Here is a 144,179-nt window from a genome sequence, read left to right on the forward strand (position 1 = left end):
GCATGATGTTTTCAAGGTTCATCCATGTTGTAGCATGTGTCAGAACTTCATTTGTTTTCATGCCTGAACAACGTTGTACGACTATACAACATTTGCTTATCCACTCATCTGTTGATAGACACTGTTTTTTCCATTTTTGGCTGTTGTAAATAATGTCACTATGAACACTGGTATACAAGCATCTGTTTGAACCCTTGTTTTCAATTCTTTGGGTTTTATATACCTAGGAGTGGAATTGTTGGGTTAGTTAGTAATTTTATGTTTAACTTTTGGAGGAACCGCCAAACTTTTCTACAGTGACCGTACCATTTTACATTCTCAGTAGTAATATATGAGGTCCAGTTTCTCCTCGTCCTTGCTTTTTAAATTTTCTCCCATTATATTCATTCTAATAGCTGTGAAGTGGTGTCTCATTGTGGTTTTGATTTGCATTTTCCTAATGACTGGGTGTTAAGGAGCTTTTCATGTGTTTACTGGCCATTTGTATATCTGCTTTAGAGAAATGTCTGTTCAAGTCCTTTGCCCTTTTTAAAATTTGGTTGGATGTCTTTTTGTTGTTGAGTTGTAGGAGTTCTTTATATATTCTAGATTAGACCCTTATGAGGTATATGAGTTGTAATTATTTTCTCCTGTGGGTTGTGTTCACTTTCTTGATGATGTCCTATTGATATACACAGATGTTTTTAATTTTAATGAAGTCCAGTTTATTTTTTCTTTTGTTGCCTCTGGTGTTGGTGGCATATTTAAGTTGGTATTGCCAAATCCAAGAACATGAATATTTTCCCCCATTTTAAGAGTTTTAGTTTTAGCACTTACATTTAGGGCCTTGATCCATTTTGAATTAATTTTTGTCTGTGGTGTAAAGTGAATGTCTAACCTTATTCTTTTGCATATGAGTATGTAGTTTTCCTAGCCCTACTTGTTGAAAGAACTGTCTCTTTCCCACTGGATGGTCTTGGCATCCATGTTGAAAATTAGTTGACCATAGGTATGAGGGTTTATTTCAGGGCTCTCAATTCTGTTCTCTCAGTCTACATCTCTGTCCTTCTGCCAGTACCGCAATGTTTTAATTAATTGTAGCTTTATAAGTTTTGAAATCAAGAAGTGTAAGTCCTCCACCTTTGTTTTCCTTTTTCAAGATTGTTTTGTATATTCAAGGTTCCTTGAAATTCCATGTAAATTTTAGGATGGGATTTTCTATTTCTGGGGAAAATAAGTTCCTTTGGGATTGTGACAGGAATTGCATTGAATTGGTAGATCACTCTCGGTAGTATTGTGATCTTAACAATATTAAGTGCTCTAATCCATGAACGTGGGATGGCTTTAATTTCTTGATATTATTTGTAGCTAAAAGAATAAATGGTAATTTCGTTTTTCCCATTCTCCTTACCTCCCTATCTCAGTACAGAATGACTTCTGTACAGATAGAAATTCGTATTTAAGAGATCACAGGACCACTTTTCAAATCCATTCCCTTCCACCCAACTCAACCTCAATAAGTATATTTGTTTCCTTAAATATCTGTGTTTAAATAAGATTTATATATACATAGTGTGTCTCGATGTGCAATATTTTGCTAGATAACAATTCATTTTCCAACTTACACCCTATAGAATGGTGGGATTTGGATCATCCCAAGTAAATGGAAGTAAACCAATCCACTTGCCTCTTCACACCTTTTATCACAAAGTATTTATTGAACAAAAATAACAGTAAAAATGATACATATATGAAAGTTGAATGAAGATTTGCAGTCATAGAAAAGATGTGTACAAAGAGACCAACGTTTAGGTTATAGTTCTATAAAAGTTTACCATACACAGCATTTTAACACTGATCAAGCAAACATATAAAAAGGGGGAAACAAAGTTATTTCTTATGTTTTTTGAAACCTATTTTCTGACTAAAATAATTGTTTAAAAAAACAAACAAACAAACCCAACACACAGAATGAGTCAGAGCTGTAAGTGTTATACTTCAATACCTCCATTTCTCTATTTGTGTTATAGTGAGTTTTTTGATCCATCAAAAATTATTGTATTTTTCCATTTCTAATAAGTGGAGCTAGAGTGTATGTTAATCATAGTATTTGGAGGAAGGGAGTACAAGAATCAGATTTACATTCAACATTTACATTTAAAATAATATTTTTGGTTGAGGTTTTTGCACATTGACTTAGTTTCTCTGTAAGAATCTTGAATTTGAGGTGTGCTCTTATCTGACAAAACAGGGTGTTTTTTTTTAATGCTCTTTTTTTTTTTTTTTCTACCTAACATACAGTTTTGGACCAGTAGTTACCTATAGCCAGGCATGGGGAACTAGAACTGGACTGAGCACCAATCATTGTTCTACCTTTAATGAACTACGTAGCCTTAGGCAACTCCCACTTCTGTGCAGCTGTCCTTACCTGGAAATGGTGGTTGGATGCATTCTCAAAGGCTTCTTCTAACATTTTATGTTTGGTGAATACCAGTCCCCTGGACCAGCTCTTTTATTTTAAATGTACAGAATTATCCTTAGCCTGTAAGGGAGTGACAGTAGTGTCTATTTGGAGATTTTTGGAGCCAGGCCCATTATTTTATATTCAAAGATGCATATTGGAGTGTTTGGATTTTTTCCCCCAGATAAGGGCATACATCCCCAAACACAGAGATGCTCAATTCCAATTGAAAATCTCACTTTGTAAGTGTCAAAACAAAATTTTAGATTTCCTAAAAATTCAAGAAATATTTGTTTTGGCAACCTTTATTTTTTTACCCTTTCTCATAATCCCTGCCATTTAATGCCTCATTTGGATCAATGAATTATTTAGCCACATTTCAAATTGGTTTCTGTTATAGTTAAGGATGGTAATTAACTTAATCTTGAATTGGAAGCACTGGGCACTTTCCAGTTCTTTTATCTTACATTAGAACTTTACTACTTCATATACAGAGTGGCACTGTAGACTAGTGCCTGGTGATTTTTTGAAGGAACAGAAAATATGTTTCTATTATCACTGCTCTAAACTACACTGCACAGAAGAATTTACTGCTGAATATTCCAAACTGTTAAATAATCAGTTCAGTTCCACAGTGATGAGGCTCCTGAAGAATTTTATATTTCTTTTATCAGTTTTCCTTCATTCTCACCATAAACAGTAATACATAAAGCAGTGTATCCGACACCTCTTAATTTCCACAAGCAAGGCTATACCTATACACATGAAGACATCTGGTGTTACAAAATTGCTTCTACAAAATTGTTTCTTTGTTATTTGTATTCATCACCAGTCTGTGAACCTCTTCCAAAGCATAGGATTTTTAAATGTTAATTACAGTTTCTGGGGTTTAGAGAAACCCTAACATAATGATACAGTAAATGCATCAGAGAGGTATGATTCTCTATGGAAAACTGGGAGAATCAGGTTAATTTTTTTAAACAAGAATGTGCTAAACTAGGAAATATTCCAGGGGCATGTATAGAGTGAACTTTATAGCTTTTCCATCTCAGGTTTTTGTTTGGAAGGAGTCTAAAAGATTGTAAACAGGAAGCTAGCCTTTCAACCTTCATTTCTCAAAAAATGCACTTTAGAATGTTTTCTTTTATGAAAGTTTATTGTCTAAATATGGCTTAGTTTTTTCTTATAAAAACATTACTTGGACGTTATATTCACTGAATTTCAGTTCAAAAGAGGTTCTAAGGCAATTCTCATACAGTTGAAAGCAAAAAAGAAGTAATATGAATCTGCTTTCATATTGCCTGCTTGTGAAAAATAATGAAATTCCACTAGAGAGCTGTTCAATACTAATTTTTGTCTTTCAAACAATTTCTCTTAATACTAAAAAATATATAAATCATTTACATTAAACTAAATGCAAAGGAAGGCACAGCTGGTTATAGTGTATATAAGCACAGTTCAGCATATGCAGAATTAAAGAGGAAAAAAGCTTCACATCCTTATTAGTTACATTGAAAACCATTAAGAAAAGTTCTTCACTGTCAACAGTGTTCAACACTTAAGAGCTAAGAAGATATAAAAAACAAAAACAGTAAAATCACTTAATGCAAAACAGATTTTCATATATACTTGAATATAAAAAAGTTTTTAAAATGGTAACATAAATCTAGACCATCCATGTTATGAAAAGTGCAAACCAAATTAACAGACGGGTTTCACAACGTCCTTCTCACGACACAGGTAAACTAGCCCATGGGGACAAATTGTTTCATCAGTTAATGAGTCTTTAATTGTGGCCAGATGTCATCAGGATTTCTGAGAGTTCGAAGAAAGCAGTACTGGAGAAGCAGCTCTGTCCAGACTGGGGATTGGCACTGGCATGTGGCCATTAAGCAGTGTAGGGAACTGTAGTGGACAAAAGATTTTTTAAAATAGTTATTGCAAATCCATCGGGACGACCTGAGTTCTTTACATTCCTAGACAGACCACAGTGGATCAGTTCTCTCATCACCCCTGTGATTGACAGAGGTCAGTTGCCAATTATTTTACAGAATGTGTGATTGGAAGATGACAATGAAATCAAGGTTACATACAGCAAACAGAGGCTAAGGCTTAGAAAATGTCCCTAATTATTTTATGTGCCTAGGCTACTAGAAAAAAATATATACTTTATATGTTGCTAAAGTATGTTCTAATACTATTTCTAAAAGATTCCAATCTATTCAGAATGATAATTTGCTTTAAATATTAAGAAAAATTAATTTTGAAAACCAGGAAACTGCCTCTTTGCATGTAAATCAGTAACTTCTCATACTGTATTTTGAAATTGGCTGTCAGTTTTCCAGAGTACTACAATGATGCTTCTCGGTAACTGTTAAAAATGAGGAAGGTTCTTATCTTTAAAGATTATTTTCTAAATCTTTTAAGTACTATTTCTAATTAAAATGATAAACAATATCAAACTGAGTAGAGAGATCACCCATAAGTGCCAGAACTTAAGGACTAAAGTTAATTTCTGTCTTGTTGGTAACTAGGATGATAAATAGGACAAAGGTATGATTTGATACCTTTCAGGTCTAAAATACAGCAGCTATACTCCCATTTAATTTTAATGAAATAATTAAAGACCTTTTAAAACTGTTGGAAACTAGGTTTTCATTGTCCAGGACGATATGTGTCACAATGCTCCTCTCCTGGGCTGTCTTCTAGTTTAATTCCTATTTAGTCTAGATAAGCTAAATGTTACACTTCACTTCATCAGTAAGTATCAAACTACAGAGCCAGGCATGTGTTTGTTAGAAGTACAATATTTGTAGAACAAGTAAATATATTTTTGCAGTTTTCAGGCTATTTCAGTAATTGTTGTGTGTCTAGTCCCTTACAGTTTATCAGTGGCTGTCATTTCATTTGATATCTAGAGCCTATAAAAGTTCGGTTATCCCCATTTTATGGATGAAAAAAACGGATTTTAGTTAAGTTCTGATTGGCTGAAGGTCATAGCTTAGAAGCAGTAAAGCCAAGTTTAAACTCTGACTGAAGGATACTGTGCTTTCTGTACCAAACTGCCCAACTTATTTTTGTCAGGGGTTGGGGGATGGTGCTCTTTAATTACTATTCCAGTTTCTTTAATGGTTATATTCAAGGTTTTTGTATCTTTCCTGACACTTGGAATTTTTTTTTTTTTTTTTTTTTTTTTTTTTTTTGCGGTACGCGGGCCTCTCACTGCTGTGGGCCTCTCCCGTTGCGGAGCACAGGCTCCGGACGCACAGGCTTAGCGGCCATGGCTCACAGGCCCAGCCACTACGCGGCATGCGGGATCCTCCCGGACCGGGGCACGAACCCGTGTCCCCTGCATCGGCAGGCGGACTCTCAACCACTGCGCCACCAGGGAAGCCCTGACACTTGGAATTTTAATGTTACATAGAATTTTCTCCGTTTCAGCTGGGTTATCAAGTCTATTTGCATTTAGCTTATACTCTTTTTATTTAAGGTGTGCTCCTAACCACTATTCCCATTGATTAAGAATGAACATTGGAAGAACAGATTTTGAATTTTCATTCTTTGAGTTTATTTACATCTTCTCTCAGTTTTTGTCCATCTTATTGGTATTTTCAAAAGAATCAGCTTTTGGTTTTGTTACTGATTTCTGTCCTGTGCTCTTTATTTCTATACACTCAGTTGTCATAGTTTCTCCTTGGTTAGCCTGGCTTTTCTGACATATTTCATAGTCCTCTTTATTGCCCCACCCCCCCAAATCATCCACACACAGTCCCTTTTCTTAAATTACAGCATTCCCCAGCTTTTGTCCTCAGCCTTCCTTCCTCCTATACTGGACTCAACAAACATTTCCTGATGTCAGTTAGATATCCCCACCAATGCCTCTTCCCCACTCACTCTTACGTCAAGAAGAGTAGTGGTAAGGAGCTCAACCCTAAACATGAATCAGGGCTCTGCCACTTATTAACATGTGATCTTGGGTAAGTTGAGCAACATCTCTGGGCCTTAGTTATCTTTTCTTTTTCTCGTGAAATTGGTTATATTTTCAAATAGAACTACTGGGACTATTAAATAAAAAGCCATGAAAAAGTGTGCTTAGAACAATGGTATACAGCAGCCCTCAAAAAAATGGTAACTATTGTTATCAATAGCATTCCCAGTCTTCTAATCACTGAGTAATCCTTGCCTCTTCCTAATTTTCACTACCTACTTCTTACACTCAACTAAGTCATCCTCTCAATTTTACCTCTGGAATGTCTTCTAAATATACTACTGTTTTCAACTGTTCTTATCTAAAATGATTCTTCCCTCAGAATTTGGAATAGTATAAATTTCCTCATGTTTTCCTGCCCCTTACGCTTTCTCTTCTGTCCTTTCTCCACACTGTGATATCAGCGCTATCTTTCTAAAATAGAGATGTTATGCTATTTCCAGCTTAAAAAGCCTTCCATGGTTATCACTTAACAACTCCTTGGTATACTATTCAAATCCCACAGCTGCTTTTCCAACCAGTCTCCTATCACCCAGTTCCTTCCAGAACAGACTATGTACTTTCATATCCAAATGATACAGATCTATTCATTTAGAATATACTTTGCCAAAATCCTGTCCCTTCTTCCTAGCTCAGGTGACACTTCTGCCTTGGAGCTTCTGTCCAGTCCCCAGCTGGAAAGAGCTACTCCTATTGGGTTCCTGTAGCACTTTGTTTACACATCTATTATTCACATATTGTATATCCCCACAGTCCCTGCCTCAGAGCATTGCAAATATTTGCTGGGTTAGATTTGTTGAATTAAAAATTACAGAAAACATTCTCAATTGAAAATTACCTTGTTTCAAGATATAGCTGTACCGACTAGGTGTATTCCAAATCTGATCAAAATCTGTTTCAGAAGTGGAACAGACATCCTAAAGACAAGCTTAAAATGCTAAACAGTCCAGTTGTAACCCATCTCTATTTATAAATCAAGGTTGTATATTTAGATTTAGCACAATGTCTTTGGCATCTCTCTCTTCACTAAAACGTGTCTAGATTCCAAAGCATACCTCTTCTAGAAAGGGTAATATATCTTCACTCTCCTTCCCTTAAAATTTTCAGTATCTGCTCTCAATTACTATAGTAATATCAGGGGACCTTCTGTGCCAAAACCCCTCAGCTCTGTTAACTGTTACCCTAAGGATTCTGATCTTTTCTAATCATCATAGCAGGAAATCTGCCAGCATCATTTAAAACTTACTATAGGCCAAGTCTAATTTGTTTCCTCCTCTAACACATTCACATAGCATATGTGATAGAGGCTTGCTATTTTTAAAGAAACTTATTTTCATTAGTTTAAAAAGGGGTATACTGTTGATAGTAATCTGAATTCTGAAACCCATCATTTGAAATGTCTAATTATTAAAAATTAAATTCTTCTTCTTCTTCTTACCATGTTGTTTACCATTTTCAAAACTGCTAATTTCAGCTTTCACCATATCATAGGAAGGGTAATAATACTTTAAAAGGTACAAAATTGTTTTTCCTTAGTCTCATGGATCCCAATCCCAAAAAGAGGGCCCAAGGCCATGCGACCTGTCAGCCATCCAAACCTGGTTGCACTTTGCTTTTCAGGAATTGTTTTGCATGGTTCCAGGAGAAGAGGACAGGTCCAGTTTGTGAAATCAAAATTCTGAGCAGGTAGCCTTTAAATGCAGCATTTCTTCTGCAGAATTCTAAATGTCAATTAAGAACCACTGGTCCTCAGTGGTTCTCAAAGTGTGGTTCCTGGAGCAGCAGCATCACTAGGAACTTGAAAGAATGTTTTTATCAGGCCCCATCCTAGGCCTTCTGAATCAGAAATGGGGGGTGGGGCTCAGCAAACTGCATTTTAACACACCCTCCAGCTGATTCTGTTGCATGTTAACTTTGAGAACCACTGGTCTACAGTAGTGACTGAAGAGGAGGGATATGCCTCTCTCTCAATTCCCAGAGCTCCTGATACCTTACTAATGTGTAGAATCACTATGGACACGAACCACTGTTCCTGTTGGGAGTAACGGGCTGGAAAAGGTTTAGTGTCTAAGGCAAGAGATCTCAAAGAACTCCCAACCAGTAGTTCTCCATGGCTTCCTTCGGAGGTCACCAAGCCCTGCACCAGTCAGGTGGCAGAATTCCCAGTAAGGAGGGAAGTAAGAGTCCGTTCATTATTCACAAGTACCTAGGGAAGCCTAGAGAGGCCCTGTGTTAGGTTCTAGGATTAGAGTAGTATTACAGTCCCTACCGCCATGGAGCTGGCTGTACGTATGCACCATACAACTACTTTCTGCTCTACTCGGGAGCTCTCTGCTGCTCCCATCTGGAGACTTCCAGGAAATAAGGTGTTAGTTCCCCCACCAAAAGGTTACTAATCTAAAACTTGCCTAATACTGCACTTGCTCACTGGTTTTTGCTCACTATTTCTAGTTTTTGTTTCCTTGCCTGAGTTAAAATGGCTAAGAATCACCACACTGGCTGTGCATGACCATTTCCTCAATTTCTTGTGATGAGAAGAAGGGCCAGGAAGAGAAACCTGATTACTCCAGGGATATAGTCACATCATGACACCCTACCTCAACCCTGTTAGGAAACCAGAGAAGCAAGATAGTAATCAAAACCTCTTTAGCTCCACCCTTCTCCCAATGAGACCCTAAATATCAGCATGTACAGCCCATGGCACAGAAGTAGATATTAAACTTGACAAGCAAAATGAACAACTCAGAAAAGCACTGGAGGCCTGATCTTTTTAACACTTGACTTTCTTAGACATCTCTTGATGAATTCTGAGGCATCCATTCCTTAGTCAGCCAGTGATACTTACTGTGTGCCAAGAAATGTGCTAGATGCCAGGCGCACACCACAGCAAACAAGATGGCCTCTTGAGGGCCCACAGTTTAGTGGGGAGATTGCGAGATGAATACAAAGTGGCAAGCGCTAGATGCAACGAGAGCAAAAGAACCACAACTAACTTGGGGTAAGCCATGTTGGGGGGTGGGGGCAGACGTGGGATGCAGGGTGAATGAGACAGACCAGGCTAGAATCAGGTCAAGAGGGGGCTTGTACTTTATCCATTTTCGCTTCATCCTGTCCCTAGGATCCCTCCTATACTACATTCACATATTCAAACAGTGACATCTTGGTCAGTGAGTAATCTTTGGGTCTCCAAGAGGAAATACTGATTTCCACACAATAGCAAGTGATGCTACTGCAGGATTCTAGTGTGGGAATGACTAACGAATGTGCTTACCTAGTACAGGGAGTTTTACAAGATAAAACAGCGGAGGCTTAATGCATTTTTAACCAAATAACCTGGAAGCTTTTTTTTTTTTTTTTTTTTTTTTTTTGGAACAAGAACTTGATTCTGATTCATAGAATTATGCAGGTAACTTTTCTATTACAGTTTGGAGAAGCTGTTCACTATTTTTCAATTTATTTTGTGATGTCACTATGTTGACTAATAGATTAGTATTTATTTGTATATTTTTATTTGTATTTATTAGTATTAGTCTTTTATGAGATTTTATAAAATACAATTAAAAATCTTTTTTCCTTAATAAATTTCCAGTTTTCATAGTCAGTGAAAATATCCAAAACACTTCAAGAACTAACTGTTCTATTTATGGGTATCTGACATGAGAACTCCACCTCAGTGAAAATACAGTGGAGTTCAGTGCCTCTGAAGACAGCCTTTTGCAGCCACGTGAACATGAATTCCTTTTGGAAACTTAAACAGTGAGCTCCGCCCTACATTTAGTGAAAATATTACCTTGCAGGATTTACTGGGGAAACACATCCCTTAGAAATTCCACATTTAAAAGTTTGTTTCCAAATGCTCACCTGGAACAGCGTGTTTGGCCCTTGCAGCCGGGCAGGACTCAGTGGAGCAACTGGACTAAGGCTGCTCCAGAAATGTATGCTGGACAGCAGTGGGCTCGGGGTCAGAAGCAATCCATTTGGTGTCTGGGAAAGAAGCACACACACAGTTTTTGATACAGGTATCACCTGACTCCAGCTGTGGTCAGTAGTGTGGCCAGGGGCATTAGCCACAAACCAAGAAACAAGCTTCACCATTTTAGGAAAATCTGACAACTTTGTTATTTCTGCCGGGCTCTGCAGCTTAATTCATTTCAATGCTAACTGTACGAGCAATTTCATAAAGGAAGGAAGTATGGGAACGTTACCTTCCTTAAGCATTCTAGTAGAAAACTCAAGTTCCTAGCAACTTTTGTCCAGGTGCTCTTCAATCTGCTCCTCCTCACGCATTAAACAAGATTTATTGTACAAGTAAATGGGATCCCATGAAAGGGCTTTATTTTTTCTTATCTATATTTTCTTATTTTTCTACAGTGCACATCCATTCCTTTGGCTACACACACACACACACACATTTTTTAAAGGGCCTCCCAAGCTTCACTTTCCCTATCAACAGCCCTTTAATACTTCAGGATCTGCTGCTAAAATATCCTGTAGCAGCTTCATCAAAAGCTCTGAACTGGGTTTTCCAGATTTCACTCCGGATATGGGGTTCATGAGAATTCATCTCCCTGGCAATGGTTTGGAGGTGGGGGGGGGGGAATCCTTTCTTGTCAGATTGGGTATAAAGCCAGAACTCTGGGTTTCCTGGGAGAGTGCCAAGGATTGCATTTGCTAGCATACACGCAGCAGGAGTCCTGGCCTGCAAGCCAGCCAGAGTGCGGAAGAAACAACACTTACCGCCCCAGCTGGCAAGTCTGCATAGCTTTTATTCTCAGCGGAGCCAAGCGCCCTGGCCAGGGTGGTTTTGTACCTTTGCTGACTAGGAGGGGCCCCTCGGTGGTTTTGTGATGTCAGTAAGGTGCTCTGTGTAGGAAGAACGACAGCAAGGGCGCCAGCATTTCAGATTGCATCATGCTAGATGCTGAAGTGTTCTTTTTTCCTAGAATTGGCCTTAACAGCTTCGTTTATTATCCAGAACATTTAGCTTAAACCTAAGTTGAAAGGTCTGCTCTGTTCAGTGGAAAGGAGACAAACATCCAAAGGTTCTCAAACAAGCTGCTGAAAAGACTCAAATTATTTGAGTCTTTGGTTCTACAGCATTTCCTACATATTGAATGACCTATGAGGTTACTAGGATAAACACTTGTTTTGGATAAGTTTCCCATTTGTTCTAATTCAAGGCAATTTCACAAACCTGCCAGGCCATCTGGCCTAACGGTTCAGGGCTTAGTGGCTCCGCATGGGCTCTGCCAGGGTTCCAATCTCAGAACCACTACTTACTAGCCAGGTAACCTTTCTATGCCTCAGTTTCCTAATCTGCAAGACAGGGAGAAAAATGCCTACTTTTTTTTACATTACAGGATTGTTAGGAAGAATAAATGATCTATGTAAAGCTCTTAATATGTGCCTGGAGCAAATGCTCAGTAAGTGTTCAGGACTGTTATCATTAGTAATTAATTAAAAGTGTACTTGATGAACTGCATGTCACCTATTCATGGGAGAAATCCTCAACTGTATATGGAAAAGTACTTAATGTTCTGAAACAGACAAACCAACCTAGTCAGCTGGTGCTTTAAGGTTCCTCTCAGTCATGTTAGGGTCAAGTCCACAGCTCAGGTGATCTGAGAACTAGTATTTGCATGTTACTCTGAAGCCAGGTCCCAACCACAGTAAGCCACATTAACATTTACTAACCAATGTGTTCAGGGCCTCCTAGTTTACCTACCAATGAAAGTCTCACAGCTCTAAAGAGACAGTGAATCTGCTAAACTACAAAACACAGCTAGCTCCCTTTCTCTCATCCATGGCCATAAATATATATCCATTTCTTTTTAATCCTCTGAGCAACATATGAGGTGTAGAATATATTTTCATAGTCTAAAATTCATACCCATGTCTGAATTTGAGATGTTTTGCATATTTGTTTCTAAGGGATACAGGATATACTCAGAATACAGTAGCCTTCTGTTTCTCATGTTAAATACATTCGAAATGTCTTCTATAATACATGCAAATAAATACTGTAAAATGACTTAATTCACTCCTCTCCCTCCCATCCCTGTTCTGCCTGAAGATCCTGTGGCCGTAGAGAAAAAAACTGGTTGGTTGCTCTTTTAGGGAAAATTCCTATAAAGCCTGGCCTGGGTTATCTCTGGTATCATGTGAGCTTTCACAGCCTCTCTCCACAAGCACCTTGAGTCATGGAGAGTAAGCTGAGCCCGAGGTAGAGGCTAAAGAAAGAAGCCACCAGCAAAACGCACGCTTCCTCTTCCTTCACTGAAGAATGTCTTAGCAAATGAGCTCTTCTGAATGGCAGATAGGGACTTATTGATCCTGGCACCTGCCAGGGAAGGGGATGCCCTAGGGCCTAAAGGCAATGGGTGTTCATTTTCAAGGGGAAAGACTCCTCTCAGGACCTCGTTTCATCCTCCCCACTCAGTTCTTCTTACACTTAATACTGAATCTTCTAGAAAGCCCTCATATTTGAGCTAAACCTGGTGAGCGAACATTGTCCAGACACACCCCTCTTGAGTGCCCTCCTCCTGGATCATGCCCTCTGATCATCAAAATGCCCTCCACCTCCTCCAAGGAGATTCCTGATTTCCCCTCAACCAGACGGCACAAACTCACCACCTCCTCTGCAAATCCAGTGTTTAGGACACATCCCTTTCTATCAAAGGAGCACCATGTACCCACTCGACAAATACTGACCGAGTACACGGTATGTATCAGGCGGCGCCAGAGGAACAATGGTAAAACAAGACACTATCCCTGTACTCACAGCCCCGTCTACGACCCTGCATCCAGTCACGGAGGCGCAAAAATGCCTTCCCCTCACCCCCTGCCACACCCTCTGGGCATGGCCTGTAGACACTTCCTGGAACTGACTCTCCGGTTTACCCCCTCATTTCCAGTCTTGCTGCATCCAAGCCCCTATCAACTTAGGTGGCACTCAGCAACTGCCACCTAAAGCAGCCCAGCTGCCTCTGATCTCTCCCTTCCAATCTGTTCTGAGCACTGCCACTGAATCAGTCCCCTTAAGACACTGTGTTTAGTTTCAGGGAAAAAAAAGAGTACAACCTCCTTGGCCATAATTCTCGGTTCCCCCATAGCCTAGTTTCATGTGAAAGCCCCCCCCCCGCCGCCCCCTGCGCATGCCCCCACCCCCAGCTTTGGTTGAAGTGTCCTGAGCACTACACAATTCCAACCTACTCATTCTTGAGCACTCATTCCAGAACTGTCCTGACCACTCAGCCCATGGTCCCCTGGGCTAGAGCCGTTCCACAAGTGATCGCACCTGCTTCTGCAGTTATTAACCATCCCTTGACCATCCCCAGACTCTCACCTTAGCCCTAACTGCAGCTGGGTGTTTCCTCCTGAATGTCCTTCAGGGTCCTCAAACTCAACACAGCCCAAACCGGACCCGTAACCTTTCCCCATGAGCTTCTTTCCTTCCGTGAAACTCATACTCAACTTCTGGCTCTCCCCTAGCACCTCCACACCCATCACCAAGTCCTGTTGGTGGCAGTCCCTGTGTCCCCCAGAACCATCGCTTTTCGCCTCATGCCACTGTCACAGCCTTAGGTCCTCATTGTCTTTCACCTGGAATTTTAGAGTCATACCCTAACTGCTTCCAGCCTCTCCCCTCCCTAATCCATGTCATCAGGATGGTTTCTAAAACACAATTCTCAACTATGTCACTCAGGCTCCATCTTCCACCACTTCCTATACCTTTGGAATGTATCCTCCCCTCTTACTGAACTACTGTTCTGCCCTAATGCACAAGGCTATTTGCACATCTTTATGCTTTGGCTCAAGGTGTTCCTCTGCCTCGTTCACCCCATGTGCCAGATAAACTGCTGCTGATCCTTCAACACCCTGCCCAAGTGTGATCACCCCTTCCCCGAACACCTTTTCAACACCCTTCCCCATCCCCAAGAAAGTTAATACCTTCTTCCTTAGTATTCCTTTTATACCTAAGAATTCCATTTGTACTGTGTCTGGGATACTATATTAACCAACTTAAGTTACGAGTTCCCTCCCAACTAACAGGGACTAATTCACGTTTGCACCCCCGACTCCAAGCAAAGCCTGTGACACGTGACAGGTGCTCGGTCTGGGTTTGTCGAATTGAACTACATGTTCTTTCCCCCTTCTGTTCCTAAGGTACTTCTCTGCACTGTGTATCTGGCTCTTGCCGCGTGCCATCTTGTGCGTGTGTATGCCTTGTCATGGCTAGGTCCTAAGGTCATAAAAATAGGCACTTGTACTTTTGGTGTCCTTCCTGTGATTTGCAAATAATGCTAAATAATTACTTGTTGATAGATTCTAACAGGAATTTTTGTTTCCCTTGACTTACACCTTCAGCAGCTATTAATTTCCCATCAAAACAAGTCTAAATTCCTCAGTGAATTCCCAGGGCCCTCTATAATTTCACACCACCCCACGTTATATATTGCCCTTATTCTTTACCTACTGGACAGCGAGCTTGTAAGCTCATGAGAACAGGAACTGTGTCTGTCTTGCTCACCTCTGTATCTCCAGGTGCCTAGCCGATGGTTGGGCAGGTTGTAGCAACAAACATCTCTAATCTTAATCTCCCATGGATGCCAACAGAATCCATGACAGTGCCATTTTGTGGTTAAAAAAAATCCTCAAAAGGTGACAGTGAACCTCTGGAAATTCCTAGAGTTGTCTGAATTCAAATAAAAACATGGTTTTAAGAACTTCCAAAAAGAAGTAGAGTCACACACAAGTTTGTGTAGCACTGAATGTGCTGATCTGAAGGAAAAGAGGACAAAGAGGAGAATTCCCTATTGGTCCAGGGGAGCTACGGTAAGAGTTAGGGGGAAAAATAGTATAAGGGTAGAACTGGGGAGAAGTCGGCAGATCCACAAAGGATCTACAGAAAAGACGGGCCCCAGGGTGGAAAGAGGGAGGGCGACGATCACACTTTGTTCATCTTAGGCAATCCAGAGCTGGGAGAAGCAAGAACCTTCAGCTGGAGTGTCAAGTCACCCAAAAGTCTACCAATGACATCCTCCAGTGAACAGAGCCCCTAAAAGGACATCCTTCTTCTGTAGGGCCAGTATGGAGAAAGCTGCAGGCTGAGCTAGGGCAGTGTTACGGAGTGGGATGAAGGGAAAAAAAAACAAACTTACTTCCTTTTGTGATCGTGGCAAAAGAGACAATGAGATGGAAACCACTCCGGAGCTGAGCCAGGAGGCAGTCTACCCACACGCTCCTCACCACACGCATCCATTTTACTCCCAATTCCCACCTTATGATCTGGGCTCAAGGTTGTCACATCCATCAGTAAATGCAGGAAGGTGGTTTTAGCATTTCAGTCCTCAGCAAGCTGTCTCGCTACTAATAAAACGGCCCGGGGCATGCATGCTCAGACTCTGATGTGAGTTCACGCCCTGGTGCCCGCACGTATCTGAGTTCAACATCTTAGACATCACGTGTGAGATGAACAGAGGCCTTGGCATAAATGGAGGGACGTGCAATGAGCCAACCTCCGATTCTGAACTAACTTTACATTGGTAAGACAGGAGGAGGGAGAGACCTAACAGAAGAGGCAAATGGAAGGAAGAGGGACAGGTGACACCCAGATGCAGAAGATACAGAGAATCAGAAGTTCCAGCTGGCACCATCTGGGCTTCCATGGTGCCTGGCTGGAAACCAGGAGGGTTTCACATCCTGGCTCCTCCCCCCACCCCCATCTCAATTTCTGTAGCTCATGCCATCAGAGATAACATTCTTGTTTTTCTAGCAACAGCCCAATATGACCTCGGTGGCTGAGCTCCAACTACCTCACTCCTTGGTGCCAGCTGGCTTTTGTATTCTCATTTTCTCAGTTTCTCACAGTCCACGCTGGGGCTGCCTCGTGGTGATCATCGTGTCTGTCTACATTTGTAATCGTTTCTCAAAGACTCATGAGGCTAATCTCAACTGCATTTTGTATGGGTGCCAGCAGATGTGCCACAAGTATTCTTGATGGGAGTGGTGGTTTTGATGTTGGGGGAGTGGCAGGACGCCGATGCTTTTTCATGCCTGTCATGCTGTAGCTTGAAATTTCAAATCTGAATTTGGGCCTACACGAGGTATGTGGTTTAATGAGGTCCCTCCTTGGAGGGCACTGTAACCACATGACCCTAAGCAGGCTGAGACATGCTTAATCCTACCCTTCTTCCTGCCATGCTTCTAGCTGAAACTAACTGGGAATTATTCTTGGAATAAATGAATCAATAAAATATAAATCATTCTTGGAATAAATACAAGTTCTTGGGAACTTCATTTTCAGGGTATCAAATTATTACAGCACACTTTTATCTCTTTTAAAGCTAGCCACGAAGGAAGTTGATAGGCGGTCCCCACAGGTAACCAAATGTTTCTGCGTACACGCTGTACACCTCTGTTTCTGCGACAGAAAGTGCTAAGGGAGGAGAGAAGCCAGTGAGCCGCGGAGTGAAGCGCCACTGCTGCCTGTGAGAGAAACGCCCCACGCTCCCTTGGGTAGAGGAACCCCCCCAGAGTTGACCTGGGGGCCAACAGGAGTCCTTCGCTCCCGCCCCTGGGGGCGATTTCAGGGAGATGGGCTCACCCCTCAGTTTGAGGCCCAGTGGACTTCAGGAGAACTGCTGAGGAAGCTGATGCTATTTCTGACTGTGCACTGGAGGGAGAACCAGGGGCTGGTGGGTTAGTTTCTGGGGCACCTGAAACAGCTCCTGTTCTCTGAGAATCCAAATCCTACACTGACTCGAGGCCTCCCCGAAATCCTAAAAGACTCAAGGCTTGTCAAGTCGAGATAAAACCACTTGACTCTCCTGTCTGCTCTCAGAGAACCCACCTGGGGGAACACCCCACCCCTGAGTCCTGCCCTTCCTCTGCTCTCTCTGGTTTCTCCCTCCTGGCCTCACCTCTCCCTCCCTGTCAGCCACAGGCGCTCCAGGTGCAGAGCTGAGCCCACTAGAAGGTGAGGGGATCTCAAGTCCTGAGATTCCGCCATCTTCCCAAGGGCAGCCGTTGACTCCTTTAGCTCTGAATGGCTTCAGACACTACCTAGCCCCCAACACCACCCCCTCACACCTGATCCAAGGCCCAGGCTGACACTTCCCCTCTCCTGTCCTAGTCCAGACCCTGCCCTGTGCCTCTCTCTCCCTTCGGGAAGCGCCCTCCCACATCTTGGACGTCATGGCGCTCGTTCACAGGTCGAGGCCCCGCCCTCACAGCCTGGGAGGACCAGCCAGTGCATCTCCCTAAGGCACAGGTCCTCTGTTAAACATCTGGCTTTCCCGTGCTTCCCCCTCCCTGCTGGCAGGCCATTCTAGTAGACGCCGTCTCCCAGTCCTGAGCTTTGCATCCATTCCTCCACATCCACCCTCTGTCCCTAACTCGTGTCACTGTCCCCCCTCCCCTCGGCCCAGCCACACATCCTCAGTCCTGCTGCCCGGAGCCTCCCTAAATTCACTATGTCCAGGCCCATAACCACAGGGCTAGCCCGAGCCGCTTTCCTCCCACGCCCGAGCCGCTTTCCTCCCACGACGCAACTACAGGACTGGCACGTGTTCAGAGACGGTGATACACAGAGAAAGCAGGGACCGAAATCAGAGTTGGCCTTGGCCTGGCTCTAGGCCTCTCTACACCTCACAGCTGGAAACACAGAGGAGGCCGGGGAGGAGATCCTCAGATTGCACCCCCTGACGCGCTTCTCTAGTTACTTCTCTGAGCGACATCGGAAGCCGCTGTGCCTGAGCCGTTTACTCAGCGGTCCTTAGTCACTGGACAGTTCTGCTTGGTCAGGAAATGCCCCACGTAAGCGCACACACGCGAGCCCTCAGCCCTCCCCTCCGTGGCAGCCTGCCGTCACCACCAGCTCACAAGCTGAGCCGACACGAAATCCCTGGGCCACAATCATCGGGGAGAAGCCATGGAGAGGAAAATGCCCAAGAGCTGCTTTCAGTTGTCTGCAGACTCCACGGACGTCTCATGATCAGGGACAAGTGGGCATTTTCCCAGTGCACGTGCCGAGAGCATTTTACTTAAAGCGCATGGCTTCTGGAGCGGACTAACCGGGTTCAAGTTCACCTCTGTGGCCTATTAGCTGTGTGACCTTGGATGAGTTACTTTACCTCCGTGCCTCATTTACCTCTGTTGGGAAAATGGGACAATAATAGTATCTCCGTCACGGGCCTGTGATGAAAAATAACTGAGACGGTGCATGGACGGTGTTTAGAACAGTACCTGGCACACATGAGGAGCTCAATTATGCTGCCACTAGTGATGGTGACAGCAAGGACACCTACAGCGGTGGGTACAGAGGCAGGGGACAGAGAGCTCCTACCCACCTCAAGCATGACCCCACCCTGGTGCCACAAAGTCACACGATACTAAAACCTGCCGGTTGTAGCCAGCTCTCTTCCCGCGGCCATTATCCCCTTTAATCCTCACGACAATCCATTGCACAGATGTGGAAACTGGCTCAGAGAGCAAGTACCCGCAGTCACATTTCAACCCAGCAGTGCAGCCAGGGACTGAATCCAGGTCTGTGACCCCAAAGCCAATGCACTTAACCTCTGCCACTGAAACGCATCCAGTTTTCCAGAGGAAGCAGAAGTAGGTTGACCAGTACCTGCTCTGCGTTTGCCCTGCAGCTGCCTGCTGGACAAGGGTGAGCATCTGAATACCGTATTTAGAGGAGAAGGCCGCCTTCACGTTGGAGTTAGTAGCACCGAAGACTTTTCCTGCTCCACGAGTTTGCTTTCCTCTCCCCTATGCTGTGGACCTGGGCTTTCTCAGACTAGCACTGTTTTTTACTGAAGCTTCTCTTTCTCACCGTTTGATGTGGCCCCTGCATTTCTTATTAGAGACTACAGGACAACCCAGCTCCCCACTGATGACTGCAATGGCCGTACTGGTTAGCATCTATTTTCTTATTAACAGAAAACAAACGGCTACTTATCAAGGGCCCCCCAGAGAAGATTCTCCCATAACATTTTCATAAAGCCCTTCTGAAACGTCACTGGCCTGCTCAGCTTTCCCTAGGAAATCACTGTTTGGATCTGCTTTGACGGCCAGTGTGCGTATTCCATCTTACGATCGCTTTAAGCCCCTAAAAGCTAGAAACCAATCAAGCATCCCACTGTAGCCAATACCCTAAGCCTTTCCTCTTGTGTATGCTCCCACCTGGGCATGGAAAAGTAATTTCCCTGCACAGTGACACGGTGACTTTGCCACAGGGACCCTCGGATTATCCTTTGAGGGGCAGAAGGAAGTTGCTTCGGTTGCTCTTTCCTCCCTTCCGCTAAGCCACTGAGTCTGGGGGCGGCCAGGATGACAGAGACGGCTCTTACCTGGGCGGTGAAGAAGGCTGGGGTGAGGGATCCCGAGGGAAGGGCCGGGCTGTTGAGGGCGATGGAGCCGATATCGGTGCCGGAGAGCACCAGCGGGGGCGCGGAGATTTCCAAGCCTTTGGGTTTTTTGGCCTTTGGGGGAAGAGATGGAGACCTGGTCTTGGAGCCCGATGACAGGTTCAAGGGCTCTAGGGAATCCGAGTCATGGCAGGCGGCCTCCAGGAAGAGGCTCCTGTGTTCGGAGGGGAGGGGCGAGTTCGGGGACAGGGACGGGGACCGAGAGGAGGAGGGTGAGGCAGACGAGATGCTGGCGGCGGCGTTTGGCAACATTAACGAGGAGATCTTGGCGGAGACGGACGAGGCCAGGAAGGCCTCCGACGTGGAGGGCAGGGACACCACGGGCCTGCTGATGTGCTTGTCGGTTTTGTTGGTCACAAACCTGATGACAGTCCTGACTTCTTCCACGGGAGGGCTGTCTTCCGGAGGCTCCTCCAGTTTCTCCGTCTTGATGGCCTTGAGGGACTCGGGTGGGTTCTGCAGGGAGTTGATGGTGAAGGACGAGTACAGGCCCGAGTGGATGTACTCGTTGCGGCTGGCGCTCTTGAGGGCGGACAGGCCGTGTCTGTGGGCCTCGCGGCTCTCGGGGGGCACCTTGCACTCGCTGTCCTGCAGCAAAAGGCTCTCCCGGCTGATCTCCACCGCGTGAGGGTCCATTTTCAGTATCTCCGGGAAAGAGACGAATTTATACACAAACTTCTGCCCGATCACCTTCTTGATGATGTTCTGTGAACACAAAAGCAGACGTGGAAAAGATGAGTGCATCAGAGAAACTGGTAAGAGGCTCATTCTTGTGGGGGACCTTGCTGGCAGAAGCACTGAAAGTCCTGATGGCACATCTCAGCTAAGGTGTAATGGAAAGAGGACTAAAGCTGAGGGCAGAAGAATCTGATTTGCATTCCAGTTCTGCTAATTACAAATGGTGTGATCTTCGGCAAATGGGTGGTCACTTTTAGTTTCCTCATCTGTGAAGTGAGGATTATTATACCTAAGAACGTAGTAACAGTTGCCAATTATTAAGCACTTACTCTGTCGCTGGTATTGTTTATGCATTAGCTCATATAATCTGTACAGCGGTCCTAAAAGAAAGGGATGATTCAACTCCCATTTTAGGCCTTAGGAAAATAAGCTTAGAGCGTTTAAATAACCCACAGAGCCACATGGTAGGTAAGTGGTAGAGGCAGCATTTCCTTTACCATAATATAGTATTGTCTTACCTACCTCTGGGACTTGTGAGAATTCAATGAAATAATAATGGGAAAGCATTCTGTAAGCTGGAAAGCATTATAGAAATGTAAGTTATTATCACCAAAACACCACAGTGTTTTCTTAAATCATGCAGCCATTTCTTTTCCTTTTTAATTCTCTGCCAAGAAAGCCGCTGGAGGAAAAAACAAAGCGTCTACTTGGATGTTCACGACATTCATACAGTATTTTCAGTTGCTGGTATCTACTTCTGGCTCTTCAGTTTATGGCTCCCATCCTCAAACATTAGGATGTAAATGAAAACCAATAATCACTGCAAAAGTTTCCACCCCCCATTGGGAGAACAGACTTCATTTTAAAGGCTGTACTGTTCTTGAGATTTATTAAATCCGAACATTAGCAAAGTCTATCAAATGTTTGCCGGGCCCGAGGTACTCAAGGCAGACAAAGATGGTCTCCCTCAAGCACAGAGAGGTAGTGGCACCATCCTGTGGGAAGAGGACTTCCTTACAAACTGTTCCTTTTAAAACCTGGATATGGGGGCTTCCCTGGTGGCGCAGTGGTTGAGAGTCTGCCTGCCGATGCAGGGGACACGGGTTCGTGCCCCGGTCCGGGAAGATCCCACATGCCGCGGAGTGGCTGGGCCCGTGAGCCATGGCCACTGAGCTTGCGCATCTGGAGCCTGTGCTCCGCAACGGGAGAGGCCACAACAGTGGGAGGCCCACGTACCGCAAAAAAAACCCAAAAAACCTGGGTATGAATGAGGGTTAAAAAAAAAAAAGTCATTTGGGGGAGAAGAGCTTGAAAAGTAGCTGCTGTTGAGCATCTACTCTGTCCTGGGTGTTATGCACACGTGATCCCATTTGATCTCACATGAACCCACTTGTAGGCTGGAAGGTATCATCCTTATGACATAAGCTCAGAGATGGGAAGTGATGTGCCCAAGGGCCACAAGATCTACTAATTCTAAAGCCTAAGGTTTTTCCCATTTCCACACAAAGTTGGAGGGAGAGAATCAAAGAGCCCCCTTAGTAGAGACGACATTTTAAAATTAGTTCATCTCAAATTTTTAAAAATTGAGTTACAATTGACATATAACATTAGTTTCAGGTGTACAGCATAATGGTTGACATTTGTGTATACTGCAAAATGACCACCACAGTAAGTCTGGTTCACATCCATCAACATACACACACACATTTTTTTTTCCCTTGTTATGAGAACTTTTAAGATCTACCCTCTTAGCAACTTTCAAATATATGAGAGGAAATTGAATTAAATTTTGATGTTCATCTTGTGATCATTTTGGTGTATAAATACATTATGCTTTTGCCTCCCCTCTTGTTACATTACAGCCTCTGCTAACTTGCCTTTGTCCTCCTTAAATGCATCCTCAAATCCCAGAAGTGAATTTATCCAGCAGTCAGGAGGGATAGGCATAATTACCAAGCCACTGAGATTTTCAAGGAAGAATTCTTCAGGGCAGGCATCTAAGGGAGGGACACACAAGGTCCCCAGGCAGCACCAGAAAACCCAGTAACGCAAATCCTGGCGAAACTTTGCTCAGCACCAGCACACAGGAGGTTCAAACCTGAGTACGTGAGATTCAAAGCTGAACAGTTCCAGTGCCTGGCACCCTGGCCTGCAATTTAACCCACCAAATCCCATTTACTCCATCTGACCTCATTTTCACACTCGACACTAGCAAAACTGAAAACCACTTAGAGAAACTTCAGAGAGATCTAGTAAACTTAAGAGTTCCACCTGGGCCTAACTGGCATCATCTCTGCACACCAGGCCTGGGTAGACAACGCGCCTGGGAGAAATCAGCTCCCAACAGGAAAGGGTTAAATAAGGGTGTTACTGGTGCCACCTGACCCATAAAAAGAAAGCATGCTTGCCTGGTGTGTTCCTCTGCTAAAATTCTAAGGTATTTTTGTTTCCCACTCATAATATTCTTCTCCCCGGAGGAAAACTTCATTTTATTCTCAGCCAGTTTGAACACTCATCTAAACCGAGTGAATCATTAAAGCCTAAATAATTACACAGAAGGAAAGAGAAACTGTATGGGCTGAATCCTTTCTTCTGCCAGGTCTCGGAAATTTTTTTTTTTTTTAACAGAACCAACCTTTAATTTTATTATGGGTATTCAGAACGTAATGTCTGAGCAGGGATTACGTTCACAAGCAAACCAAGAAGTCATTTGGGACTGTGATAAAAATGATAAAAGTGGTTGGAAATTGAAAGGCAATCTCAAATAGAGAGCTGGGCCTCAATGTGTTAAAAAGAACATAAGGAACAACCCACACGACTATCAACTGAGAAATAAACAAAATAGGGGACAGTCATACAATAGAATGTCATCCAGCCATAGAAGGGAATGAAGGCACTGGCACAGCTACAGCATGGACACACCTTGAACGTATTCTGCTAAGTGAGAGGAACCAGACACAAAAGGCCACATATTGTATGATGGACTCTATTTATATACAATATCCAGAAGAGACAAATCTATAGAGACAAAAAGTGGATGAGTCGTCTCCTAGGGGATGACTAGGTGGGATGGGGGAATTGAGGGGTGACAGCTGAAAGGCAAGACCTTTGGGGGGGTGGTAGTGAAAATGCTCTAAAATTGATTGTGACAACTCTATAAAGACACTCAAAGCACATTGACTTGTATGCCTTAAATGGGTGAATTAGCTGGTATGTGAATTATACTTCAGTAAAGCTTTTATTTAGACAGAGAACGTGAGGAATCCTTTTTCTCGGCTTTACTGAGATATAACTGACAGATAACATTGTGTAAGTTTGAGGTGTACAGTGTGATCTGATGCACGTATAGATCACAAAATAATGTAGTTACCACATCCTTCACCCACGTAATTACTATTTTGTTGTTGTTGTGAGAAGATTTAAGGTCTACTCTCTCTGCAACTTTCATGTATATATTACAGTATTATTAACTCTAGCCACCACGCTGTACATTAGAGCCCCCAGATTCACTCATCTCACTGCTACAAATTGGTAGCCTATGACCAACATCTCCCTGGTTCCCCACCTCAGCCCCTGGTAACCATCAATCTACTCTGTGAATTTCTGTGAGTTCAGCCTTTGTGGATTCCACATGAGTGAGATCATACAGTATTTGTCTTTCTCTGACTGACTTATTTCACTTAGCATAATGCCCTCAAGGTCCATCCAGAACATAAGGAATTTTAAGAATTTTGGCAGGCTTAAAGGGAAGATGGTGGGAACTTTTGATGGCTGGATGGCAACTGACATAACATGCTAACCCCCACTCTGAACAGAAAACAGAAGACACTGCACAGGGCCCTGAACTCCGCTGACGCAGTAAGGGCCCTTCAGCGGCTGCTGCCTTCCTGAGGAGAGCTGCTTGGACACCAAGATAGTTTTTTTAGGGAAAGGCTACACGGTGACAGGGATGGAGACAACTGAAGGAGAAACAAACAGCTTTTGGAAAGAACCAGGGAGGATCTTGCTTCTCTAGAAACCAACAGGAAAGATGGATTAGATGTGGCTACCTGGACAATTTGAAACCTCTGCGAAGATGGAAGGCTGGGAAGGACTGGGAGGAGCGGGGAGGGTGGGGTGCAGGAAGGAGGTCAGAGTGTGCAGGCCAGCGGTTTGGGAGCCCGACTCCACACCGGGAATATCTGCTCACATGAGGGGAGCCAGTGAGCAAAGCCCCCCACCAGGATGCCCAAGGCCAGAGATCTAGGTGGGTAGGTGGACCCAGAGGAGGTGTGTACCTGGCAGCTGAACTGACAGCCCCTTCGTACCCGACTTCCAGGGCAGACCCCAGGAGCGTATTGGGGGCATGTGTGTTTGAAGATCTCTCTGTAGCCTCCAAAGGGAGGTTTCCCTGCAAGAGTTTGGCCTATGAGGGGCTTGCTGAGAAAACGCACAATACAGGGGAATAACATCAGGTAGTATTTGCGGACTATTATCTATCAGGCTGTGTGCTAAGAACTTGACCACCTTCAAGTCATTTAATCCTCTGAAAGATTGGAACTGTTATTATCCCCATTTTAGAGATGGGCAAACTGAGGCTCAGAGAGTATAGATCACCCCCAATCACGAGTGTGTACTTGGGCAGTCTGACTCCAGAGCACTTGGCCACAACGGAAGGTGACACAAGACTCGGGCTGACACAGCCCAGGACACGAGAGCACTTGGGGATGGGCTCTTATTATGAAAAGTGACAAGGATATTTAGAAGAAGCCTGGTTTTTCCACCCCTTCCTCCCAGACTCACACATATTTGTTATTTACGGTTGCCTGGTAACCTGACAAACGCTGTCTGTGTCCAGTTGGGCCGAGTTGACTCTCAAGCACGGTTTCAGGGCAACAGTTGCACACATCTTCCCTCCACATGTGGAGGACCAGCCTCTGTTCGTAATTTCCCACCAAATGTGTATTCACAACCAGGGTGGACTTCTGACCCGGCATTCCGTGTGAGGTTACAGGCGGCAAGGACGGGACCAACTTCAGCGACGGGGGAAAGCAACATCCACCCAACGCACCCCAGGCGGCAGTTCCAGCAGAAGTGGAAGCTCGGGTCCCCAAACCACTCCCTCCATTACCACTGCCCAGTGGGTGTTTTAAGACGGCTGGAGCCTACAGGGCAAGCAGTCCACCTGGGGCCGGACTGTGGCCGCCTTGTGCAAAGGAACCCTTCCTGACGCACCAGCTACCCCTGGTCCCATGAGAGTCTCCCTAGGTTATTTCAACCTAACAAGACAGTGCCGAGAGAGTGGGTCCTGTTTCCACTTCCCTCAGTGTCGCCTGCTGCCCGGATGGATTCCAGGCTTACACATAGGTGTGTCCATGGGTGTGTTTAAATATGTATATATTACACCTAACTCTGCCTTCTCCTCCCACAGAAGAAGAAGGAGCTTGTGTAAATAATCCCATACAGTGGAGAACTCAGACATATGCCTATTAAGTATTATGGTTTAAAAAAAATTGCAGTGCAGGGTAATGAAGAGATGCTTGTGGAATTGAATTTACCGTCTTAATTTTGATGTTATGAAGGATACCATTAAGTTCGCTCCATGTTTATTGAATGAATGACTCTCATTGTGGAGAGAACTGACTGAGGCAGGAAGCCAGAGGCTTCACCCCATGACAGACAATTTTCCACGGCTAATTCCCAGGCTGGTTAAAGCTCCATGTGATGCATCCAATACGTATACTTTCGCATCTGCTTTCTTGCTGGCATTTTTAAGTGGAAAACTCCCAGACAGACACTGGGGGCTAATGCAAACCTCCACAGCCTCACACCTTCTGTGAGAGCTTAATAAACTGTAATTCCACGTATCCCGGCAAATATCTGTCGGCTCTGGCCTGGCACCCCAATTTTTTTTTTTTTTTGCAGTACGCGGGCCTCTCACTGTTGTGGCCTCTCCCGTTGCGAAGCACAGGCTCCAGACGCGCAGGCTCAGCGGCCATGGCTCACGGGCCCAGCCGCTCCGCGGCATGTGGGATCTTCCTGGACTGGGGCACAAACCCGTGTCCCCTGCATCGGCATGCGGACTCTCAACCACTGCGCCACCAGGGAAGCCCGCACCCCAATTTTGATGTAAGGTCGTGCTTGGGGCTTTCCTGTGCTCGGACTTCTTTCCCCTGCTCTCATTCCTTCCCGGTGCTGCCCTTCCCTCAGGGGCTGTTCCTGACCCCAGGAGGAGCCGGACCAGCTGTGGGTTCCCCATCAGTAGGGCTGCGGCTCCCTTCATCCTCCACCATTTCAGGGCTCCCAGAAACTGCAGGACCCCTGCCCCCACCACCCCCGATTTCACAACTTTCCTATCTTGTTCTCGAAACTGAGAGATGTCTGCGGCTCATGACAGACAGCCCATCCTTTTCTGAAGCCAACACTGGCAGCAGGGCTGGGTACAGAGGACAGAGTGGTGGATCTTTCCATAAATTCCCACTTGACCTGGCCACCAGGGCTGCCACTGGGATGACAAGGAGCGGTTCCAGAGTCACGGCCTGAGGTCAAAGGCCACCCCTGTCTCTTAGCAGTCGTCTCCTCATCTATAAAATGAGGGGACCGACCTCCCATCCACCTTGCGGGATTGACTGTGTAATCCATGTAACGCTTAGCAGAACGCCTGCGACAGCCACACGTGACAGGCCCACAGTATATATCAGCTCTTAATTATTATTTTTACACTCCCATTGAAGCAAAACCGAAACAAAACGTAAAAACCACCCTCTATCAGCTGTAATGACAACTGAAGAGTCCAAATTAAGCCACTTAGAAGGCTGTACTTATTCCCACGGGTCTGGGTGACCAGTTGGGTCGTCCAGCAGACAGAAACACACCTGGTTTACATATCTCGACCAAGGAGGGGAAACATGACGTTCTATTTAGTTGGGTTAAGACAAGAAGTAGACGCGAGGCTTCAGTCCGTCATGCCTCGTGTGGCCAGCACTTGACATCCACTGTGAAGAAAACCTCACACACGCCAATTGATTCAGGACTGGGGGGAAGAGAGGCCCTCCCGCAGAGAGCAGGAGACGCGAGCAACTGGGGAATCCAAGCGTCCCGCTCAGAATGCCCCAGCAGCTTCAGCCGAGATGCCGCACGTCCAGCCTGACAACTGGTGCAAACACTAACCAGACACCCCAGCCAATCTCGTTGTTCTCTGATGCCTCTCAGAACAGGAAACGCACTGCCCAGGCTGGAGGGAGCAGCCCAGATCCATGGCGTCTGCTGTGGCTGCGGCCCTCGGGGAGGGTGATGCAGGCAGCTGGCCCTGAGCGCCTGTCACCGAGATCCTGGGGCGGGGAAGTGGGAAGGATTTACTTGGGGGACTTTTGTCTGGCCGGGGTAGATAGCCTACATGAAAGGAACCCGTGGCCAGAAAGGGCAAGAAAAAGAAGCAAGCATTTGCGAGGGTCTGTCACGTGGTGCACGTGCACTGCCTTGCAAGATGGGTACTGTGATCCCCTTTTTTTTTTAAATTTTTTGGCTGCGTTGGGTCTTTGTTGCTGTGTACGGGTGGGGGCTACTCTTTGTTGCAGTGTGTGGGCTTCTCATTGTGGTGGCTTCTCTTTGTTGCAGAGCACAGGCTCTAGGCACAGGGGCTGCAGTAGTTGTGGCACGCGGGCTCTAGAGCACAGGCTCAGTCAGTAGTCGTGGCACACGGGCTTAGCTGCTCTGCGGCATGTGGGATCTTCCTGGACCAGGGCTCGAACCCATGTCCTGCATTGGCAGGCGGATTCTTAACCACTGCGCCACCAGGGAAGTCCCTGTGATCCCATTTTTAAGATGAAAAAGTCGAGGCTCTTGGTTGGAAGTGAGGTTATACCCAATTTCCCAGCCCACAGGGGTGGGTTCAATACTGGGTGAGCCTTACGACAGAATTCCACAGTCCTGTCTTTTAGAGGACAATACATCATTAACATTTCCCCATGTCTTTAAATTAAAATTAGGGGGAAAAGCAGCATGCCTGGGATGCTCCCATTATTTTAATGAAATCATTTTTACATGTATCAAATAAAAGGAGAAACATTAACCTTGAAAGGTGTATAATAAAATTTGACAGAGGTAGGATTACCACTGATTTGCAAATTTGTTTTTGCTTATCTGCATTTTCACATTAAAAAAATTATGTCTCATATGTTCTGCTTGTCAAATTAAGAGAAGGAAAGCAGGCTCTGAAAAGCTTAGGCACCCAAGATCACGTAGCTTGTAGCTGGAGGAGCTGAAGTTGGAACCCAATTCTACCCAGAGCCAAGACCAAAGCCTTCTGTGTTCCACCACCACACCCTCTCCCAGAAAGCAGCTGAGTTGGCTGAGAGGCTGCTGCTTAAGCCAGGCTGCCAGGACCACGGGCTCTGCATTCCAGAGGAATCTCGGGGTAACTGCGGCGAGCCTGGGAAAACCAGCTCCACGCTCAGGAAGCTAGGGCTCTTCTAGCTCCTCCTGAGGAAGGCCGGCCTTCCTGAGCTGTTCTTTAACCCCACTAGAGCTGCCTCTGCCCACCTGCAGGGCAGAGGAGGTGCCTGCTTTGATGGGACACCCTACTTGAGGCACCGGGGATCCAGCGGTCCCACCACAGCAGGATGGACATCAGAAGCCCACCTCTAAGTGGGTGACACCCAAGGGTGACAGGAAAATAACGGGAAGCTGATGTCCACATACAGGGCCTGGTTACGGCCCCCGCCGAGCAGCAGAAGGGCTTGGAGGGAGCATGGAGGGCGATGGGCAACCCCTCCCAGTATCCACAGGCCTGAGCAGAGCTGCTCACACAAAGAGACAGGCCCAGGGCCTTGACGGGCCAGAGGCGAAGTGCGACCAGCACTGGGATGAACGGACCCGGGTTTGAATCCCAGCTTCATTACTTCCTGTGACCTTGAAAAGGTATTGAACTTCTGCAGGCTTCAGTTTGCTCACCTCAATTCAATGAGTTGGAAACACATTTAATATGAAATGTTGATATTCTCAAAGCAACATTTTTACATGAATTTAGGAAAATGAATTTTAAACAATCTTCAAAACACGATAAAGGATGGTGGTATCTTTGAAAAACATACAAACGAAGTTAAGAAGGGACAGGAGATGTATTAGTTGCTTTCCCCAAATTAGATACTTAGTTTATTCCTAAAAGGGAAATAAAAATATCTCCTAGGGCAGTTTTTTCTAAAAGGCCAGCGTATGTCAGTGCCTCACTCAGAGAAGTCCTCCAAACACGAGCTCTCACCCAGTGGAATTTCACCTACAAGCAATGATCTAATTGAATAGCATCCTCATTATATCACACTGTCTTCTCGTTTTATTCTGCCTTCAAGGAATCAAAATTCCTTATATGGGTACTTTGGTTTACAGTTACAGAAGGCTTATGCAGCATCTCATGTAAGCCTCACAACACTCTGAAGCCCATTTCACAGATAAGGGATCCGGGGCTCCAAGCTGGGTTCACAACCTAGTAAGTAGCAAAGCTGAGCCTCCAGGCCCCCGGCTTCGCAGCCAACACCCTGTGTTCAGCTCCTTGTTTTGGGTTCCCGTCCAGACCATGATCTGACTCATTCTTTCCTGACACAGAACCTAACTGTCCTCTCTCCAAAGTCAGAACAAGGACTCACTGTAGGAGTCATGCTCCGAGTTCCTCCTCCATAACACGCAAACATTCTTTCAACAAACACTGAAGATGCGTTTGTGTGGAAAGCTCCTTGCTGGGCTCTGAGGAACAGCAAGGGAAGGGAATCTGGCCTCTGGCCTCATCCTCTAAGTGTCTGATGGCTGCCTGCATGGCAGTGGCAGGCCCTGCCTCTTCCCGTCCCTGCCTCTTCTCGTCCCTGCCACCTGAACCCAAGGGGACGCAGAGGTTGGCTGGCTGTACTGGGCTCTGCTAGGAATCTGCTGTGGGCAGGCTCGCCTCCCAACGGGCGGCCGTAGAGCAGCTATGAAAGGGCTCCTGCGACCCACCCATGAGTCTGAGCTCCCTCCCCCGGGGCAGTCCTTCTCCTCGGTCCTGAGTTGAATGGCACTCCCTCCACCCAAAATCCACACCCACCCTCAAATGAGACCTTATCTGGAAATAGGGTCTTTGCACATGTAATCGGCTAAGGATGTCAGGATGGAATCACCCTGGAGTTGGGGTGGGCACTAAATTAAATGACTGATGTCCCTACAAGAAAAGGAAAAATCCAGAGAGACACACGGGACGAAGGACATGGGAAGACTGGGGCAGAGATTGGCAGGTGCAGCTATAGGTCAAGGAACCAAGGATTTCCGGGAGCCACCAGAAGATGGAAAAGGCAATGAAGGATGTTCCCCTAGAGCCTTCAGAGGGAGCACGGCCCTGCTGAAACCTCGATTTCAGACTTCTGGCCTTCAGATCTTTTAGAGAATAAATGTCTATTGTTTTGAGCCACCAACGTGCGTGCTAATTTGTTACGGCAGCCCTAGGAAACTCCTTCCTCTTTCTCAACGTCTCTGTCCATCGGGGCAGGGAGGCCTGGCCTTTCCTTTCCAGAGCTTGGCCCGCCTTCACGCCGCCACATTGCTGAGGGCACTGGGTCCAGCGCAGCCTGGGCCGTCCTGGGTCTAAAGCTGAAGCTTGGAGTGCGCACATTCGCACACACGCGCGATCACACCCAGCCCCACTTCCAACTTCTAAGAATAACGTGCTGCCAATAAAGGGCTCCAACTCTGTCTCGGAATTGGCCGACTCCCGGGGGAGGTTTCCTCGTGGTTTGGGTTGAGATCTCTATTCTCTGGCACTGTAAAGCTGCAGGGCCAACCGTCCTTCCAAATTCTCTCCTGGCCTGGAGTGAAGGGCTCCTCTCCCTGCTGCCCAGGGGGCGCCCACCCCACCCGAGAGGCCCAGACTGCATGATGTTAAGGGCACTTTCCCACCCGCTCTGGGCCCGCGGCTGCTTCTCACTGGATGGGGAGTCTTGTCTCCCCCTGGCTCCCTTTCAACACTCAAGGGTATTTTTATTAAAGGCCTCTGGAATGTTAATAAAAATGTAAAACTGCTCCCCTACTTCCCCTGCGGGTGGGGCAGTTGCAGGGGGAGCAGTTGGGATGGGGCCAGATGGTGAAGGGACTTTGGAGCCTTTCCTGGAGGCTGCAGGGAGCTGGGCAGGTGCACAGGCGGAGGGGTGCCGTGCTCCAATCTGGCTCTCTTTAGGAAGTGTCATCTGGATGCAAAGGAAGTGCAGGATGTTCTGGGGCATCCAGAACGACCACCTCACGTTTTCAGTAGTTTTTCCCATTATCATCTCCAACAACAAACACTGGAAGCTGGACCCCTCTGCCTGCCTGCCCTGGGGCAGTAATCCGCAGTATGAGGAATATGGGATTCGAGCCTGAGTTCCTGGCTCTGCAACTGTGTGACCCTCCAGCTTCGCAGTCCTGAGCGTGGGCCTTGGGGTCAAGACTCCGAGGCAGAAAGCTCTGCTGCTCACCGGCCGCTTCATCTTGAACCTGTTAGTTAACCTCTCTGAGACTCAGTATCCCCACCTCTAAAATGGGCCCACTGCCAACAGAGACAACAGGCAGTTCACGTGTTAGGGAACGAGTCTCTCAATGTAAAAATATCTACCACAGGGCCTGGCTCAAGACAGATGCTCCGTACATGTGAGCTTCCCCTCCTTCTGTCACAAATTTGGGGTAGGAACTGAGATAAACTGTTGCTGGAGCCCAGGCAGGAGATGGAGAGGAGGCCACTCAGAGGAGCAGCTGGGCCTGGTGGGTGGATGGTGGGTGGCGGGCAGTATGCTGTGAACGTCAGGGATTTTGTCAGTTTGTCTACACAGCCACTAAATTTTCCTGCAGCTAGAAGCCCAGAAGCGGGAAGGTTCATGCTGGCAAACTGGTGTGGGCTTGGGTAACGGCCTGACGTAGGGGATTCAGCCGGGCTGCCAAGCACAGCAGCCTCATCAACACAGCGCTGAAGTTATTCCCAAGACTCTGGGTGTTTCTTAGCAACGGCCCTATTTGGGGGAACACTGAGTGCCACAAGGAAGCTGGCTTGGAAGCTTGTGCAAGACAGGCGACACCCCCAATCAACACGCAGGGTCCCCCCTGCAGCCTGGCTCCCTCATGCCAGCTGCTCTCTCCCGGGGCAATGTGGCCGGGCTGGAATCCCTCCACGAGGCCAGCAGCTACCCCACAGGTCTCCAGGCTGCATCCAGGACCAAAAGCTTGCAGAGAGGCCCTGATTAACCCCTCGGCCCCCAGGCAAAGCCCAGTTGCCATCTGTTGTACTCCAAACCATCCAAGCGGCTGACGGGACGCAAAAGAAAAAAAGACATCCAACCAAACACGCCAGGCCCTCGACACTCAGACCCAGGGCTGAGCACAGAGGGCGCCTCTGAGATACAAAAGACCCCCGAGTGGAGTCCAGGATAGATGGGTCTCCTGTGGCATTTTGCAGCCAACCAAGGTGTTCTAGAAAGTTCCGGGATATAAATGCTCGCTGGACTTTTGTTCTTTCTCCACTCTGAGAGACGATACATCATATTATCTTCACAAAATTTATTTAGGGGAATTAAAGAATTCTGCCAGGGCCAGTTGAGCTCAGATACGTATCATTAACACGAACATTTTCCTGTCGTGACTGCACACCCGATTTAAAAGGAATTATCCAATTAAGTTAAGAAGGTGATGCGTTCCGCTTCCAGGAGTATGTTGCCAATGACTCTGTCCTGACTGTTCTCCCCTAAAACCCTTCCAATTAAGTAAAGACCTCTCGGCACATCGTGAGGATAAGCCGGGAGGTTGCTGTGGTGACAGGAGGATTTTTCATCATATCACCATTTCAATCTCCTGATGAGAAGGGAGCTGGCAAAGCTTTCAGCCTCCCCCCTGGGATGAATGTTCACCGCCAACAACAACAAGGACAAAAGCTCTGTTGGACAGAAAAGGATGAAGGATTGTGTAAGCTTCCAGGTCTCCTTCGGCAGCAACACAGAGAGTCATGGCTTGGGCTCCCTTGAGCAGAAGTCAGTTGGCCGGTGTTCGCAAGAGGCAGACGCCACCATTTCCCTTCTCTCCCCCTCCCTCGCGGGCAGTTCTAGAGCGGGGCGTGCAGGCCTGATGCTTAAGGTGTGACAGCACCAGCTCAGCCTGCAGAGAGCAATCGATTTGTGCTAACCAGCCAGAAAGATCAGGGCTGTGGGGTCGGACTGTGGCACCATCAATGTCACGAAGAGTAAGAGGAGACAAAGATCTGTATTTCTAAAATGCAAACCTGACCACGGCACTCTCTCGCCGCCTGTAGCGGCTTCTCCATTGCCCTTGACATCAAGTTCCAACTCTTTAGCACGATACTCTCCACCCTCATCCCCCGCTCACTCTTCCAACCTCATCCCTCCCTCATTCCCTAAATAAACACTCAAACTCTTTCACACCTCCTGGCCTTTGCACATGCTGTTCCCTTTCTCAGTAAATCTGTTCCCAACTTTTGGCAGCCTGGTAAATGCATTCTTATTCCTCAAGACCCGGGTCAGATGTCTTGACCTCTGGTAACTTTGTCTCTGCCTTTACTTCTCTCCCCGTCTCTCCTGGAAGATAGATGCTGGAATCATGGCCAAGCCAGCGCTTTACAAGATGTCGCTATTATAACTGGCTTGCACGGTTGTCTCCCCAGCCAGCTGCTAAGCCACTCACGGGGAGGTGGTATGTTTTCAACCACAGAAGAATAGGCAGAGGTGAGAGAAAGGGGCCATGTCACCTGGAGACGGATGTACAGGAGTATCTCGGAGATACTGCAGGTTCGGTTCCAGATCACTGCAATAAAGCAACTACTGCAGTAAAGTGAGACACAAAGTTTTTGGTTCCACAGTACATATAAACGTTATGTTCACACTGTACTGTAGTCTACTGAGCGTGCAAGAGCATTACATCTAAAAAAAGAGAACATATGTTAATTAAAAAACCATTTTATTGATAAAAAAATGCTATCCACCATGTGAGCCTTCAGCAAGTCAACCTTTTTGAAATAGTAACATCGAAGATCACTGATCACAGTAGCAAACAAAATACTAATGAAAAACTCTGAAATACTGTGAGAATTACAACTTGCTCCACACACAGTTGCCACAAACTTTCAATCTGTAAAAAATGCAGTATGTGCAAAGCGCCATAAAACAAGGTATGCCTGCATAATTAAAAACCACCCGGAAGTTGTTCAAGAAGAGAATAAGTGCTGTGAACCCCAGCCGTTCCCCCATGCTCGTCACACTTGGGCCAATGGGTGTGGGCAGGCGTCAGCGCCAGTGATGGCTGTGCGCTGGGTACAGAGCCCTTTCTTCCCCACCCCAGGACAAGAGATTTAAAACCCAAGTCTGCCTGAGGTTATTAAGAGTTGTTAAGGTTTTTAATAAATAAAATCTCTGCAAGAGATCCTTATTATTACATCAGGCTGTAAAAGTACCTTCTGGAAGACTCAGTTTAAAACTAAGAAGAGAAGAAAGCTCTACCCCACGTGAGCCGCCAGAACTACCGTGGACCAATGCATCTCTGAAGGCTTACAGCAGGACTGAGGGAAACAAGCTGGCAGAGGGTGACGGTGAAATACCCAGGCACGAACTAAATGTTCCCTTTAGGTCTTTGTCAGCTCTGGTTTCTGCCCTTCATGGGCTCCGACACAGGCGTCCTCCCATTACCTGCATGTTTCCAAGCTGAACAGGGGCCTCCAGTCCATGTCTGAAGAATAAAATATGCTGTGTCCTTGTCTGGGCATCACTCCTTTCTTGGAGTTCAAGTTGGCTCTGCCCAGCCGCCTCTTCAAAGCTCTGAGAGGGGCAGCAGGTCCTTGGGCAGTGCCTGGCTGCAAAACCCGACCTCCCCAGCCTTCCCTCGTGCACGGGAAATGGGCAATCCACAGAAACGCAGGTGGGGTAAGGAGCCTCAGGGACCAACACCAGACCTTAGCCATTGCTAATCCAGGGTTGGAGCCATCGGGGTCGGTCGGCTTTTCTCCCGGTCTGTGTCATGTATTTAAATTAATTTGCTGAGCAGGGAACCGCTGAATTTCTAGACTCTGAAACCCTCTAAGGCAGGACTCATCTGCTTGACTTTTGCGTCCACCCCAGGGGACCCAGCACAGCGCCTGTGGCCCACAGTGGGTACACTGTGACGTGCCTGTCATAGAGTCTAATTTCACACCTGCGGTTGAATCTAGCTGCTGTCCACGTCACGGGGAGCAGTGTTCCTTTAGGATTCGTTGAATCCAAAGTCTCCCTTGGTGTGTAATTTTGAAAATCTAAATGTAAGTCCAGGAGTGTCAGAAATATATATACATTTTATGGGTTGAAGTGTGTTCCCCTAAAAGGTAGGGTGAAACCCTAGTCCCAGTACCTGTGAATGTGACCTCGCAGATGTAAGAGTTAAGATGAGGTCATGAGCGCGGACTGCAATTCAATAGACCTAGCGTCCTTTTAAGAGGGAAATTTGGACACAAAGACACACAGGGACCACCGTGGGATGGCAGAGGCAGAGATCGGAGCTACAAGCCAACGAACACCAAGGACTGACGACGACCACCAAAGCTGGGAAGAGGCAAGGGAGGATTCCACCCAGAGTCTCAGAAGGAATGTGGCCCTGCGGACACCTTGACTTCAACTTCCAGCCTCCAGAACTGTGAGAGAATAAACTTCTGTTGTTTTAAGCCTCCCACTTTGTGGTAATTTGTTACAGCAGCCCTAGATAATTAATACAGTACAATAACCCAGAGGCAGTAAGTTTTTGTTGTTTAACACCTATTTAGCGTCAGTTTTCATGATAGAAGTGATTTGAATTTGGGTGGCGGCCACTTCATTATGTTATCCATTTGCTCATTCATTTGCTTCCAGTATTTACTGAGCCCCTAACGTGTGCCAGACCCTGTGCACAGTACCAGAGTGACGAAAGTGGCTAAGCCAGGAGCCCATGGTGAAGACGGCTTTGTAAGGATGACGGCCATAGACACGACGGTACCGCCAGGCAGATAAGTCTTGCAAACGCGGATATCAGAATCGACCGGCATTTGCTACGTGTCCTTACCAGGTGCTGAGCGCCTCACACACATGGTCACACGTGCTCCTCACACAATCCCACGGAGGCAGGTGCTATTCAGTGCCCACCCCTCTCGGGGATCTGAGACTCAGGGCAGGAGGCACAGCAGGACTTTACCCTGGACAGCACTGACCGCAAAGGGAGGTGTTTGATTCAGAGGGGCAGGAAGTGTCATTTAAACATGAAAGCATCTTTGAAAGTTGAATTTTCAAAACAGCCAAAATAGATATCATTAAAAAGCACCACAAAGCACTCCCGAGCGCTCACAAGTGAGAAGAGCCATAACACCCAAGATCTAATGCCCCCTCCCTGTGTGTAGGATGCTGGCACAAAGGTCCTAACTTTCTTCTTGGTACCTGCCTGAATTTTTCAAATTAGCGATAAGGAAACCATCCTCTGTTATAACTCCGGCTAACACTTGCAGCACTTAACGTGTTTGGGCACTGTTCTCAGCCCTGACCACGTGTTAACTCAGCTAATCCCCATCGTAACCCTCTGACGTAGACTCTACTCTTATACCCGTTTTATAGAGAAGGAAGCTGAGACTAGGAGAGATTAGGCAAAGCACTCACAGTCATGGAGCTGGATTCAAATCCAGACTGCAGCCCAGAGTTCCTGCTATTATCATAGTACTCACTGTGATAATCTGCCCCTCCGAGGAGAGGGAGGGATGTTTTAAGGAACAGTGATTAAAGCACCTCAGCCCCAACCTGATACCATTAGCCCATACATTGTTCTCTGACGCCTTCTGCAAAGTTTTGCACATTTTCCACTTTTTTTTTCTCTGCCCATTTCTAAATATTCTGGAATGAGCTAAAAATATGACATATAACATACAAAAATAATGATATCCTCATGCCTACCTACTCTGGCAGGAAACGTCCCTATTAGGACAGACCAAGGGATGTGCAATTTCAGCCAACAGTGAAGAGGTGATAGCAAGCCGAAAAGAGGAAACACAACAGGGACAAAGACGCAGCTGTCAAGGTAGGGAGTCCCTGAATTTATGCCACGCACGCGCAGAGCAGGCTCTGGCTAAGTGTCAAAGGGAGGGGGAGGGGCGGAAGGGAGAAAGAGGGGTGGGGGACGGGAGAGAAGGGGACTGAAGATGACACTGAAAGGCAGACAGGGTCACAGGAGGGCTGGGTGACCGTGAGAAGCACGTGCAGTGCAGGATGGGGCACAGCAAGGGGTGCCCATGTGGCCAGGGGCTCCACATTCACAAAGACCTTCCTCGAATCTGTCTCTCCAGTGAGAGACCAAACCATTTAAGACTGGCGTTTTTGTGAGTCAAAAACGATCAGATAGGGCTTCCCTGGTGGCGCAGTGGTTGAGAATCTGCCTGCCAATGCCGGGGACACAGGCTCGAGCCCTGGTCCGGGAAGATCCCACATGCCGCGGAGCAACTAGGCCCGTGAGCCACAGCTACTGAGCCTGCGCGTCTGGAGCCTGTGCTCCGCAACCAGAGAGGCCGCGATAGTGAGAGGCCCGCGCACCGCGATGAAGAGTGGCCCCCGCTTGCCGCAACTAGAGAAAGCCCTCTCACAGAAACGAAGACCCAACACAGCCATAAATAAATAATTTTAAAACAAAAAAACGATCAGATACTGGCAATTTCACACTATTCAACTTACATATACAGTCCCTGAGCAACACTGGCAAAACTGAAAAAAGTAAGTGTCCATCACAGAATGTAACATACAATTTTTTAACCTTCCTTCACCATTTCTCCTCCTCTCTTTCTCCCCGCTTTCTGTCCGTCCTCTCCCCTCGCTCTCGCCTGACTCCTCTCTTCTCCTTCATCCTCCTCCCTCCTCTTCTTTTCATGTACAACTATATTCGGTGTCTAAGGACCACTCCTACCATCACTTGACAAGGTTTCATGAGAAAGGTTCAAATGGCCGTGTGTACGTGCATGCGTACGGTGTACACGTTTCCAAGGAAGGACAAAGGGCATCTTCTCCTGGTGGCCAAGCCTGCACGACACCCTGGACAAGAGCCACTCCTGCCCTCACTATCAGGGCCAGCTGGCTGCACGAGGTCACGTGGCCGGACCTTAGCTCAGCCCCAGCAGAAGAGGAAAGGGACACCTGGGGCGAGTGGGCCACACTGGCCACTTGGACCTGGGGCTTCACAGTAAATACAAGTTTCTAAGGTTGCGATACCCTTTGTGCTGCCTGACTTCCTACCTGGAACTCAGGTATTCAGAGGCAAAGGAAATGAACAGCACAGAAGGCAGTGCGCAGGCCTCTGGCCAGGAATGTGGGCATCCTGGCTCTACCACTTCCTGGCTGCAGGAGCTTGGGCAAGGTTTCCATCAAACGCCCCTACGTTCTTATCTGTAAAAGGACGAGATGCCAGCAGGACTGTCTGAGGGGGCTGTGATAGTTTAAAGGAGACCAGGGGTAGGGAGTGCTCGGCACACAGTCCCTTAGACACAGAAAGTACCAAAACATGGTGGGTGATTGAAGGCTCTGAAACTGCTTTCCCTTGAGATTTTCAACACCTGCCCAAGGGAGATCAGATGTAGTCTGAACAGCACAGCTCTGCCTGTCTTTTGGGGAGTCACCGTCAGCCCATGATCCCTCTTTGTGCTGAAGATATACAATCCTCAGCCCCAACGCCTGGGCCACGTGAGAAGGTGACACCGAGTCACAGACACCAAATTCCTTTTCTGTGACACCCTGATTTAAAACAATAAAATTCCTTTTTTTTTTTTTTTTTTTCGGTCAGTCTCAAAGCCATGCTCTTAGGCACCTTGCCAGCCAGCAAGATGACTGTTTTCCTTCAGAGGGCCCCGATTCCCATTGTGTAAACTTAGAACCTGGGGGAAAAAAAATGCAAAGCAATAAACCATCTGCGAGGCTTTCAGACAGTACAATTTGTGAGAAGTGCTTTTACCTCTTGGTAAGACGCTGCATTAAGCCAGCATTAATTAATTGCTACATTAAAGAGAAGCACCTTTAACATGTCAATGTCAATCATGCGTAGTTACAATCGTACAAAGGAACACTTTATAATTAATGATGCTCCCACTTCCTGCAATGTGCAATCCTCTGTCTTGAATTCCAAAGAGGCTGGCAGGAGGAAGGCACCAAACATAGATCAGGAACTAATATTTAAATCCGTTTTTAATTCACCTTTCAACAAGAAGAGTAAAACCAGAACAAATGCTTATACTTATTAGGACTCCAAATCTTTATGTCTAGGAGGCTAACTATTCAGCAACAACAGATCAACACAGAAATGGACAACAATTACAGGCCTGAAGTGATTACCCCTAAAGAGCAATAATTTTGCCCTACCAGGCACATCAACTGCTTTTCCAGAAATGCACAACTACTCACCCCAACAGTCCTGGCTTTGGAAACTATGCTGTGTTATCATTAACAAAGCACTCTGACTTATCTCTGTGACTTAAAAATGAGAATGGTTTTTCTTTTAATTAGGGAAGTTTCCCACGAAGTCGCGATCCCCAGGTACCAAGCATTGTTCTAAGTGCTTAATGTGCGTTGGCTTGTTTAGTTCTTCTCGGCAATCCTGAACCCACGCTATTATGAGCCCCATTTTATACGTGAGGATAGCGGGTGCCCAAATGTTAAATAAACTGTCCCAGGTGCCATCCCCCCGACTCCTGCAAAGTCTGTTTGAGTGAATCACAAACTGGACAGACTTTCTAGATTGTCACATTCATTCTGTCACTCAACCAACTACCCACGAGGGAGGCCCCAGAACCTTCCCGCATCTAATTTCTGTTGTTATTAGCAAAATCCTGCAGCAACGCAGAAGAAAGTGCAGAGGGAACAAAATTTGACCCATGATAACACCTTAAGGGCTTCCAGAAAAAAAAAAAATCCCTATGGCACAGTTTTTCTTATGAAACAACAGCAACAAAACCCACATAAATTGCCTCTATTTGCCAATAGCGTTACGGTACCCTACTTTCCACTTCCATGGATGGATTGTGAAGGTGGCTCCCGCCCCGTGACAGCCTCCCGTAAGGGCAAGGGCTTACCTTGTCATAATAGTATCGCAGGGCTCTGCTCAGCTTGTCGTAGTTCATGTTTGTTTTGTTTTTCCGGAGTCCCCACAGCTTGGCCACTTCTTCTGCTTTGAGGAGCTTGAATTCACCATCGTTGGAGGTCCAGCAGATCAGGTGCTCATGTTTCTGGTCCAGCAGCAACTGCAACAGGAACTGCCACAGCGTGATTGCACTCTCCATACCTGAGGAGGGAGGGGCCGCGTCAGTGCAGGTGCCAGGTCTGGGGGGGTCGGGGGCTCAGGGTGGGCACCTCAGCACCTCCCTCTGCCCCCAGTGAACCTAATCAAAAGTTGCTTTCATTTCCATCCCAACAGGCCACTCTGAATCAGGTGCCTTCTGGCTGCATTTTTGTAAAGAGCCACAATTCAGAAATACAGGGAAGCCCTGTGACCTTCGTATTCGCCACACACATCCCGGCAGGTAATGGGGTTGCGTTGAGAATAATGTGAAAAAATGATTAATGAACTGCCCATTCCTAGAATCAGTCCTCATACAAACCATCCCCCACGTTAATCATTGTTAATGCCCACGATGATTAACATGTTCCCGCCCGTCCTATCAACTCCTCTGCTGCTCAGCCTCTAGGCCATTATTTGTGTGAAACGCTGGACCCCGTGATAAGTGCATTTACGTGGGGCCTGGGGTACTTCCATCAGTGTGACCACACGGGGAGCTTCGTGAGGAAGGGACTTTGTTGGATTACTCTTTGTATTCCCAGCACTCTGATAACCCAGCCCAATGCCCGAGTGCAGCGTGCGCCTAATACATGTTTATAGACCTGAGGAATGGGTCACTGCCACTTGAAGAGTCATTCTCTTTCCCAGGCACTTGTCATGTGGCAGATAAAAGCCCCATCTGTCATGTGGCAGATAAAAGCCCCATAAAAGCACAGTCATGGGAAAAGCATTTTTTTCTCCACTGTGAGAGGAAAGCCTATAAAATCTTATCTTTTTCCCTTGACTCTGGTGTGGACTTTGTAGGTGCTGTTCCTTCCGCCTAAAATGCTGTTCCCTAGCTTTGGAGCCTGGTGAACTCCTACTACTCATCCATCACGACCCAGTTTATACGGGACCTTCTTGAGGAAATTTTTCCCCACTCTCCCAGGCAGTTACCAACTTCAGACATCTGAGGACTTTCATGGCAATGGGTACTGATTCTAAAAATAATAACAACAACAACGGTAATAACAACCGTTTGTCTTATCAACATTCGTACATAAGGAAAGAAGAGGCAGTTGGGCTGGCCTCAAAAGCTTCACCGCACAGCGACTGTCATGACTGGACACGTGAACTGCCCTGGGTTTTGATCTGGGAAAAATGGGGGTAAGATCGTAGCGCTGGGCTGAGGGAGCCAGGGATGACCAGAGGGTGGAAAATTGCCTCTGGCACAGATGGAAGATTCAAAGGCCAGTTGTGAGGTGGGGACAAAGCCAGAGAGAACTTGGGATCATCCCCTATTACGCAAGGAGGAAACTCTGAAGCCCCAGGAGGTAGCCAGGGGGACAGGAACAAGGGAGCAGTGAGAAAGATGCACGACTCTGGGAGACCCGGAAGCCAGAATAACAGCCTTAGGGAGTCTTATTTGTACCAATATTTTTGTCAACTCCACACCTCTCCTGCATTTCTCTTAAAGAGGCAGCTTTCAGACTGACAAGTCATTTTTCTTCCTTTCCACATGGGGATGGATGTGAAAATACCTAGCCCTCCAATAAGTATTCATTTCCTTACTTCCTTTCACATGTTTCGCCAAAAGAACACATTTTATTGTTTCCCTGAGCGATGTGGGTTTCTCAGTTAAAGGGAAGCCGATTAGGAATGTTCTTCAAACACCCACAGGGTACTTTATTTATGGCTCTTTAAAGGAGATATGCTCTACAGAAATCAATCTTCACCACAATGGCCACTCAGTCTGTAAGACAGTAAGTCATTTCATTGTTAGATCAAAACCGCCTTTGCATCTCATGAGTCTTGTAAGCGGGACGGCGGTGGTGCATCCGCAGCAGCCTGCCAGCTCCAACTCCTAATATGAGCTTCCTATTACTTGAGGACGAGCCACAACTTTCTTCTCATCATTGGCACTAAGAATTGTTAACAGTTGTCTCAACTCTTTGGTGTGTTCTCGGCCAAACACTTCCGACAGTAAGCTTTCAAATATCTTTAAAATTTTAAAGGGCAGAAGGCTGCCAGTGGGTTTAGAGATCTGGACAGAAAGGATTTCTGGGTCTGTGGCTCAGACGCCAGGTAGGCTAGTGGTCAGCCACCTGCACCTCCCCCACCTTTAATTGACACGAGCCATCCTGTTCCAGATGGAACAGGAGGACAACGTAAACACCTCCATCTGTTTTACACTTAGTGCTTCTACCAACCAGGACTCCTCAGAGCTTCTTGTGCTTCCTGGAATCCCTTTCCTTGGCGTTCCAAGCCCATGTATCAGAGCCATGTGCCTCGGGCATAAATGATGAGGACTGTACGGTAGACTGGATAAATGTTCTCCATTCTTCACCCCTTCTCCCTTTCAAGTGACCTGAAGCAGTGCCCCAGAGCGGGTGGAGTACTTTCTTCCCATCCCACTGAAATTTGGGCTTGGCCACGTGATTTGATTTAGCCAATAGAATGACGAGTAGAAATGACCATGTGCCAATTCTCAGCTGAGGTCTAAGAGGCTTCCCATGTTCGCACTTTTCCTCTCGTGCTCCTGTTACTGCCGTGAAGCTGCTGCCCAAAAATGAAAGGCGCGCGGAGCCAACCTGAGCTCCACCCAAAGCCTGGAGCCAGGTCCCACAACACACAGTCTGAAGCAGCATCCCTGAGGTTAACCAATATGGAAAATAAATACTGCTGTTTGCCAGTGACTCCCGGGGCTGTCTGTTACGCGGCACCATTGTAGCAAGAGTTGACAATGACAGTGCCCGACATCTTGGTCTAAAATAATTCTCTTTGCTGGAGTGCAATATCTTTACACTGTAAACTTACATTCACAATCATGAGGTGTGTCTAGACACGAGAAAGCATGCTATGTAGGGGGATTGCCTGATCACATCTTTACTCAGAGGGTTATGAGTGGGCCACAAAAATGACCATGGATGCTATGGCCACGGCCTACGGCAAAGGCAGAAGGAGGAAAGAGGGAAAGGAAAGGGAGACATAAAAGACCCCCTCATTAGGGCCCTCCCAGATTTCTGGAATAAATGAACTGGGCTGAGGGGAGGCACGAGCTGAGAATTAGCAATGACAGAGCTGCCCCGACAAACTCAGAGCTTTGGTGAGGCTGGGTGGGCCGAGGAACAACCCCTCCGCCCCCTTACTCTCCCACACCAAGGTGGCGTGAGAGAGCCGGGCTACGGCTGCTGCGGATGGGAGGATCCGTCAGAGGGTGGATGTGAGTAACAGGGCTGACTAAGGCATCAAGCCACCTCTGCCTGAAGCACGTCAAGCCCGGTGCTGAGAGCCTCATTCTCCTTTTCCAGCTCTTCGGCCACTCCTCCACCCCGGTAGGTCCACGAGTTTCAATGGGTGTGCAATCACACCAATCTTTACAGTTAGAAATCCGGCCACACATTACTCAGAGATGAGTCTCAAAAATATTTCCCTGTGAGCGTACTGCATCTACAAACATCTGTCATCCCCTTCTACACTCGGCAGAAGTCATTCTGGGAGACAGTGGGCCCCCAGGGTGGCTCCGGATGCCCCCATCCTCTCTGGCCGGAGCCAGTGGTGTGATGGAAATGGGCAAGTGTACGTGGGGGAGTGGGGACATGGGGAGGGAGGGAAACAGGAGGGCGGAGGGGGGATGGGTCACCAGCTGACGTCACCGCTGTGGTTCCTGCCATCACTGTTTCTTTGATTTTAGTTCCCACCTTAACTTATTTTAACTATGATTAAGTTTCATCATTTACACAGTTGTCTTCACATACAATCATGCTTCACGTTCTGTGACACATCTCTGCCAGCTACAAACTTTGCCCCCTCCCGGACGTTGGCAAAGAAAAAGAGTCTAACATCGTGACTGGGGAATACAGTCTCCCCCGTAACCACCAACACATATTAGCAAATTCATCCAAATGAAGATTTCTCTCACCAGAAAGAGAAATTAAGTGTTTTTTTAAAAATAATTAATTCCTTGATGCCTAGAATCCTTAATAAAGTCCTATATCTTAACATGTGGGTACAATCAAGTCCAAGTTATCTGGCTGCCATTATAAGGAATGTGTATAATTCAGACAACATCCTCTGGCTCTTATTAAATAAAAAGTTCAAGAAAGTGTTGATACTTGAGATTTATGTTTGATACGTTATTATACAAACTGGGGTCTGTTTTAAGTTAAAATATTTCATCAGCCTAGCCTCACTGAGCCGATTTCCCACAAATCTCCACTTAAAATACATAGAATACATAAAAGAAATGCTATTAATCCAAAAAAATTTCCCAAATCAAATTTCTGGCTACCTAGAAAATGCTTTTTTTTCCCCCAGACCTTACTTTGAATGGATGAAATTTTATCAGGTATTGTAATGCCATTCTTTTTTTTTTTTAGAGTTGATAAAATTTAATTTTCAATATGAACACATGATCCTTTGAAATCTTAAAATCTCATGAAATGATATGATAGCTGCAAAACCATCAACTGATGATTTTTAAATTATTTTTAATTTCATAGAAAGCACATGATTCTATTCTATTTTTTTCATTTTAAATTTTTTTTATTGATTGATTCTTTAAATTCTATAGTGCTTGTAATGCCATTCTTAGTGCAAAATCAAACTCTGCACTTTTACATTTAGGAGGATCCACTTCTAAAGCATCACTGCTCTTACAGGAAGAGGTATCCTTCCGCATTAGATACTTTCTGTACCCTGCTGACTGCACCCTCAATCCCGCCGCCTGCTGTGGATGGTCTCTCTCTCACCACTTCTGTTGGAACTAACCCAAGACCACAGTCACAGCAGCTGGCAAGACCTCATCCAGGCCTCTCCAGAGAACAAAGCTACCTGCTATTTGCCCCAACTGTTCCTTTTCTTTTGTAATTTATAGCCTAGATCTTGCCGCTGTGGAGCACAGTTAGATCATTTTAAACAGTTTGTCAAATCTGAATAATACACACACCTCCTTTTTTTTTTTTTTTTTTTTTTTGCGGTACGCGGGCCTCTCGCTGTTGCGGCCTCTCCCGTTGCGGAGCGCAGGCTCCGTACGCACAGGCTCAGCTGCCATGGCTCACGGGCCCAGCCGCTCTGCGGCATGTGGGATCCTCCCGGACCGGGGCACAAACCCGTGTCCCCTGCATCAGCAGGCGGACTCTCAACCACTGCGCCACCAGGGAAGCCCCACACACCTCCTTTTAAAGGAGCAAGAGGTCTGTGTGTTATGTTCCCATGTTGACAAATCCTTTTCACTAATTTTTTTTATTATAGTCTCCCTTCAATATAAAGAAGAAAAATGGATATAAACACCTCAAGGTTTATAATTCTTATACAGCCAGATAAAATTCACAAATAAAATAAGACTGCTCCCACCCTATTCAAATTAACAATTAATTTTGTATATGACACGATGTTTTGTTGAAAGGCAACCAACAAAAAGGTTATGGCAATGTAAGTTATTTTGAGTAAGATGTGTTTATATGATTATACCCTACAAAGAGGAGAGAGACCCAATTCTCTCTCCACTTTTTTCAATTTTTTTTTGAGTGTCCATTTCATGCCAAGACACCCTCTGGGTATTTGGGACACATCCGAGAACAAAGGAGATGAAGACCTCTGTCCTCATGGAGCTTACATTCCAAAGGGAGAAGACAGGCCATAAACAACAAACATATGACTATTAAAATACATAGTATGTTGGAAGAATAGTGTTATGGGGAAATGCAACCAGAGCAGGATCGGGGGGTGGGGAGCCTGGGGTGTATGAGCAGAAGGTCATGAAAGGCCTCACTGAGAAACTAAGAGTTGAGAAATAACTGTTAAAAAATAATTTTCAAAATGGGTGAAATCATGGCTCTCCTAGAGATATAACATGAAGACGTGTTAAAGATTTTATGTCACTCATTAGTCAAGCAGGAACTTGGCAGATATTCTAACGAGTTCAAAAAAGAATCTGAATAATAAAGGCATTTATAAATTAGGAATATTGAAATGAATGCACAAATGGGGTGAGAGAGGAATCAACTGAACACTGTAAGATAGAATTTGCATATCTATAGACAATAATTATTTTGCCATCAGTTATCTATAATTAACAGGATTGTAAAACAGCTTCCATAAAACCGGAATCACATCATCCAAAGGGGTTTTTCTCTAGAGACTAGATAATGCAGTTTTTCGTGGAAGCACAATTATTTTCTACAGCTTGCAGCAGGCGAGAGGGTGAACCACTTCTGTCTACTTGGAAGGTTACATAATGGGTAAAGCAGCTTCAGAGCCAGACTCTCTGGGTTCAAATGCAAGTACCAGTCCTGTCTGCCTGGGGGACTTCGGGTAAGTTACTTAACCCTTCTGTGCCTCAATATCCCCCTAAAGAAAATAGGGATGATGATAATAAAAGTATTTCCTTTACAGGGTGGTTACAAGGATTACATGAGTTACTAAGAATGCACTTGAACTACACCTGGTACATAATAAGTGTTATTCAAATATTTACTATTACTTTTTAAGCAACAGGGAAACCTCTGCATAGAACACGTTGTGAGGACATTTGGCCTTCACCTAGCTCAAAGGCATCATTTAGCTACTGTATCCACCTTGGTTCCTTGTTCATTAGACAGCGACTCCAATACAGGCACTTGAAACCCAAGGGAGAATGTTCAGCTATTTGGTGACTATTCTTTATAAGGTGACCTGGAATACGTTTAGGTGAGTTTTTTTTTAAAGACTGTCATCAAAAAATGAAAGAACATTACCAGATATACACTACTATATATAAAATAGATAAATAACAAAGACCTACTGTATAGCACAGGGAACTGTATTCAATACCTTGTAATATGTAAATTGATACAGCCACTGTGGAGAACAGTATGGAGGTTCCTTAAAAAACTAAAAACAGAACTACCATACGACCCAGCAATCCCACTACTGGGCATATACCCTGAGAAAACCATAATTCAAAAAGAGTCATGTACCACAATGTTCATTGCAGCTCTATTTACAATAGCCAGGACATGGAAGCAACCTAAGTGTCCATCGACAGATGAATGGATAAAGAAGATGTGGCACATATATACAATGGAATATTCCTCGGCCATAAAAAGAAATGAAACTGAGCTATTTGTAGTGAGGTGGATGGACCTAGAGTCTGTCATACACAGTGAAGTAAGTCAGAAAGAGAAAAACAAATACCGTATGCTAACACATATGTATGGAATCTAAAAAAAAAGGTTCTGAAGAACCTAGGGGCAGGACAGGAATAAAGACGCAGACGTAGAGAAAGGACTTGAGGACACGGGGAGGGGGAAGGGTAAGCTGGGACGAAGTGAGAGAGTGACATTGACATATATACACTGCCAAATGTAAAACAGATAGCTAGTGGGAAGCAGCCACATAGCACAGGGAGATCGGCTCGGTGCTTTGTGACCACCTAGAGGGGTGGGATAGGGAGGGTGGGAGGGAGATGCAAGAGGGAGGAGATATGGGGATATATGTATACGTATAGCTGATTCACTTTGTTGTACAGCAGAAACACACCACTGTAAGCAATTATACTCCAATAAAGATGTTAAAAAATATATCTTGTAATAACCTACAATGGGAAAGAATCTGAAAAAAATATATATATATAACTGAATCACTTTGCTGTACACCTGAAACTAACACAACATTGTTAATCAACTATACTTCAATTTTTTAAAAAATGAAAGAACAGATTGAAAAAAAATTCTGGCAGAAAACTCAGATTCCCGATTACATATTTGCTGCCTTCAGCTTAAGAAACACTGGTTTAAAATACTTAGCCTGAGACCTCCAAGTTGTTGTGACTCCAGCAAAGATGGCCCTTGAGCGCTCACACTTCCCTTGGAGCTAGTTCTGTCCCCATCTATCTTGTGCCCCTGGAGTGGGGAAGGGAGTCAAGTAGATGAGAACTGTTGGGTCAGAAAGAAGAAAGAGAAGTGTTCTAAAACGACAACCTAAGGGATAGCCATGACAACATTGCTTATGAAGATGGAGCCCACCTGGGTCCGTTCCCTGGGCTGGTCATGGTGGAGGTGGTCCAAGTGTAGAGCTTGTCCACTGGCACAGAGCTGGAGGGACACTTAGGCAGACTCTGAGCGGTTACTTTCCACCCTCGTTCTGTGTTTTCAACTCCTTGTTTTTAAAGAATGCAAATAGTATCATTGATTCATCCTTTAATTTCTGGATGGAGGTTCAAAGAAAAGGATGCTATAGACTATATATACTGATGACTCTCATCATCGCTGGTGCACCTCTTGGCCCATATGAGAGCCGTCAGGCCACGTGGCCCTATCACAGCCTTGGCATCTCCCTCGGGTCAAGGGTACCAGCCACCAATGCTCTGGGCACTCTAACTAGCTAAAGCCAGGCAGACTTCCACTGAGCGTGGTGGTGGGGAGCTGAACACCCTCCACTCCTCAGGAGCAGAAACAGGGCCAACGCTCGTGAAACAGGGTGGGAACAGTAAAATGCAGTCACCATCCTCGTGCTAAGTCAGGTGCCTCAAACAGTAAGTACAAAGTGCAGGACAGACAAGGTCAAAAGGTCCTCCCAAATGGACATAATTGACACTCACACACTCATGTGAACACACTCATCCCAGGGGTCCTTACAGCACTTTATCATAGTCTGTCCTCCAGTGTTATCATTCATGCATTAATCTGTCTTTTCCGATTATAAGAGCCTTCTCTTGGTTTTCTCTGTACATGTTGGGTATTATCTATTAAGCCTTTACCATATACCAAGCACTTTGCATTATCTCACTGAATTCCCACAACAGTCCTCTGAGTTAAATAGAATTACTGTTCCCTCCTTGCAGATGAGGAAATTGAGGCCCAACTGTGGAAGAGCACAGTCTACTCTCTGTGTGGCCAACATCAGTGCAAACTGTTGGTCACCAGTCCATGATGAGTTAAGTATAGGAATTGAGAGTAAATATTTAGAGACTTCACTGCCATTTGTCATTGTCACCACATCCAAGTATGTGATCAGTAGGCTTGTCTGGTCAGCACAAACTATGGAATAGTCAGAAACATGAAGAAGGACCATGCGTGATGTTCAAGGTTAGTTTTTCAACTGTAACCCCAAAGTGTATACAAATCTAGAATTCACGGGTTTCATTAAAAGATGATTTAACTGTAACTGTATTACGTTACAGGATAAACTGTTGGAACTGGCAACTAATGAAGGAATGAAGATTAAAATTCAGCAAACTTGCTGCATTTTAGATGAAAGTTAAAAAAAAAATATCCTGAGTTTGCCGAAATGCGTTTAAAAATCTCTTCTTTCTGTCTGGTCAACATACCTCTGTGAGACGGGCTTCGCTCAGGCGTAATTAAAACAAAACACAGAAACAGTTTATATACCTCGTCTCCTGAAAGTAGCACTGTTGTATCCAGCCTAGATTAATTAGTCAAGCTAAACACTTTCCTACGTGAAAAGCGAAGTATTCGTAAATATGGTGTTTGTTTAAAGTGTGCTTATAGGCATTTAATACAAGGAATCTCTATTTCACTTCTGAATTTTCCTTTGGCTAAAATTACAGAACGACAAAAGTTATCAGTATGAATAGCGATCTTCTATATAACTGCCTTTATATGCATTTTCATTGAATATGTAGCTTTTATTTATTTATTTTTTTTGCGGTACGCGGGCCTCTCACCGTTGTGGCCTCTCCCGTTGCAGAGCACAGGCTCCAGGCGCGCAGGCTCAGCGGCCATGGCTCATGGGCCCAGCCGCTCCGCGGCATGTGGGATCTTCCCGGACCAGGGCACGAACCCATGTCCCCCCAATCGGCAGGCTGCGCCACCAGGGAAGCCCCGAATATGTAGCTTTTTGTAATTATTTCCCCAATTATGTTTATTCTTATTTATTGAAATATAATCTTATGTCTGCCTAATCTATAATAAAAACTAGGGGCTTGTATTTTGGAATCTTTGTTTTTAATTTTATTTTCCTAGTAATTTATTTTTATGGTATCCAAAATTATCAGTCCACAATGTACTGGAAATTTAAAACACCGGTCCTTCTCCACAGATGGTTTGAAAAGCACTGCTCTTGAATGTTGACTCCACGAGTCCCAAACTTTGTTTTGCTTGCTGACGCAGCCCTAACTCTTAGATCACTGCCGGGTCATAGTAGGTGCTCAAGAAACATCTGTCAAATAAATGAATGAATAAAACTGAGGTTAGTATAGGCCACAGCCCATGCCCTTAGCCACTCTGTTATACCGCCTCCTACCAAGGGTATAGAGGTCACATCAGGATCAGGATTAGGGTCAGACTAGCTGGAGAAGGCTTTCTAGAAGAGTCAGCTTGAGCACAGCCTTAAACAAAAGGTGAGGAAAATTTGAAAAGGGTGAGAGGATTTGATCAAACCCTCTCTTTCAAAAGCTGAAAGCTAGAGTTACGGAACTGCTGCTGTCCAGAGAGCAAGCCCAGAATTTCTCCCCTTTCCTTGCTAACATTTAGCTTCTGTTGGGTCCTAAAAACCAGGTTCTGGTACAGATTTACAAGTCACTGAGTTGTGTCCTCAGGAGTGAGTCTTGGGTAGGAGAGCATTTGAGGTTCTGCAGGCCAGAAGGCAAGAGAAGAATATTCTCCCACCTTAAAAAAGAAAAGGGTGAGAGGACAGAGGCAGATGTTCCCCGCAGTGGGCAGGGCAGGGGTGGGGGGCAGCAATGGCAAAGGCGAAAGCAAGGCTCAGTGTAGGGGCCTGGATGAAACGGCTCTGCGATCTACCCAGAGACAACCTCCAGCTTGTGCCTGAAAAACAAGGGCCACCCTAGATGCACAGAGAACAAACTAGTAGCTACCAGAAGGGAGGGGGAAGCGGGGAAGGACAAGATACGGGTACAAACTACCGTACATAAAATAAATAAGTGTGGGGCAGACACAAGATGGCAAAGTAGAAGGACGTGAGCACACCCCCTCTCACGAAAACGCCAAAATCACAACCAACTGCTGAACAACCATCGACAGAATAAATAAGCTACAAGGAACAGCACAGGGAATATAACCAATGTTTTATAATAACTATAAATGGAGTTTATAATATAATAGCCAATGTTTTATAATAACTATAAATGGGGTTTAATCTATAAAATCTGTTGTACACTGGAAACTAATATTGTAAATCAACTCTGCCTCAATTAAAACAACAACGACGACTAAGTCCAGAGGTTACTGTGCTCCTTCAAAATCCACCAAGCCTCCAGCAGCGGCCAGGCTGCCAGGAGAGTTAGCCCTGCCCCATGACCGCCAGCATCACCACCTTGTCACCCTGCAGCCAGGAGGGCTCCCAGTGAAGCTGATGGTAGATCCTAATGCTCCAGGGACCACCACCTTGCGCAAGTCTAGGGTCTCCAGGGATTTTGTATTTATAACTTGGTGGGGGCCTGTACAAAGAGGATTTCCCCAACTTGTTTAAGCTTCAGCCCCACCCCGCGACACCTAGACCTGTCCCGGCCCCTTCTCGGGCCGCCTCCTCCCTCATAGAAGTTGCTTTCCTCTCCTTGGAGGCAGGCATTCTATCTGCCACAAGGTGGCGCCAGACATCATAACGTGAGACGGGACTGCACAGAGCATGTACGCAAAGCGTGAGGTTTTTGCTTCCATTCTTAGAAGCTGAAAAGCCCACTTATTTGCTTTTCTTTATATCCGTGGCAACCTAACACTTCTCTTTGCATGTTTCTGGTTTCACTTTTTAAGTTACACTGAGGTGGGGCCTGAGGGGGGGTCAGATTATCTTTATAAATCCTACATATTGTGGGAACTAGAGAAACTAGCCAACTTAAAAACACCAATTAGTCAGAAACGAGAGAGCCCAAGGAAAGGAGAAAAACTCCTGTGTAAGAAATAAACAAAGTAGGTGCTCCAAGTTCATGTCTTTTTACTTGTTAAAAACTGCACGGTTACAGAAGTGAATATGGATTTGAACACTTAGTACTGAAAATTCTCTGAAGTCCAATTCCTCTGTCCAGAGCAACATCTATTGAGAGTTTCTGTATTGTTATGTTATCAGCGTCCAAGAGAAACGTCAGGAACCATCGCACTCCCGATGCAGGGGGCCCAGGTTCGATCCCTGGTCAGGGAACTGGATGCCCCATGCCTCAACGAAGATGCCGCGTGCCGCAACTAAGACCTGAAGCAGCCAAATAAATAAAGATTTTTTAAAAACAAACAAAAACAAACACCTGTACTTAAGGCAAGGAATTGGAAAACAACAATTTGTACTATTTGTGGTCTGCGATAACTCAGCACAGAATAATTTTAGGGTACCAAGTCAATAAGGATTAACATTTGGTAACTAAGCAGCACAAACTGAAGTCTTTTTTGTTATTTTTGAGAAGGTGAAACTAAGATTATTAACACTTTCAGAAGACATCTTAATTACTGTCAAACACTGCATGTAAAAAAGAATGCTAATCGGTGAGGCCAAGTTCATGTCCCTCAAAGCTCTCTTATCTATTAAAAAATGTTTATATTCTCATTCATTCTGTGAATATCTACAGATTGTCCATGCTTTGAAGAGCAGAGTGAACAGGAAAAGAGGGAAAGCAGCCATCGCTCAGCCTACTTTTTTACCCTTTAGAGTTCACAATGTTTTTCAAATCCGGTTTTTCAAATAACTCCTCTGAGGACAGAGAAAGAATTTTCCGGAGAAATCACTGATAGCCACTGTAATAACATCTGCCCTTTACTGTGTGATCCACCCCTCCTGCCTTCTGAAACTCTGTTGTCCGTGGGTAAATGAGAAGCAGTTCAACTGGTTTGCTGGAGACTTTTACATGGGTGAATTTCCTTTGGAAAAGTAACTGGATGGCTACATTAACGCCAGCTGGGAAAGTGCGTTCCAGCCATTCTACTTCCTCCCACATCTGTATATGCAGGCCATTGCCCCCCCACCCCATGATTGCACATCCAGCCCTATCTTATCCCACATTTTCAGGCTAGGCCCACATGCAGATGGGAAAGGGCCTCTTCTCACTCTTGGCTGCCTCACATGGATACCCCTTGGGTCCCTAATTTGGCAATATCCCAAAACTTCCTAATGTTCCTGGTACTGAGTTTGCTCTTCCTGGGCCAGAAGAGGTGGTGATTGGTCCACGGGGTTAAAAAAAATAATAAATGCTTTTCCCAGAAGCACCCACCTATTTCTCTGCACCTGAAAGAAACAAGTCGATTTGAAAGAGATAGTGTATGGGAGCAGCTGGGCACAGTGACCTGTACATTGTGAGCCTTCAACAAGGCTTAGATGCTGCCTGCATCTGCGCCTTCTATGAAGCTTTCAACAAGGCTCCCACAGATGGAGCTATTTCTTGTTAGCCATCATTCCATCAGTGTCACCCAGCAATTCCAACACAGCACCTGGCAAACCACAGGCATTCAATAAAAAAGTGTGCCATGAATCTCAAGTTCTTGGGATCTCGATTTCTTTACCTTTAACACAGGGACTGTAACATCTGACTTCAGAGACTCTTCTATCACGTGCTAAAGAGCCCAGACACAGTAGAATTTTATTCTTCTCTTTTTTTCCTTGGGAGAAAGATGGACTTGTCCACTTCTCCATCATCTCCCCACATGGCTCACAATCAGGTAGCCACACAAACAGTGTACGATCTGTAGTCCTCCACATATGTACACATCTCCATTTAATCTCTTCCTTGAAAGCATCAGACATAATTTTATTAAGCAGTTAAAGGAACACAAGCCTGCTAGATCAAAGTGGCCAACTGGTCACCCAGCTTTCCCAAAGTGGGTCTGTAGTTCATTACAGCCAGTCAGTTACTCGCATCCACCTCCCCTGTATGTCAACATGCCGGGGAAACAGACTCAGAAGCCCTGGGCACTGCAGGGAAAATCTTTCCAGGTAACCAATGGTATTAAAAAAGCAGACGTCTTGAAAGATGATTAGGACTGTAAAAAATCAGAGGTTCCTACAACCTGAGACAGACCCCAGGTGCCCCCATGGAGTCTCACAGAGAAATACAAGCTCTGCTGACAATGCTTTTTCTTTAAACAGATGGGCTGCTCCTTCCCAGACATTTTTGGACTAAACCCGAACCTTCACTTTCTTTGCAATTGTTTTTGTTGTCTGTGTTGTTTGTGAGGATCTTAATTCTGGCTTGAAGCACGTCCCCTTTCAGCTCTCATACTTGGTAACATTTGGCTTCCTCTTCTTCTGCAGGTTGTAGGCAGGAAACTGGAAAATGGGCCACAGGAAACCTGGCCTCCTACATCTGTCCCACTTTGTAATTGCAGCTCTGGTTTCATTTTGCCTTGTGTGTCAGCTCTGTTTTAACCCTCAACACGACGGCCAAACTCCGCTTTCTGTAAGAACACTGCTACTCTTATTGCCCAAGGAAACTCACTGAGACTTTTTTTTCTTCCCCAGAGTAATTAACCATATGAATTCAACGTGGAAAAAAGTACTGAACGAATTCTCCTAACAGTAGTCATTTGGATCAAAAGAGTATGGAGGGCTTCCCTGGTGGCGCAGTGCTTGAGAGTCCGCCTGCCGATGCAGGGGACACGGGTTCATGCCCCGGTCTGGGAAGATCCCACATGCCGCGGAGTGGCTGCGCCCGTGAGCCATGGCCGCTGAGCCTGCGCGTCCGGAGCCTGTGCTCCGCAACGGGAGAGACCACAGCAGTGAGAGGCCCGCGTACCGCAAAAAAAAAAAAGAGTATGGAGCTAGAAAACTGATACATTCAAAGAGATAAAACTACTAATAAGTCCCCAGTGAAAATTCAAGACTACTTCATAATACTGCACACAGCAGAAGTTATATCAGTATGATTATTAGTGGTCCAAGGCGGCCTGACAAATTTTGACTTTTGCGGCTTTGATAAATAACATATGAAAATAAAATAGAATCATTCTTCATTATAATCTCTCTCATTATGATGCTATTTCAAATTATGTTTCTTAACCATATCACCAACTATTAGGTTCAACCATATGAAATTTTTTTTATGGGTCAAAAACAGTCAAATACCAGCAGTCTCATACAGTCAACCTAAAGCATATAATTACACCCAGAGAACAAACACACACACACACACACACACACACACACACACACACTCATCCCCAGGGCAGTATCTTCTTCCTGTGTTTGGTCCATGGGCCCTTTCTGAGACTAACATTCTCTAGTAGAGAAAAAAAGATATATTTAAATCCTAAAGGTAATTTATAAATCTCAAAGAGTCCCATTCTAAAGGAAATGTTAGCTGTATCGTCCCCCACCAGCCAATACTGAGTGTCCATGGAATTCTCAAGAATAGGGCTCCTACAAAAAAAAATCCATTACTTATTTAAATAGGAGCTTTTCTTTTTTAACGCTAACATTTGATGAGCATTTACTATGTACCATTGTGTTGAGCACTTGATACACGTTATCTGAATTTGATACTGCATGACTTAACAAGGTAGACTAAGACACTCCGGCCACGGGAGTATTTTGGGAAAACAGAGACTTGTATACAGGGCACATGGCTCCAAAGTCCAGCTTCTTAATCACCACACGTAGTTTCCCCAGCAGAGGCTTCATTTCTTATATGCACATCTCACTGCTACTAAGAGAAAAGTCCCATTTTAACAGAGGGCGATACAACATTCCTATGAGAAATCGAATCAGGGAGTTTTCTTGTTCATTTCTGGCTTGCCTCATCTGTGACTCCAGTTGTTCCAACTGGTTCTGTTTTTAAGAAAATTTGAACCCATCCCACCATTACTTTTTTTAAAAACCCGGTTCCCCTTTAAAAAGATCTGCTATTGGTTTAAATACATAGCTGTGTCATCCAATGCTAAATAATCGAGGTTGCCTCTTGATGAAGACAGGAGGTGAGAAGCTGTGCCTTCTGTAACCTAGCTCCTTCTCAACAGGAAAGACATCCTCTTGTTCGGTGTGTGCACACTGTATGGTGGAACAAGAGGAAGAAAGTGGAAAATGAAAGGTAGGTGATGTCGCCGGCCCCGGAGTGGGGCCCCAAACCTGCGTGCATTTCACGTAACAATGACACGTACCATGAGAAACACTGCACTGCGAACGGGGACAGGATGGGGATCCCACTGAAACGAAAAGACTGATGGGACTTGGTGAGCACCCAGCAGGGGCTAAAAATTTTTCCTTTAAAAACAAACACCTCTGGGGAAGCCCTCTTTCAGGTTCTAAGAAAGCCATATTTGGGATTTCATGGCATCCCATGACACGCACATAAAATTTAAAAAGGTGTTTTGCATTCAGTAAAACTTACTTAAGATCTTGCTAACTGTTCTTGAATTTGAGCTTCAATTTAATGAGCTCCCTAATTTCCAGTGGGTATTTCCCCAAACACACAAACCTCTGATTCTTATATTTCATAGGCCTTTGAATGGAAAATCTTTTACCTAAATTTTTGTCCTGTTAATGTTAATAAAATTCGATCCTGTGTGCAAGGGGAACATTGGAAGTCAGAACATATAAATTCTCATCGTAGCCATGACCTTAAAGAGTTGCATGGGGCTTCCCTGGTGGCGCAGTGGTTGAGAGTCCGCCTGCCCATGCAGGGGACATGGGTTCGTGCCCCGGTCCGGGAAGATCCCACATGCCGCGGAGCGGCTGGGCCCGTGAGCCATGGCCGCTGAGCCTGCGCATCCGGAGCCTGTGCTCCGCAACGGGAGAGGCCACAACAGTGAGAGGCCCGTGTACCGCGGAAAAAAAAAAAAAAAAAAAAGAGTTGCATGACCTCAGGCAGGGATGTTAACTTCTGTTTCAACTTCTTAAGCAAGGCCAACCCTATCCCCCTCCATACATGAAGGTCAGCAAACTAAAAGACTTTTTACAATTAAGAGTATTTCAAAAGTAAAAATCTAAGATATCCTTTTGATCAATACATCGTGTAAGTGATCTTCAAAATAAAAATGGAATAATGCCTCCAGCTTCAAATAAAGCCTTCACAGAGAGATGTTTTAAATCTGTGGTTGCCTTCACATCAGAAAATGTTTATTTGCTCACTTTGTTTAGTTTTACAAAAATCGAAAAGAAAGGAAATCTTCCATGCCACTTCTACTAGAATGAAACCATAACCTTTCAGATAAACGTGAAACCTTTTCTGTGCTAAATAATAAGCTGGAGAAGGCCACAAGTATATACCCAGTGCGGTAAGAACACTTCTGCATGACACAAAATGATGGTAGTTTTTCCACATCCAGAAACTGAAGCATTTCCTGCCAGAGCATCCTCCAAACTCTTCTATTGTGTTGAAACTGTAAAATCTTTCTAAATCAGGACTTCCTCCTATTATGCTTTGGAGGCGTCTTTCTGGGAAGGGTAGATCCAAGGCAAAAGGTAGGAATTCCTGCAGCACCACCCAGTGGAAACATTAGAAAAAAAAAAGCAAGATAAAACACGTTTAATAAAAGAAAATTCATGTCCTAAGCTCTGCTAATTAAAAATCTGGACAGTGCGCTTTTTCCTACAATGGCAACCAGCAATAGGTTTTGCTTAACAATAGTGCCCTTTTTCCTCGGTGCCGTTCCTTAAATGCCAACCACACAAATGATCGTCAACATCACATCTGCCTTGTCTCGCTCACATGTGTGCACACACACTGGGCCAGGGAGGAAGGAGTTCCGGGTGGGGTCAGGTGTGGCCCGAGACACCATCCCTTCCTCTCAGAAGGATGCCCCAGGGACCGTGGGGACCGGGAAATCTGCACAGCTGTGCTCAGCGTCCCAGTCCAGCTGCAGCGTCGGGCATTTCCTGGCAGAAAGGTAAGAACTGCGCATCTTTCCCTTTCCCTGGTCTGAATACACCTGGTCTGAGCCACCTCCAGCATCTGCAGGCACTTCTACCTACCTCCCTCAGTCCCCCCAGAGGGAAAGTCTCAGAGCCTTTCCTCCCCCTGTGGCCCTTATCTCTGGTCCCCCCGCAGCTCTCTCCATGGTGACCATCGCTTCTGCTCCGACCAAAGCCTCCCACAGGTCGTTTCAGTCTCTGTCTACTTCACTTATGCCCTCATCAGAACACATCTCTTCACCAGCGGCTGCCTCTCACACACGCATGACACATCAGGCTACTGATCTTGGGAACGGGATCGGAGCAATAGGAAACCCCGACCATCTCCCTCCAGCTTTCCTTCCCAGAGAGCCCTGGCAGCAGCCAGGAGAGGGAGAGAGCTGTCGTCGTCTTCCCGGAGAAACTGAGAACTCTCTCGTCTTCTCTACAGAATTTTAAATAATAAAGTATCATTTCTTCAATCACGTCTGGATGCTTAAGTCACTAAAGAAAATGGTCCCTAACATCAGCACTCCTGGGAAAGTTATCTTCCCCTCTTCCTGGAATAAGTCCACCGAAACCATTTTACATGTCTTTTAAAAAGAGAAAATGATACTAGTTAGTGGATCTTGATATTGTTTAGAAATATATGACCTGTGTTAAAACGTTACAATATAGCATATTTGAACTGGTAGTTTGCAAATGGCTAATAGTATTATAAACCCTTTTTTCCCCCTTTTCTGAAGTGTAACAGTTCACAAAATGTGCTGGTTTCTGGAAATGTCAAGATTTGGAAAATATTGACATTAGCTAGTCTTCGGGCCCCACTATATATAGTACTGTTGCAAAAATGTTACGAGTTACTGGTATTTGTGTGACACCTTCTTTAGGGATTTTGGAGAAGCACTAAGGCTGCCTTCCAGGGGTGGTTACCTAAGCAAAGAACTGCACTCTTCCAGATCCTGTGGTCACTTTAGCATCACCGCTTTTCTTCAGCGCTCTTCTCGGCAAAACTCTTGCATGGTTTAGAAAATGCAAATTCTAGGCCTCAACATTTATACATAAATCTGGTATGATAATATATTCACGTTGGAAGGGATCTATAAAAAACAGTGACTCTGCAGCCTTCAAAATATCATCACCTGCTCATGTGGTGGACATCTGTGGGGGATTTTAGCTGCATCTAAAGTCATGAAGGTAGACTCTCCCTTTTGTAGCTTTACTGTCTCCATATACATATTTCTCTCCCACATTTTTGTACAGGCATCAAGTTTAGCTACATATAACAAGTACAGTGCCAAAATGCAGTTTCTTCTAAATTTAAATAACTGCTAATAAAGTTCTTTTTAACATGAAGCAAAACTACAATGGGGTTAAGTTAAAACAGCAAGCAAAAGGCATCTTGTTTTTCACAGAATGTCCATTTAAAATCTAGCCTGACTTGTAGACAAACTACAGTAAGTGGAACACATTTAAAATATCTTGCTGTTTCTGTTGAGTACAATTATTTGTAAAAAAAAAAAAAACTGTTGCAAAAATAGACAGTGAGTGATTTCAAAACTAAATAATCTCCTCCAATACATTACACTTAAAACTTGTTGATTAACCCCCAGACTGCAATGAATACGTGAACAAAATAACATTGAAACTGTCATCAAGTGGAAGACCGAGAGTTCATCCTTTCGTGTCAGGTTGATGTTGTGCACACACATTTCCTTCAAGAAGTCAACAAAAGCATCCCACAGAAAAGAATGGCTGTTGGTGGCATCAGCATCCAGCATCAGATATGTACCTAAAGCCCCCTCACAGCCCTTAATTGCCATTCGGGAATCTGCCCTCCACTAAGTTGGCTTTAGCCCTTTTTTTAAATGTCACATACAACTTGTTCCTCTGCTTACTCTTCCAGTAATTGTCCCACGTGAAAATATTAACTGTACAAATGCCAGCTTCCGCTTTAGATGATCTTTCCCCTTTGCTCCAGAAAATCACCCTTTCTGTATTTTAGTCATCCGGTACATGTACGATCTTCTACATCAAGGTCTTAAAGTTTCTACTTTCCTAAAGACAAATTGGTAGGTCTTAATATTTAGGTTCAAAAAAACAAAACAAAACAAAACAAAAACAAAGGATGTGGCAAAGCCTAGAGGAAGATGCCGTTCTTGTGGTTCAGCTCTGATTTAAATCAAAGCAGGGCAATGCTCTCGAGAGTGAGACACGGAGATTTTGAGAGCCCAAGTACTCTTGGGTCATTTTGTTTGATTCAAGACATCTTTTAACATCATATACTTTGGTGATCAAAGTAATTCACTTTAAGAAGTTGTTGGGGACTTCCCTGGTGGTCCAGTGGTTAAGACTCCACGCTCCCAGTGTAGCAGGGCACGGGTTCAATCCCTGGTCGGGGAACTAAGATCCCACATGCTGCACGGTGTGGTCAAAAAATAAATAAATAAAATAAACAGTAAAACAGGAGAAGAGATTTTTTTTAAAAGTACACTGAAAAATTGTTAACTCTCTTCAGAAGTACTCAATGTCATAAACGCAGAATTGAGAATTAGGGCTAAAGAGCCTAAAGAAGTGAACGAAGCAAAGCTAGGAATGCTGAGCGGCTGGCTGAGCGATGCTTCTGGTTTTGCTTCGACTATCAGAGGTGAAGTGGGCCCACCAACAGGCATTCTTCCCTCCTCTATAGGCTCAGCACGGATGTGACAGCATCTCTCTCTCCGCCTGGGGTTTAATCAGTTCCAACCCTGTCTCAGAATGTCACTTGGAGAATGTGGAGATGTTTGCTCTAAAATGTTTTTAAAAAGAAAAAAACAAAACAATAAAAAACCCCAGCCATGCTCTACTACCCAACACCCTCTGGTCTAAATGGTCAGTAACCGGAGCTTGAAAAACAGGCAGGAACATTAGCGAAAATAACTTCCCCACAACACTCATGAATTCTAGATTCCAGAGGATTTCAAAACGCAGGACCATACAAGAAGATGAAGGAGCCGCCTCCACATACAGTCTTCAAATAATACTAAACGTTTTGGTCCCTTCCTACATGTTCTGTATGGGGCTTGCTGAAATGATGAGACATCTAAGCTTTCTCCTCTCCTGAAAACTGTAACAAAAATCCAAGTTCTGTCTTGAGTTCTCACAATGAAATAATGATTCTTTGGGATGGAGAGCTTTAGCAAACATTCCTTTATGCGCTAATCCTCTGTACAGAAGCGGGGCTTGAATCCTACATGAGAGGGCTGACTCTACAGAGAAGGAACAAAAACTGAGATCACATACTGTCCCATTCTCTCAGACTCATGCATTCCTCTTGTAGCTACATCTATGGAGGCACACCCAGATACACAGACACACACACTCCTCATCTGCCAATGCTTATCTCCAACAACCAATGGCTTATATTTTAGCCTCTAAATGCAAACCTTCCAAACTCCAGTAAGGGGATGGGGGGAAGTTACATTTCCAGTTCACTGAGTATTAACCAGAGATGTATTCTTCTTAACTACTAGTGCTAGGAAATTGTTCTCACATCTACAGCCCCTTCCCCTTGCCTAATAGAGCTAACGGAGCATTCTGGGCCCCAGGATCACCATTCTGAAAATGATGAGAACTTACAGGTGGAGACAACGCAGGAATCCCTGCAGTTAATTCCTACGGACAGACCCTACAGTTACCCAGGAGCACATCCTGGAATAAATTCTGGGGCTTAATCTGTTGTGGTGGTGGTGGTTGTCTTAATCTCTCTTCTGACAATTAAGTGCAGGGAGAAAAAAAATCTGCTGAATTACACATTATGGTTAATCAAGGTTTGACTATCAACAAACCACTCCTTGGCAAAACCCAGCTGAAATTAACAGCAGATCTAGCCCTCGACCAAGAACAATTTAGGTATTTAATCATTCATCCTTTCATCATCACACAGGCAGTGTCATTATTTTAAAACTCGATCAGAAATGTCATTTATTAATTATAAAAGGTTATGGACAAAAGCTACACACACAGGTTTTAGTATAAGTGAGGAAGCAGTTTTAACAGTGAATATTATTATGGAACTCAGTCCAAGGGATCTATGAAAATGTGGTCAACTGAAGTCTTGATAAAGGACTATGATCCTTGCTGTAGAACGATTAATTTTAACACGGAAAGAACTGTACATTGAGGTTCTTTCAGGCTGTACTGTCCTATAAATTACCTAACTGCTAACCAACCACGCTGAGTATAACACTGATATCAACAATAGGGCTAAAGTTTGTCCTCTCAGATGTTAACACACCTGATCTCTGTACATTCACTTTTCCTACAAATCTGGACAAAAATTCTGGAAAATGATATATCCTCTATACAGGATCTTCTTGGCTGTCTCTTTGGTTTAACCAAGAAATATGCTGCTTATTAATTCAAATAATTGACTGTCTAGGAAAGAGTTGGATTTAGGCATAGCAATAAAGTGCTTTACCAATTCCACTGGCAAAATGCAAGGAGAGGAGCTATGGTGACAAAGTTTTCCCCCTTCAGATTGCTTTTAACTCAACGAATGCCAGGTATTGTACAAAGGGCTGGGATAAACACAAGGATGAGAATAGCAGATGAAGCCCAGAGGGAGCTTACAGACTGATGGGCAAGACAGATGGGAAACACATCTTGATACATACACGCACAGATATCCCTCAGTTTCCGAATCTAATGAATTCCAGGGTTTGGACGGTGACTCCAGATAGCAAAGGGTAGCCTGCTATCCAATCTACTTGGTTCCTGAGTTCTGGATAAGGAATATTAATGAATAATGAGAAACACCAGCCCTATCTCCAGATATATATATCTGAAACTGGTACCTGTGCTTGGATAGTAAGAATCTGCAGAGGGAGAATTCAGGTAACATGGAAACCTGTAAATAAAGCCTGTGGCAAGGACTCCGAAGGCCAGGGATGGATGACTGGGGAGATCTAACCTGGAGGACCAGCAAAGGCTTCCCCAGGGAAGAGATGGTTGAGCTGAGACCTGACAGATGACTACACACTGGCTCGAAAGTGGAGTGAGAGAAATCGACGGGAGTGGAGGAGCTGGAGGCAATTCCCAGAAGAGAGAACAGCACTTAGAAGGGCCCAGTGGCCAGGGGGCACATCACACATCTGAGGAATTGAGGAAAGGCCAGTGTAGTTGGCCTAAATCACAGCATGCTGCTTACATTAGAGACTTTTGGTCTCTATCCCAGCTGAAGCCACTGGGAGATTGTAAGCAGAGGAGCGAAAAGGTCGGATCTGTGTTGGAAGGACTGCTCTAGCTTGTGGGTGGAGAAGGGACCAGAGGGAGGGGGCGAGGGGAAATGTGGACCCCTCAGATCCAGCGGTGGAAGATGGACAGCATTTTCAAAGACTATCAGGAGGAAAGAGTAGGGACCTGACCTGGTGATCGAAATCTTGGGGCCTGCTCAGCACCCAACCTGGAGACAGTCACTGTCTCTGCCCAGTCACTGCCCTAGAACGAGGCAGTCGTCTTTAGAAATGAGTGGTGCCTGTCACAAACCTCAAAAAGAGGAGGAAAGGAAGTACTGCAGCTAATACTGACCTTCCCTCAGGTGTTCCTTATTCAATAAGGGGCCGACATGGGATTGAAGGGGAAACTTAAGGGGAATCCCTTTTTCCACCCCAAAACAGTTTTTAAAAATTGCTGTATATGTCTCAAAGTCAGCTTTTGGGGGATGACAGCAAACATTCACTCTACACTTTCACAACTCCTAGAAGAATCCAAGTTCTTCATTCTAAAACAGAGCATAGACGAATAGGACTTTGGGATGCAAGGGATCGTCCCTACCTCTCTACTCCAGCCACTTTGCCCTCCAGCCAGGGAAACTGAGGTCCAGGGACATTAAGTGATATCCTCTAAACACAATTGGTTTTAAGGGAATCTACGTTTTCCCCGCAGCACACATATTACTTTCGGTTAGTGTAAGTGATATTAAATAGTGTAGAAAGGATTTTTCCTCTTATTGGATGATGAGGAAATCCACAATTTCTGATGATTTATTTTTAACCAAGTAGATTAAATAAAAATACTGCAGTATCTTATCCAGGTGCTCTGGGGTATAATAACATGGTAGAGTCATGAAATTGCCACAATACAATTAAAAATAGCCAGGGAATGTTTTGGGGTGATGGAAGTATTCTCTACTTAGAGGTAGGGCGTGGGGATTACATAGGTGTATACAGTAACATTTAAGATCTGTGCAGTTTCATGTACGTAAGTTATACAACAGTGAAAGAAAGTAAAAGACACCAAGAGTCTCAGATTCATTCTATTGTTTGCAGTAAATGACCCCTAACCTCACCAAACAGTGTAAGAGAAGGTATCAGATACATGTGTTTTATACCTACTCCATCACTCCCATATTTATACCTGGAACATTAGGAATTGTTCTTAGATATGGTAGCTTTAAAAACACTTAGGATACTGTGTGCTTTAAAACTTCTTTTTGAAGCATGTATGTGAGTAAATTCATTTTAGTCCAATTCAGATCAGAATATATTAGTATAACCATCATCTTAATTTCTTTAAAAATATGCAAATAACTCTCACAGCCAATTATAAAATAACCCCATTTAATTCCTAATTTAATAATTACTTTCCAGCAACTGTGAATTAAAACACATAAAGTGGTCAATGAGTAATTCCTAGTGGTAAATCAACCAAGTTACAACTTACTGAAACGATCAATTCAAAGTTTATTTTTAAACTGCTGACATATATGTAAGTTTCCAGTAATGGATGAAAGGCCATTTTCACTTCGGTTGTGGGTAGGGATAATGGGGAGTCAAATTTCTACTTAAAAGACTGAAGGCCCTTAGGATTTGTTAACAGTGCACCCCAGACATAGAAAACAAACTTATGGTTACCAAAGGGGAAAGGGGGGTGGGAAGGGATAAATTAGAAGGTTGGGATTAACACATTACATGCTACTATATATAAATAGATAACCAACAAGGACCTACTGTATAGCACAGGGAACTATAGTCAACATTTTGTAATAACCTATAAGGGAAAAGAATCTGAAAAAGAATTTATATAGGTATATATACGTGTAACTGAATCACTGAGCTGTATACCTAAAATTAGCATGACATTGTAAATCAACTATACCTTAATAAAAAATAAAACAAAAACAGTGTGCGCGCACACACACGCACACTCTGATAATTCAATTTACTGGGGCTGTACTATAAGTGGCAAAACTGGAGTTTTCATGTTCTCACTGCCGCGGTTTCAACCAAAAAGCTACATGATCTCAGTTCAAACTGGCCATGGGCAATAGTACTCTTGAATTGAAAATCTACTTAAAATACCAATTTCAAAGTTTGGAAACTTTACTGATATAAAGTGAAACAGTAATAAGTAAGAGTCACCAAGTGTGCAAGAGGCACCTTCCTCCCTCCTTTATAGTTAGAGAAGTTCAAGGTGTATTTTTGGTCTAACCTAGTTTCTCTGTTTTCATCACTGAACATTCTATTTTGGTGTGTCGCACCCTGGACTTCCTTTTACTACATCTTGATATTCTACTGCAAATCATGACTCATCCTTAAATCATAGAGAAACTCATCAAAATCCCAAACTGCAGAGCACATATGAATTCAGTCTTTCAAGAGGGCAGCATTCTTAGAACATTACTTGGAGCCACAGAGACAAAAACACTGAACAAGTTCATGTAGAAATTATGTCAATCCACTGTTGAGTCAACACATTTATTAGATCAATAAATACGAGCTCTATGTGTGGTAATTTTGGTCTCAGTACCAGTTATTAAACTGTGTTACATGATACGTTAACTGAAAATAAGCTACAAAACAGAAAGTATAGTGTGACTCCAATTAAAAATTTTACGTGTGCATGTGCAGCTGTGTGTATATGTATTTTAAAAGACCAGAAAAATATACAACAAAATGTTAACAGAGGGATTATGGGAGATGTTTTTTTTTATTTGTGGTTTTCTGCATCTTCCTAAGATAATTCACATTAATATTTTTTATAACAGAAAAAAACAACTAACCTTTAGAAAATATTGCTATACTAATGTAATCTCAAATATGTCATCAATCTACAAAGGCAAAGGGGAATTACGGATAAATAATAAAACATAAAATACTCTTGCCTTAAACATACAGAAAAATTTGCCATGAGTGGAGTCCTTCATATAAGTGACCAGGACCGCTCATCTATATGTGCAGGTACTGGCCCTTAGGGGCAGAAGCCAGCTGCCTACAGCCACGTCACAGCCAGAATAAAAGAAATGGGTTCTCTGTCCAAAGTTTAATGAGGAACCCCAGGTCTAGGAAACATGAAATGGCTGAATCATTCCCTGGGACTGGAAGGGAGTAAAGCCGTTAATTAGTAAGCAGTAATTCACCATCAGCGAAAAAAGACTTTACTCCAGGAAGTTACATCCTTAGATAATATTTTTAAAGTGTTTTGGGTTTGTTTTGTCTTAGGTAATGTTTTGCAACCATATTGGTTTTTTGAATCCTATAGATACATAATTGGGTAGCACAGGGCGCACAAAATCCGATACGTGACAGCTAAGAAAGGAATATTTTAATTTATACGCACTGCCTGGAAGCCCTTTAAAACCGATTTCAGGAAAAGTTCTAAGAAGTTATTACAAATATAAATTTCAATATATGATCTCAGGGTTACTGTTATTGTACATTACCAGGTTTGAATTAGTAAATTTTTTTTACATAAGAAAAAGAGGAGGGCTTTAATAAATGTTTAGCAAAATTCAAATGGGGCTGCTCTCCCCCATGTGGGCTATTGCCATTCTGGTCTAAAAAGCATTAGTACCAAGTGAGTGAGCTTCAGAGATGGTCTCATTCAGCTCACAAAGGTACACCATCACACTGTCATTATTTACATGTCATTCCACACATATTACTGACCGAAAAGGGAGAAAATTCATGCATACTGTGTTATTCACATGGCAGAAAAGTGCCAGTGATGACTTTTAAATGTTCTGTTCCTTGAATGAATGCATATCTAAGTTGTCATCACCATTAATGTAAACAAGAGTTCCTCAATCTGGGTACTCCTGACATTTTGGGCTAGAAAATTCTTTGTGGGCATTGCTGGATGTTTAGCAGCATCCCTGACCTCTACTCACTAGATGCCAGTAGAACCCCCTCTGATTATAACAACCAAAATGTCCCCAGATACTGCCAAAAGTCCCTTGGGGAGCAAAATTACTCCCAGTTGAGAGCTTGATATAAGTGAACATTATTCATTCCAAATAATAACTTATCGGAATGAAGAACTCTAATTATCCCCTTTTTATTTTGAACGAAATGTAGTCTTGAAAGGAGAATACTTAACAACCTTCATCCTTAAGGAATAGTCATGCAAAGTGATGTTGGCTTAGGAAAGCTTTTTTCCTTATCTATTTAATGTAAGTTCTGTTATCCTACTCACAGCTTTCAATGCAACAATTTATTGAGCATCTACTCTGCACCAGATGCGGTGTTAGGGACATCCTGTACTCACACGTCCACTGACTCACACCCTGCTCGGGCTGCTTGGGTTGTTTTTAGGACATGCTTTGCCACCAGAAAAGAAACACGGACACCTTAAAAAACCCTCAAGAGAGCAGAGTGTCCTTGTCAATAAAGGAGCCCCACGGTTCCAATCAGTTTCCTTAAAATTCTTTACCCTTTTTAGTAATTCTACACATTTCCAACATTTAAAGGTTTAAAACAAAAGGCCAGAAGGCCTTTGCTATATTTGGCATAGAATGACCATCAGAGGTCTTTGCAGGCAGGATCATTACTGGAAACTCCAAAAACAATTAGGGACAGTCTTCTTAACTGTCTGACCCACGTGCCCTCCTAACACAATTTGTAATTTTATAATCCCCATAAATTGAAACTCATAACTGACCTTTCCCAAATAAGTGTGTGTCACAGAGAGACACACAGAAGAAAAGGGAGAGAGATCGGAGGGTATTTTTTTGGCAGTAGGGCTCAGAAATCAATTTGAGCTCATTAATAGATGCCCGGAACATGCTTGGTTTCTCGTCATCTCCGCCCTCCCCCGCCAGGAGTGAAGCACAGATGCGAGAGGATGGGTGTGTTTGAGGTGCGTGAGCAACAGAAACACACACACCTGGGAGAGAAAAACCTGTAAGTTCGAAATCCAAAATGGCCAAAATGACTTCAAAGTTTTCAAGATGCTGCCCTGAAAAGGTTCGTTGGGCGGCTGCCCCTCTAAGTAAATAAAGCCGTAACTTGTCTCCCTCTCCAGCGCAGGGTTCCCCCGGCTGACAGTGGCAGCACAAAACCCCTCCTGTGCCGAGCAGCGGAAACTCCTAATGAGATTAGTTGGTGTGTGTGCAGACATTACTTAGCAATGACTACAGGGGCTCTCTCTTCCTGCAGCAGCCAGTGGAAAATTCAGGGAACTTTTTCCCCCGCAGCAGCAGAATCCCTTTAACCCTCTTCCCCAGCCAACTCCAAAAACAACTTAGCCTCCCCCAGCGTCCCCCCTCCTGGCCGGGGTGCTGAGGGGAGTTAAAGACCCGCCAGGGACTTCCAAAAGCGGTAGGGTGGGAGGGCGCCGGCGGGGAAGGGGCGGGTGACCCCTCGAACACTACAAAGGAAACTGTAAAAGGCACAAATACATAAACCTGAGAAGGAGCAAACCACAGTTTCTTTGTGAGCTCCTCTAGTGAGTCATTTTCAAGATGCTGTCTGCTGCCAGTTTCAAAGCGGAAGCGCATGGCAATTAGTCTTGCCGTTTCCAGACAAGCCAGAAACTCTCCCGACACTCGTTTTTTTTTTTTTTTTCCTTCTAAAAAGCCCCTTTTGCAGTTTCTGAAATAACATTTCTTTCTCCCACCTCCATCCGCCGCCTAACTGCAGCTTGTCCTCAGGACGATTCGGTTCAGAAAACGTAACAAAACCGAGACCTCTAATTTTTTTTTTTTCAGCCCTCCAAAATTGTAATTCCTCCCCCCAAAAGTTACGGAAGCATTACAGGCCAACATTCAGATGCAAGCTGAAGAGCCCCATCCCAAAGTGCTGGGGGCTCCAAGACCAACTCCTGCCCGGTCCTCCTCCAAAACCATGTCCAGTAATGACTCCACCGGCTTTTAAAGGTCCGGCTGGGCGTGCGCCTGGGGCGGGGACCCGGGCGGGGGTCACCTGCCGAGCGAGAGGGGACGCGGCCCCCAGCCCCGCGGCTCGGCTCCCCACGCCCTCCGCTTCCCTCTCCACCCCTGTCCTCTCCCTGAATTCGACCGTCGGTGCCCACTGCCACCCCGAGGAGAGCCACAGCCCCGGCTAGGTCAGCGGTGGTCCAGCCTCCAGGCACGCAGCCCGCTCCAGTCACCGTTCCTCCCAGAGGGACCCCAAGTCTCACCGCCGCCCGCTCCCCCGCGCGCCCCCTCCTCCCGGCTCACAGCGCAGCCCAGGGCGGGGTGTGCCATCGCCGGGTGGCCGCAGCCCCCGGGCCGGCGCGCGGACCCGGCGCCGGAGCATCCCAGCTGCGCCCACTCCCCGCGGCCGCCCCCAGCCCCGGGCCTGCAGCCTCCGACGCGGTGCCCACCCGCCCCACCCCCACCAAGCCAGAGAGAAGAAAGAAAGAAAAAAAACCAAGCCCCACGAAACTTTGCAACTGTCCGAGCAACAGGCACGGACCCTACTACATACCCAGATGCGGGGGAGTTTTCAAGATCCTTCTTCGGGGGAATTTCTAGGAGGAACCGGGCGAAAGTCCCCGACTTTCCATGCTGACAGGCGTCTGCAGACGGTCTGTTGCTCTTGTAATGAGATCCTGATTTTTCCCCCCTTTTTTTTTCTTTCTCTCGCTCCTCTTTTTTTTTTTTTTTTTTTTTTTTTTCCTCTGGTGTGTGTGAGAGCAGGAAGTTGGAGCAGTCAGGCCGAGCCGGCTCACTTCCTTTACTGCATTATTCCCCAGGCGGTGTGCAGTCTGTGTAAACAGGCTTTTCCGCCCCGCGCCGCGCGCCCCGGCCGCGGCTGTGCGCCGGGGCTGGCCGCCGAGGCCCGCGCATACTCCGCCGCCTGGGGCCCCGCACCGTGCCCCCACCCGCCGCGCTCCACGCTTCCTGCTCGGCCACCCCCGGGGAGGAGCCTCCGGACCCCGGGCGACTCCGCGTGGCCGCAGCCCCTCCCCACGGGGGGGCGGGCAGCTCGGCCAGAAACGCAGAGACGCCGCCCCCGGCGCGCCGAGGGGCTGAGCTTGGGTTGTGGCGAGACGGGGGATCCCTCTTCTTCCCCCGGGGGTCCCTGTGCTGGGGACCGCGCTGGGCCCAGCAGTAGGGTCTTGCCCTGCTCGGTCGGTCGGTCTGGGCGGGGAGGCCCGAAGTGGGGAGGCCGCTGGACTCGCTGTTTTCTGTCAGCTGGGATGGAAGAGTTGTAGGGCCAGGGGGCATCGGGAGTAGGGCCCGGGTGCTCTGGGCCAAGGGCTGCTTTGCTTGTGGGTGGGGGTGTGATTGCTTAGGATGAGAAGATGTTGCATGTGCAGAAAAGGAGGCACGGGTTTTGTCAGGGGATGGACACAGTTCCTGTCTGGGATTTAAAAAAAAAAAAAAAAGCCAGCGCTCAGAGTAGGGGGCCCACTTTGGGGAAAAGGATGAGAAGCCGTAAACTGGAAGCCAGGATTCTCCAGGAAGAGCCCTTTCTGGCCGTTCGCTATGGCCCCGCCACAGGCCCAACCTTTCCTGCCTGCTAAGGGACTCCGGAGCGAAATGAGCAGCGGCCACAGAGCCGAGTGACTGAGGCTTCCGAGGGAGGCTCCGTGGTCTCAAAACTGGACTCCACAACACACTATCCCTCAAGGACCGCCCACCCCGAAGGGCTCAGGCCAGGCTCTGACGGGAGAGCTTGTCCACTGCCCTGAGGCTTAGAGGAGGGAGGAGGGTGCCGGTGGAAGAGTCCCTCAGCCCAGCCCTGTACGCCAGCCCCAACTGCTCCCCTTTTGGACCCCTCCATTCCCATACCTCCGCCCCTTAGCAGCGCAGACCAGCGGCTCCCAAACTTGAGCGTGCACCAGCATCACGTGGGGGGCTTGTTAAAACACAGGTTTTAACCTCACCAACAGCGTTCCTAATTCAATACGTCGGGGGTGGTTCTTAGCCCTGGCTAAAGTTAGAATCACCTGGGGAGTGTTTTGAAAACTATTGATCTCTATACACAACCCAAACCAATTAAGTCAGCTTCCCTGGGAGCCGGGGGCGTGAGTGCTTTCCAAAGGATGGCATTCTAAGAGCTCCTCCACTTTTGTTTCTTATTTCTGCAACCTTTCTGATTATTTGTTTACGAATCTCTCACTAATTACTAACTGTGGGCCTCTAAGGGCAGGGTTGTATTTTACTCTAGTTAGTACCAGGTCAGGGCACCTGACTCATAGGACAGTCCAGTTGGCAGCATTTGCTTTGGGGCTGGCATGGATAATTCAGTGAGAAGTGGGACAAGGCCCACCAGACCTCTGAGAAGGGTGGGAAAACATGAGGTGTGGGGGGCTGGGGGAAAGGTAGGGGAGTAGAGAAGAAGGAGAAGATACGGGGGAGAGGGCTGTTTATCAACCCCTGATTTTCCACAGCTAATTTCACACTTAAGGGATTATTGTTTTAATCCCTAGTGGGCTTTTCCTGTCACTCAGCAGAGCTCACTCTGTGTCCCTGTCTGATCCAGCTGTGGACTGGGAGAATGTGTCCCTGTCTGATCCAGCTGTGGACTGGGAGAATAAATTTATTTTATTTTCCTTCTCAGGGAGAAAATATCTCACACATACAATTCAGAACACTGTGTTGCTTTATCTAAAAAGTGTATACCAAAGCCAAGCATATCTTAAACCAGTGACTTTCATGATTTTTATTGTACATCTTCACAACAAATCTTTGTTGAATCCTAATATGTGAGAGAAAAGGTGTACATGTTTTCATCAGGCTTTAATTGTTCTGAAGAAATGCCTTTGTCTAAGGCACCCCTGAAACACTCATGGGCAGCCTTGGCATTTCCCAGACCAAATGAAGACCTCCTTAAGTTTTCCTGGTGTTTTAGGTTGTCCATACCACTATGCCAAGCTCTTTGTTAGAATGAATAACTCAGAGCTGACACTGCTCTTCCCCAAGGCACGGGGAACAAATTTTACTTGTAGGTGTCTGCAGCTTCTGTACCTTGCATAAGACAGCTTCTGCTGTCTTTGCTCAGGCTGCTATAATAAATGCCTTAGACTGCGTGGCTTAAACAACAGACATTTATTTCTCACAGTCTGGAGGCTGGGAAGTCTAAGATAAAGGTGCCAGCAGATTTGGTTCTTGGTGAGGGCCCTCTTCCTGGCTTGTAAAGGGCCACCTCTTGCTGTGTCCCCACATGGTCTTTCCTCCATACACACATGTGGAAGGAGAAAGAGAGAGGAAGAAAACTTTTTGGTGTCTCTTTCCATAAAGGGCACTAATCCCATCATGGGAGCTCCACCCTCAGGACCTCAACTAAACCTAATTATCTTCCAAAGGCCCAGCTTCTTAATACCATCATATTGGGGGTTAGGTTTTTAACATGAATTTAGTGGAGACGTTAACATTCAGTTCATAATGTCTGCTATTTGTTTTTTGTGCTTTCCTTCTCACTATCAAAAAGTAGCCAAGAGATGTGGCATTTAGTATTGTGTGATCCACACTATTTTTATGCTTCTGTTATAAAACAGATAGGAGTTAGGATTATATGGGTTATGAGTAAAATTTCTTCAGGAATCCTTTATAGCAGGTGACAGGATCATTCATTTCTGCTAGCCAAGAGAGAATGAGGCTCTCTCAGCTTTGATAAGAACAGCAGACATCTTACCAGAGATTGGAGTTAGTCAGTGTGATGTGTTGGAGGGTGCTTGGGGCAGGATGGAGGAGGATCAGCTCAAATAACCCCTACAGATGAAGAGTGGAGGTGGGGGCTGAGTCTCCTGAAGAAAATCAAAACCCTGGTTCCAAAAGAAGGGGTGTATTGGTCAGCTTTTGCTAGCATAATACTGTGTAACAAACAACCCCAACACTCACTGGCTTGCTTAAACAACAAATGGGTCTTGGTTGGCTGGGTTCATGTTTGCTTCATGTTTTTCTCATTCTGGGACCCAAGCTGAAGGAACGGGCTCAATATGGGACACGTGGATTTCTGGAAGGGCAGGAGCTCCAGAGAAGTGAGTGGAGACACATGGAGCCTCTCAAAACCTCTGCTTGGGACTAGCACACCCTCATGTCAACTCACAACCCAGTGAGGAAAGCAAGTCATATGGCCAAGACTAAAGTCAATGGGACAGGGAGAAGGAAAAGGAGGGGAAAAGGGAGAATTCTGAACAAATAATATAATCTACCACAAGAGAAAATGGATGTTGGGTGTACAAAAACAACAAATCTCTTTGTTCCCTCATAATTTAACATTCCATAATGTATAACAGAATGGGATGCTGTGGATGGTTTAAAAAAATACAGATAGATGAGGAAGTATAATTAGGACAGGAAAAAAATGAGTTTTAGAATATATCAAACTAAAATTTTTTAGAACACAGCAGAACAAATAATATATGAAACGTATAAATTGATGGTATTAAACTTATGAATTGATGAATTTTGGTAGAAACTCAAAAGCGGTTTGCCTCAGTACTTTGGAGACTGCCTCAATGTTGAGGGGGATGCGGGTAGGAGTTGGGAATAGACAGCCAAAGCCTGATGGGAAGGCAGCCCACTCAGGTGGCAAGGATACATTTGGAATCAGGAATTTTGGGATCCATTCCCATACTGACTTCTTCTAGCTCTGTGACCTTGACTAAGTCACTCACCCTCTCTGAGCCTGCATGAACATCAGTTTTTACTGATTTTTTACAGTGAATGCCAATTTTACATTAAAACAACATGTGTTATGGACTAGGATTCAAAAAATTTCATGAACCTCATTTGAAAGAGTATTTAAAATAATTTTATAGACTTGCAGGAAGACCCCACTGGGAGTCTGCATTCTCCCTTTTGCATTGTTAGAGATCTTTCAGTGGGGACATTTGAGAAGCATTGATTTGGACCATCTTTTTCGCCCTCAGACTGGTCATCGATAGGCCAGACGTTGGCAAACTGCAGGCCCACCACCCGTTTCTATGACTTTCAAGGTAAGAATTAACTATCTTCTTTTTAAAAAAATGTTTAACTGTGGCAAAAATCATAACATAGAATCTACCATCTTAATTGTTTTTAAGTGTTTAGTACAGTAGGGTGTTAAGTATATTCACATTGTGGTGCTACTGATCTGTAGAATCAAAAGTTTCAAAACTGAAACTCTCCACCCATTAAACACAATGCTCCCTCCTCTCTTACCCCAGCCCCTGGCAACCACCATTCTACTTTCTGTTTTTATGAATTTGACTACTTTACGTACCTCATATAAGTGGGATTATATACAGTATTTATCTTTTTTGTGACTGGTTTATTTCACTTAGCATAATGTCAAAAGTTCATCCATGGTGCATCATGTGACAGGAGTTCCTTCCTTTTCAAGGCTGAATAATATTCCATTGTGTTTATATACCACATTTTTTTTTTTAACCATTCATCGGTTGATGGACATTTGGGTTGTTTCTACCTCCTGGCTCTAGTGAACAATAAGAATTTACATGTTTAAGCAGTTGAAAACAAATCAAAGGAAGAATAATATTTCATAATATGTAAAAATTATATGAAATTCAAATTTCAGTGTCCATAAATAAAGCTTTGCTGGAACAGAGCCACGCTCACTCACTTACGCATTACCCAACACTGCTTTTGCGCTACAGTGGCAGAGCTGAATAGTTGTGACAAAGACTGTTATGGTCTATAAAGCTGAAAATATTTACTTTCTGATTCTTTACAGAAAAAGTTTGTCATCCCCTAGCATAGGCCATTTGAGACAAATGAGATTCTGCCCCGTTTTTTGGTTTGGTTTTAACTGCATTTTCTTTCCGATGCCATATGGGGTAAAAATCTTGGTGTCTTTAACAAACTTCACATCCAGGAACTTCATCTTCAGAGGAAACCAAGTTGTCGTGCTTCATTTAATTCCTCTTATTCGATCTTCTTCTGAGGTGGAGAATAGCTGGCTTGGACTCTCCTAGCCCCGGAGACAGCCTTTCAGACTTTTCTCTGGTCTCTGAGTAAACCTGAGTTCCCAGCCCTGGTTACACGTCAGAACCATACGTACCAGGGCCTCACCCCTGAGATTCTGAGGTTGGGTCCGAGAATCTCTATATCTCCAGTGCTCCACCCAGATGACCGCTCTCCTTATGAAACCCTTGTAAATGTCTTACTCACCCTTTAGACTAAGCTCAAACCCCACCTCATCCAAGAAGTCTTCCAAGATCCACCAGATGAAGTCCATGGCCCATTTCCCCTGAATCCCCACCACACAGGGTTTGAACTTTACCACTTAGCATTATCCCACATGCCTGCAAAAAAAGTGCTAATTTTTTTTTAATCAATCAATTCATCAGTAATATTGGGTTGGCCAAAAAGTTCGTTTGGTTTTTTCTGTAAGATGGCTCTAGTAGCACTTCGTTGCCTTTAACTTAACTGGAAAATTTTATTAGATTGTATTGTGACAGCTGTCATATCAGTGTGCATTTTTAAAAAAACATCAAAATTGGTGAATTTTTGTGTAGCCGTTTTAAGATGGAAGAAAATAAAGCAACATTTTTGGCATATTATGCTTTATTATTTCAAGAAAGGTAAAAGCGCAACTGAAACGCAAAGAAAGATACGTGCAGTGTATGCAGAAGGTGTTATGACTGATCAAACGTGTCAAAAGTGGTCTGTGAAGTTTCGTGCTGGAGATTTCTCGCTGGACGATGCTCCACAGTCAAGTAGACCAGTTGAAGTTGATAGCGATTAAATCAAGACATTAACTGAGAACAGTCAACGTTATACCATGCGGGAGATAGCCAACATACTCAAAATATTCAAATCAAGCGCTGAAAATCATTTGCACCAGCTTGGTTACATGAATCGCTTTGAAGTTTGGGTTCCACATAAGTTAAGCAAAAACAAACTTCTTGAACATATTTCCCCATGCAATTCTCTGCTTAAAAGTAATGAAAATGTTCCATTTTTAAAACAAATTGTGACAGGCAATGAAAAGTGGATACTGTACAATAATGTGGAATGGAAGAGATCACGGGGCAAGCGAAATGAACTGCCACCAACCACACCAAACGCCGGTCTTCATCCAAAGAAGGTGACGTTGTGTATATGGTGGGATTGGAAGGAAATTCTCTATTATGAGCTCCTTCCGGAAAACCAAACGATTAATTCCAACAAGTACTGCTCCTGATTAGACCAACTGAAAGAAGCACTCGACGAAAAGCGTCCAGAATTAGTCAACAGAAAACGCATAATCTTCCATCAGGATAACGCAAGACCACATGTTTCTTTGATGACCAGGCAAAAGCTGTTACAGCTTGGCCGGGAAGTTCTGATTCATCGGCCGTGTTCACCAGACATTGCACCTTCGGATTTCCATTTATTTTGGTCTTTACAAAATTCTCTTAATGGAAAAAAATTTCAATTCCCTGGAAGACTATAAAAGGCACCTGGAACATTTCTGTGCTCAAAAAGATCAAAAGTTTTGGGAAGATGGAATTATGAAGTTCCTCACAAATGGCAGAAGGTAGTGGAACAAAAGGGTGACTACGTTGTTCAATAACGTTCTTGGTGAAAATGAAACATGTGTCTTTTATTTTTACTTAAAAACCGAAGGAACTTTTTGGCCAACCTAAAAGGAGTGATAATGCCGTGAAGTTTTGTAAATGATATTGTACGGTACTGAGACATGCAAACAATCACTAGGAGGGAGAATAACTGATGACATTTGGAAGGAATTAACACTGATTCCAAGCTTTAGATTTTTAAAATTCACAATTGATTGAAATGGATTAATACTTTGTATTCTCATACTTTGTATCCCCAAATCCACATTGTAGCATTACAAAGGAAAGGAGATTAAAACACAGTGATCGGGTGTCACAACTCAAAAAACTGTGAGTCGCTGCTGTCATTTCCAGGATGCATACAACTGAGAAACTGTTGACCAGCTACTGGTCAAAATCATTTCCTACGTAATAGAAATCTGACTTGTCCAGAAAGGTACAAATGGTCTTGGGCCTTTTTTCTTTCAGTGATGCCCAGAGTGCCTATGTAAACAGCTGCTTTGGATTTTAAATGTGTAGATCAAGAAAACAGGGCACTTCATCTCTTGTTTTGATCCTAGAAGGTGTTGGGCAAGACTTTGAAGGAAACTGCAGTCTTTCTTTTCCCACAGCATCACAGTCACAGAAACCCAGGCAATGCCCCATGGGCAGGAGGTTGTGCTGTGCTTTAATGGCACAGATGGGCAAGGGGTGGTTTGGGGAGTTTCAAGACCAACTCCTTGATGGTGGAAAAATCTAATGAATTGGAGGCTGATTTTCACCTTTGAAAAATCCTGAAACTCAAATGCGAATAGTGCTTTGAGAGCAGCAAAGGAAGGCTTGGGGCCATGACCAGGCTTGCCAGAGATGATGGTAGCACAGGGGTCTTCAGAGGGAGTAGAAGCTCCCAGGCACAAGCATAATAATTTAATTCCTTCCCAAGGGTCTATTTGCATGGGGGGGACAGACCTTGTTTGGGGAGGCTGGAGCCAAGGCGGGGATTTTGATGCAAAATCAAAACAGATGAAGTTGTTTGCTGCGAAATTTAGGGGTATTCTGAACCCAGGCACTCCTGCCTGGGGTCCAGCACCAAGATGAGAGGGCATGCAACCTGACATTCCCTGTAGCCATGAGGAAGCCCCTGAACAAGGAAGCCAGAGAACAAAGAACAGGAGGGGATAAGCCTTCATGTTTCTGTCTGGAAGGATCTCCAGTAGGAAAGGGAGAGGGAAGTTCTCTGACGGGCAAGTTTAGGAATAGAAACTGCAACACTTGGCTCAGCTCCCGCCTGCCCTCTCTTTTGGAACCCGCTTGTCCCAAGAACACACGGTCTCTGTTCTCCGTGCTGCGGGTGCCTGCAGTTTTCCAGCTCGGCCCAGGTAGGTAAGTTTAATCCGGGGCCGAAATGCCAGCCAGCCCACTGTGCCTGCAGATGGGAGGATCATCCTCCAATCTAGCTGTTATCGGTAGTAAGACGATTATTTTCATCTCCACCAGCCTGGCACCTGCTTTCTCTCTCTCAGCTGTTTCTGAAACTGGACAGGAAAGAGAGGAGTAATTTGGTGGGCTGGGGGTTTACCTAGCCAGCTCGTGTAAGACATCGCAATTGGAATTCTGAGAAATAACCAGAGAAGACTGGGTTTAGGGGCAGTGGAGGTGCAGTACTGAGTACCCCCATGAGCATGTAGAAGTTCAACAATGTCATTAGTGGGGTGTCCATGGTCATAGGGCCTCACGTGTACCCACAGGCTGCTGAGACTACAGATGTAACCCAGGATGGAGGAGAAGAGAAATGCCATCTACAGGCTGCTGTCAGGAACCAGGCACCGTGGTTTGGAGGTAAAGGAAGCTGGGGCAATGGCGTGTTATTGAACTAGCTTTAAATTAACTAGGATTTCTGTAGACTCCTGTGAGGGCTCTGAGGACAGAAGCAGATGCTGGGGTGAAATGAATGGGAGAAGCGTCTTCTCCCCAGAAAGTGTCAGTGGATACTCTTAAGAGGGGGTGAGACTTGGTAATATTACAGTCATTCCCTCCTTCATCTCCACAGCAATACACATTTCTTGAATAAATATCATAGATACTCAAGGAGAAAAAATAATTATTAGAAAATACGTATAATGCCTCACAGTGTAAAAAGTGTCACTAAATAGATGAATTCAATTGCTCTCTAATAGGATGAATCCTGTTTTACATTTGGTACTACTGAGGAGTAGGAATGTTAATTTGTGCGTTCAAGATCACACAGTAAATGATGGGGTTGGGACTAAAGCCCAGGTTTTCTGACCAAAACCCAAATCCTTTCTGGTATTCTTTGCTGAGTTATAATAGAGGACCACACAAAGTAAAGAGAAGAAACCCAGGATGGAGAGGCAGGGAAACTGGGGGGAGTGCAAGTGCTACCATTGATTTGTCCTATGGCTTTTCTTAGACTCAGCGTCTTCCCTCGTCAAACTGTAAACTGAGGGCGTTGGACCAGAGCATGTCTGAGAGCCTGACATGCTATGAAGGTCCTGGCTGGTTCTCAGCATTAACTCACCTTCCACGGTACTTATTCACAGCAGTTCTGCCTAAGAAGCCCCCGGTCACAGAATCTGCTCAGCGGAAGGCCGGGGTGCTTTAATCTGCCCCCTAGAGCAGTGGATTGAAAACTTTAAGTCCTACCCACAGGAGGAAATGCAGTTTACATCTAAGCCCTATACACACATGTAAAGAATTGAAACAGCCTTCACAAAACAATAGTTGTTTTTAATGTTTACTATGTGTGATGTATTTTGATATCTTCTATCCTGTTTTATTTGCTTAGAAAATGTCGGCTGTAGCCCACCAATCTGACTTCATGATCCATGAATGGTTTGAGAGGCACAGATCGCTGAAAACTGATGGGTAGCGGTGGGGCAGACCATATGACAGCGGGATCACAGAAGCCAGATGAGGTCGAGTAGGAGAAGTGGCTTCATATGAAAGGGAGAGCATTTGCCTGTGTATGTATGAGTCAGTGCCCTTCTAAACATCCCCCTACACTTTCGCATTGTCTGTCGTCCCACCAAGCACATTCCCACCTCTGTCACGAAGCTATCTTCCCCAAATGCAATATTTAAAAGATACTTCTGAATGTCTTAGCTTTGTTTATCACTGTCTTGACTTATCAACCCGCCAGCCAACGTACTTCTTGAGGAACCTGCCCTGTGTCTGTAGCCAGCTGCTGTACAGTTGGCCCTCAGTGTCTGTGGGTTCTGCATCTGCAGATTCAACCAAACACAGATTGAAAATATTTGGGGGAAAAAATTCCAGAAAGTTCCAAAAAGCAAAACTTGAATTTGCTGTGCACCCAGCAACTATTTACATAGAATTTACAACCACTTACATAGCATTTACATTGTAGTAGTATTATAAGTAATCTAGAGATGATTTAAAATATATGGGAGATACAATGGAATATCATCAGTCAGCCATAAAAAAGAATGAAATAATGCCATTTGCAGTGACATGGATGGATCTAGAGATTATCATACTAAGTGAAGTAAGTCAGACAGAAAAGACAAATAGCATATGATATCGCTTATATGTGGAATCTAAAAAATGATACAAATGAACTTACAAAACAGAAACAGACTCACAGACATAGAAAACAAACTTATGGTTACCAAAGGGGAAAGGGAGTGAGGGATAAATTAGGAGTTTAGGATTAATAGATAGACACTACTATATATAAAACAGAAAAACAACAAGGCCCTACTGTATAGCACAGGGAACTATATTCAATAGCTGGTAATAATCTATAATGGAAAAGAATCTGTAAAAGAATATATATATATATATCTCTGAATCATTTTACTGTACACCTGAAACTAATACCACATTGTAAATCAACTATACTTCAATTAATAAATAAGTAAATCAATCGATCAATAAGTAAATTTCAGAAACTGATTTAAAAAAACATATGGGAGGATGTGCATAGGTTATATGTAAGTACTACACAAATACCAATGGACAACTGTACTTACCCTGGTGGGACGTGTGATATGTTAAGGGGGTGGGGGCACAGGACAAGATCCAGATGTCACCACGGGAAGGCTGGTTTGGCTGGTGGTCCATGGATAGCATCACCTTGGTGATGGTCTTAGCCTGAGCTGACAGGTTCAGAGAGTGGACCTACACCTCTGAGCACGGCCTCACCACACAAGGCCTCATATTTAGCTCTGACATTGTCGCCAAATGATCTTATTCTTACAGGTACAGAGACAGCCTGATAAAGTTGAAAGTAGAAGGCGTTCATCACATATCCTTAACCATACATCCCATCCTCCAACCACTGCTTAAAGTGCACTAAGGATTAATATTTTTGTAGGTCCTTAATTATATTGTCACTAGCACAATAGTATCGCATTGTTTTGTATGTTAACAATTAAAATGTAAAATGTAAAATATACCACAAGTTTTATACCCTTCTTTTAGCATCTGTTCAGTTTTTTATTTTATTTTATTTTATTTTTTTGCGGTACGCGGGCCTCTCACTGCTGTGGCCTCTCCCGTTGCGGAGCACAGGCTCCGGATGCGCAGGCTCAGCGGCCATGGCTCACGGGCCCAGCCGCTCCGCGGCATGTGGGATCTTCCCAGACCGGGGCACGAACCCGTGTCCCCTGCATCGGCAGGCGGACTCTCAACCAATGCGCCACCAGGGAAGCCCTTGTTCAGTTTTTAATATACCCAGAACCTCAACAGACAGCAGTGGTCTACGCCTTTCCCAACTTTGAGAGGCCCCACCCCCAGCGAAGACCAGATTCTTGGTAACACAGTTTTCTTGATACATCTACAAGTGAATTTGCTTATAACAGAGAACATTCCTTTCTCAAAGTGACTGAAATGCTTGCCTCTACTGCCCAGAGGACCGCCCCCTCACCCCCACCCCACCGTACGTAACCAGGAAGCCAAATCAACATTTGAGAATTTGTTGCCCGGTGGTCAACAATGAAAGCACAGGAGGTGAATTTCTTATCATGGAGGGTCATCTCCGGAAATAACAAAGCGCCCACTCCTCACATACATTTCCCCACGCTACATTCTGCTGGACAGGCAAGCCAAAGGTGGCCTTTCTCCTTGTGCTCCATTCCCATTTACACCCTATTCTGTCCACACATCCTTTCTTTGGACATTAAAGTCCAGCAAAGTAACTGTTCCAGGGGACCTGAAGACGTCTGGTGTTTTTCCCATCACATGTGGATTTAACCATTTTGGTTTAATTTTCTGAGAGAAAACTCACTTCCAAGCCCCGGAGTGAACCTCTCTGCAGGCTCCACACACTCCCAATGTGCGTGGTACAAAGTAGGCACTGTGCCTGACCTTGAGGATTTACCAGATTAACTGGTAGGTTAAGCCAAGAAAACTGTCCAAGACAGATAAATTGGAAGCAGCATGGTTTGGTGGAGAGAACCATGATTTAACAGCATAGACTCTCGTTCCAACCCTGTCGGGTGATTTTGGGAAAGACACTTACATTCCTGTATTGAAAATGGTAGGCCTGAGGTGGGAGGTGGTTCAGAAAACCTCTCATGACCGAAACCCACTCATTCATTGATTCATTCATTCATTCATCATATAGGTATTAGCACCTCCTGTGTATCAGAGAATGAGTCACAACCAAATGGCAAGATAAGTAACACGTGATTCCTGCCTTCAAGGAACTTTCAATCTATAACTTACAGCTCTAAAATCTCGCTCTTCAAAATACAATGATAATCAGAAAACGTATAAGCACAGGGTGGTCAACCATCTTAATAAGGCCACACGCTACACAGGAAGGTCTCCCACAGTGCAGTCAGATGGTCCTAGGTTCAAATTCAATTCCATGACCTTGGGCAAGTTCCCTTATCCCTTCCGGTCTCCATTTCCTTGTCCCTAGAATGGGCATAGTAAGATCTGCTTTGAAGTGTTGGGAGGATTAGAGATAAAATATACAAAGTATCCCACACATAGTTAGCATTTAATAAACCACCCTCCCACTTCCACTCTTAACCCTCAACATCCATTCTCCAAGAAGCTAGATTGTTCTCTTAAAAATGTAAATCACGTCATATCATTTAGTAGCCTTCCATGTGCCCCCTCAAATTAATAGATTCCTGACTCTGTATTGTGGCCTACGGGCCATGATCTGGCCTCTGCCTTCTCCCTGCTCTGTCTCCTTCCTATCCCCTCACTGCCCCCTCCAAGAGACCACCTACCTCCTCTCTGTTTTCTCAAATAAGATAAGTTTGTCCCCACCTTGGGGCCTTTGCTCTCTGCATTTTCTGAAGAGTTATTAGTTTCTCACCAATCAGGTATCAGCTCAAATGCCACATTGTCAAAGAGGCGCTTCCTGGCCATACATCTCCCAGTTCAGTCCCTCTGTCACATTTTCTAGTTTACTTTTATACCACCAGCCTCTGATTTTCTTGTTTATTTCCTTGTGTATTGTCTGCCCTACCTCCCTCAAGAATGTAAATTCCCCAGAGGTAGATTCTTTGTGTCTCTTATTCACTATATCCCCAAAATGGAGGCAGTGCCTGGCATATAACAGGTGCTTGAAAAACATGCTTTGAATTTATGTTGTAAAAATTACCATTATCATCTCGTGGTTGGAATTTATCTTCCACAGATAATGTCTGAATCTTGAGCCAAAAGAGGGAACTAGTTTCATGTCTGAAACACAAAGCTGAGAAGAATGTGTGGAAAACTCAGGAATCAGGAGGAAGGAAGGTATGAGCTCTGAGAGGCCTTTCAATGCAATATATATAAAGAGTTCTGGATTTGGAGTAAGAAGTCTGAATTCTAGGCCTAATTTTACCAGGAGCTACCTCTATTCCTTAACTTCTCATTTCTTCATATGTGTAAGAAAGAAAAGGTTGAACTAACTAGGCCTTTCCATGCCTTTAGGACAGGGCCACTTTGGGAAGCCCAGAAGCATACGCGTGAGATGCTAAAGGAAAGCAGCTGAGAAGGGAGTGATGGGTGAGCCCCTCTCCGTGCAGAACCACTCAGATCCTGTGACTGATCCACTCCATGGCCAGACTGTCCCTCACCACACTGCTTCCCAGGCAGGGCCTGGTGGACAGCTGCTGCTCACAGGTATTGGCTGAATGAAGGAATGTCCTCTGGAACCACAGGGAGGAGGAAGTGACAACTCAGTGACTCAGAAGAAAGGACCACTGAGTCACCAAGCCACTTCCTGTCTTGCTCAGTGTCCTTCCATGGTGGGACGGTGGCGAAGAGCTTTAGCTCTAGTGGGTCCAGATGCAATGACATTGCAAAGCGAAGGCCTTCAGGGTCAGGGGTTGGGGGAGGAGGGGAGGAGGGCAGGAAATGAAACAGTCACTTAACCTTTGAGTTCTCTGCAGCCAACCCTAACATACAACTAAATGATCACACAGCCGATTCCTGATACAGGGGCTGGTCATACAGCTGATACAGGGGCTGTATCAGCTCTCTGGTCCTGTGTAACACACCACCACTTGGTTGGTTAAAGCAACAACCATTATATTTGCTCACAGCTCTGTTGGTCGGCAGTTTTGGCTGGGCTCAGTGCAGTGGTTCCTCTGCTGGTCTTGTCTGGGGTGGGTCATGTGACTGTTCCTCTCGCAGCTCAGCTGGGGTTGGATGGTCCAAGATGGCCTCTTTTACATTGTCTGCTGGTTGGTGCCGGCTGCTGGCTGATCCTCTCTGTTCACGTGAGCTTTCCTCCTCAAAGAGGCTGGCCTAGGCTTGCTCACATGGCCACAGCATCATTCCAAGAGAGTGACAGTGGAAGCTGCAAGACCTCTTAATGCTTAGACTCAAACAGAATGTCACTTGTACTGCTTTCTATTAATGCAAGTCAAAGGGCTGGCCCACTTTCAAGGGGAGAGGAAATAGATTCTACCTCTTTTTTTTAAAATAAATTTATTTATTTTTTCGTCTGTGTTGGGTCTTCGTTGCTGTGCGTGGGCTTTCTCTAGTTGCGGCGAGTGGACGCTACTCTTCGTCGCGGTGCGCAGGCTTCTCATTGCGGTGGCCTCTCTTGTTGCGGAGCACAGGCTCCAGGCACGCGGGCTTCAGCAGATGTGGCGCACGGGCTTCAGTGGGTGTGGCACACGGGCTTGTGGGATCTTCCCGGACCAGGGCTCGAACCCATGTCCCCTGCATTGGCAGGCAGGTTCTTAACCACTGCACCACCAGGGAAACCCTAGATTCTACCTCTTGATAGGAGGAAAAGCAAAGTCATGTTGTGAAGGACGTGAACAGGCAGGGATGGGAGAAATTGTGGCCGTCCTTGAAAACAATCTACTGCAAAGACCCAGGGGCTCATATAGGCCTCTCATTACACAAATGAGAAGACTCCAACACACACAGGCTAAGTGACTTGGTCAAGTTCAGAGAGTCAGTGGCACATCCAGAATGGGAACCCAGGTCTCCTGCAACTCAGTTCAATGTTTTCATACTTCAAAGACCTCTTCTACCTAAAGTGTCTATCTTCTTTATCCAAACCTAGTGACAGAGCCAGTCTTTGGAGCTACCCCACTTCTCAGGCTTCCTCCTCTGGATTAGCTGACCGGTACAATCACAGATTTAGGAACAGAGCACCAAAGGCTGGCTGCAGCTGCCTTTGTCCTGTGAGTCTCCTTAATAGGAAAGGAGACTCCACTCCATCTTCTGGCCTCTTGAGAGCTTGCCAGGCTCCCAGGCCATATAGCTAGATTTGACAGCAAAATCTCACTTCACTGGGTTCTGTTACAGCCATTTAATAAGACAGTGCTTTGTAGCTGCGGTAGTTTTTAAAGCAATATGTCTCTAGTATGTCTTGCAAGGGTAGTAAACCAATCTGTTAGACACAATACAATTATCGAGAATTAGTTCATCAGAATAGCTTCTGAAAGTGAAGACTAGAGGGAATAACAATAATCATCTAATATTTATTGAGCTTGAACTACATCCAGGCACTGGGCTCAGCACCTGCGTGTACTAGCTCATTTAATTCTCATAACTACCACATGACATAGGTCTTACCGCTATCCCCATTCCTGAAAGTGGTCTCTCAAATGTCACCTTAGTGTCCAGTTGCCAAATCCAAGGTCTTATTTGCAACCTTTAACCTTTCAACTCTGCATAATTTGAAAATACTCATTTATTCATTCTTCCCTACATTCATTCTATTAGGTGATAAGACCTGGTCCAGGTGTAGGCGATAGAGCAATAAACAAGTCAGAAACACTTCTTGACCCGACAGACCTTCCTGTATAGTGGGATGGACAGGCATTGAGTAAGTAGCAGCCCGCAGGACGGGTGTTATGAAGAGAGATCTGGGGAAGGACTCTGAAAGGTGAGTCTCTCTCCCCTTGGTTTCTGGGAGTTGCATCTCTCCAGATTCTAGTTCCTATTCCTCTGACCACCCCGTTGCTGATTCCCAGGGTTTGGAGCTTGTCTCCTCCCCCTCTGGCTTCCTACGCTTTCCCTGGGAGCTCTCCTAAAAGCTCGTGGCTTCAACACCTGCTGAGGATTCCCAGACTAGCTCTCCAGTCACATCAGCATTCCAGCTCCCTATGGATGTCGTAACTGACATATCCAGAATCGTGCCCCGGCCATTCATAACCCCTTGCTGTTATTTTTAGTTATGCCTTCACCCACCCCAGCCTTTTCAGCCAGCTATAATCCCATTCACCTTCAGGGCACAGCTCACAGCCATTCTCCAGACAGTCTACCCCACCCTCTCCAGGTGGAGCCAGTCACTTTTTTCTCTGAACTCCCGTATTTCCCCCTGGCTACTCCCACACTTATCACCTTATAGAATAATTAGCTTTGTCTGTGCCTGTCTCCTTTGCTAGACTGTGTGTTCCCTGAAGGCAGGGTCCAGGACTCGTTCATCTACATGCCCCTATGTTTTGCAGAGCAGTAAAAGCCCAAACACTTTATTGAACTGTTGAACTCAATTTGGATCTAGGAAGCTCTTCCAATTTCCCAGTCGAAGGCAGTGCTTTTTAATGTGACCACAACACTTCTGTTAGCGATTCTGTTAGGGTTAGCTGAGTGTGCCTGGCTCAATCACGAGATTGCTGGCAATCTCTTTGCACATTTTATTTGTCTTTTGTCCACCAACAGCCTCCAGTACCAGTCATATAATGAAAATGTTTGTGGTCCAGAATTATTCCACTGCCTTGGTCCATCCTTGGTCAAAGTTCATTCATTAGTTCACCCATGTGTTCATGTACTTATTTAACAAGCACTAACTGAGGGCCTTATTTGAGCCAGGCATTACTCAAGGCAAACCCTGCCCTCAATAAATTTAAATTTTAGTGGAGGACATGGACAATAAACAAGCAAATACGTAAGTAAACAAGGAAATATCAGATTGATAAGTGCTAGGAAAGGAATAAAAAGGGAGATAAGGTAGCAGAAGGGGTGGCATTTTGGGTAGAAGGCACAAAGAAGTCCAGAAGAGACTTGAGGAGGGGAACAGGGAGGGCAACAGTCCTGACACAGGGAGAAAAAAAGGGACATATTGAGAAGTTGAAAGGAGCACAGGTGTCTTGGGTGGAATGCACACACGGGGCATGATACAGGTAAGCAGGAGCCAGGGCACCAGGAGTCCTGCAGGCACGGAAGGACTTTCGATTTTATTAAAAGCAAAATGGGGAACCATTAAGGGATTTTATGCAGAGGAGAGACACAATATGATTTATTTTGTAAAAACAGTTCTCTAAAAAAATGTAGGCAGGGGCTTCCCTGGTGGCACAGTGGTTGAGAGTCCGCCTGCCGATGCAGGGGACACGGGTTCGTGCCCCGGTCCGGGAAGATCCCACATGCCACGGAGCGGCTGGGCCCTTGAGCCATGGCCGCTGAACCTGCGCGTCCGGAGCCTGTGCTCCACAACGGGAGGGGCCACAGCAGTGAGAGGCCCGCGTAACGCCAAAAAAAAAAAAAAAAAAAAAAAAAAAAAATGTAGGCAGGACAGAGTGAGAGCAGAAAGACCAGTTACAAGATTGTTACAAGGGTGCAGATTAAGTTTACTGCTGGTCGGAGCAGACGCGGGCCTCACAGAGGGAGAGAAGATGACCCCTATAGACACCAGGCTTCAGTCTGTCTGCTCTTGCTACTTCTGGGAACCATCTACCCAGCCAGGAGAGCTCTTAGCGATGCCACTGCATGCCGGGGGCCCAGGAAAAATCCACATGGGGTGGGCGAGAGGTACCCAGAGCTGGCCGGGAGCCCACGTCCTCTGGTCTCTGTCTCCTTGGCCCCGTTTTTTTCTGGCTCAGCCCCATAAGAAGGAGAGCCCTGCTTCTGTGCCAGCCCTTCAGAGGTCTGGAGAGATTGGAAGGGCACAGGGATGCCTGAAAGCCGACACTGCTGCGGGATTTGGCAGGTGTGGGCAGCAGTGGTGGTCGTCTGGGCGCCTACCAGCCGCCTTAGCTGTAGATCCCTACTCCATTTTCCTAGGCTGCTGTCCTATCTTGACTTACTCTCAGACCCTCTCTAAGGGCTTCACTGTTGCCCTGACTGCTAAAACACAGTTCGTTAATGTTGTTTTTTCCCCACAAAACCAAGGAGTGTTTTTAAATCAATTAAACAGAGTTGAAGTGCACCTGCCAACTGTTAAGAGCTGCTAAAAGGTGCCCAGTGCCACTGGCCTCACCCCTTCACCTACTCCCACTCGCCTCACCCTCCCTGCTCCTCCAGGGACCAGCCTCCTTCCTCCTGGGGACCTGGTGCTCTCCCCTGCTTACCTAACTCCTCTTTTAAATCTCAGCTCTTATATCACTTCCTTCTCAAGCCCTCCCTGAGGGCTGCCTGCCAGTCTCTGTGCCCTGATTAAATGCACTCTAAGCTCTAGGGACTTTTCATAGGACTCATGGTTATTATAATTACATACTTACCCAGCAGGGTGGAAATATACACACTGCAGTTCAGGTTTTCTTTTCCTTCTTTTTTTTCCTTAAAGGTCGCTTAAATTTTTAATTTTTAGAACTAATCTCCCATTCCTGCTGATGGTGGGGAGGAAAAAAACCCTTCAACTTGCCAATAGAAGGTAATAGCCTCTTCTAGTTTAAAACCATCTGTTTCCCTCCAATAATCAGTTACTTCAAGGTTGACGCTATCAGGGATTCTCCCTTCCCTCCCACATGCTTTGCCCGCTGGTCCTGCTTCCCAAGATGGGGCCTGGCTGCAGGGAGGGGTGGGTCAGGGGGCCCCAGGACGCTGGGCAGGGCCCAGGTGGGCTGCCCTAGGCTGAGGAGGTCCCTCCCCACCTGGCTGTCAGCCCCCGACAGCCACACCCCAGGACACACCCAGCCTTGCACACACCCAGCTCCGGGAGACCTCAGGGATCCCCTCCTGCCCACCACACACCCGGCTCAGCTCTCGTTGGCCCCCCGGTCCCCCCAGGACACCTTAGACACCATGTACACCCCCAGTGCCTCCACGCCTGTGATTTGGGGGGTCAGCTCCACCCTCCAGCCCTCGACTGCCAGGCCACATCTTAGTTTGCTTGAGAGCTCACATTCTTGGCCCGCTCTTGGGGAACTTCTATTTCCCCTGCATGCCACACACACAGGCCAAGAGGAAGTGGGGGCAATCTAGGGCCCCTTTCCGCAGAAACCCCACCACCACCATTTTGACTCTGCTGTGATGAGGAACCCGGAGAGGGCTTCCTCTAAGTTCCGAGCAGAAAGCAGAGCCTAGTCTCCTCTGATCTGACTCCCTCTCTGTGCCACCTGGACTTTTCTCATCCCTGCCCGGATGTTTGTTCAGGATGAAGGAACCCAAGTCTTTTTCTCCCTCCATCCTCCTCCTCCAGGTGGAATAGAGCTTTTCCCTTCTCTTCCAGTCTTGCTGGATCCTGCGACCCTGTGATATGGTCTCCGTAGACTCACAGTGTGAGTCCCTGAAGCCCACGATCCAGGTTTGCCTCTCCATGTGTAAAGGCAAGCTTTGGAAATTAACCTGCACCTTCTACCCCCTCACATACACACACCTGCCCCCCAACTTACACTTTTTCTTTCTCCCACAAAGCCTGCCTTTCAGGATTATTGTCTTGTGGATCTAAAACTCGAGCATGACCCTCAAGGCTGGGCAGTGATTTCTTTCTCCTAGCTGGCATCCACCCTCTCTGAATTCATCCATTCATGGACAGGGGCTACATAGTTTTCAGGAAACAAAAAGCACCTCAGCTTCATGTTTTGAAAAATAACTTCCTATTATAGTAGTTTGTGTGATTCTTTGCTGCAGGTCTATCTCTACATCTCTTTGCTCAGCCCCGTTTTCGTTGTGACTAGTGCATGTCCATGTGACTAACGTATTTTGTCACGTGGTTTAAGTGAATGGTTTAACTTTATAATAATCATAAAATGTCAAAATTGCCAGGTACCATACAGATCATTTAGTCCAATGCCTTTATTTTAGGAGAAGGAACTTAAGGCCAGGGTGATTCAATTTACTGTTCAAAGTCACACAAATAATGCCAGGTGTGGACCTGGAATCTCTAATTCTTCTATCTTCAATTCATTCCTTCTCCCATTTGCCCAACCGTCTTTGCATCAGATTTCACTTGCCTCTGTCTCCTAAGCCAAATTTATATAATTTCATAGAGAACTAGTTGTCTCCACCGACAAGTTTATGGAGATAAACCCTCTTCCCCCTTCTCGTTTTCTTCATCGGGCAGATAGATACATAGATATGTCATTTTCAGAATGGAAATAGTTTAAAGTTTCATGATTACAAAAATCAAACATTCTTATTATAATACAAAACTGTAAGGAAATCTTTACACTGTGTTCCTAGCATTTAATGTAGTGCCAGTAAACACTGAATTCTTGTTGAATGAATATTAACGAAGAAAATAAAAACCACGTGTAATTGTGCTACCCAGAAATAATGATTTATTCAGTGTATATGCTTCAGTGCACATGCTTTCTATTTGCACACATATACACATCATAAAAAATAGAATTAGATATTTATTTTTCCTTATCAGATTCTTTAAACACACCAAAACATATTTCAAAAAGTAATGGCCCATTCAAGGAGGTCACCTTGGGAGGCTATGCTCTTATTTTAAAGATGTTATTGTTGCTAATACGCTTATGGAATTGCCTTCCAAGATTGTTGCTAATTATTTTATTCCCAGTATGAACAAATATTCATCCTTTAATGGATTTTACTTTGGAACAGAGATATTATTTGAATAACAGTGAAAAAAGTGGGCGTTACTGTTTTGGGTCAAAAACAAAATGTGAATATAAAATAGTGAGATTGACTTTTACTGTGTGACTCATAAATTGCTTTGAAGATTAGCCCCCATAGGGAATCCCAAAATATTTCTAGCAGGGGCATCATGGGAAAAGGGGCCTATCTTCCAAGGGGATCACTCAGCAGGTTTGCACCTGAATGTAAAAATTCCAGTAGGTGAGTTTTAAAAGACAACCATATTGGTTTAGAGTAGTATTTTGTATAATATTGGGCTTTTATAGAAAATTATTTGTGGTTGCAGGGAATTTAGCTTAATAATCGGGTTGTTTTGTTTTTAAGTAGAAATTTGAGGTCTTATATGATTTGGACTTGAGGGGATCAAAGATTTTCTTCCCAATTGTTAAAAGCTTTCTCCAGTAGTTGTTTTAAATTTGCCCATGATTGTTTCATTTCTCTCTTCACTGTTATCTTTTAATTTTTTGGTACTTAGTAACAATTCGCAAGAGACGTAAGCTCCGCATATATATCTGCATCCTAATATATGTGTTATCAGAGCAAAAGTACATCCTATTTTTAGGAAGAGTCTAGTTGACGGGCCAGGCAAGTCACATAAATGAGTGAAAAGGGCTGAAGAGGGCTGTCTGTAAGAAAACAACAGTGTCAGCCTGATGACAAATGGCAAACGAGGGTCAGCCTCAGTGTTGGAAGGCAATAGGGAGTGGTGGGGACTGGGGAAAGTCAAAGAACACATCCCTATGGAAAGGGGGCTGATTTTTGCCGAGGGGGAATATAAGCTCAGGGTTATTAGAACTTCTGATTTTTAATTCTGACAAGCTGGGAATCTGGGTTTTTATCTTATCTCTCTTGATTTTTAAATGTCAGCAAATAATTCAAGCATACCAGAGAGGCCGAGGAGCATACCGATCAAGAACTCTTACTCTGGAGCCAGACAGCTTGGGTTCAAATTCCGCCTCTGCCATTTATTAATTAACTGTGCCACTTTAGGCAAGTTACTCCACCTCTCTGTGCCTTGGTTTTCTCATCTGTAAAATGGGGCTGGTCATAATAGTTTTGATGTGACGATTAAGTGAGTTAGTACATGTAAATTGTATACTCGCCTGGTGTGTAGTTAGCGCTACAGAAATGTTAGCTTTTGCTATTTAAAATGAGAAATCACTGTATGGGCTTAATAAAACACATCTGCAGGCACCCATAGACTTCCAGTTTGGGTGCTCAGGTCTAGAATCAGGAAAGAAAGCTTCTGTAACCAGTTTGCATAAAATTATACTCACCGTCTCAGCATACTCCAAAGCACACTGAGTCTCTGAAATGGACTGTGAAGGTCAATCGACCCTTAGTAACTCTCCAATTTGCTGGTGAGCACAGCTGTCCCAGTAGTCACTCAGCTGACCCACAGGAGTGGGAGACCTTTCCATTTTACCTGGGCAGGCTCTATAGGTACGGCTGTTTAAGTTGTTAACATATTAAAACACTTTCATACTGGTCCATAAATGCTGTCCTAGCCAACTGCATCTATGACTTGGCGACCCTGGTGACCTCAGCCTCTCCCCCAGTGGCCCCTGTCCCTCAGACCCTGCTTCCGCCCCATGGACTGGCATCTGTTCTGATTGGTTAGTGTCCACACCATACCACTTGTGAAACATTTTGTTTACCACCTCTGTGCTTAGATGCAGCAAAGCCAAATAAGGTGCAGATTCAACTTTCATTCATTCAATTTTCATTTAATGAAAAGTTTTGTTCTGCTAAAACTTGTTATTTAACCTCTCTGAGCCTTAGTTTCCTTGTCTGTAAAATGGGGATAATATTAGTAACTACTTCTTGAGTTGTGATAAATGAGAGAATCCATGTACAATGCTTAGCACGGGGCCTGAAACGTGGCAACCCACCCACACCATAAATGCTACTAGGCTATTAATTTAGGTACTCTAACAGAAGGCCATGCCTTGAGTGCCTTTTACCTTTGGGAAGACTTCATCTGGCTTACTATTCAAGGCCTATGGATTTATAACTCTATATGTTAAATCACTAACCATTAGAGAAATGAAAATCAAAACTACAGTGAGGTATCACCTCACACTGGTCAGAATGGCCATCATCAAAAAGTCTAAAAACAAAAAATGCTGGAGAGGGTGTGGAGAAAAGGGAACCCTCTTGCACTGTTGGTGGGAATGTAAATTGATACAGCCACTATGGAGAACAGTAGGGAGGTTCCTTAAAAAACTACAAATAGAACTACCATATGATCCAGCAATCCCACTACTGGGCATATACCCTGAGAAAACCATAATTCAAAAAGAGTCATGTACCAAAATGTTCATTGCAGCTCTATTTACAATAGCCAGGACATGGAAGCAACCTAAGTGTCCACTGACAGATGAATGGATAAAGAAGATGTGGCACATATATACAATGGAATACTACTCAGCCATAAAAAGAAACGAAACTGAGTTATTTGTAGTGAGGTGGATGGACGTAGAGTCTGTCATACAGAGTGAAGTAAGTCAGAAAGAGAAAGACAAATACCGTATGCTAACACATATATATGGAATCTAAAAAAAAAAAAAAAAAGGTTCTGAAGAACCTAGGGGAAGGACAGGAATAAAGACGCAGACGTAGAGAATGGACTTGAGGACGCGGGGAGGGGGAAGGGTAAGCTGAGACCAAGTGAGAGAGTGGCACGGACATGTATACACTACCAAACGTAAACTAGATAGCTAGTGGGAAGCAGCCACATAGCACAGGGAGCTCAGCTCTGTGCTTTGTGACCACTTAACGGGGTGGGATAGGGAAGGTAGGATAGGGAGGGTGGGAGGGAGACACAAGAGGGAGGTGATATGGGGATATATGTATACGTAAAGCTGACTCACTTTGTTGTACAGCAGAAACTAACACAACATTGTAAAGCAATTATACTCCAATAAAGATGTTAAAAAAATAAAAACTATGTTAAAAAAATCTTAACACAATTAAATATAAATAATATTAGTAAAATTCTATTTTATTTATTATTATAGATTACAGAAGCATATAAACACATTATAATTCATTTGGCCAATAAAGAGGATGGGAAAAAATCTAATATCTCACCAATCTAGAATATCAGCTTCTAAACAGCGTATTTAAACATGATTAAGAAGAACTTTTCAAGTGATTCAAGTACAATTTCACACCTTTCTGACATTTGGCCAGACTGTTAGCCCCCTGAAGGCAGGGTCATGTCCATCTTGGTCACTGCTGTGTCCTCAGCACCTGTAGAGTGCCTGGCCATGATCAGCACTCAATAAATATTTACTGAATGATGCTTGAACGCTGAGTGAATGAATGAATGAAGACTGGGGGAAAAGCAGAACAAGAGAGCCCAGGGGAGACCCTGGCTGGGTACCTGCTCGTCTTGGAGTACGGTAGACCTGAGTCCACAGGTAGCTGCGCCCCTGCTGGGCCAGGTGGGGAACAGAGCACAGGGCTGTCTCTCTGCTGGCTCATTGTCCTTAACATAACCTTGCTGCTTCCAGCCCCATTTCACATCCTGTCTCTGATTAGAAGGGCCCTTCCTCCCTCCCACTGCTTCCCTTCAGTGGGAATGAATACCCTCCTGGGACCTATGTGGGACTTTAGGCTCAGGTCAGTTGAGACTCAAAGACCCTTACACCACGTCTCTCTCTGAGTAGCTGCTAATTTAGAGCAGCAGGCCCTAGACTGTTGGTTTCTAGAGATGGGAGACTGTGCTTCGTACATCATCACATTCAGGGCTGTTATTTGGCTTTCATGCAACGGCACAGCTGTAGTGGTTACTGAAATATTGAAATGCACTACAAAGCAACTAAAGGGTTAACACTTGGCCCAGGGGTGGGGGACCTCCAGGAGAATGTCCAGCAAGCTCTCCAAGAGCCAATGTCTTGCTGTGAAATATACTGAAAACCACCCCTGATCGTCCTTAAAATGTAACCCAGTGCCTGGCACCTTATTCTAGAAATGAACAAATACATGAATGAATGAGTGAATGAATGCATGGAGGGTTGTAGGTAACGGTTGTCCCAGAAGTTTGTGCTGCGTGAAGGAGTTCTCCATCAACTGTTTTCTGAAAATGCAGGTACTGCTTCCACGCCGCAGAGGATCCTGAGCACGTCTTAACCAGCATTTTAAACTGCTTTCAGAAGTCAAGGTCACCCTCATACTTGTACCTGGGCTTTTACATAACACACGTCAATCACCTGTCTGGGGCAACTGTCAGAAAAGCTTTCTGTTGTAACACATCCCGAGCGCAAGCCATATTTTGCTTTACATACTTAAGTGAAGAATTGGTCCCTGGCTGAACGTAATGGGAATCATTTGTTCTGGAAAAAGCAGTTCAGAAAAAGATATCACCTAAAAAGCTAGAACAACCCACTCAGAACTCTCTCCTCTGATCGGCTGTGAAAGATACTTGTGCTTAAGAGCTGTTGGGGGGTGGGGGAGATCAGGGGTGCTTCAATTTCCCATAATGGCATCTTCTAGGAAGTCTGTCTCTTCACTGTAACCATTTGCTTCCGCAATGTGTGATTGGCCCCATCTGAGAAGCAACAAATGTTCCTTTTAGCGTCTGGCAGCCCCCATTAGAGACAGTTTGTAAGTGGCTTCTACAATTCCTAGCCAAGTTGAAGACATTTCCATCAGTGGGAAAAGTAGAGAGAAACTCCTTACACATCAGACGTTGCCCTTGAGAACACCCTTTCCCTCAAGCCCCCAAGCAGGGAAGGGGTAACAGTTTTCCATCATTCTTTGTCACCCATCTCTGTAGCTTGAGGCGAAGGGGAGTCATTTTGGTTTCACACACAGGTACTAGGAATAGGGGGAGTGGACCCCCCCCAAAGCTGCTCTCTCTTTTTGTCTTGGCCCTTTTCTTTCACACTTAACCGTGGTATCACTGCTCCCTGTTTGAGCTGTGCTTTTCATAACTCAAGCCTAAAGCCAGGAGCCATGTGGCCTCAGGATGGGTTCAGAGATTCTTGTGGTAGCTTCTTCTGAGCCCTGGTAGGTTGAAGACAGCAGGGGGGTGGGGAGGGAAAATTCCAGCCCTTACTACCATGGCGATAGAGCTCTTCTCACATCAGTCAGGAGTGTGTTTCTTGTGGCACGTCTCTGGCCAAAACTGGGGACGCAAACCTAAGCCCTTGCCTTGTTGTGGGAAGCAGCGATTTGGTCACTTTCAACTTTCGTCCAAGGCTTCCTAAAAGGGAGCCACCCTATCCCACACGGGACTTCAGGGAAGCTGTGCCCTCCCCAGAAATGACAAATGGAAAAGACAGAACAGACTCCAGCCAGGCCAGGATGCAGTCTCTGGAAAGAGGTTGTTTTTGTCTCCAGTGCCACAGAAAACACATCCTCTTAACTTATTAAGTAGGGAAACAGCACAATCACACACGCTGGAGGTTACCAAGGTGAACAGAATCCAAGATTAAAATCTGCCAGCCCAGTGGCGCATGGAAGCATGGAAGGCCCAGAGAGGAAATCTAGTTCACGATTGGTAAATTTTTTTGGATGCTGTTTATGTTTGAATTTTTCTCTGTTTTCCTGTAGAAACTTCCGTACCCTCTTCCTGTGTCCCTGCAAAAGGCCTGGACAATGCAGTCCCAGCACTGCTGTAGGACATGGGCGGGGTCCCACCTTCCTCCTTCCTGCAGGGATATCCTTTCCTATAGAAGAGGTAAGAATGTAAGGTTCATGTGAAAATGTGATTATATTCCTTATCTCAGTCATTTCGTGATTTGCTGTTTGGTGACAATAAGTCAGCCTGGCCACGTTCACAATAGAAGTGGCCCCAGTTCCTAGTTTTGGCTCCCGCTGTTTTCTCAGCTGAAGAGGGCAAACGGCTGTTAAAAACGCAGCTTGTTTTCCAGGATCTTATCAAGAGTTCATGTCTAAGGCCAGAAAGAGAAGGGAGGGCTCCATTTTTTTTTTTTCCCTCTCCTCATTGTTTCCAACTGAATTGGCAGGAAATGGGAGTCCTCTACCTGTCCCTCTTGGGAGCAAAACTGATTCGATTCCATTTTTCAGATGTATCCGCTACCACCAGAAGTTGGGGACATTTCCGCTTATCCCCAAACGAATGTGTCCTGCATTTACACAAATGACATCTTTCAAAATTGGAAATGAATCAAACCTCAATGGAGAGCTTTGGGCTTGGTGATTGCCATAAATTGCCTCCCAACATCTCAGATTTGTTTTATTTTCTCATTTACCCCTTGATAAAGTGCCTTTTGGGGCTGTAGAACTTGACTGACTCTAACAAGTGTGCAAGTGTGTGTGTGTGTGTGTGTGTGTGTGTGTGTGCGTGTGTACCGTTGATGGCATAGACACTCAGAGAATTGAAATCCTTCATACCGGGTTTTGCATCGGTTAAAACGGTTCACGTTAATAGCTGCCTGAGAGCGTACACGACAGACGGGGCAACGTAGAATCCGGACAGAAGAGAAGTGAGTTTCTCAAGAATCATGGTGTGTTTGTAATTGACCCAGTATTTTCCACTTAACCCAGTTCAGCCAATTCAGTCAATTTGGATAAGATTCAAGGTTCATCTAGATGCTTCATTTCATATAAAATCAATCTCAGATGATTATATTTTAAGGGAATTGGTTTTTTTACTGCCTATAGATAAACTTTAAACATAGGAATTATATAAACCACAGTATTCCATAAACAGAAGAATCTTTCAATGTCAACCTTTCACCTTGGAGCGTAGACACAGAACCTGGACAGTTCCTAGATGGAATCATGAAACAATCCATTTTTAACTACCCTCAAGAGCATAAGAACCGGAAAAAGCAACTTGAACCCACTCTAGTGAGGTCTTGGTTTTCCCAGGCCTCATCTTCCTCAGTCCAGGGCCCTGCTTCTGATCAAAGAGACTCTGCCCCCACCCAGTCTTGTTCTGGAACTTCCAGCTCCTTCTGCTATGTGAGGATATCGGCAGGTAGGGAGAAACTTTCCTGACTCTCTTCCTGTGGGTCCCAGGTGGCCCATAGGGCAGTGCTCATCCCGGGGTACCCAATTGATGTTTCAGATACAGAAGTCCAGTTGATCTGCCAAGAGCTACCCCAGAGAGTTTTTCCATCCAAGTGAGGCAAGCAACTTTAGATCAACCTCCAAAGGATTGGATTTGTGGGAGAAAAATACTTAACATCCTTGTATTGTATTAACTGATGCTTCCCCCCAATTCCCACATTTCCTTTCTCTCCTTGGTGCTTCCCTCATGTCCCTGCTCCCTTTGAAGCAGTTGGGCTCTTCTGTGCTGACCGCCTCAGAGAAAGGATGTTACAGTGGAAAACAGAGCCGGGAAAAGATTCTTCCTGACTTTTGGAATTTCAAAAGCTTAGGTAGGCCATTAGGGAAATGAAAAAGACCCACAGAGAGGACAAAACATTTGGCAGAAATATCATGAGTGAGAACAAAATTCCTCACCAGCCCTACAAAATGAGCTCCAAGAATTGGGGAGAACCAGAGGGGAGAGAAAAACTGCTGAGGTCTGGAAACAAGAGCGCCCGATCTGAAGGGACTCCAGGGGCATGAGCAGAAACAGCCCCCACACACCACCCATTATCCACTCACACGACCCTGTGCATCACCCATGCCCAGGCGCTACACTAGTTACTTTGTCCTTTGGCGTTCAGTGAAGGCTTCTCGCCGACTCTTGAGCAGGAATAATAACTGTGTCCCCAAGCTTGGCTGTGTTGTTGTAGTTGGACTTAGGCCATGTGATCAACCCAACATACAATATCTCAGGGCACTTTTAAGCCCCCAAGGAGGAGGGGGTCCTGGGACACCTGGCAAGGTAGTGCTATGGAAGGAAAATCCCTTGTGTCTACAACTGAAGGCTGAATGAAACCAGCTCAAGATTTTCCCTGAACAAAAATGGTGGTTAAGCTCCCCAAGTCCTCTCGGTTATATGACATTCTAGTTCTTTGAAAGGGAACCACACTGCTCTTCTATGCTGAAGAACTTTGGACTGTTTCCCACAGAGCTGGTCCAGTGATCTATTTGGGTGATTCTACCCTGTCTCGCATTCCAAGCCTCTGAGCTAACCTTGAACTTGATCTTGATCTTGGATAACTGCCTGGTTCTCATGCCCCTCACCCTAGAACCCTGCCCTCCCCAGTTCCCAGGCCAGCGTTTGCGCAGCTTTCATCTCTTCCACTTCCTGGGGTGTCAGTCCCAATGCCCCAGCCACCCTCCTTCTCACGGGCACATTAATCGCACACCTAGAGGTTCCCTAACTTCTGTGACCCTCAGCTCCACCACACCTCATCTTCCCTGAGACGGAGCGAGTTACAGACAAAACGGAGTCCTCAGGGCCACACCATAAGTACCAGAAAGTGGAGGTTGTACCTGGAATGAGCCAAGATATTATACTAACAGAACCAGGTTGGGCCAGTGGCTGGCCTGGATCCCTTCTTATCAACATGGAGTTTCTCTCATGTGACTGGTGTGGTCAGACCACCCTAAGACCAAGCATACTCTCCTCTTCACTAGTGGGGAGGGTAGTAGGGTGGCTTCAGACCCTAAGGAAAGGCTTCTCCTGTAATCTAGAGGTAAGGTCCAGAGGGCCACGGGATGGGCCTGCGGGAAAGTGTCAATAGCTGAGGTTTTAAACTAGAGAAGAAAGGGTGTAGCCAAACCAGAAAATTCTTCAATGTGAGAGTTCTCTGATCATGTCTACACTAAGAAGATGAACATGGAAAACATAAAGTAGAAGGAACGCTTCCGGCTTATGCCACATACTTAGCACATCGTTCATCTTTGTACGTTCCCCTGCACATCCCTGCTTCACAGAGACGAAGGCTTAGCTAACGTTGATAAAGTGTTCTACAGGTCTCAGATGAACATTCTTATAAAACTGCAAGAATGAGCACCACTACTGACCCCAATTAGCCTGAGGTCAAGTGAGTATTAACTAGTTTTAAAGGTATAGGAATGTTGGTGCGTGTTTCAAAGGCTACCACTACCTGAGGGGAAGACATTAACCATGAAAGGAGATTTTTCATGGTGAAATTATAAAAGTATTCGGAGTAAAAAAAAAAAAAAAAAAAAGGGAGCAAACATCAAGGGATTATGAGCGACCATGAAAGCAGACGAGTTAGCAAAAACAAAGCAGGTCCTCCACCAAGGTGACAGTATGACTGATTTTTATGTGAGATTTTTCAGATCAAGTCTATTAAAAGATCTGTCGGTTCTGTGAACCTTCACTGTGGTGCCCTTTCTCTGCATTGATCGCTGGCTGAAATTAATGGGGGTGTGGGCTGTGGGTGAAAAGCTTTTATTAAAATGCAGAAATTTTTGTGGTAAATTATGGTAGCTAGGAGTTTGTGGTTGGGGGAGGGGAATGTTCTAGAACATTTCTTCTAGCAATTGCCCTAGCAATCATATCCATCTTTGGAGGCTCACTGCTTGTCTTCTCATCTTTAGTGACCTTGGGGCAAGTTATTTAACCTTTTTGTGCCTCAGTTTCCTCATCTGTAGGAAGGGAATAGTGAAAATGCCTACCTTATAATGTTGGTATGAGGAAAAATGAGTTAATACATGGAAAGCACTGGTACATGGAAAATAGTACTAAAGGGTTTACTATCATTATTATGATTAACCTTGTTATAATTGTACTCTGTCCTTGGACAGGGAATCTTTCGGAGACTGAATAGGCTCTAAATAGGGCCCAAAGAAGGTCTAGGACTCAGGGAAGAGACAATGGAGAAGGAAAGATGCCAGGTGGAAGGAGAGTGGATCTGCTGTGAAGATTTTCTTGGACAGGTTTTCACCTATTCCAAAAGATTTTTCATGCTATTCCACCTCATTTGAAGCCATTATCAAAATAGTATCTGGCCTATAGAACCAAACTGTTTGCCACCATATTCAAGCCCTGTTTGTAGCCCAATATTTTGAAGCAACGTGGGACACAACAGCATTATTTGGCCCTTCTCTCTCGGTTGTCATGGGATTTTCTGAAAAGGGTATTTTAGATGATGGAACGGAGATGGATAGTAATGACATTTGTCAATTATTTCTAGCCCTCCTCCTGCTGGGCACATGGTGGGGTTATACTTCTGGTCCCCTTTGGGGCATTGGACGGGGTCAAGTGGCTAGTTCTGACCCACGAGTTGTGAAAAGCAGTGAGGCGTGTCTCTTCCAGGCTGAAGCATTCAATAGCCAATGCAAGACCTACCAGTCCCCTCCTTCCCTCTTGCTTGGAAGCCAGCAGCTTTGGGAGGTGGACTGTTCATCAGCCTGCATTCCTCAGTGACCGGTCATGCTGAGCAGAACAACCTCACACCCACCCGCTTCCAACCGATCCCCAATGAACGTGAGAGAGAAATAGACTGTTACTGTTTAAAGCAGCTATTTAGGGGATATTTGTTATTGCAGCATAACCCCATCTCCCGTGACTGACACAGATGTCTTTAGAGTCAAAAGCTACTTGTACACTGAAACAGTGAATTACAATAGTGAAAAGCCATCCCGACTACTGCCCCCAGGTAAATCTTTGTGAAATACGTCTTGTGTCATGAGATTCATCTTACAGCCTGGTATGAGATTCCAGCTCCTTGGCTTTGCCCCTCAGTCTCAAATTTGACTTTCTGTCTCACAACTTTAGTAAAGAAACATTCTCAGTTTAGACTGCACTCTTTTTTTTTTTTTTTTTGCGGTACGTGGGCCTCTCACTGTTGTGGCCTCTCCCGTTGTGGAGCACAAGTTCCGGACGCGCAGGCTCAGCGGCCATGGCTCACGGGCCCAGACGCTCCGCGGCATGTGGGATCTTCCCAGACCGGGGCACGAACCCGTGTCCCCTGCATCGGCAGGCGGACTCTCAACCACTGCGCCACCAAGAAAGCCCGTGCACTCATTTTTTTAAAAAATTAATTAATTCATTCATTTATTTTTGGCTGTGTTGGGTCTTTGTTGCTGCGTGTGGGCCTTCTCTAGTTGTAGCGAGCGGGGGCTACTCTTCATTGCAGTGCACGGGCTTCTCTTTGCAGTGGCTTCTGTTGTTGCGGAGCACGGGCTCTAGGCACACGGGCACACGGGCTCCAGTAGTTGTGGCTCACGGGCCCAGTTGCTCCGCGGCACGTGGGATCTTCCCAGACCAGGGCTCGAACCCGTGTCCCCTGCATTGGCAGGCAGATTCTCAACCACTGTGCCACCAGGGAAGCCCCGAAGAAAGTATTTTGATTCTCCTTATTCAATGGATGAGAAAACTGAAGGACAGAGAAGTGAAGCAATTCACCCAGAGTTAGCGAACGTCAGAGTCAGGATTTGAACCCAGGTAGTTTAGCTCCATGTTGTGTGCTCTTAATCACTGAACTACAATACAAACAAATAATTTTTAAAAGCCTGTTCTCCCTTCAAGACACAGTTCAACTCTCACTTCAGTGATGCAACGTCTGACCACATCAGGCCATTCATTCATTCAACAAACATTTACTATATACTTATTATGGTCAAAGGGTCTGTTTGGAATATTGAAAAGTATATAAGTCAAATAAACCACAATTCCTGCTGTTTAAGAGCAGGGGAAGATAAAGTGACCTCAGAAACTAGAACAGGAAATGCTAAGAGACAGAGACAAGATTCTGTAAGAGCTCAGACAAAAAGAGAAGACACTTCCAACTCTGGAAGCAGAGGCAAGCCTTGAAGGCAAGAAGGACATCAAGAAAAGCAAATCAGGGCTTCCCTGGTGGCGCAGTGGTTGAGAATCCACCTGCCGATGCAGGGGACGCGGGTTCGTGCCCCGGTCCGGGAGGATCCCACATGCCGTGGAGCGGCTGGGCCCGTGAGCCATGGCCGCTGAGCCTGCGCGTCCAGAGCCTGTGCTCCGCAACGGGAGAGGCCACAACAGTGAGAGGCCCAAAAAAAGAAAAGCAAATCATCCTCTTTGGAGTGAGGGGGAGTAATAGACAAAGCTGCAGAGATGGGGAGGGGAAGGACTCGACAGCCTGCTAAGGGTCATGGCCTTGGTTTGGGAGGAAATAAGACCCCACGAGAAAATTTGGAATAGTGCAGTGATAGAATCAGAACAACTGAATGATAATAGCAAATATTTTAAAAGTGTCAGACAGGATGTTAAATACTTTCACAGAGAGTAACTCATTAAACCCTCAGAACAACCCTAAGAGGAAATTACTAATACTTTCCAATTTTTACAGGGAGGGAGCTGAAATGACTGGCTAGTTGGGTAGCACAGCTGGGATTTGAAACCCAGGAGTCCGGGTCCAATGTTTGCCCCTTTAACCACTTTATTTTACTACCTTTTGCTGGAGAAATCTCTCTGGTACCACTACTTGGGGTAGCTTCGGGGAGGAGAGAGCCTTAAGGCACAGGAAAGCTGGTTAGGAGGCTATTACAACCCTCCAGGCCACCACCCCAAACTCGCATAACATTTTGTCCAAAGTATTTATTTAGTCCTTTATTCTACTGTCAGCTTTTCTTATGTGTATTAGTTTTCTCAGGTGGATAAGAAACAATCCATTGCAGCACTATTTACAGTAGCCAGGACATGGAAGCAACCTACATGTCCGTCGACAGATGAATGGGTAAAGAAGATAGGTACATATATACAGTGGAATATTACTCAGCCATAAAAAGGAACGAAATTGGGTCATTTGTAGAGAAGTGGATGGACCTAGAGAGTGTCATACAGAGTGAAGTAAGTCAGAAAGAGAAAAACAAATATCGTATATTAACACATATATGTGGAATCTAGAAAAATGGTGCAGATGAACCTATTTGAAGGGCAGGAATAGAGACACACGTAGGGAATGGATGTGTGGACGTGGGGGTGGAAAGGGGGGTGGAATGAATTTGGAGGTTAGGATTGACATATATACACTACCACGTGTAAAACAGATCGCTAGTGGGAACCTGCTGTAGAGTGCAGGGAGTTCAGCTCAGTGCTCTGAGGTGACCTAGATGGGTGGGATCGGGGTGGGGGGGTTGGGAGGGAGGTCCAAGAGGGAGGGGATACATGTATACGTAAAGCTGATTCACTTCGTTGTACAGCAGAAACTAACACAACATTGTAAAGCAATTATACCCCAATTTAAAAAAAAAAGGAACGATCAAAAGCATATTGTTTCTATAACCCCTGAAACATTTAAACATACATGCACACATATGTCGCGTAAAAGGGCTTGAATTTATAATTTCTAATATTCTGTCATTCTCTGATTCCATAGGGAGTAGATCTTGATAACAGTTAGAGTAGCAAACTCCAATGCATGGCACTTTGCAGTTTTACACCTTCCTCCAGGGCACCATTCTAATTCTGATCTTTAGAATGAACTTCTGAGGCGGAAGAGCAAGCATTTCTTTTTACAGAAGAGAAAATCGATGAGGTGAGGTTAAGTGAACTGCCCAAAGTTGTAGAGCGTCCAAGCAATAGAATCTGGACTCAAACCCAGGTATTTGATTCCAAGTCCAGTGCTCTTTTGAAAGCTGAAGAAAATACCATGATTCCCTATGACAGAGCTCTCCTAAAAACACAACCTAATCATATTAAAGCTTGCTCCTGAGAAGCCCAGTGTTTCAGAAATTGCATTCATCTTTTCAGCATCTAAAGGGGTGGGCAGGTAGAACTAAACCTGCTTTTAAAGTGGACAAACCTCAGCACAACTTATGGGCGCATCAGAGCTGGAGTGACCAGGAGCTGGACTGTAGACCCCAGTGGGCTGCTGTCACCACCCACCACATTACTTAGGTTGCAGCTTCCCACACCTTCGATTTTAAGGTCACGTTAATTTTGCTGCCCTGGCATTCATCCATATACACTTTGATGTGGATAGACTTGGATATGAAGTCACCCTCTTTGACTCACTTCTACTTCAAAGAAACGAATTATAAATGAACCCACCCCAGGTATGTCAAAACACTGGAAATCACGGGCCATTCCCTGCTAATTTTTGCAAGACACCCACCTGGACATGATTACATGAAATACGGTTTGTGGAAGTGTCTAGCACAGCGCCAGGCATGTACTAGTCTTTGGATAGCCAATCATTTCTGAGCACCGCTTGGGCCAGGCTCTGTTCTAGGTGCTGGGAATAGATGAGCAAACAAAACAGGTGAGGCTCCTGTCCTCAAGGAGCCCAGCTGGGGAAGACAGAGAATGAATGAGGAGATAAACAAGAAGGTGTATCAGGTTCCAGAAAGAGCTATGAAGAAAATGAAACAGGTGACATGGTGGGAAGTGACTGTGAAATGACTTTAGATATAGTAGCCAGGGGAGGTCTTGTGACAAGAAGTCTTTCATTTAAGGGCCAGTCATCCAAATGGCTGCAGGAATGTCATGGGCTGAGCCTGTGAGGGATGAAAGAAGGTGACGTGGCTGGAATGCAAACAAGGGAAAGAGGCTAAGACAGCATTCTAGAAAGGAGGGGGCAGCCAGATCATGGAAGGTCTTCACAGGCTGGAGAGAGGCGTGTGAGTTTGGAAGTGAATGGGGAGGTTAAGTCAGAACGGCTTGACCTGACTTATGTTGGGAAAAGCTGACTCTAGCTGTTGGGTGGAAAGTAGAGTGCAGGGAAACATGTCTTAGAAAACCTAGGCTGCTACAACAAAATGCCATAGATTGGGTGGCTTAAACAACAGATATTTGTTTCCCAGTGTTCCGGGAAGTCCAAGATCAAGGAGACAGCAGATTCGGTTCTTTGTGAGGACCGACTTCCTGGCTTAGAGATGGCCATCTTATTGCTGTGTCCTCACATGACAAAGAAAATAAGCTCTGGTCTCTCTTCCTCTTCTTCTAAGGGCATTAGTCCCATCATGGGGACTCCACTCTCATGACCTCACCTAAATCTAATTACCTCCCCAAGGCCCCACCTAATACTATCACATTGGGGGTTAGAGCTTCAACATGTGGCTTTTGGGGAGACACAAACATTCAGTTCATAACAGGGCAGGTGGAAACAGTGAGAAGAGGCAGCTGCAGAGGTCCAGGTGAGAGATGGTGAGGCCTGGACCGGGGTGGACGTAACTGGATGGAGAGATGCAGACAGATTCCGGTTGTCCTTTGGCGTTGAAGCCCACAGGACAGACCCTGAATGCGTGTTTCCACATGTGTTTACCCTTCTTCCTTTCCTCCCTTGCTATCTCCTTCATTTCATTTGTTGAGCTTTGGCAAAGGGTATTTCCACAGTAATTTACATCTTTTTCTTTAAATGCACAGATGATAATTACATCCAAAGCCAACTGAAATGGATTCAACAAAACTTTGCTGAGAAGAGAATATGTAGTGTGGGAAACACACAACCTTCTCACATCAGATGCTCTTTCTACTCATTTCGGTTCATTTCAGCAATGGGTTGTGATTGGCAGTTATGAGCCAGGCACTAGGATTGGTTCTGGCAGTTCAGATGAAAAAGACACAGACCTAGCGTTCAACGATCTCACAGCCCAAGAATGGAGACAGACGGGCAAGGAAACAAGGTACTATAGAGGGAGACAAGCAAAACACAGATATATGTAAGATATAGGACAGAAACAATGCAGGGGGAGAAAGGAACACTCAGAGAGAGAGGAAGAGGAGAAAGCTTCCCAGAGGAGGTGCCTGCTGGCCCAAGTGTCAGGGAAGGACAGTTTCCTGGTAGACAAGGAGTGGGTGCAGGGCAGGGGGAACAGTACAGGCAAATATACGGAGGAACAAAACAGCAGGGTTTACGTGAAGAAGCCTAGGCTGCTCGGAATTGGTAGAGCCAGTATAACAACAGAGGGAGACGAGGCTATCAACGTAAGCAGGACCCGGATCATACAGGGCCTCATTTACTATAATTAACGAGCTTGTACTCTATTCTGTAAGTGCCGGGGAGTCAGAGGAGTGTTTCACACGGGATGACACCTTCAGATTTCATTCAATTCTACACATTCGCCAAGTGCATACCTTTAAAATGCACACAGACTCATGCACATTATTTGAGAATATTTGCAAAGCTGTGTGAATGAGAGACTTTAAAAACATGTGACCCCAAGGAAAGTATATAATTTGGAAAGGGCAGGGAAGGAAGAGAGGAAAAACTACAGCAGCTCAAGGAGAGATTCTCGGCCCCGTTCCAGCCCCCAGGAAAGGTCCGACGCAGGAAAAGCAGCCCGTCTGTTTTGTCTGCAAGCGTCTGAGGCGAGCCCAGCTCCTCCACAGAACAGAGCGATTCATGCAGAATGTCGAGACGAGAGGTGCCCATTTTCCAGGGGCTGCACTGCCAATTCCAGTTGCAGTAAGAAGGTGACAGGAGCCTGGAGGCCCGGCTGTGTCAAGGTACACATTTCCAGTGGGCACACCGTTAAGGCCATTAAGTAAAAACTCCTAATTGTGCTCAGAGGATTTTCATAGAGCTTGGCATCTTGGACCAGCTGTGGAATGTGCAGCTCCCAGGCCTGGCTGAGTGGAGCTTCCTAGCATCTTGGAGGGTCTCGAGAGGTGGCCTGAAAGTCGGCCCCGATGCATGAAAATGAAATTCATTTGAATTCCACTTGGATTTTATTTTTTCAGATGCCACATAAAACTTGGGAAAGGGGATGTCGTAAACCAGAGTCACAAGAGGATGGCATCACTCTGTGATGTTCCTGCTGTGAAGAGTGAATGGGGAAGGTCAAGGTTTCAACATGGAAACATCCCCCCGAGGCCTCCAAATGTTGTTGTTGGCATTCTGGGTTGCTTGTAGAAACTGTAGGGGGGCAGCCCTCATCTTTGTAGTGGGCAGAGAGGCAAAACCGGGCTCAGGGCATGGCCAGGAAAGGAAATGGAAATTGTTCTATTATTTGGACTGAAAATGCTCAAACATTCTCTATTGTCAGCTGCTACAAAAATCTTATGAATCTGCAATGTCCAGCAGGGTAGCAGCCAGCTGCATTGTTAATTGAACTTAAACTTGCGTTAGCCACATTTCAAGTGCTCTGTAGCCACAGCGGCCAATGGCCACTCCATCGGACAGTGCAGATGGAGACCATTTCCATCGTGGCAGAAAGTTCTACTGGACAGTGCTGTTTTAGACACTGGCTTCTCGGTGCTTTTTCCTCAGACCACAGACTCTGAGTGCTACTTCATATAATGTTGTGATAAGAGTAATAGTTATGTTAATAATAATGATGATGATGGGCGGGCTCTGCCAGGCACTGTGCTAAAGTCCTTCTGTATCTGGCAGGTTAATTCATTGAGAAGTTAATTCTTTTCATCATTGCCTTTTCTCTCTCCCCACCCCAAAATCCAAGAGAGAAGGGACCATCAGCTCCTGTGTAAGGAGAGGTTGGTGCTGCAGAGCCAAAAGTCAAAGTCAACTGAACATAACATTCTCCTTCTCTTTGGCCAAAAAGCTAAGCTTGTGGAGGAGATTGTGCTGCGTCTCGTGGAAGGGGAGAGGAATGAGGGGAGAAACAAGCAGGAGAGAAGGAGGATGGAGCAAGTTACCTAGACTGAAAAGAGGGCAAAGGTCAGAAAGTCCTTTTGGCAGTGGAAACAAAACCCCACTCCCTGGAGAGGAATGGCTGCTGGTAAGACTCCCAGAGAGGAATAACTGTCTGTCCCTGGGAAGGCTGCACTCAGGCCCTTGGCTCCCAGCCCTCGCAAAAGCTTCTACACCCCAAGCATGACACAGAAGTCCTGGAAATACTGAGCTTTAAGGGATCACGAGCTGGGCCAACACTAGTCCATGTGGTGCCTTTGTGCTAATTAGAAAAAGGCAAACTTCTTCTGCATATAAAATATTTAAAGTCAGTATTTTACTGATATGGGCTGAATTGTGACACCCCCATTCATATGTTGAAGCCGTAACCCCCAGTACCTCAGAAGGTGACTGTATTTGGAGACAGAGTCTTTAAAGAGGTGATTAAATTAAAATGAGGCCATAGGGTGGGACCTAATCCAATCTGACTGATGTCCTTATAGGAAGAGGAAATTTGGACACACAGAGAGACCACAGGAGCCCACATGCACAGAAAGACCATGGGAAGAAGCAGCAAGCCAAAGAGAGAGACCACAGAGGAAACCAGCCCTGCCAGCACTTTGATCTTGGACTTCCAGCCTCCAGAACTGTGAGAAAATAAATTCCTGTTGTTTAAGCCACCCAGCCTGGGATACTTTGTTATGGCCCCAGGAGACTAATACACTTATCGCGCAGTCTGACCAGCTCTCCCTGCTTAGTCTCTGCAGAGCCCGTCCTGACTGCGTGCTCACTCCTGTTCACATACACGCTGTACACCTGGACAGGTGCTGAGGTGAAGAGAGCCTGTCAGGTTTAGAGGGAGGGACACATAGGAATGGGGCCTCTGAGGGCTGTGGACGGGAAGAAGGAGCAACTGCTGGAGAGAGGTGTAGCACGGCACGGCCCCATGTGCCAGTGAGTGTGTGCGTCTGGGGTCTACTGAACATGTGCAGAGCTGAGCAGACTTTGCTGCTCCAGGACTCGGCAGCCAGAGGCCTGGGCTCCCCGTGCCCACTCTCACAGTCCCACAAACCTTAGTACAGGTCTCTGCTGTGAAGGGCACCCCTTTAGAGGAGACGCTGGCCAGCAGATGGGCTTGGACGATGAGGCAATCAGCAGCAGTGAGATGCTGGAGGCCAAGGAGCACAGTTCTTACTCTAGCGAGACCCTGGAGAAGTGAACTGCCACTGTGTTTCCTGCCAACCCAGTGGAATGGGAGATTGGAGGCAAATTTAATTTTATTCAATGAAAATAGATTAGGTGACCCTTCTTGCACATATAAGTTTGCGAAATAAGATTCATGCTTTATGTATGATTCAGAAGCAGGAGCTGTGGCCATTGTCTACCAGAAGCCCAGCAGGCAAGGAGCCTGGGGAATAAGTATCCCAACGCAATTTTTCTACCCTCTGACCTCTGCTGTGAGAATCCTTAGAGTCAAGCCCAACCAGAAGTGCAGAGCAGGGTGAGAAGGATAAAGAGTGACACTAGGCCAAACAGGGAAATCCAGCACACCTTTTAAACATGGACCAATTTATCTAGATCTCCAGAGATTCTCCAGTTAGGCCCAATTATTATCCCCATTTTATAAATACAGAGTCTTAGGCTTGGGGAGGAGTTTAAATGATTTGTCTCATTAGATTCTAGAATGTAAACCCCATAAAGGCAGTGAAGTTGTTTGTCTTGTATCCCATTGTATCCCCAGGGCCTAAAAATGTGCCTGGAGTACAGTAGGTGCTCATTATGTGTTTGTTGAATGACTAAAAGAGTAAACTCCTCCAAGATTCCACAAGTACCATGTGGTAGTGCAGGATCTGAACCCAGACTGTCTGATGGCAAAGCTCACAGGTCTAAGGATCACGTCAGGGACTTCCTGGTGGTGGCGCAGTGGTTAAGAATCCGCCTGCCAATGCAGGGGACACAGGTTCGAGCCCTGGTCCAGAAAGATCCCACATGCTGCAGAGCAACTAAGCCCGTGCGCCACAACTCCTGAGCCTGCGCTCTAGAGCCCGCGAGCCACCACTACTCAGCCCATGTACTGCAACTACTGAAGCCCTTGCACCTAGAGCCTGTGCTCCACAACAAGAGAAGCCTCCGCAATGAGAAGCCCGCGCACCACAACGAAGAGTAGCCCCCGCTCTCCATAACTAGAGAAAGCCCGTGCGTGGCAATGAAGACCCAATGCACCAAAAAAAAAAAAAAAAAAAAAAAGGATCACATCAATGTTCCTAAACCAAGGTCTGTAGATCCTGTAGGTCCAAGAGTTTGCCATGATAATTGAAAACGTTTGTGATTTTGTGTACTCATTTCAAACATAGTCTTAAAATGTTAATATTAGCATATCCTGGATCACCTATCCCATAAACAGGGACAGTTTTCCCAAGTCTGTGTCTGCGTTCACTGTCATATTGGCACAAAGCAGTAGCACCGTGATCATCTTGGGCTAATGAGAAAGGAACATGGATAGACCTACTTCCTAAGTGATACCTATGAAAACCAAGCGACATCATGGAACACTGTACAAACAAGAAAAGCTGGGGGATGGGGTGGGGGGTGGCACATGCAAAGGAGCTGGCACCAGGAGGTCAGAGCCATCGTCTCCTCATGGTCAGTCACTTACATTACTGCAAACACCATCTTTCGTGCTAATGTTGTTATTCTGAATTATACTGATTGTGTAACGGTTTGGGCTTTTTAAATTGAGTTTGATTTTATAGTTGCATAGAAGTTTAAGCATAATTTTACGCTTATATAGTTTGGGACAAAATACAATTTAAGTCAACCTTTAAAGGTTTTTTCCTTTAAAATATGCCTGGGTATTAGTCAGGTATAGGAAATGCTTGTGCTATATGCTATAAACTGGTATGAATTGCTTGTAGCAGGAACCCAACGGAAGCAGCCCAGACCTAACTAGAGATGTCTGGGAAAAAAGAAAAATCTTGATGTTCCCTTCCCAAAGCTGGAAATAGTTATTATTTATTGAGCAACTATTAGTCCCTGTACTGAGTTCTTTACACGTGCTATGGACTGAATTGTGTCCCTCCAAAAATCCTGTGTTAAACCCCTAACCCACAATTCCATGGTATTTGGAGATGGGGCCTTTGGGAGGTAATTAGGTTTAGGTGACACCAGGAGGGTGGGGCCCTTATGATGGGATTATTAACCTTATAAGAAGAGACACCACAGAACTTGCTCCCATTCTTTCTCTCTTAGTCATGTGAGGACACAGCAAGAAGGTGGCTGTCCACAAGCCACGAAGAAGAACCTGATCAAGAAGTGAATCTGCCAGTACCTTGATCTTGGACTTCCCAGCCTCCAGAACTGTGAGAAAAAGATGTCTGTTGTTTAAGCCACTCAGTCTACGGTATTTTGTTATAGCAGCCAGAACTGACTAATACAACATGTGTCATCTCAAACCCTCCTAACAACTTTGCAATGTAGTTATTATTTCCCCATTTCACAGACAAGGAAGCTGAGGGTCAGGGAGGGTGTAATTTGTCCAAGCACACACTAGAAAAAGGAAAATAAGGATTAATTTATAAAAGTTTGTGAATATAGATTTTAAAAAGATTCTCTACCTTCTAAGTCTTGATTAATAGGTGACAAGGATTATTCCTACCATTTATGGTGAATATCACACTGCTAATACTGATAGAAACACTTCCTAGTCCCACATGATACTTTCTAAAAATGTTTTCAACTTATATAGATCTGTGGACCATTTATTACTAACATGGATGCTAACTAGGGTAAAACTGACTGTTTAGCTCTAATTACTTTAAACTATGAGCATCTTTGAACCTAACTTCTCTTCCCACTGAAAGCATTCCTACGTGAGCAAGAAACTGTATCTTCTATATGCCTTCTATACTCACATGGCTAAAGCTCAGCTTGGCATTACATAAAGCTGGGGCTGTTCTCGCTACTCTAACCCCTTGTAATGAGTCTCCAAATCACCAGCAACACCCAAGCTGATAGACAGCACTACGGGTCAACCTCAAAGACAGAAGCAATTAATGATACCATCCCTTGTAGCTGTATAGTGCTTCAGAGTCCACAAGGAAAATATGTCAGAAAATATGTCACATAACTTCAAATCAGGGGTATTAGTCTCAACTTAAAGATGAGAAAATTGAGTCTCAAAAAGGTTAAATGATGTGTTGAGGTGTCGAACCCAGATTTTTGGACTGACTCTAAATCTAGTGCTCATTTTTACTATTCTATTGGTTTCCCTAGTCTGAGGAGCATGGACCTCTCAGAGGCCACTGCATGCTTGTAAAAGAATCTAATACCAGCACATGTTCAAATTACTAGGAATGTAAACTCCAGGATGGCAAGGGATCTCAAAGCAGTTAAGAGCTGGGGATCTGGACCTGGACTGCCGGATTCAAATCCCAGCTCCTCCATTAGCTAGCTGTGTGACTTGGGGCAAGTACCTTAACCTCTCTGTGCCCTCATCTTAAAATTTTTATATTAATATATAGTAATTTATAGTAACATTAATAGCATCTACATTATTGTGTTTTAGGAATAAATTAATGAATACACATAACACCTTTAACGTAATGCTTAATACAATGAGTACATAGAAAGTATTCAGTATATACAAACTATAATTATTATTGTTTACCACTGAATTATTCAGCATCTAGATTAATGCCTGACACCTAGTGCATCCTTCAATTACTTGTTGGATGAATTAACTAAATAAGTATTTTAACAGAGGATTCCAAAGATAATATCGTGAAGAGGGAACCCTTAAAGCATTTTTACTTTAAAAAGTAAAAACAAAATATCTCCCTGTGACAGTGACATCTAACCTTGAATTTACAACATTTCTAGATGATTTCAAATACCCAGAAAAAGATTAATTTTGAATCACTTTGGCTTTTAAAAATAATTTCACATCAGCAGCTAGCACAATTGGATGGCATACAATAGGCAGTCACTACCTATTTGTTTTTGATGAGAAATGCATTATTTTGTATCTGTTTGGGGCAGGAACAAAGGACAGGATAGGATCACAGTTTCTGGAAAATAATTTCTGCAGAAACTTGGCAAAAAGAACTCAGACGGCTGGTCTCGACATGACTGATACTGTTTGAATGTTTCTTGTTGAGCGTCAGTCCTTGTATTAGTAGAGGTAAACTCTATCCTGAGAATGGAAATTCAAGAGACTTTTTTTTCCCTCCTTTCCTAGAGGCAGGACTTCTGCTTTTCTGCAGTAATTTGAAAATCAGGAGAGGGAAAGTCGAGGTGGGTTCCACCCAGGCGAGAGGTACAAGGCTGGGCACGCAGGATGTCTGCAAAGCACTGCATGTCGGTTAACCCAGAAAGCTCTTAAGCTGCAGCTTTCGTGATTCAGAAGACACCATAACTTGGGGCAGCCAGCGATCACGGGTATAAACTGCCTACCAGCAGGCTGAGAAAATGCGAGCAACTTTTCTAATATCAAGACTTATTGCTGCTCAGGGAGTTTTTGTTCTGTGGAATGCTATTTCTCTCTTTGCACTCGACCCCACGTCTCTTTTCTTATTAGACATTTTTGACTTTTATGAATTTACTTAGAAAATTATGTTCTCAGAGTAATCGGGAGTTCCTCTTTCTAGGATGGATTTGACCCTCCTGCCCTCCCCCACTGGGAATTTTCCCTGAGACAGGTTTGCAAAAAAGCACCCGGAATCTTTTCAACACACCATGACTGTTCACAAGGCACAATTGTTTGTCTTCAACTTGGAATTCATCTCCATTGAGCCAGGAACAAAATAAGGCGACAGAGGTTTTAAAATTCAGACAGGAAGTTCTGCCCTTTTGACCTGGGAAACCAAGAGGAAGGTGAGGAGGAAGACGATAAAGAAAAATACCGGCGGGGCGGGGGGCGGGGGGGGGGGGGGGGAGTCCTGATATCTGTGCCTCTTATATACCTTCCATGTTTTGCCAACAAAAATTTTTAAGGTAGAAGTGGTCTTTTTAAAAGCTACTGATGAACACCAAGTGAGTCAGAAGACACCCCCAGCCCTGATCCAGGCAAGCTATAAAATCCTTTTTTGCACAGATACAACTAAGGCAAGTAGCTGGAAGAGAGAGGTGGGGGAAAGCAACTTTGAGAAGAGTTGTGTCCTGAACCCTTCCAACAGAGATGTTCTTTCCACACTCACATCCTCCATATCCCACCTTTTTGCTCCCCGCCAGCCATATGTTCACATCTTTCCCCTTCCTTCCTGTGTGGTCACTCCTGCCCCTTGTCTATTTCTGGCTCACTTCAACCTGCTCCCTCCTGCAATTCTTGTTGCTTCCTTCCTCCTCCCTCTTCCTCTGCTCTACCCTGGCCATCCCTCCCAAATCAATTTCTCTCTGTTTAAACCACATTTGTCCCACTCCTTTCATTTCTACCATTTGTTCTCAGTAGGATTTTCTAAAAAAAAAGCACCTCTTCCCTGTGGGTAGTATCAGAGGCTACTTTACAAACTGTGGTTTAGCTGGCGCGGGGGTTACACTTCTAGGTAAATGTTCCACTGACATCTGAGACTGAAGTAGGCTAAAACTAAATTCATCACCTCCACCCCCAATTCCTCTCACTCCCACTATGACTTCTCTGGTCCTTCTTTTCCTCATCTGCCTGGATCTCCTCAAACTAGATCCCTCCCTCTCCTGCTTCCCCCAAGGCCTGTTGATATCTCTGCAAGGTCTTTTAAATGTTATTCTTCCCCTCTGTTCCCATTGCCCTAGTTCAAGACTTCATCATCTCTCACCTGAACTGTTTTCATCCCTCCTAATCCTGCACCGGTACCTTCGTACCATTTCCCATCAGACTGGACTCTAAAACCCAAACCTGATTGCATCACTTCCCTGACTTAAAATTTTTCAGTGGCTCCCTGTACCTAAGGGCTAAATCCACATCCTACAGCAAGGCAGCAAGGCTCTTCACCATCTGGCTCCGACTTATTTTTCCAGCCGCGTCTCCCACCAACCACATGCGGGGTCCTACGTCACCAGGCATTGAATAAAAAATGCTTTGTCTTAGGATGTTTTCTTCCATGATTATAGCAGCTGTGATTCATACTCAGGGCTCCAAGCTGAAAATATACTGTCTCCTGACCCAGGTAAATGCTGAGGCATGGCTGCCCTGAGGGATCCATCTGGGTCCTAGCCAGGACCCTGAAACTAACTAGCTGTGTGACGTCTGGCCGGCCCTGGCTTCTTCAGGCCTAGGTATCCTCATTAACACCGCAAAGCCAAGATGACCTCAAAACTACTCTCAGTGTTACAGATGATGGATAAGATGTGCAGACTCTCCAAACCAGACTTCATGGGCTGTGGTACTTTGCTGAGTTATCCAGATACTAACCTGGATAACAAAGTATCAGTGCTGCCCATTTGAAGCCACCATCTCATTCAGGGATGAGATCAGATCCTGAGAGAACTGACTCATACTGCCCAGACTCAGACAAGCTGGATTTGTCCCAGAAAGCTCCTTTACGAATATGCAGTAGCAAGACTTCCATCTGCTACCCGGAACACCTTTTCCCTACCTGAATTGTGTATGTGTATTAATAAACTATCTAGATTTTTTTCTTACTAAGTTAAATTAGTTATCAAAGATTATTTGGGCTTATGGATTCAGAGCAAAAAGGGCTCATGATCCAGAGGCTAGTGTTTCCTGGCTGTAATAGGGTCTGATGAATTCCCTTTGTTTCATGTGTCTGCCAGAAGTGTTTGATTGCAAGCAGTAGAAACTGACCCTGGGTGCACACAGCAAGAAAGGAGGATTCTTGGGAGGATCGTGGGTAGCTCACGGAGGCTTTCCCTGACCATCCTGTCTGAAGTGGCCTATCCAGCAGGTCTCCAACACACCACCCCACCTCTCTCTTTCACAGGACTTTTCTAGTGTGCAGTGATCTTCTTTACTTGTTTGTCATCAGTCTTCCTTATTGGACTGCTCACTCCATGAAGGCAGGGACGTTGTCATCCTTGTTTGTACTCCAGAACCTAGGACAGTGCCCAGCACACACAGTTTGCTCACCAATATTTGTGGGATGAATCAATGAGTAGAAAGGAGAAGATGAAAAATTAAGCCCTGGGAATGACAGGAAACAGGGATAACCAGTAGCAGGAACTTCTGAACCTTCTTTGTAGGCATTACCATGGGATGACTCAACTCCAGCTGTATTTGTCCCTCTGTGTTTCTGCTCCAGGTTCACATGCCTAGAACGGAGAATTCAATCAGCTCAAATGAGAATCACATGCCCACTGTAGAGTCTTGGGGTTGGTTGCAGAGCCTCACGTGGAAGGTAGGAGGGCAGATCCTCAAAGAAATGGCTACCAGGCAGACGTCCACTGCTTAGTGATTACTTTTCTTAGAGACTTGTCAATTGGATATAGCAATTCTGCTCCCTAGAGATATCTTTAGAAAAGCTTGTTTGCCTACTGTCACTTTTCTTGCCTCCATGGGTTCCACCTAAATAGGTCTCATCCACTCAAAATTCTCACCTGCTCAAAAGAGGTAGATATACTCACTCTGCAGACAAGATCTATTTACTCTCTGCCTGGCATATCCCAGTACATCTTTTTGTACATTTGTTTCTTATTTTCTAGCTCATGAATAAAACATACAGCTACTTTACATTTGAAAAATGTGTGTGCTTTTACTTAACTCAAATTCCTTATTTTCTGTAAACCCACATTTGGATTACTTTGTTGTGGCTAATACTGTTGTTTACCCAACAGCCACTTGGGGCTGAAATTCACTCAATCCCAGGGATGAATCACAATGGAAGCCTCTCACTTCTTTGCCTGTGATTGGACTAAAGATGACATATAACCCAAATCTGGGATATGAAAAATAATGCAAAGTCTGCTGGGAATTTCTGGAAAGATTTTCCTCCCTGAGGAGTCACATGAAGAGAAGGGTTTTCTGTACTTTTTCTTCCTTCTTCTTTCCTTCTTGGTGGGAATGCTGTCATATAGGGATATGATACTTGGAGCAATGGCAGCCATCTTGCAAATATGAGGTGATAAATGTAAGGGCATCATGCAGAAGATGGTTGGGTAGGAGAATGTATAGGCCTGGGTCCTTGATTGATTTCATTCTTGAAACACAGAAACCAACTCTGGATTTCTTAAGTAAATAATAGGTATCCATATAGCTTAAACTATTCTTTGTTGGGCTTTTCTGTAAATTGCAGTCAAAAGCATTCCTACCTGATAGATCTGTGACAAACAACTCCTTCTTGATCTTAACTCTTACTCCTTGGATTTACCACATTAGAGATGCTTCTATTTCCTAGTAATAGGGGTTCTACTGAGCATTAATGAGAGAGTACATCTGAGGAAAAGACTAAAAATTCCCTGTGTTCTGTTATAAACACTCTTCACTATTTATATCTACTTCTTATAAAATAAGCATTGTGAATATTTGCTTAAACAAATACTGTGGCTATTCATACAGATATCTCATATATAAATGTATATATATATATACATATATAATCTATTTTTTGTTCAATTTCACATTACAAATTAATAGTCTCTAATCCGGTATGATTTTAGAATTTCTATACAGAAGGGCCTTAAAACTGACAATTAGGGGCTTCCCTGGTGGTGCAGTGGTTGAGAGTCCGCCTGCCAATGCAGGGGACGTGGGTTCGTGCCCCAGTCCGGGAGGATCCCACATGCCGCGGAGCGGCTGGGCCCGTGAGCCATGGCCGCTGGGCCTGCGTGTCCGGAGCCTGTGCTCCGCAATGGGAGAGGCCACAACAGTGAGAGGCCAACTGCCTAAGGATTCCAACTTTCCTCCTGGAAGTCAAGGTATCGGTTTTGACGGTTTTACAGCATGGGCCTCCAAGATAGAAAACTTGATGGAATAACATGACTTTACATCTGCATTGTCACGGAAGCTGTCTTAATCACTTTACCTTGCAACGCTGGGTGGATGATCACTAGCATTTCACACGAGAAGAGATTCAGGCTCAGAGAGCTTAAGCGGCGGCTCAAGACACACAGTTAACCAGCAGAACCAGTTCCACGACCTTGATCTTCTGATGATTACTCTTCCCACTGCACCTAGTTGTTCTCATGTTAGCGAAGGGGTCTCTAGGATCTAGAATAGTGTGGCTAAAAAGGAATGCTCCTGTCCATTAAGGGGAGCCTTTTGAAGAGCGTACCTTTTACTACCAGAGAAGAGAAACAGAGAACAAGAGGGTCTGGGGAAAGAAATGGGTCATCCAACCACTCAATGGATCTGGAAGGTGGTTGCCCACTAAACACCTGGCTGCACATTGTCGCCATGTATTTCTCCAGAGTATTAACTGCCTTCTGTCCCATATTTGCCGAAATGATACTGTCGGGTCTCAACTAGGACAAGCACACCAGGAGGAACTTCAGATCTATGAAGCAGAAAAGAGGACTGGGCATGCCCTACACCACTCCCTGTATAAGTGGTTTGGAGGAGCGTTTCTGATTCCTCTATAGGAATGTGATCTGAGAGCAGGGGTCTGTGTCCTTAAGAAAGGAAGAGGGTCTTCAGGAGCAGGCTGGTGGACCCAGGGAGCAGAGGGCTTAAGTCAAAGACAGCCTAGGTTTTCCAAGCCCAAAAGGCAATCGAGCTCCTGTAGAGACATGGAAAGTTAGAACAGAGCCAGAATGGAGCAAAGGGAAAAGAAAGCAAAAGGAAAACTCATGTTGACAGACGGACTGACTGAAAAGGGTCATACATAAACGTGAAGAGAAGGAGCTTCTGACTTCTCAGCTCAGGACCAGGGTAATGATGTAATCAGCATAAGTGAGACAGAGTGGCCCAGCAAATGTGCCAAGAATGTGGGCTGAAGGGGCCTGGGTTATTCCAGGTTGCCATGAGTTTTAGCCAAAAGTAATAGAGCTAGGCAGGGAAAGCAGGAGGCCTTGTGCCTCAAGGATGTCCGTGCATACTCTGAGGTCCAGGACAAAGGAGTCTTGTTCATTTCCTTACCATATTGGCCAGTGAGTAGAGTTAGCAGTAGAGTGTAGCCCTTAAAGGTATAAAATATGGAATCAGACAGACTGGAATTCAAATCCTGGCTCCACCATTTACTTGCTGTGTGGCTTTGGCAAAGTGACTTAACCTCTCTGTGCCTCACAGTCTTCATCTGCGGGCTAATCAGAGCGCCTTATTGATAAGGTGGTGTGAGAATTAAATACAACATGTTCTAAAAAGGTGCTTAGTCTAGTGGCTGATACGTAGTAAGAACTCGATCTTAACCTATTCTTTTTTATAATAAAGTATATATTGAGGTAAACAGTGAAGGGATAAAAGCAGGAGAGCGATAAACACAGATTCTACACACATAATAAAAATGCACAGGTTGAATGAATGGGAAAGAAGTGAAGACTAAGATTAGGGTCTAGACCATCAGTAACTGAGAAGAAAGCAGCTGGAGACGTCTCGGATACGTTCACCAAGAGAACTTTTGGTTTGTATTAGGTTAGGATCAGGTGAGAAATTTTGAACCCCCCAAATTACCACCTGGAAAAAAAAATACTGCGTGACACAGATTTTCAAATAAGTGGTCACATGGGGAGATAATTTCTTTCTTTATAAAAACAACAGTTGGGCTTCCCTGGTTGCGCAGTGGTTGAGAGTCCGCCTGCCGATGCAGGGGACACGGGTTCGTGCTCCAGTCTAGGAAGATCCCACATGCCGCGCAGCGGCTGGGCCCGTGAGCCATGGCCACTGGGCCTGCGCGTCCGGAGCCTGTGCTCCGCAACGGGAGAGGCCACAACAGCGAGAGGCCCGTGTACCGCAAAAAAAAAAAACAACAAAAAAAAACAGTTGTAACATTTTTTTTTTACATCTTTATTGGAGTATAATTGCTTTACAATGGTGTGAGTTGTAACATTTTTAATACCACTTCCTAACTGTATGACCAAAGGCAAGTTATTAAATTTCCTCACACCTTCTTTTCCTCCTCAATAACAAAATGGGGGATAATAGTACTGACTTCAGAAAGCGGTAGTGAGAATCAAATCCATTAATACGTGTAAAGCTTCTAAAAAGCGGTGGTAGACCCATTTATACTATACCACAAAAGCAATCCCTGTGGATTATGCAAACATTACCACCCACCTCCCACCCTACTATCTAATAGCCGCGTTTAATATTTTGTATATATTCTTCCAACCTTTCCTCATGCACATAGTCATCTAAATATGCATTTGTTTCTCGCAAAAGGGATCATTCTGTAATGTTCTCTTAGGCTCTGCTTTTCCACTTAGCCACATATGGCGAAGATCTTTTCATTTGTCAGCCTCCACCCACCTTAGGGCTCACCGTCATCCTCTTTGGCAATTTACCCTGGGTCTCAGCAGGGTCAGTCCCGGTTTCAGCAGTTTCTTCTCATTTCCTGCTTCTTCTCACTCTCCCAGCTGCGCCTGGTACCTCTGCCCACTCACCTGCTGCCTTCCTGGTTCTCCAGGCCCACTGCCCACCCTCCACAATGGAATGTGGCTAAGCTGCCCTAAAGGAGGGCAGGGAAGTTTTACTTCTTTTTATTGCTTACCTCTCAATTTTCCAAAACAGCACCAATCAAGGTTGTGTGTATTTAATCGAATTTTCCAAAGGATTAAAAGTAAGAAATAAAATGTCAAGAGAAAAACACTTAAAATTTAGTGTCAACTCTGTTTCTTGAGTCTTAGCGGGGGGAAAAAATTATACCCTTCATAGGAAATCCCTTCACTGGCACACCCCAGCCCCACTCCTGGCCCCCAACTTCCAGGCTGGGAAACAAGCTTTCTCCTGGCTCCTCTCTGCTGTGGCCACACTGTTACCAAGGCAAACTGGCAATCCTCGGGTGATATTCAATCACCAGAGATGGTCTGGCCAACGAGTTGCTTAAAATTTTCTTTCGAATGAGTTGTCATCATTTGAAAACCAGGAGATTTTATGTACAAACCTACATTTCTGGTTTCTCTTGAATGATGAAAAGCTTTGGCAACATGGAGCCCGCATTCCTGCATGGCAACAATTTGGGAGCTGAGTGCTCTTCCTCCAAATAGATAGAACATGTGTCCGCCAGGTGGCCGTGGGTCCCACCGGTTCCTATCATTAGACAGTGGGGCGCATCACTTATTTACCTGCCTGGCTCCTCTAGGAATTTGAGTCGAAGTGGAGAAAAACTATTGTATGCTATCAGCTCCCCGCATCCACTGAGAACCTGCCTTAGAATCTTCCCCTCCACCCAGAGGGTAGCTGTCATCTGGGCGATTTCAGTGTCTAAAAGTCCTGTCCACACCCCACCTGAGGCCAAGGCCAGCTGGGTGAAAGCCATCTGCTCTGGGGTGGCGTCTAAGAAGGAGGGTCCCTGGGAACAGGGTACACTGAGGGGCTCCGAACACCAGGAGGGAAAGGTGGGGTCATTGCTGGGAGCAGTCATAGCCATTACTTAAAAGTGGAGTGAAAAGCAGGCACGAAATCTGAGGAGAGAGGCAAAGGCAATGGCGAAGCTGGTGAAGCTGATGGCGGAGAGGGTTAGTACAGACAGGATGGGACAAGGCATGGCTCGGGGCGGTCAGGACTTAATCCTGGGACAGGGCTCGTGAGGTTTTCCCCGTTTTATGGGACGCCGGCAAGGTCATGGGAGCAGAAGGTCCACGCAGTTGTGTGGGGTGACCTCACCTCTACTGCCCTTGGGCAGCCGCTTGTGTTACCACATCCTGGGCCTTGTCATCATCCAGGGGTGTTCTCTGCCAGAAATCTTAAACTCTAATCTCGAGGCTTCAGACCTCCGACATCTCACCTTTCAGCTCTCTTGTTGAGGACTCCATCCAAGACTACTAACGCTCTTTGCTTCCCTTTCTTCCTGCCAGGCCTGGATTCCACCGGTTATCAGTTTGAACGTGTGTGCTCTGTTCCTTCACAACTTTCTCTTCCAGCGCCTGCCCTGCAAACCACCAACCTTCACTCAACCAATAACCCCCTCTCCACCCTACGCTGGGTCACTGGGTGCTGCTGAGCCAACCAATGCCTCACCCCACGCCCAACTCCAAGAAGCCTCTACCACGCTAAGTCTAGGACCTGAAAAGCTCCCTTTACCCCACCTCCAACTTGTCCACATCTGCACCCATCTGATTTCTGTCCCTCCTACCTCAGAGAGTCCTTGCTCCTATCCTTGGGACCCATCTTCTCTTATCTCCTCTAGGACTCTGTGCTTTCAATAATCCTTTCTGTCCTCTGTCTTTAATTTCTCCCTCCCTCCGGAGTCCTGCTCAGCCCCATCTCTTTTTTTTTTTTTGCGGTACGCGGGCCTCTCACTGCTGTGGCCTCTCCCGTTGCGGAGCACAGGCTCCGGACGCACAGGCTCAGTGGCCATGGTTCACGAGCCCAGCCGCTCCGCGGAACGTGGGATCTTCCCGGACCGGCGCACGAGCCCGTGTCCCCTGCATCGGCAGGCGGACTCTCAACCGCTGCGCCACCAGGGAAGCCCCCAGCCCCATCTTTGAAGAAAAGTGCCCGGGAACTTCGGTGGAAATGACTACAGAATGATAACATTCAGGGTTCTAAGGAAGGAAGGAGAGAAATCAGCGAGATAAAGAAAACAGGCTGCAGGAAGGTGCATTTCTTCAAGCTCAGGGTTTTGGCAAGAAAAGCTAATGGGAACGAAATCTGAGGGACAAAGGGTTTGAGGGAACAGGATGCCCTTTTCACATCATATACTAAATTCGTCATAATGCCCTTCTTGTGTATATTATGTAGCTCACATGCAGCGTTTCATCCAATTTTCACTTCAGTCCAGTGCGATAGGCGTGGGTGAGACCAAGTGGGTGAGGAATGGCTTTGGGCGTCCAGAAGGTACTGGCTCTGAGCTGGGGTGGGACCAGATAAGAAGGAGAAGGAAATCCCTAGTGGCTCAAGAAAGAAGGAGAAGGAAATCCCTAGTGGCTGCAGCCAACAGGGTAAAGCAGGGAAGTGTTGGTGCTCCTGGCGGGAGATCATTCGCATGGAAAGGATGCAGCTGAAACAGATGTCTTAGACCTGGGAGTGCCTGCATGAAGAAAGAAATTCATCTTTAAGGTAGACCTCGGGGGGACAATTGAAGGCCGAAAATGATGCCATTATTAAAGGTTGATGTGATCACTAAGTTAAAAACCAGTCCTTCGGTCTATCAGATAAAAAGAGAGGACCCAGGGAACGAGCCCTCTCAGAGAAACATTGAAACAAAGGGCAGCGTGAACAACTACCAAAGCACAGCCTTTGCAAAAAGAGCTCCACCGCCATCTAACCAAACAGATGTCCCCTTGAATGTGCTCTGGAGGTGAAAGCCAGGAGGCTTAACCCTCCTTACAGGACTTCCCCAGCCATCTAGAGCCTCCCTGCACCTCCGTTTTCATCATCTTGATAATCCCACCGCCCAGGCTCCCTCACAGATGTGGCAGGAATCAAATGTGACAGCACATGGGAAAGCGCTCTGGGAGTTACAAAGTCTTAAGCAAATGTAACCCAACCCCACTGACAGTGGAGAAAGCTGGTAAAGGAGACTAAAACAGCAACTGCACAGTTGAAGGGGGCCGAACAGGTCTGGATGTGAGGATGGTGTGAGCAGAGTCAACAGCAAGGGGAAGTGAAACTCTGAAGACTGGGGGCAGGGGGATGGGGGGGGTGGCGTGGCAGTGGGGAAAGAACAGCTTTTTAAAGACACACAAGGAAACTGCCGTCTCAACTAATGAAGTAAACCCAGATCCTTCAAGGTCAATGTCGGCAGGGGATTCTCCACTGGGCTTTCCTTCTCAGCCACCTGAGTGGAACAGTGGGTTTTATTTAAAGAAGACTGCAGAGCTCTTACAAGATGAAATCTGCACCTTATACAAAGGGAAAGCATGACCCCAGAAATCACAAATCATCCACCATGTAAAGAAGAGGCTTATCAGATGATGGATGATGGAAGGAGCAGAGGCTTTGGATCCTGGCCGATCTGGGTTCAAATATGCCCCTTGCTAGCTGAGTGGTACTTCATTCTTAATTTAACCACTCAATATTTATAAAATGGAAGTGATAATATTGATCTAAAAGCATGGGATTAGATAATATGGGAAAAGCACCTCAGCACGTGATGAGTGCTCAGTCCAACAATTCCTGGGATGCTGGGTTAGTAAAGAATGAGGCTCTGGGACTTCCCTTGTGGTGCAGTGGTTAAGAATCCACCTGCCAGTACAGGGGACTCGGGTTCGATCCCTGGTCCAGGAAGATCCCACATGCCGCAGAGAAACTAAGCCCATGCGCCACAACTACTGAGCCTGTGCTCTAGAGCATGCAAGCCACAACTACTGAAGCCCGTGCACCCTAGAGCCCATGCATCACAACTACTGAGCCCATGCACCGCAACTACTGAAGCCCGTGCGATCTAGGGCCTGTGTGCTGCAACTACTGAAGTCCATGCACCTAGAGCCCGTGCTCTGCAACAAGAGAAGCCACCACAATGAGAAGCCCATGCACTTCAACGAAGAGTAGCTCTGGCTCACTGCAACTAGAGAAAGCCTGCACATAGCAACAAAGACCCAACACAGCCAAAAAAAAAAAAAGAATGAGGTTCTATCATGAGCAAATTTTCTTGAACCAATTTACTTTCTGTCTGGAAAGGGAAGTCATACAAATGGAACAGTGGTTCTCAGCGTGGGGTTGATTTTGCCCCCCGCCCCCAGGGGACATGTGGCAATGTCTGCGGACATTTTTGGTTGTCATAACTGGGTGGAGGATTGCTACTGGATTCCAGTGGGTAGAGGCCAAGGATTCTGCTAAACATCCTACAACACACAGGACAGACTCTTAGAATAAAGAATTCTCTGGCTCCAAATATCAATAGTGCCGAGATCGAGGAACGCTGGCCTCCTGGCCTAAACCTGGGTCTTCCTTGTTCCTTCCACAGTGTTTAGTCAATAGGCCAAGTCAACCCAACTGCATCTGTGGAGGTTCGTGCTCTGAAGCAGCCAGTGAGGGGAAATATTCACGTGACACAAATGTGCTAGTTTAGGGCTGTTAACAATCTTTGTTTGAGGCTGGAGTAATTCATTTAGATTGTGTTTATTGGTCACAGAGGACGCCAGGTTTGAGGATGTGTTAATATTTTGGAGGAGGGAAATTATGTCCAAAGTCACCTTGACAAACAAGACTAGTAGTTTTCCAAAAGCAGAATGGAATCCTTATTGGGGAAAAATTAGTGAGGCTCACGGGTCATGGAAATGACCTGAAGGTCACAGAGGACGAAAATTTAAACATGGTCTATGGTTGAGACAGACTCCTGCAACGTTTCTGAGACTGAGCAAGGCCATTTTAAACTGCTCAGTGCAGAGCTTTGTATTTTTAAAAGAGATATGGAGAAACCCACAGAAAAGGAACAATAAGAGCTGGAAAATAAAGCGTTCTAAATACAGGCAAAAGGAGTTTGGGTTTTTTAACACGGAAAGGAGAGGACTGAATGTGCAAGGATTTGAACAAGAAAGGTTATCACAAGGAGAAAAACGGCCAGCTGTTTTCCATCTCCATGGAAGAGCAAATTATAGGAAATGGGCTGAGATTACAGCACAATGGTGGTTATGAATACGAAAGCATTTCCTAATTGGACACTGGAACAGACTTCAGAGGAAAACAGTTCAATTCCCATTACTCAAGTTCGCTAAAAATAGGTTAAGTATTGACCTGACCACAGACAGGGGACTGGACGTGATGACTTCTTGAGTCCCTTGGTTTAATCATTTTGCCTCTGTCTTCACAAGGCACAGCTAATTTGCTGATGAGAGAAAAATTCAGTTGTTTCACTGGATAGCCTATAGAAGCGAATTTCCTAAACAACCCATCTATCTGATGGATTTTCATTGATTGTATTATTAAATTGACTGGTGGTTTTAGTCATTTGACAAAACCTTTGTAATTTTATAACTACAGAGCATTTGTAATTTTATAACATTTGTTTTACTCCTTGAACTTGGACATGAACCTATAAATTATATGATGCTTGTGGGTCATCAGGTCAGCCTTGCATTGATCATAATGTTTAGTAGCTCAGATTTATGAGACGCTGGTTTATGCTGATACTGTTACACACTTTGATGTAAACTGAACCAGTCATTCAGAACAGAGTAAACAAGGTAAGGAAATGGTCCCAGGCTTTCGGTTTGTTTCAAGGGTGTGCTCTTTGAGTCCAGAGTGTATTATTGTGTTCATGGGGGGTTTTGTTTGTTTTTTTGTTTTTGTCTGGCCCCACCGTGTGGCTGGTGGGATCTTAGTTCCCCGACCCGGGATTGAACCCGGGGCCCTCCACATTGAAAGCACAGAGCACTAACCACTGGACCGCCAGGGAATTCCCTATTGTATCTGCGTTGAAGCCAATATCTGAGTTTGAATGTGGCAGGTGGGGGGTTGGGAAAAAAGATGCAATCCTGCTGTTTCTAGCATTGTACAGAAATGAATCCATTCCATTTCCAAGTGAATTTACTAAACTGCTGATAGAAAAGTACCCAATCTATTGAAGCCTCACATCATGTAACATGAGCGTCAAGCTAGTGTGTTTCCTTGGACTCTCTTGTGCATATACTTTAACTTTTTAGGCTTACACCTTAAGCGGGAGCGGGAACATAGATTGACTTTGTCATCCACTGAGTTTTTAGCTTCTCTGCTAAAAAATGTTCCTCTGTAAATGTTCACATTAGAGGCACCAGTAATCAGTAGTTCCCTGGTGTTCTTGAAAGGTATAGAAAAGCAGTTAAATCGTTGATGTGAATACAAAATGCTGTGTATTCAATAAGAAATAAGCCTTGTCAAGGCAGAATTCTATACAAGGGTCTATTGACCTGGTTTTACCCCTGGGGCAGGATTGCCGGCTGTTCCCTAACAGCCAATCCTTCCTTCTTCCTTTAATAATACAGCCTCTGAGTTTTAGCCAAACCCATGATTGTTTCACTAAAGACTACATGTTTTCAGCATTCCTTGCACTTAGGTGAGGTAAGGAGTAAGTTTTGACTGATGAGATGTGGGCAGAAGTGATGTGTGCCATTTCTGGTCCATGATCTTACAGGGGAAGGATAACACCACCCTCCATGTCTTCCTTCTCCCCTACCTATAGGCTGGGAGGCAGATATGATGGCAGGATCTGGAGCAGCCACCTTCAACAATGAGATAGAAGTCCTCTGTTGAGGATAACAGAGAATCAAGATGGAAGAAACTTGGGTTTCCATTATCATGGAGCTACTACATTAGCCTCGGACTATTTATGCTTTGACTATTACAGGACAGAAAAATAAACTTCTATTTGTTTAAGCTACTATTATTTTGACTTTTATAACAGTAGTCGAACTGGTATCCTAACTAATATCCTAACTCTCTGGGCTCTACCCAGAACCTTAACTTTCGTAATTCAAGTATTTCTTCATTCAGTAGAAAATACATATATTGCTTGAGATAGGGAGATAGACAGATAGAGAATACACACACAGGCACATGCATGCACACACACACAAGAATATTTGAGATTTATTATTAACTAGGGACTTCGTGAAGATCACTAGAGTATTGGTTGTAAAGAACTCACCCCACACTGTGTAATGTGAGCTATGTACAACTTGCTTTATGTTTTTCTGTATAAAGAACTAACAGAGAGAGAATAAGTGATGGCGAGCCTTCTAGGGAGGTGGCAAAGAGCACATGCTCAGGGGCCAGGCAGCCCAGCTGAACGACCAGGCTTAACCGCACTGAGCGTCCAGGTTTCCCCATCTGTACAAAAAGGCTAGTAATTGCTGTGAGGATTATACAAGATCGTACAGGAAAAGTGGTTAGAATGCTGCCTGGCACACACTAAGCTCTGAATAAATACTCCCTACTATTATAATTTTTGGTTCCTCTTCACTAACGGCCAGAGATAATGTTAAAGAAATGTGCCTAAGGGAATGGCTCTACACTGCTCTTGATCTACTTCTATGTCTCGCTCTTGGTCTTCTTCAAGACATCTGATCCAAAATGTTTGCTTCTTACCTCGAGTCCCTTATTCGTGAGTCCCAATCTTTGTTTATGCACACACTTCAGGTACTCTCTGAACTACTCTATCATTGTATTTTTGTAAATTGATTTCTAAAAGAAGCTTGAACAGTAGCAATGACATTTTAGATAGAGCTGCAGCCCTCTGTCTTCCTCATTGGATCCCCTCTCCCTCCCTCCCTCCTCTCTCTTTCTCTTTCTTTCTATAAAGCAGCTTTATTAAGATATAACTCACATACATATAACTCACCTATGTAAGTAAACTATGCAACTCAATGGCTTTTAGTGTATTCACAGAGTTGTACAACCAGCACCACAATGTATTTTAGAACATTTTCATCACTCTGTGAAGAAACCATACCGTGAGCAGTCATTCCCCATTTGACCCTAGGCAACCACTAATCTACTATCTATCTTTATAGATTTGCATATTCTGGACATTTCATATAAATGGTATCATACAGTATCTGGTCTTTTATGTCTGGCTTCTCTCACTAAGCACGATGTTTTCAAGGTTCATTCATGTTGTAGCATATATCAATTCTTTACTCCTTTTTACAGCTGAATAGTATTCTATTGTATGGATATACCACATTTTCTTTAACCATTCATCAAGTGATGGGTATTTCGGTTGTTTCCACTTTTTGTCCATTGAAGTGCAGACGTTTTAAATTTTTATGAAGTCCAATTTATCTATTTTTTCTTTTGTTGCTTATGTTTTTGTTGTCATATCTAAAAAGGCTTTGCTCAATGTAACATCATGGAAATAAACTCCTATACTTTCTTCAAAGAGTTTTATAGTTTTGGCTCTTACATTTAGGGCTATGATTTAATTTTTAAATGCAGTATGAATGGGGTCCAGTTTCATTCTTTTGCATGTGGATATCCAGTTGTCCAGCTCCATTTGTTGAAAAGACTCTTCTCTCCCCCATTGAATTGTCTTAGCATCCTTGGCCACATGTCTTTCTACTTCCTCAAACAGGCAAGCAGATTCCTGCCTCAGGGCCTTTGCACCATTAGTTTCCTTGGTATGGAACCTTCTTTCCCTGATTTTCACTGGCTGGCTCCTTCTCATGCTGCAGGTCTCAGCTCAGAAGGGCTAACCCTGAACACAGTGCCCATAGCAGCCCATCCCCCACTCACCCAGCCCCTCACCATCCTTATTTTATTTTATTCTTAGTACTTAACACTGCCTGAACATATCTAATTTTTTAATAAAGTAGAGTTCCTTAAACCCTTTAAGTGGATGGATTTTCAAATCAAGGTAGTCCAGGAGTAGATAGTAGACACTGAATTTAGAAACAAAGGATTCATGTAACTGTTGTGTGTATGTGTTTGGGGGGTGGGGGTGGGTATGACTGAGAGGAAGACCTGTGGATGAGGGTGAGAAATGAGTGGGTGAGTTCCAGGGCAGTCTGGGTGAACATCAGAATCAAGGAGCTATTCCTACACATTAGTCTTGGCAATGATTTTTCAGATTTGACTCCAAAAGCACAGGCAACATAAGCACAAATAAACAAGTGGAACTACATCAAACTATAAAGTTTCTATACAGCAAAGGAAACAATCAACAAGATGAAAAGGCAATCTATGCAACGGGAGAACATATTTGCACACCATATACCCAATAAAGGGTTAATATACAAAATATATAAGGAACTCATACAACTCAATAGCAATACAAAACAAAACAAAACAAAAACCCACTGAAAAATGGGCAAAGGGGCCTTCCCTTGTGGCACAGTGGTTAAGAATCTGTCTGCCAATGCAGGGGACACAGGTTTGTGCCCTGGCCCCGGAAGACCCCACATACTGCGGAGCAATTAAGCCTGTGTGCCACAACTACTGAGCCTGTGCTCTAGAGCCCAGGAGCCACAACTACTGAGCCCATGTGCCACAACTACTGAAGCCCACGAGCCTAGAGCCCATGCTCCGTAACAAGAGAAGCCACCGCAATAAGCCCATGCAACGCAACAAATAGTAGCCTCCACTCGCCACAACTAGAGAAAGCCCGCATGCAACAACAAAGACCAAATGCAGCCAAAAATAAATAAATAAATTTATTTTTTTTTTTAAAAGTTAAAAAAAAAGAAATGGGCAAAGGACCTGAACAGACATTTTCCCAAAGATAGCAAACAAATGGCCAACAGGTATATAAAAAGATGCTCAACATCACTAAGCATCAGGGAAATGCAAATCAAAGCCACAGTGAGATATCACCTCACACCTGTTAGGATGGCTATTATCAAGAAGTCGAAAGATAACAAGTATTGGTGAGGATGTAGAGAAAAGGGATCCTTTGTACACTGTGGGGATATAAATTGGTATAGCCATTATGGAAAACAGTATGGGGGTTTCTTTAAAAATTAAAAATAGAAATACCATATGACCCAGCAATTCATTTCTACATATATATTTAAAGGAAATAAAATCATCATCTCCAAGGTATACTTGCATTACCATGTTCATTGCAGCTTTATTCACAATAGCCAAGATATGGAAACAAGTGTTTAATGACAAATGAGTGGATAAAGAAAATGTGATATATATATATATATATATATATATCATACATACAATGGAATATTATTCAGCCTTGAAAAAGAAGGAAAGCCTGTCATTTTTGACAACATGAATGACATTGGAGGACATTAATCTAAGTGAAATAAGTCAGTCACAGAAAGACAAATACTGCATGATCTTATTTGTATAAAGAATCTTAAAAAAAAAAAAAAGTTGCATTCACAGCACAGAGAGTAGAGTAATGGTTACCAGGGTCTGGGCAGCAGGGTGGAAGAGGGAAGGAAAGATGTTGATCTAAAGGTACAATTTTCAGTTATAAGATGAGTGAATAAGTTCTGGAGACCTAATGTACAGCATGGTGACTATAGTTCATAATAATGTATTATATTTACTTGAAATTTGCTGAGAGAGTAGATCTCAAATGCTCTCACCACACATGCAAAAAAAAAAAAAAAAGGTAAATATGTGAGGTGACAGATATGTTAATTAGCTTGACTGTGGTAATCATTTCACAATGTATATGTATGTCAAAATATCAAGTTGTACACTCTAAATATATATAACTTCTGGTTGTCAATCAAACCTCAATAGAGCTGGGGAAGAAAGGTCATCATTTGGTCACTGTTATACTTGATTCAGAAAGCATCATCAATTGGATTCTAAAATTAGTAAAAGTTTGAAGAGGAAGTACCTGTCACTTATTAATAAGTACCTGCACTTATTAATTACAAAGAGAAAAATAGTTATTTTACAGTAGAGAAACCTGGCAGACACCATCTTCATGATCAAAGTTAATATCGCCAGGAATGGAACAAACAGACATGATGTATCTCATGATACTGAAAAGAAACAGTATCACTTCTGTGGTACTCCTGCCAAAAATACATTGCCTGAATGGGAACCAGCAGAAAAGCTCAGACACACCCAAACTGAAGAACATTTTACAAAGTAACTAGTCAGTACTCCTAAAAAATGTCAAGGTCATGAAACAGAATCTGAGGAACACTTACAGATGAAAGGAGACTAAAGAGACATGATAACCAAATGCAAATTGTGATCCTAGACTGGATCCTGGACCAGAAAAATAAATTGTTTTTGCTACAAAGGAAATTACTGAGACAGTTGGTGAAATTTGAATACGGACTGTAAATTAAAAGCTAATATTGTATCAATCTCAACTTCCTAATGTGAAAACTATACTGTTATCACACTGTGAGAGAATGTCCACATTCTTGGGAAATACACACTGAAGTATTTAGGAGTGAAGGGGCATCATATCTGAACTTACTCTCAGAAAAAATAATATACACACACACACAGTGATACAATGATAACAACAATTAGGTAATTATTAACAATTGGGGTTTCTGAATGAAGAGCATATAGGAGTTCTTTGTATTTTTGCAACACTGTTATAAGTCCAAAATCATTTCAAAATAAAAAATTTCAAAACTAGAAATGAAGATGGGTACCTTACGTCTCGTTAATCCCATATAGGGATCTCCACTTTGGTGTCTGTCTTCCATAGTTCATGGAAGATTTATGATTACTTGGTAAAAATGGGTTGATGATTGTTGATTGGCAATCAGAGTGCTTTACTCATTCTCTTTCAAGTCTTAAGGGATTTTTTGAAAAGCAGCTACAATTTTTAACATATAAAGTTTGATCCCGGGACAAAGATTGTCCAAGGAACAATAAGGAAGCAAAAATTGGTCAGCTGGAACTGAAAGATCTCCACCAGCAGACCAGCCCTTCCTCTAGTGGAGTTTATTACAACTGGTGTAAAATGAATCACAGCCCAGAGGTTGCAGTAAGGGAGAATGAAAAGACAGCTGAGAATAGAGAACGTCATGAGACCCTGAAATTCAATACTGTTAGTTAGAGACTCTGGGTATGGTTAACACCAAAAATGAATAGGTGCTATTTTGCATTAAAAAACGTTTTTTAAAGAAAAAAAAAGATATTTATTTGCAATATAAACAAAGTCCCATTGCTGCTTCAGGATATATATGTATATATGTGTATATTTGTAAGGGTCACACGTTTTCCTTCATAAGATCATAAAACAAAACTAGCTACTCGGGCTTCCTGGGTGGCGCAGTGGTTGAGAGTCCGCCTGCCGATGCAGGGGACACGGGTTCGTCCCGCGGTCCGGGAAGATCCCACATACTGCGGAGCGGCTGGGCCCGTGAGCCATGGCCGCTGAGCCTGCGCGTCCGGAGCCTGTGCTCCGCAACGGGAGAGGCCACAGCAGTGAGAGGCTCGCGTACCGCTAAAAAAAAAAAAAAAAAAAAAAAAACCCAGAAAGGTGCATCAGATTTGTGTAAATGAGGGCATGATGAGAGAGTAGCTAGTTCTTTTTTTTTTTTTTTTCTTTGGTACGCGAGCCTCTCACCGTTGTGGCCTCTCCCGTTGCGGGAGCACAGGCTCCGGACGCGCAGGCTCAGCGGCCATGGCTCACGGGCCCAGCCGCTCCGCAGTATGTGGGATCTTCCCGGACCGCGGGACGAACCCGTGTCCCCTGCATCGGCAGGCGGACTCTCAACCACTGCGCCACCAGGGAAGCCCCCTGTGACAAATAAAAAAGAAAGAGAAAGAGAATCACATACAGCAGGGAAGCTTTTTGTCAATTTCTTGACCATAGCAAGATTTTAATCCAGTGTGTTAAAAGAATCCCTGAAAACCACCCCTGCGAGGTAAGATGCAGTGCGGCAGAATTTGATTTGCTAATTTTACTTAAAATATTCAAATTATATGAGAAAATTTTAAAGATTATTACATAAACCACGTTTTTTTACATACTTCCAGCTGCCTTCGTTTAACGTTTTTTTTCTAAATCAATACTCTCTGATATTAGTTTTGAGTTTAGCTCAGATATATCTAAACCTGAACATTGTATTTCTATTTCCTTTTCACATGAAACTTGTTAATTATATATTGTACAAATATTTTTCTCATGGATGGACCCTGAAGGCATGTTGCTAAGTGAATAAGTCAAACAGAGAAACACAAATACTGGATGATCTCACTTATATGTAGAATCTAAAACAAGCAAACAAACAAACAAAAACCCCACCAAACTCAGAGAAAAAAGAGATCAGACTTGTGGTTACCAGAGGCATGGGGTTACCAGAAGTGAGAACTGAATGAAGGCAGGAGAAAGTTATGAACTTCCAGTTATAAGATAAACAAGTACTAGGGATGTAATGTACAACACAATGATGATAGTTTACACTGCTGTGTAATATATAGGAAAATTGTTAAGAGAGCAGGTCCTAAAAGTTCTCATCCTAAGGAAAAAAATTTTTTTTCTTTTTATTGTATCTATATGAGATGATGGATGAGAACGAAACTTATTGTGGCAATCATTTTATAATATATGTAAATCAAACAATCATGCTGTATACCTTAAACTTATTCAGTGGTGTATGTCAATTATTTCTCAATAAAACTGTAAAAGCTTTTTTTTCTATTGTGTCCAAAAAAAAAAAAAAAAAATCAAGGAGCTGTTCTGTTGCCCAAGGCTGGTTTTGTACATTCTCTCCACAATGGATTGAGCGATATAACTACTTCCATTTCCATCTCATATTTGTAATGCTACAATTCTAGCCTCTATTTCCATCAAATTCTAAAATTGCCAGAGGTTCTCCCTGCCCTGACCCAGTGGTGGGGATCTGGACCCCTCAGAAACTCCTATCCCTTGGATCAAACTTTATCTCCCTGTTTAGACCTAAGCTTTCTTCACGAGGCCAAAGCTCAAGGAGCCCCTGAGAGCACTAGGAGGCAGCCATTCTCTTTCCCTGAAATGCTGGTGACCGTCATTCTTTCTCACCAGGAAGTTGTGAATTCCTGTTGATCCTACAGCACCTGGGAGTTGGAGGGAAGTGGGTGAGTGAGGGGCAGAGGATGTCTGGCCCACGTTATTCTATCTGCTGAGCTCCTCACCACCAAGACACAAAGGAGCGTGTCCGAGAGCTTTTCTTGGGGGCTGTGGGGGAAGACAGTGATGACAAGCTCTAGGAAAACAATCCAATGGAAATTTTGGTTTTAAGGTTCTTGATTGAGAGTTTGCCTTTTAGTTCTTGTTTTCATAGAATAACTCCTTGGAGGAAGTTTTAAAAATCATAAGGTCATGGGGCTTCCCTGGTGGCACAGTGGTTAAGAATCTGCCTGCCAATGCAGGGGACACAAGTTCGAGCCCTGCTCCGGGAAGATCCTACATGCCGTGGAGCAACTAAGCCCGTGCACCACAACTACTGAGCCCACGAGCCACAACTACTGAGCCTGGGTGCCACAACTACTGAGCCCATGTGCCACAGCTACTGAAGCCTGCGTGCTTAGAGCCCATGCTCCACAACAAGAGAAGCCACCACAATGAGAAGCTTGCACACCACAACGAAGAGCAGCCCCCACTCGCCGCAACCAGAGAAAGCCCAAGTGCAGCAACGAAGACCCAACACAGCCAAAAATAAATAAATTAATTAAATAAGTTTATTTTAAAAAATCATAGGGTTATGAAATCAATGTAGTGGGCTATAACCATCAAATTTTTAAAAAAATGTAATAGAGGGACTTCCCTGGCGGTCCAGTGGTTAAGACTTTGCCTTCCAATGCAGGGGGTGCGGGTTCAATCCCTGGTCAGGGAGCTAAGATCTCACATGCCTCATGGCCAAAAAACCGAAAACATAAAACAGAAGCAATATTGTAACAAATTCAATAAAGACTATGAAAATCGTCCACATCAAAAAAAAAATCTTAAAAAAAAATAAAAATGTAATAGATTGTATTAGAATAGACAATATCCAAGTGAATTAGCCATGGACTGTGGAGCCAGACCTGTTGAATGTGAACCTGCACTGTGTGGCCACTTACTAGCTCTGTGGCCTTGAGCAAATTACTTAGCTTCCCCAAGCCTCAGTGTCCTCACCTGAAGAGTAATACCTGCATATTTCATAGAGTTAGCGTAGGATTAAGTGAATTCATATACATAAAGTACTTGCTCGCTCACCTGTGGGTCAGCTGAGGATTGGCTAATTTAGGTTGGGCTCATCTGGGCAGCTTTGCTTCAAAGGCTTTGCAGGCCCTGCCAAGTTTGGCCCCTTACTGCTGCATGCAGGTCTGTTCCACCTGTTGTTCAGTTTGGGGTCCAGGCGAAAGGCGCAGCAGATGCCTGGGAGTAGTCCTTCTCATCATAATGTTAAAGGCACAAAAGAGTAAGCCTCATCTCATAAACACATCTGAATCCTCTGCTTGCCTCATGTCTCCTAACATTCCACTGAAAGGCAAGATGCAGTGAAATGCACAATCCTATCGACCAAAGCCAGCCACACCACAGAGCCCAACATCAGTTAGGCAGGGAACAATAATCTATTGAACTAAACTGTTGAACAAAAACCCAATAGTCGGGCTTCTCTGGTGGCGCAGTGGTTGGGAGTCCGCCTGCCAATGCGGGGGACACGGGTTCGTGCCCCGTTCTGGGAGGATCCCACACACCGCGGAGCAGCTGGGCCCGTGAGCCATGGCCGCTGAGCCTGCGCGTCCGGAGCCTGTGCTCCGCAACGGGAGAGGCCACAACAGTGAGAAGCCCGCGTACCACAAAAAAAAAAAAAAAAAACCACCAATAGTCATAGTGGAAAAAGTTTGAGAAGCACTACTCTAAAGCAGGCCAAATCTGACCCACCACCTGTTTTTCAAATAAAGTTTTATTGGAACACAGTCATGCCCATTTATTTGCATGTGGCAGCTTTTGTGATACAACGGCAGAGCTGAGCAGTTGTGAGAGGCCATATGACTTGCAAAGGTTAAAATATTTACTCTCTGGCCCTTTACCCCAAAAGTTGGCAGATCCCTCTTCTTAAAAATGAAAAGTTTAGGAATTGAGGAGAATTCGGCATCAAATCAAGTTACATAGTCACTGCACTCTTTCTACGCGCCAGACACTGGCAAGTGCTGCCCAATGACTATGCGGTTTGACTTGATGCTTGATTCGTAACCACTGCAAGAAGCGAGTACCTTCCTGGTTTGCAACAACCGTGGTGTGGTAAGAGACAGCCCCGTCCAGCTCTGGCCCTTGGGTCTGTAACAGAGTCTCATAGCCGGAATTTATACAGTCACTTTCCTATTCCTGTCCTGTCGGGAGTTCAGTATTGTGACTTTGGTTAGAAGACATATTACCTTTGGGGTAACGATCCTCAGGGTGCTCCAAAAATTTAAGCTTAAAGAAAATGAGGCCATCGTCCAAATAAAACAAGATATTTTAGAACTTCATTGGACCCCAAACCCTCAGACCCTGAAATCGTAGGCAGAAGCCCCCCACAAGTACACTGATTTACCTGGAGCTGCTGAGGCTCAGCATGGGTGGGAGGAGGCTGGGCTCCGGGCCAGCCCACTGAGTGGGCTTCCTCGCTCTCTCACACCACAGTCCCCTCAGAAGCCCAGCGGCAAGTAGAAAATGCCAGGGCTCCTTGGAAATTAGTTTTGTCTTTGTGAGTTTTCTAGTACCCCAGAGGACAACTTTGTTCTACAAAAAAGATTGCTTTGGGGCTACTTTTTTTTTTTTTTCCTTGTAAGCCATATTTGATTTATTGGAGTAACAAATTTGAATCCTACTCCTTCCTTTAAGCTTTTAAGCCACTTTTATAAATCTTATTGTGTTATTTATCAGGAAAATCACAACTTATTTTATGGGAGGCTTTAATTAGGAGTTGGTCCCATTTAGACTTAGTTAATTAAACTTTAAAGGTGTTTAACTGCATTTATAAATTTGATATATTTGATTTGCTTTTCAGTGACAGCTAACACAGTCCTTACTATGCTCAGAAACTGTTCTAAACAATTTACATTGTTAACTCATTTAATTCTCACAGCAGTTGGAGCAGGTATCTCATGGTATTATCACCTTTGTTTCAAACACAGGGAAACTGAGGTACAGAGAGTAATTTTCAAAAGGTCATGTAGCTAATAATACCTGAACTACTTTGTGAAACATATAGTTTGGCTTCAGAATCCAGGTTTTGACTCTTATCCTCTATGTTAATTAGCTAACTCTGAATTAACCAACTTTAAAAAAGAAAAACAAAAAGAATCCTGGCTGCTTCAGTCATTCTTGTAAAACAATAAAATTAAACGTATAAATGTAGTGTAACAGGTTCAAAATTCTTTTAAATGTTCTATAGTTGATTATAAACTTACATAATTGATTACTCTTACAAAAGAATCTTAATATAGCAAATTGTCCTCCAATATACCAAATTCATTTAAATGTTACACATACTTAAAACATCAAACACACAGATTATTTCCAAACTTAACATAAAAAACTTAATGCTACGGATGTGATTTACTTCATCATCTCTGTATTTAATTCCAAACCTTCCCTGGGTTGAAGACATTACACCACCAAGGACACAACCATACTCCCCCGGGCTGTTGGGAGTGTGTCAAGAGGGAAAGAGCCTTGGGATCGATGCTGCCAAACGCCTCAATAAGGACTGAAAATTAACCATTGGATTTGGTCAAGTGAAGATCACCATGACCTTGACAAGAATAGGTTTTGGTGGTTTGATGGGTGAGAGTGTAAATAAAAGGGTTCAGGATAGAGGAGGAGGTGGCAACTCTTTTGCTGTTATGGAAACTGGAGCAACAGTTGAAGGGAGATGTAAGGTCAAGGAAGACTTTTTAAAAAATACCGAATGTGTCATAAGTAAGTTTGATAGAAATAATCCAGTTGAGGGTTTCCCTGGTGGCGCAGTGGTTGAGCGTCCGCCTGCCGATGCAGGGGACAGGGGCTCGTGCCCAGGTCCGGGAGGATCCCACGTACCGCAGAGCGGCTGGACCCTTGAGCCATGGCCGCTGAGCCTGCGCGTCCAGAGCCTGTGCTCCGCAACGGGAGAGGCCACAGCGGTGAGAGGCCCGCATACCGCAAAAAAAAAAAAAAAGAAAGAATCCAGTTGAGGGAGTGAGGGGAGCATGAACCCAGGAGAAAGAAGCAATGATGTCCGTGTGCTGGCAGAGGGGGTGGAATCTAAAGTTGGACCCTAGTAACTGGAAGGAAAGAAGGGCAAAAGGATACAGATGCTGGTATATGTGATGGAATCGGTGGAAGTGTCTCCTGATTGCTTGTTTCCTCGGGGAAACAGAAAGTAAGGTCATCAGTCTCGAGTGATGGGGAAGGGGATGTTGGAGATTTGAGGAGAAGGAAGATGTGAAATGATCCTCCAGGGAAGCAGGAGAGTCAAAGGACTGGGGAAATGCACTGGGATTGCCTGTTAGCATGAAGGGCTGCTGGCCTGTGGAGAGGATGAATGCCTCGGGACCGGATGAGAGCACCAGGCAATGAGTGAGGACAGGGGAGAGGACGGGGTGGGCAGAGCTTACTGTGGAGAGAGCCGAGACCATCGGATCTGTGAGCAACATTATTGATCCAAAGAACCACCAGGGTCAGAGTCCCCACTCCTCCAAACTGAGTTAAAAATTAACCACTTTCTTACTAAGAGGATCAGAGTCAGTGTCTAACCACTTGGATAGAAAAATGCTTTAGGTGCTGCATTTCCCCACCAAAATGGATGTCTGGTGCTTGCTCCCTTCCAAAACTATTATCTATATTTCCTGAAAGTCAAAGCCACAAGGGGCTTCACATGCTGTTACTGGCAACACTGCAAAGTCCAACACAGCTGCAGCTACTCTTGCTGGGAGCCTTTCAGAACCAATAAATAAATTTTAATATCTCCATAGAGCTAATTTAAAATAGGCAAATTGCATTTGCTCATAAAAAGCGTTATTTTTAAAATTCTGGTTTTCATTCTGATGCCAAATCCTTCTCAGCACAGTTGCTTCTGGTGGATCTTTTCCTCAGATCAGTCATCCTCTCCATCATGATCCTGTCCACACAGATTCTCACTCCATTCACTTCACTTTCCTTTCTTAGCCAGAGGTTCCCATCTAAACCAGGATCTCTCAGCTTCAGCACTACTGACGTTTGGGGCTGGATAATTCTTTGTCATCCAAAGAATTGTGGGCGCTGTCCTGTGCATTGTAGAATGTTTAGCAACATCTCTGGCCCCCTCCCACTAAAGGCCAGCAGCGCATCACCACCACCCCTCCACACACACACACACACCCAGGCTGTGACAACCAAAAATGTCTCCAGACATTGCCAAATGTCCCCTGAGGGTCAAAACAGTCCCTGGTTGAAAATGATTTGTCTATTAGGACTGGGGAGAGTGGGACCCACTGGTAACCCAAATTAGAGTTTCATATGATAACCCTAACAGCATAAATTAAGTCTCTGGTAGAACAGGACAGGATCTGACAACCTCAGAGGTGAGAAATGAGATGCTCTCCCTTCTGTACAGAATGTACAGCTAGCTGGTTAATCCTGCTTATAAAAGAAAAAAAAGAACTTGTCACATTTCCAAACTTCTCACCAACTGATGTGAAGATTCCCAGGAGATGGTAATTAGTTACCAACTACATGAAGGATACAATGCATAGAATTTTTGAATTGAGAAAATGCAGGGAGAGAAAGTAAGAGAAGGGAGATGGGGAGGGAGGGAAGGAAGGAGGGAAGGACGGAGGGAGGGAGGGACGGAGGAAGGGAGGAAGGGAGGAAGGGAGGAAGGGAGGGAGGAAGGAAGGAAGGAAGGAAGGAAGGAAGGAAGGAAGGAAGGAAGGAAAAAACACATAGCCCAAAAGCAAAGTACGAGTTCAAGTTTGTACCAAATTGCACTTTGTACTTTTGTATTCCTACATTTAACTGTAGGATTTCAGTTAAATACCAAATCTTAATCTACGACAGCAAAATGATGTCAACTCAGCCAACTCCCCATTGCCAACAGGATAAAATTCAAATACCCTAGGCTGGCAAGCAATGGCCCTGAATAATCTGAGAGTCTGTAACCTGTTCCTGCTACAGTGAACGCTTTACTCTATTCCTTCTTGTCCACTCACATTTCTACAAAGACACCTTGCTAATTCCTGCTGCTGGGCCTTTGCACGCACACTTGCCCCATCCTCTCCAATATTTAACCTGCGAGGCCCCATCAATCCCTATCTCATTCATTTGCCTGCTCACTTTCACACACCTCAGAGCTGGGCTGGGGGCAAGAATGATAGCTGTTTAATAGTTCTACTGCTGTCACCACGGACCAGACACTGTTCTAAGCCATCTTTGCTCTGGACGCTGAAGAGGATTTCCTACTTTCCAAGGCCACCCAGTGTACTACCCACTGCTACCCCCATGAAACAGACACAGACCTACTGGGGCCAGCGCGCATCTGCCATCGTGATAGTGGCCTTTGGTTCCCTTTGAGAGCAAAAGTGCAAAGACCAGACCCCCCCGCCAGGACAGAGATGGGTCTAAAGACTGGACCGATTCAGCTGAGAAGGGACAGTGAGGACAGGGGTGGGGCGAGGGGAGCCGGACTCAAGTCACAGGGTGTGGGGGAAGTGCTTGTCAGCCCACAGTGACCTTCAGGGCTGGAGAGAGGAGGGAAGAGGAAGCACATTTTCGCTGCTCCTTGCTCAAGGCTTCCTGAAGGCGGGGCTCCCTGTTCTTTGCCGCAGGTCGAGCTTTCCTCTGGGTACACGGTTCTCACATACCCGCACGTGGGCGAGGTTCAAAGCTTGCAGCACCCAAGATGCCGCTAGTAACTCTGTCCCCAGATTCTTCTGGATGCCGAAAATGAGGCCTTGATTCCTATGTTGAGACGTTGGCTTCATAATAACTTCATTTCCCAGACTTGGAACCAAGCTGTTGCAAGAACTGGCCCCAAACCCCAGCCTGCGTGAATGCCTCTAGAGTATCTGGCTTCAGTATCAGGATTCACTTGAAATATAAAACGGCTTTGTTGAATACAGAATTGTCTCTCCTCAGCTTCCTTTCCTCTCTCCTCGTTTCCTGTTTCTTCTCCTTGTCTCCCTCACATTTGCTCACTTATCAGAAAACTACAGCACTACTTTCCGGACTGTCCTCAGGCCCAGCCAGTGGGATGAGCCCCAGGCCTGAGCGTTTTGGGGTGTCCACAGCCAGGTCTCACCTCTCTCCCCAAACTGAGCATGATAACCTGGACCTTTTAGGGCAATTCTAATCCTCTTATAAAGCAGCCTTGTCTGTTTGGGTTGTATGTGACTTTGCCAGTCTGGTCCAATTCTCACGCTCCAAAGAAACGAGAGTAAGAAATATTAACCCTAAGATTGTGGAGGTGTAAGTCACTGGAAACTAGCACGTCTGGCGAAATCAATATTCTTTTATGGACCCAGTTTCTGACTCTGTTCACTTTCCCTGCCTGCCCTCCCAACCCCTCTCGTCCCCAGATCCAATTAGAGTGGTATTGAGAAGCAGGATAGAGTGGCTGAGAATGCAGATTTTGGATTCAGACGTAAGTACTGCTCTTAACTCTCAATGCCATCACTTGGGCTACTCAGTTTCCCCATCTGTAAAATGGGGACAATGATAGCTATGCTGGAGGTTTGCTAGGAGGATGAAATGAGACAATGTATATGTAAAGAGAAGAGCAGTTTATTCATCAGAATTCTTCTTAGGAAGGTAGAGCTGTGTTTGTTGAGAAAATACTTGGCCAGAAGTAAAAACTGAGATCCTTAGGGCCGGAGGTGGGCGGAATGCTCCCAGCAAGACAAAGGGAGGGTTTTGTTTGCAGTTCCAGAGAGGAAGTGGGGGGGCAGAGGGGCGGAAACCCTTCGCTCCAGAAGTGACCCCTCCCCATGACACTCACCTCCATCCACCAAAATCTTAAGTCAGATTTACCAATCCATGGAATACTTGAAGTAATGAGGAAAACAGAGAAGGGGCTGAGTCTTGTCTCCAAGGGAGCTGTGGGGCAAAACTATGATAGCATTTCAGGATGAGACAGGTGAAGGCAGAGAACACCTGAAGACAGAAGACTCGGGGACCCTCTTGGGAAGGGACCATCAAGGGCCATGAATCTCAGAACCAGACTTCTCAGGGGTAGGTGCTACCCACTGACAATCTGACAATTGTAGCTTAGTGTTATTATTCCCTGGGTCTTCCCTTGCTGACCTGCAGTCTCGGTTTAGACACCACTTCCTTCAGGAAGCCCACTCTGATTTCCCAAATGTGGGTTACAGTCTTTAACTCTGAGCCCCTCCTGTGTGTTCTCATCATCGGAGTTTTCACCCTGAGTTATAATTGCTTATTTGGATGTCTGGTCTCCTACAACACTATACACTCCATCCGGTTAAAGCTAAATCTTTTACACCACTGTGTTCCCAGACCTGGCATAGCACCTTACACGTTGTACGTTCTCAATCTGTGTGCAGTACATGATGGTATAGTAGAAAAAGCAGAGTCTTTGGTAATCCTTCAAAAACTAGGTTCAGATCCTGACTCTAATACTTAAAAGCTGTGCAACTCTGGGCATGTTACCTAACCTCTCTGAGCCTCACTCACCTCCTCTGTAAATAGGACGGAAGGTCAGGGTCAGCGTGAGGAGGGAATGGGAAGAAATGTAGAAAGTGGTGCCTGGCCACACTGGGTGCTTAGCAGATGCTGGCTCCTTGATTCAGTCTCTGACATTTGGCCCGTCTCTTCCATCCAAACATCCCCACCAAGTCAAAGCCCTGAACACCTTACAAACTCCTACTTTGTCCCCCTACTTCATATTGTTTCTCTAGGATTTATTAAGCTCTTTCTCTGTACCAGACAATGTTCCAAACTAGGAGTTAGCCAACTACAACCTGCAGACCACAGCTAGCCCAGCACCTGTTTTTATACTATCCTTAAGCTAAGAAAAGTTTTTACATT

General features: G+C 44.9%; 1 protein-coding gene across 4 annotated transcripts; it reads right to left on the minus strand.

Annotated features, from left to right (window-relative positions):
* Window positions 1-3,582: 3,582 nt before the first annotated feature.
* On the minus strand, window positions 3,583-70,454 carry ELK3 (ETS transcription factor ELK3). 4 transcript variants are annotated; one of them, XM_065887176.1, is made up of 5 exons: window positions 70,234-70,454; window positions 40,599-40,807; window positions 19,784-20,566; window positions 10,290-10,412; window positions 3,583-4,345 (listed from the first exon to the last, which is right to left on the minus strand). In XM_065887176.1, the coding sequence occupies exons 2-5, from the start codon at window positions 40,803-40,805 to the stop codon at window positions 4,247-4,249; spliced, it is 1,212 nt and encodes a 403-aa protein (XP_065743248.1). In that variant the 5' UTR covers window positions 40,806-40,807; window positions 70,234-70,454; the 3' UTR covers window positions 3,583-4,246. The 4 variants fall into 4 exon arrangements, with proteins under 4 accessions (XP_065743248.1, XP_065743250.1, XP_065743251.1 ...); XM_065887178.1 differs by lacking the exon at window positions 70,234-70,454 and having other exon boundaries at window positions 4,247-4,345; window positions 19,784-20,015; window positions 20,223-20,566; window positions 40,599-40,805; XM_065887179.1 differs by lacking the exon at window positions 70,234-70,454 and having other exon boundaries at window positions 4,247-4,345; window positions 19,784-20,125; window positions 40,599-40,805.
* Between the last annotated feature and the right edge of the window lie 73,725 nt (window positions 70,455-144,179).

This window comes from Phocoena phocoena, chromosome 11 (genome assembly GCF_963924675.1).
Source record: "Phocoena phocoena chromosome 11, mPhoPho1.1, whole genome shotgun sequence".
Taxonomy (NCBI): Eukaryota; Metazoa; Chordata; class Mammalia; order Artiodactyla; family Phocoenidae; genus Phocoena; species Phocoena phocoena.

Coding starts and splice junctions, on each gene's coding strand:
- ELK3 (XM_065887176.1), bottom strand. CDS start 40,805: ATGGAGAGTGCAATCACGCTGTGGCAGTTCCTGTTGCAGTTGCTGCTG. Junction 10,413..19,783: donor CAGCCTTCTTCACCGCCCAG/GTAAGAGCCGTC, acceptor CTTCTTTCCCAG/ACACCAAATGGATTGCTTCT. Junction 4,346..10,289: donor GGCCAAACACGCTGTTCCAG/GTGAGCATTTGG, acceptor TGTCCACTACAG/TTCCCTACACTGCTTAATGG.